General features: G+C 39.9%; 4 protein-coding genes across 5 annotated transcripts; 1 reads left to right on the top strand and 3 right to left on the bottom strand.

Annotated features, from left to right (window-relative positions):
* The first annotated feature begins 38992 nt into the window (after positions 1-38992).
* On the top strand, positions 38993-90454 carry fgfrl1a (fibroblast growth factor receptor like 1a). Its single transcript, XM_033974189.2, has 7 exons — positions 38993-39090; positions 59523-59795; positions 81362-81439; positions 86160-86459; positions 88245-88417; positions 88490-88670; positions 89307-90454. Exons 1-7 carry the CDS (start codon positions 39027-39029, stop codon positions 89732-89734), a joined length of 1497 nt encoding a protein of 498 aa, XP_033830080.1. The 5' UTR covers positions 38993-39026; the 3' UTR covers positions 89735-90454.
* A 7563-nt stretch (positions 90455-98017) lies between these two features.
* Positions 98018-101595, bottom strand: LOC117378147 (probable E3 SUMO-protein ligase RNF212). The gene is made up of 12 exons (XM_055224625.1): positions 101487-101595; positions 101172-101233; positions 100279-100353; positions 100143-100199; positions 99942-100000; positions 99813-99872; positions 99438-99499; positions 99303-99360; positions 98749-98801; positions 98459-98527; positions 98296-98365; positions 98018-98150 (listed from the first exon to the last, which is right to left on the bottom strand). The coding sequence occupies exons 1-12, from the start codon at positions 101593-101595 to the stop codon at positions 98018-98020; spliced, it is 867 nt and encodes a 288-aa protein (XP_055080600.1).
* An 861-nt stretch (positions 101596-102456) lies between these two features.
* On the bottom strand, positions 102457-103746 carry si:ch211-255i20.3 (transmembrane emp24 domain-containing protein 11). 2 transcript variants are annotated; one of them, XM_033974265.2, is made up of 5 exons: positions 103543-103746; positions 103317-103408; positions 102917-103042; positions 102695-102841; positions 102457-102606 (listed from the first exon to the last, which is right to left on the bottom strand). In XM_033974265.2, exons 1-5 carry the CDS (start codon positions 103679-103681, stop codon positions 102457-102459), a joined length of 654 nt encoding a protein of 217 aa, XP_033830156.1. In that variant the 5' UTR covers positions 103682-103746. The 2 variants fall into 2 exon arrangements, with proteins under 2 accessions (XP_033830156.1, XP_055080601.1); XM_055224626.1 differs by having other exon boundaries at positions 102695-102838.
* Positions 103747-105465: 1719 nt separating this feature from the next.
* On the bottom strand, positions 105466-108293 carry spon2b (spondin 2b, extracellular matrix protein). The gene is made up of 6 exons (XM_033974148.2): positions 108195-108293; positions 107722-107979; positions 107404-107627; positions 107113-107304; positions 106835-107030; positions 105466-105898 (listed from the first exon to the last, which is right to left on the bottom strand). The coding sequence occupies exons 2-6, from the start codon at positions 107939-107941 to the stop codon at positions 105720-105722; spliced, it is 1011 nt and encodes a 336-aa protein (XP_033830039.1). The 5' UTR covers positions 107942-107979; positions 108195-108293; the 3' UTR covers positions 105466-105719.
* Positions 108294-118133: the final 9840 nt, after the last annotated feature.

Here is a 118133-nt window from a genome sequence, read left to right as displayed (position 1 = left end):
TACTGGTTGTGGTTCATGTCTTTTTAAAGTCATTTCTCTAATGCGTTATTGTCCGTGGGGAACGAGCTGATGAATGGGTAAGAAGAAAAATGACGAGAAATAGCCAACGAATTTGACAAAAGTTACATTTAAGTTAATCTAATGGTCAAGTGGACGTGAAAGGAAACGTGCAACTAAACTCAAAGGCGTCTGTAAGTGAAACGAGCCGCAGGAAACGACCAGTAAATGAGTTTTCTGCGCATTAAAATACTCACACGTGCATTTCGGTGATTCTCAAGAAAGAAAAGAAAGGATAAATACTTCTTCAGCTCTGATTTATTTGGACCTGGTGCCCTTTGCACGTTATAGTAATGCTGCCCTCTATTGGCTGACACAAACATTGCCTTTACTTGTGCTGAAATACAAAAAAAACTGCTCTATTATAAGATTTATGAGTTGTCTCTTTCTGAAAACTTCATTATAAGAACAATTTATGCCAAAATGTGACATGTGCTATTTTAGGATAAATGATCAAGAACACCCCCCACAGCATTGAGCTAAAAACTAAAGTGGCCAGATTTAGCTCCTGGTGTGATAAAGAGGAAGCTCTGGTGACACCCATTATCCAGCTCCATCAGATCAATAGCAGCTTCACTCCTGTCTGCTCCCTGTGGGCTCCTCGCAGATCCCCACAGCAATTTGTCGGCAGTTTCCTGGTTTAGCCTGAGGTCTGCCCACTGCAGCCTACCCACTGTAGAGCCCACTGCAGCCTACCCATTGCAGCCCTTTTTATGCACTGAAAAAAAAAAAAAGAAAAAACATGAAGAAAATGACGAATTATTCATTCAGCATATTATATTTATAAGTTCTGCTTTGTGATCTATATGAATTATTCAGAACAAATTATATGATTCTTTTTCAAGACAATGGGAAATATTTGTATTGTTTGACTGTACATGACAAATACAGCAACTGTCAATTGTCTCAAAAAAATGAAAGTATTTTTTCACAGTGTTTGATCATAGACTTAATGTTCACTCTGTTTACATTAAAAGCAGGAGAAATTTCACAAATAAGGTTTTTCTTTGCCCCTTTCCTTAATAAAATGACTTGCGTTGTATTTATTTTCAGTTTGTTGATTGTCTAAAAAGCACTCTCTGAATATACTGCATTATCTTCATTATTAGCACATTAAATCTGAGGACTGGATATGGAGCTCTCTATAGTCATGAATAAATGATGATATATGACCCAGAATCACAGTCTGGACCATGTTGGATTAGATTTTAATATTGTTACAAATGCTGTAATCCCCAATAGAACGTGACATGGAACTATATGAATAGCAGTTTGATACAGGAAAAGCCATTACACACAAAGACGAGTGGAAACTCCTCAGGATTAGGGGCTTAAGATGCCGAGCCTGAAGCACAGCAGGTCTGCTCTGGATCCAGGCGAGCCTCGCTGCTGTCAGGCCACATCACTCCCACCACACTTCCCTTTCAAACTACATGTTAATCCGACGATGGACAATACAAAGACAGTCAAATGGACGACCGCTGTATTTCCCCTGTATTCAGGCTTTCAGAAATAGAGAAAAATCTAAGCTATTGTTGCCGAAAACAACAACAGAATTCACATAGTAGATTTGTGTGTTGTAGCGATACACACTGATATACAGAGGTGGGCATAGGGTAGTGGAAAAAATTCTGTTTAGCATAAAAATAATGTTACGCAAGTAGTTGTAAAAAGAAAGTGGAAAAGTAGAAAGTACAGTGCCTGGAAAATACTCATAGAAGTATATTTCTCACAAAGTTACCCCCGTGGTACTGCTGTATTGAATAATTGTACATTTTTGACCTAATATCAGTATTCTATGTGTGGAATCTGGAAGCTAATGTAATCCAAACGAATAAATACACTCTATACGGTTTCTAACTTTGTTCAAGTAGTTCCTAAAGTTAGCTTATTTCATAGGTCCACTTTTCTCACCATCTTCCATTTCCTCCTCTCCTGTATAGCTCACATTTATGGATAGATTTAGAATAATTGGTGGAACATTTCTCACTGGGCCTCTTGTATTTATTTAACCACTGTGATATCTGATGGCACACGAACTTTACGCGGCAGGACTGTAGCCGTTTGAGTGTGCAGTTGTGTCTTTGGAGTGCACCGGTGATGAAGTACATCCCTTTACATGCATGGAAGTGTGTGTGGTTTCATGGATCCTTAGGCCAGACAGATCCTTGGCTTAGAACTACACCCTGGCCCCTGCAACGCTATTATCTCCAAAGACTGTGTACACATTACTGTTAGAGAAAGAGTCAGGGTGGAAAAAGCAAAACTCTTAAAGGGAGCTATCATAACAGGGCATGTCGCTTTCGATGCTTACGCGCAGCCATAATTGTGCTGCACTGGCCCACATGGGAAGAGGCTTTGGGCTGAAGAGGGGAATTCCTCCACACAGTACATGCATCCCTCATACACGTCCAGAACCTTCACTCCAACTGGGTCCCAACTTTTTAGATTTATATTTGATGAATCCATGGCCGGTTTTACATGAAAATTACTTAAGCTATTTGTGAAGGATTTTGTAATTGTAGAAAAACAAGGAAAGAGCACACATTTGGTCAGAATATACATAAAAAATACCTAAAAAAAAAAAAAAAAAAAAGCTTTGAAGAGATATTAAAGGTGCTATATTACACAAAATATATTATAGTGAGCTTTATACCATGTTATAATGCTGTTACCTCCTCAAAAACATACCTGGAGTTCTGTTTTGTTTCATTCACATGTTCGAGTAACACTTTATTATTAGTCTGTCTACATCTCCAAACCATAAAATGCTCTGTGCCACCTTGTGATGTCCTGAAGCACTGGTTTTCAACAGCTACTTTTACTTTTTGTTTAGTAGAGTTTGACAATTCCTGGGCTGAATTCATCTAAATCAGGGCTGTCCAAACTACGGCCCAGGGGCCAAATGCGGCCCTCAGACCAATTTTTGTTGGCCCTTATGCCTCCTCCTAAACTGGCTCAGTCGATCAGGAAGTATTTTTTACTACAAACTGAAGAGATTCTACCTCTATAACCTGAATAACATCACATCGCATTGTGACGCAGACCAAAAAAACAATCTTCCAAGTCTTATTAACAGTAAAATGTCTCTGTCAAACCTGTGTTAAATGCACCGTTTGACTCTCTATATCGACACTGGTTTGTGGCCTTCTGCTTCAAACATGTTTCAGTATGTGGCCCTCACTGAAAAAAGTTTGGACACCCCTGATCTAAATGATTCTAGTGAAGGTGTATGGAGTTTAAAAACACATTGGAGCACTTCCTGTATTACTGCATGACATCACAAGGTGGAACAGAGTGTTTTCTGTTTGATAGAATAGCTAAATATGCAGGGTTTGTGTGTTAAACATGTGTGAATAAAACAAAACACAACTCCAGGTCTGCTTGTGATGAGGAAACAACATTATAACAGATCAGAAAATAGCGTAACACGGAATATTTGTATGCATCAGAGTTAATATAAATATTAAGATACAGGTTGTATTAAAACTGCAGTTTGACTTTGGATATTTCAGTGGCAAGTTTATTGAGGGAAGCACAGTCCAAATGCTTTACAACGGCAGATTTTCTTTGCAGAATTCAAAGAAACCAAGATACAGCAGTTTTATTTATTGCCATATTTCACGGTAAAATCGCTATTCCACAGAAGTTGATGTGAACATTATTTTCCCATTTTGAACAGATTATTTTTATGCAGCATTTCTATGTTCAGTCCACAGCGCTGCAGAACACAGTCCAGTCCAGTCATGCCGGCGTATTTTGACAAATAGTAATTTAAACCGAGCCACATGTTCCTCCAGCCTCGTTGTTTCATGTGGACTTTTTTCTCCCTTTCGGACTTTCATATAGCTTTTGATTGATGGTCTAATTTACTACAATATCAAACTGACACACACATGCACATAAACACACAGGGCTGGAGATTATCACCAGCCAAAAGCACATGTGCGAGGACAGGCTCAGAGTGGCACCAGTAGCGTGTTTTATTTCATATAACAGTTACATTTATTCAGCAGTGTGCATAAGACAAACGAGCTGTGCTAAACTCTGCCTAGAGTGCACTATAAATATAGAATCCTTTTTTTTTTTTTTTGAGGGCTGTGAGGGCTGACGACAACAAAATGATTAAAAGTGTGAATCCAAATCACTTTAAATCCAGGACACATGCCATTCTGGAGTGAGGTCCAAAGGTCAGAAAAATCAGTTGTAATTGTGTGGTGTAAGGGTTTTATGAGACAGATTTTACTCCAGAACTGAAGTTTACTACTAGAATACTACTACAATAATTACTGTTGCACTATGGGACCGGTGCGTTCTGTGTAATGTTGTAATATTGTAATGTTGTTGAGTGTGTTTTCAGGGACGTAGCGGTCAGTATTTCAGTCAGAAGGTCCCAGGTTGGATTTCCAAGTCTGACGTGGAGTTTGTTTGCTCTAACGTGAAGATTAATCCTCCAGGTGTTCACTCAGAACCTGTCTCGTCAAGATCTCAAATCTCAGTGGAATAATCAATAAACAAAGTAAATAATGAATGAAATGAATAAATGCTATTAATAATGTTGTTACCTTATAATCCTTTATTTTCATTTGAGTGTATTTGGTAGAAAACCACCTCTAACAGACCTGTAGATGTGCATCGTGATTCTCACTCATATGTTGTTTTTTGTCCATTTTGTCTGCATATACTGTACATAGACTCTCTCCTCAGCCACTTTAATAACTTCAGCATGTTCCCTGTACACTCCTATGACAGTGGATATGTGAAACTTTGATTATCTCAAACCAAAATGACCTTCACATGGCGAGCTACCACTTCTGTATGATTCTTCTCAAGTGCCCCTCGCACATCTCCCTTTGTTGATCTAATTTAACACTTTGAGAGATCTGGAAACACTTAAGATGGCCAGAGGCATAAAAGTATTTGTACTCACTGCAGCTCTTGAACTCATAAGGACCATATACTGTCCATAATGGCTGGGCACCACTGTGTTTGTTTGATTTAAGCTGTAGGATAGGAGCTCATTAAAGTGTGCATTAACTGGCCCACTGATTAGGAGAGAGCACATCTGTAAATCTGACCCTGGGTTGGAGCGCTGCAGGCCATTTAGTCAAAGAAACAACAGCCCATATACTATATCTGAGGAGGGTTCTTGGAATGTTCTGAGGGAGATGGATACATTTTGTGGTCAAGTAAAGTAACCTCTGAAGATTTTTGCACAGTACTACATGTTTGAGCAATTAGATCAATTCTTCCAGTCCGGTAAGAAAAAGCAGCCTCATTACTTCTCACGTATCACTCCGCCTACACGTGTTCTGTATTAGTGACTAATTTACTACTAATTAGGCTTACTGAAAAACTCGCTTATTAGAATTCATGGGGCTCGGCTTCCGATCATAGGCACAAGTGTGAGGGCTCACTTTCAAAAAGAATATTTTGTTTTGATGTGCTTGATTTCTGTGGCAGCAGGCATATTTTTTGTGACTCAGAAACTCATGGGAATAGAATATTTAAGTGATCAGTACTGGAGTAATAGATGTTAATGCAGAAAATTAATACAAAATTATTATATTACATTACAATTATAATTATAATTACACGTTTCCTACTTTTGTACTTGCTGGTCATTTCTGAAAGACAAACACATTTATAGCTCTGGAATACACACATTTACATCTGAATGAGTTTAAGCCTAAACTAGCCCATTATCAGTGGTATAAGAAGTACTCCATTTTGTTACTTAAGTAAAAGTACACATACTGGGCCAAAAAAATCAGGTAAAAATATCACATGAAAAATTTAAGCATTAAGCATTAAAGTACCAAGTTAAAAATGTACTGAAAGTAAAAAGTAAAAGTATAGGTATAGGGTTTAAATGTAGTGATTTTGATAAAGATTTATGCTGAATTTTGTTCAACAACAAAAAACTGAATCAATCATTTTTTCGGGCTGTTTTTATTTTTGTTTGCTCAGACTATGAACATGTTAAACATAAATCCTCAGGCTTTTCAGCAGGTTTCAGACAATAATAAAAATACTTTTACCTTTCAGTTCAGTTAGAAAATGTAATGAGCAGAAAGTACTAACACCTTCACTCAAATGTAGTGAAGTAAAATCTCTTTTTAAATTAAGTAAAGGACAGATACCTAAAATGTATACTTAAGAGTACAGTAGTTTAGTACTTTTACTTTGTTACATTCCACCATGGTCCATAATAAGATATGATAAATGTAAGAGTCAGACCCTATGCATCTTTTGTTGACTCTATGCAGGAGATAAAACCGTCAGACACAGGCAGAGGAGCCCAGGCCCAAGTGGCCAGGGCCCAAGTTCAATATTTCCCTACACACCGACAGTGGTATAATGTAATCACTGGGCAAACGAACAGCCACATGTGAGCCGGGATAAGTGAACAATCATTAGTGCACATGCAGGAAAGAAAACAGCCTGAGCAAACGGACTGGACGCTGTGTGCTGCTGAAGAAGCCTTCACTGTCTGCTGTTCCAACAGTGCTCTGTTGCACAGCACTTTATAATTCTCTCACACCGGTTTAATGAGGTCATTTAAGAAAAACTATTTATATTCAGACATGTACTCCATTTATTAATTTATTTTCAAATGTCACTGAATAAATAAACTGAAAGCTTAACAATATCAGCTCGCTCATTTCTGAAATATTTAAATATTTTGTTGAATAAAATTAAATATATTTGTCAACAATAGATGCTAAGCGGTCACATTTTTATACAGCACTTTTTCACATTCAAGACACTCAAAGCTCTTTACATCACCAGTGTACACAGACACTGGGGGCGAAATGGGTTAAATGTGTTGCCCAAGGACACAACGACAGCATTAATCTGTGGGAGCTGTAAATCTGACCACTCTACTAATGATGTTTATGTCAAAAGCGGGATTTGAACCGCCAACTTCGATGATAGACGATCCCTTGATCCCTTGGCAGTAAAAAAAAGAAAAATAATGTGTTACGTAACTGCAGAACTTTATTCACATTACGTAATAAAGGTAATCAGCTGAAAAAGACAACTGTAAAATGAAGTTGGTTTACATTTGATCTTCTTCACATCAACTTTCGTCGCTTTCTCACTCTCATAACTGGTCTATATTAAGAATTCAGACGTGTGCTTCAGTTCCCTTCTCTTACCATTTTTCCCATGTTTCCTCGCTCCCTCCATCTCTCCTTTCGCTCCGTCCTTTTCCTCCTGTCTGTCCACGTTGCTGATAGGCTGCTCATATCAGTGTGGAGGTGCAGGGCCAGACACACCATTCAAACAACACATCTCGTCTATCTGGTGAGCAAAGACATTACAACGTGAAATAGCTACTCTCTTCTTCAATAGCTTTCACTGCGCGGATGTGAAAATAAGTGTGTGTGTGTGTGTATGAGGCATTCCTCTTTGCCACCTCGAGCTCCGTCAGACTTGGAGCATGAAGCCAACCCAAACAGACATAAATCTCCACCGGATATAAAGGGCCAAAGCTGCGCACCAGGCTGTGTGTCAATGTTTGGACAATTATATTTATACCTTCAATTAAATTACAAGTACGGGCTAGTTTTGCAAAGGTATTAAGCGTGACCAACCTTCCATTTCTAACACCAGATCGGGTTTGTTGACTTTGAGCGTTGCAAAACAAATTGTGGACGGTTCAAATTCCAGAAAATAACACGTCTCAACATTGTTTTATTGTTGTGCTGTGTTATAAGGATCGTTCCTGGAAATGGTATTGAAGTCAGAATGAAACAAGGCATCGCTTTTTAGACGTTTGACACAGATGTGGAGTGACTGGGATTTGTTGAAGTGCCAGCGTGGATGACTTGGACTGTTACCTGATCCGATAGTGGGGTAGGTGTGTGTGTGTGCTGGAGGATCATGGGTAATGCTGTTAGTCGATCAGAGTCTCATTTCCACTCGCAGATCTCTGGCTGTGATGCTATCTGCTCCGTTTATGAAGATATGATTATAAACATGCAGCGCCCCAACATCAGGGAGACATGCCCACGGAGACAGCGGGTCCATGTGTGGGAAAAAGTTTGCTCTGGATAAAACATCTAGGGAGGACGTTTTAAATCCGGTTGTGTATGTGAGTATTGCATTGTGAGTCTGTAAGCTACGAGAATTTTTAAAAAGTCGGTTAACACTTTAAATCTTTACAAATAACAGTCGTACTCATGTCATGCGAAGTTGTGTTTGTTTTATCTCGAACATGAGCCTTCTGACAGACAGTTCACACAGGACGGCAACCTGGAAAACCAAAGGTAAAAGACACAATGATGCACCTTTCAAAACACTCCAAGAGGCTTTATACTGGATTATTCATTCATTCTGTACATGGTGGTGGTAAGATACTGCCCTGGGACAGACTGATGGAAGCAAGGCTGCCAATCTGCGCCATTGGCCTGTCTGACCAACACTCATGCACACAACACAGCACAGTCACAGCTGCCCCACTCTGGCACCTGATATTTACGACTAGTCTCTCAAGCAAGCATGGCCATAAATATGATCTTCTCTCTCTCACACATACACACACAGACACACACCGACACACCCCGACATGCACGCATACACACATACACAGTTACACACAGACACACACAGACACACATATACACACAAACAAACACACACCGACACGCACACACACACACGCACACGCCCACACAACCACACCCATGCACACAGAAAAATACACTCACACACACCCCCACCCACAGACACACACACACACATAAATCTGTCCACATAAGCCCACAGCCTGACCCGTGGTGCCCTCTCTTCTTCCCTGCTCTTTTTGCTCTTTCCCTGCTTTTCAAATCCTGCTGTTCACTGGTCACAGATTACTCTTGAACTGGGCACCTCCCAGGACAGGCCCGTGTGAGGGGGTCTGACCCTCCGAGCTTTTGGTTGGATAGGGGAAGGCTGTAGTGCAACTGCTATTTGTTTTGTGCCAGTCTGATAGAGGCTCGGCTCGTAGCTTTACAATGAAAAACAAACCGTCTAAAACATGAATTCAGTGAATAGAAGTCCACGATTCCGTGCAACATTTGATAAACAAAACTGAGAAGTCTTATGCTCTGTGTTGACCAGTCCAAATAATACTCTGCACTGCAACAGAAGAGTTGGCCAACAACGTGGAAATAAAATTGTATAATTATAATGTTTATAGCTCAATATAAGAATGCATCTGCCCTCATAAGCCAGTTAATGAGCTTGGACAAGTTGTTTGGTAATATTTAATATTGCCTTATTTGTTTTGTTATAATTCACATAAACTGTTGCATGAATGGTCCAGTGCTCTGCCTGTGCCAGATTACAGAGTTGGTGAGTGGAAAATCAAAGCTGAAATCTTGTTGTGTACCTCGGTTTAACAGGATTTGGGCTGCTCTCATATGTGTAAGTTTCTCTAGCAGCATGTAGCCAGTGACAGAGGGTTTACATTTATTTGGCCTTCAGAAATTAAGCCACATTGGAGCTGTTGCGTGAAAAATGGGAGCCTGGCTGTGCCATAATTAAATAAATCTTTGTGTGCTGTAATTTCCACTGTGTGTTTTGTTAAACCCCATGAGTCTGAGACACTAGAGTCAGAAGATCAAAGATGGCTGCCTGCTGCTCACAGGCCACAGCTCTCCCCAGGAGTCAGCCTCCACACTGTGGGCTCCACGCAGAGGCCTTATCTGCCCTCTGCCATCTCACTTCCTGCGGTTTGGATCTGATGAAACTCGGCACTTCAAAGTTTGTATGTTTGCTGCTACACTTACTATATGTGCGTGTGGATGTAATGAGAAGCACCTGCTCCTGATCACATGTTTAGAGTGAAGCAGTGAGGGCACAGAGCTGGATCTGATGGATGCATGAGGTACATGATGAAACACCAGGGCAATCTGTCTGTGGAGAGTGTCATTCATGTTACCATATCATTCATTAATAGTTATTATGTCGATAATTATGATGTAACTGTATTTAAACTAAAACTTTACTGTCATTTCATGGCACACATGAATTATGAGTGTCCCATTATGTGAATGTCCATTTCCATCATGTTTCTTAATGGCTGTTTTCTCTTATACTGTTACATAATGACATTTTCTGGGCTATCATGGTAAACATTCATTTGATGATAAGTGTCCGATCTCCAAGTGTGACCAAAGCTTGCCAGTTTATTAAAATTCCCAGTAATCAAAATTGCTATAAAGATTTAACAAAACAAGAGTAAATATGGCACTCAGGCACAGAAGGGGTTCTCTAAGGACACTGAAGACATGAGCTAAATGGGCTAAGCTAAAAGCATTTAAGAAAAGACTAGAGATGTGGACGGAGTGAGCAGGATAAGAGAGCTTGGTAATAATAGGAGAGCATAGATCAGATAAGGTGAGACAGGGATGAAGCTCAGAGGAAAAGTGTAGATCTTGTGGTCAGAGGGGATTGTGAGGAAGATGAAGGGCTGAACGGAGGATGAGGAGGATCCAGACTGTCCAGATGCAGGTGTAGAGGCTTCCAATGTCAGGCTGCAGTGTTGTTTTTCCTGCAGATGTTAAAATGTGTTGCCCAATAAAAAAAAAAAAAGGGTGAAACATATAGACTAATAGCCTTTATTTATTGTCAATAACGTGTAATGTTACGCTTGTTGATTCAATACATTAAAAGCTAGAGAAGACATTGTGGTTAAAGGCTGGGAACTTAAAGGTCTTATATTACGCAACACTGACTGGTTTCAAGTAGTAGTTTTCAAGTTAACAGCTACCTTTTACTTTTTCTTCAGTAGAGATTGAAAATTCCAGGGCTGAAATGATCCAAATGACTCAAGTGAAGCTGTGTGGAGTATAACATAGATCAGAAAACAGCATTATATGGGCCCTTTAACAATGACAATCTTTGGTGATTTTCATTTTGGTTGAGCACAATGCGTTGATTCAAGCTGTACAAATCTCACAGTTTAACATTTAAAACAGTGTTCCACATCTGCCCGGTGGGTCTCGAGAGGTTCAGGCCACAGTTGCATCTTTGTTTTCACACAATCAAAGTCTGCATTTGTTGGCCACATTTGAAGGAGCCTTTTGATTTGTGACAAGACATTCCCAATTCCCAAGTGAGAGCCGAACCTTCAAAGGACCTGCCGGAGATGCCGAAGCTATAAACGCCGAGTGTTCACTGTTCACCAACCCACATCTTCTCTCTACAAAGATGCATTCTCCCTAAATCAGTAAGGGATTAAAAAAAAAAATCCAAATCCCAACTGGCCGAGTTGGACAGTATTGACAAAACTGAAGTCATTAACTTGAGAGTTATGAATAGTTATTACGATACACACGCAACATAAAATTTGTAACCCATCATATGTAGTCTAAACAGATTTATGTACGTCTGCTGTGCTGCTGGTAAGACTATCAGAAGCATTACTTAAAAGTACTGGATAGATTTAAAAGGTTTTTTTAGATCTGTTGAGATGTGGACCCAAAGCAACAAACCATAAATCACAGACAATTTTTACAATTTGACTGAAACATATTTGAAACAACAACATACAAAGTGTGTGTGTTTGTGTGTGCGTTTGTGTGTGTATGTGTGTTGTGGGGGAGGTGTGTTGCTTTACCTTGAATGTTTCACAGCAATGTTCCCTCTAATTTTTCATGAGTCTGAGCAAACACAAACTCCCTGAGCGGTCCCATGGACCACTGTGAGCGACATCAAACGTGCGCGCTGTGGTCATGCTGCATCACATCTATCCAAGTTAAATGGTTTATTAAAAGAATCAAATTACCACATTTACATTTCTGTTATAAGACTTTTAATTAAGTGCTTTAGCCACTTATACAATGAAAATGACAAAAATCTTGCTCACAACCTGTGTAGTATGTTAATGCTATTGGAAGTATAAATATTTAATTTTAACTATGGCAAAACATGAGCTTCCAACCAAACCAAGACAACTGTAAACTCCAATGTTGAAAACATGTAACATTTTTATTATAAAGCTCTGACTTGTATTATGAGTATAAGTCATTGTGTGAAGCTTTTGCTGTGACATAGTGAGATTGTCCTACTGTGTCTGGAAGACAGTCCAGTAACTCTTTTTCAGTATATGACACGATCATTTGATTTTTACAACTCATAAACTAGTGACAGTCAATGACCAACACACACTGAGAGGAATCTGTATCTGCACAGCTGCTCTATTACTGTACATTTATATATCATATCAAAACACAATATATAATGTGTATTTGTATATAAAATATATTCAAAACAAGTGGTATGGGTCAAAATAAATAAATATTTACAAACCACACACTGCAAACAGTGAACAAACACACACACATCAAAATGTAAACAAACACACACTGGAAACTAAGAACACACTGTACATGATTGTACAGTGGGACAGTCATTCTGCTACAGTGGCTCAGTGGTCAAAGGAGGAGGATCGAGTCCCGCTCGGGCGCAGATTGGCATTAGCTAATGCTAATGATTACGCATGATATATTTTACCCACAATTAAGTCAATAGCAGAATAAACCACACTTACCGATCAGGAACAGCATCCAGTTCATCAAATCATAAGGTCCTCTGCTCCTCAGTCCATCATGAGATCTTCACTCGGTTCCACGAACCGCTCCATGTCCGAGATGTCTCTAGTTTAACTTGTACAAACATCCACAGTGTCCTCGGTCACGTACTTCCTTTGTTTTGTCCGTTTCGTCATTTTTAAAACGCAAAACTGCTGCAAAACAGTGCGTAACAGTGCGCCCGAGGGTGGGCCGTCGAAACGTTAAGGGGTTAAACACTTTGCATCATTAGCATCATTAGCATCATTAGCATCATTAGCATCATTAGCATCATTAGCATCATTAGCATCATTAGCATCATTAGCGAGTCTTCACTCCACGTCGGCCACATCGGCTAAGCTAAACCTCTGGGAGCGGCGCATGAGGAGCCTGTCAATGACGTGGATAAGCTGCGCAAATAGGTATGTGAATCATATGACTGTCTGGAGCAGCTCGTCCCCGGTCACACTCACTGACTCACATTGAAAAATAGCGCAGAATGAATTGTTGTGTGTTTATTTTATTTTCAATTCCGGTTCGATTTGTTTGTGCGCAGCGCAGATTTTCTGTGCGCGGAGACCGTGTCAGCAGTGCGCACGCGCGCAGCTTAGAGGGAACAGTGTTCCACAGTATGGCATTATCTGTATCAGATGGGAGATACACATGTACAAATCATTTCTGGATTTTACTGATAACAGTTCTTATGTTGGTTTATTACAAAAACATGAAGCCCCATTTATTTATGTGATAATTTGGTGTTTTTGTTTTTAAGACAACTATCCAATCAGAAAGAAGAATGAACTTCATATCAGTCTCTCATTTAGGTTATGAAAGGAACAACATAGAACAACATGGAAACAAACAGGGAGAGGCCAAGAGGAGGCCAAGAGGAGGCCAAGAGGAGACCAGGAAGAAGAGGCCAGGAGGAGGCTGGGAGAAGACCAGGAGGAGGCCAGGAGGAGGCAGGGAGGATACCTCCTCCTGGCTTCCAGGAGGAAACCAGGAGCAGGCCAAGAGGAGATTAGGAGGAGATCAAGAGGAGGAGGTCAGGAGGAGGTCAGGAGGAGGCCAGGAGGAGGTCAAAAGGGGACCAGGAGGAGGAGGCCAGGAGGACACCAGGTGGCGATGCAGTCAGGTTTGTGGAGACACATTCATAATGTAAAAAATATTTTATATTAGTCTATTCTTTGGCAAAAAATGGCATACTATGGCTTTAAGTAAAATTGTAGTTTTTTTCTATTGTATTGTATTGGTTTTCAGTGGATTCTGGTTTTTAATAGTGAAGCTAGATATTTCTGTGTTTTGGTTGAGTTGGGTGGACCAGTAGACGTATGGTTTCTTTCAGTTGTCTGTCAGATTAACACCCACTGCAGCCGCACTCACATTTAAGCCATTTAAGGTGACAGGAAGCAAAAGTTTGTTTTTATTTAGTGGTGCTGATGGGATAATCTTTACATCTCCGGCCCTCACAAATGACCAGGTATTCCCCACCAGCTTCGCACTTAAGCTGTGCACAGTGAATTCTCTGGCTCTAACGTCACAATGGCAATGATAATAATAAAGACTGTCAGCTTTTATTTACTTTTACGGGAATGAAATGCAGTTCGTCAGTGTGTGAGTGATTATAAGATCAAATGTTGGTAACAGCAGATGCTCTTGTTGTTGAGCCAAAAGGTGACTGATACGTGAACATAACCAGAGTTCTCGGAGTCAGTGTCTTAATTAATGAATGTGATGAAACGCATGCACATCCGGGAACCGATCACGTGTTTGTTTTAAAAGAAATCCACTCGCAGGCAGATGGAGACAAGTGAGTTTGAGCTGAAAAGTTGGAATTTTGTCCAAAAGCAAGATGGGAACGCTAAAAAATTGGATTTGTTTGACGGAGCAGCAGAAAAGCCCCTATGAAAGTGTCTTATTAGATTTCACTTCGCTTTGCTTTTAAAAGCCAGGAGTTTGGGACAAAATTATATGTTTCAAAGCAGTGTTAGCAAAAAAATCTGCCTGGAGTAGCAAAAGTAAAGCCATTTGTCTCAACTGTAGTGCGGTGGGCTATTCATTCTGAGCAGAACGCCGTGTAATTTACTGCCTTCCCAAGCACAATGTAAACCAAATTACTGGTTGTAATACAATGCATGGCTGGCATTGATAACAAGCCCACTCGGCAACAAGAGCACCAGTCTTGGCTTGGCGGCTGCCCATTACAACACTGATCATTGTATAGTCCAGAATAAAACTGTAAACTTATGTGTGGACATATATGAAGGTCCGATTGAGCGATAATTTCAAGAATAGTATAGAGAAGTGAAGAGAAAAAATGGACTTCACAGCTTGTTTAAACTATGAGATAGAACCAACGTTTACTCTGCTTTACCCAAACTGGTTTCCTTTCCCAGGATATTAATGAGGAAATGACACACACTTGTAAGGGAAGAAAAGCAGGCGAACGGGAGCGTCTGACCATAGAAGTTTTAGAGGGACCTGAGCAGGTGATTAATCCCGCTTTGAGTCCGCTCCGCCGGGGATTCCATCAAAAGCCCCAGAAAAGGGATTTTAATTGGCGTTCGTCCAATGTTTCCCCAATGGCTTACCTACCTCCATGTTTTCCTTTACTCTTTTACCTCTTTCCCTGGACCGTCCTGGAGCAGAGGCTGTTGAAATCACACGCACATTTGTTGGGTTTCTGTACTTCTTGGGGACATTACATTGATTTAGATTCATTTCCCGGAGATGGAACCTGCCACAATCTTAACCCAAACCCTATCCTTCACCTCTTTGAACCCTTATCTCAACTTTAAATCATGAAGTTAATCTAATAAAAAGGGTTCATTACATGTGGACCCAACTTTTTAATAGACACAGGTCCCGATGATGTGAGTGCGTGAACAGATTTTGGTCCCCATAATGTGATAAATACCCACAGCGCACACACACACACACATACACGCACACACAAATGACTTTCAGATGTGAGTTTGGGTTCGCGTTCATGGTGCCACCTCAAACTGCGCACAGCTCCTCATTTGGGCTGTTTGTCTTTCTGTCACATGTGTCCACCTGTGTCCAATTACTGTCCAATTTCAGGACCTTGTTAGAACGAAGCCCTGAGACATTCAGGGTGTGATGATAACCCAGTACAAAGCTTGATATGATATACAGTTGGTACATCTGGTACAAGTGTTGAACCTTCTGCTTTAATGTTGGGAGCTTAGGGACCCGTCACACGTCTTCCAAACCGTGCATTTCCCCTATAAAAGACAGCTATAGTTTCATCTCAGTTATATTTCACATACCAGTTAGTTAAGTCTTACTTTACTAACTGTGCCATGCTGCACCACTTCATTTGGCCCTGCGGACCTCCCACTAGCTTGTCCTCAGTCTGGAGTTGATCCACTTTAAGCAGTTGGGATAAATTTAGGCGGCGCTAAGGAGAAATCAAGAAGGGAAAATGTTTTAAATATACTTATAATTTAGTGCGTCACAGTCTATAAAAATAAAACTGAATTATTTCAAAATTTGAAGTGGGTTTTTTCAAAGGCAAGAGAGGTTAGTGGATGGGAAAAGGCAATATGCCTGTTCTGTGAAAAGAAGTGAGTGTTTTGGAGCTGTAAAACTGTTTACTGATCTATAGCCACTCTTCTACTGCTTCAAATACAATCTGCACCAATCTGCAAACTTTTATTTCTTTTCTTCTCATATCTAATGCTATTATACTGCATATAACACTAAGTGTCTCTATGGAGATGTTATTGCTTTGCCTGGAATTTTCCACAGTATGGCATTAACCTTATCTGTGTCCATGGAGACAAGCAGGTGATGCTCCCAGGCCAAATTACAAGTTAGATCTATGGAGAGGTGACCCTGCTCAGACTTAATACTTTTCAGATAGATCATATTAATGCAATACTGTGTAAAATTGCAGGCAAAGCAATAGCAACTTGAAATGCACCTACCAGTTTCAGCTTAATAACCATTTTTATAACAAAAACAGCAGTAGACACATTTGCATGAGTCATTGTGTTTCTGTCAGTTTGCCATTAGCCCGCCCTGTTCAGCTGTGAATGATGACTTGACAGTAAACTGGCAGCTGTCACTCACCATATCACTAAATGATCCTCTGTCCAGTGAAACTGTAGACTTAGTTTTAGTCTCCCGTACCGTCCATGTGGACCCTGAACACAGCACCAAGAGGAAGTGTAGGAGTTGACCTTGTGACCTTCAATATCCTGGAAGGTCAATGTGAGCCATGTTCTGGACAGCTAACTTTACACTGCACCCCTTCTCAAAGCAGACCCCTGTGATGATCTTTTACTATACTGAAAATAGTCCAAAAATAAACACTAAAATGAATAATATCAAGGAAACTGAATACATAACTTTGAACACAGGCCCTGCAGTGTAGCCTTTGCCACACTGGGGTCACCTCCGCCCCTCTTTGCCTTCCCTGTGGATGATCAAAGCTCAGGTCTATGGGAGGGGGCCATTACGCACAGATAAGATGGGGGTGTTTGATTTCGACCACAGCAGAGGCCTGACGCTTGTGACATGGTTAGATGACTTTAACAAACTCCCCTCAGATGGGAGCAGCGGGTCGGCCTTCCCCATAGCATCATATGGCCTCAGTTATAGGCATAAACGGGACGACTACCATCTTATCTAAATCCAGTTTGTTTTTGTTTTTGCTTCAAGTTAATCTTAACATGTCAACAGATCCAGAGATTACTGTTAGGAAAGAGGAAAAAGTGGGTCAAATTCGGATATCATCAATATAAAGTCAAATTTAAAATAAAATATCACGAGGATAATTGATTCAGAAATATCCTCTGTGTAAAATAAAGGACGAGATTAATAAAACGGTGGTGGACACTGGAAGTAAGGGATGCCATCAAGCTGAAGAAGCAGTCCTATCGAGCCTTGTTGGCTCGTGGGACTCCTGAGGCAGCCGATGAGTACAGGCGGGCCAAGCGTGCCATGGCTCGTGTGGTTGCAGAGGCAAAAACTCGGGGTTGGGAGGAGTTCGGGGAGGCCAAAGAAATTCTGGCAAACCGTCAGACGCCTCAGGAGGAGGAAGCAGTGCTTCACCAACACTGTTTACAGTGCGGGTGGAGAGCTGCTGACCTCGACTGGGGATGTTGTCGGGTGGTGGAAGGAATACTTTGAGGATCTCCTCAATCCCACTGTCACGTCTTCTGAGGAGGAAGCAGAGACTGGGGACCCGGAGGCGGACTCGTCCATCACCCTGGCTGAAGTCACTGAGGTGGTTGGCAAGGCTCCAGGGGTGGACAAGATCCATCCCGAGTACCTCAAGTCTCTGGATGTTGTGGGATTGTCTTGGCTGACACGTCTCTGCAACATCGCGTGGCGGTCGGGGACAGTACCTGTGGAATGGCAGACCGGGGTGGTGGTCCCTCTCTATAAGAAGGGGGACTCGAACCTCGGATTCAGGAGGAGCAGTGTGGTTTTCGTCCTGGTCGTGGAACACTGGACCAGCTCTATACTCTCCATCGGGTCCTCAAGGGTTCATGGGAGTATGCCCAACCAGTCCACATGTGTTTTGTGGATTTGGAGAAGGCATTCGACCGTGTCCCTCGTGGTGTCCTTTGGGGGGTGCTCTGGGAGTATGGGGTCCGGGGCCCTTTGCTAAGGGCTGTCCGGTCTCTGTATGACCGGAGCAGGAGCTGTGTTCGCATTGCCGGCAGTAAGTCAGACCTGTTCCTGGTGCATGTTGGACTCCGCCAGGGCTGCCCTTTGTCACCGGTTCTGTTCATTATATTTATGGACAGAATTTCTAGGCGCAGCCAAGGACCGGAGGGGGCCTGGTTTAGGGACCCCAGGATTTCATCTCTGCTGTTTGCGGATGATGTTGTCCTGATGGCTTCTTCGAGCCAGGAGCGGCTGGGATGAGAATCAGCTCCTCCAAATTCGAGGCCATGGTTCTCGACCGGAAAAAGGTGGTTTGCCCTCTCCGGGTGGGTGATGAGTCTCTGCCCCAAGTGGAGGAGTACAAGTATCTTGGGGTCTTGTTCACGAGTGAGGGAAGGATGGAGCGGGAGATTGACAGGCGGATCGGTGCAGCGTCTGCAGTGATGCGGTTGCTGTATCTGTCCGTTGTGGTGAAGAAGGAGCTGAGCCGAAAGGCGAAGCTCTCGATTTACCGGTCAATCTACGTTGCTACCCTCATCTATGGCCATGAGCTCTGGGTAATGACCGAAAGGACAAGATCGCGGATACAAGCGGCCGAAATGGGTTTCCTCCGCAGAGTGGCTGGGCGCACCCTTAGGGATAGGGTGAGGATCTCGATCACACGGGAGGAGCTCGGAGTAGAGCCGCTGCTCCTACAAGTTGAGAGGAGCCAGCTGAGGTGGCTTGGGCATCTGCTCAGGATGCCTCCTGGACGCCTCCCTAGGGAGGTGTTCTGGGCATGTCCCACCGGGAGGAGGCCCCGGGGAAGACCCAGGACTATGTCTCTCGGCTGGCCTGGGAATGCCTTGGGATCCCACCGAAGGAGCTGGAGGACGTGTCTGGGGTGAGGGAAGTTTGGGAGTCCCTGCTTAGACTGCTGCCCCCGCGACCCGGCTCCGAATAAGCAGAAGAAAATGGATGGATGGAGATTAATAAAACAGGATTTGGGTTGACAGTGGCACATGTTATACTACACATATTTTACTATATATGATGCAGTTTTCTTCTTATAGATTCAAGTTTCCACGCTGAAATTGCAGCCCAGTCCTTCTTATCTTGGCCTACATCATTAGGGTATAATACTCCCTACTACAGAAGCATAGTCAATGTGGACTGAACTAGACTGGAATTTACAACACCATCACATTGTCTTGAGGGCCCTGAGCTGATGGTAAATAAATTTCTCCTTAGTTAGAACTCTTAACGTCATGTCTCTTCTCTTTAACTCTTCGGCAACAATTTATTCTACAACACAGTCTTTAGTCAGTGTGACCTGCTGTGATTACCCAGAAGCCTCTGCTCATAATAACTGCATTATTGTTCATTCTAACATCGCTGTGTTGTTATTGGTGCAGCGTTGTAGCTTCAGGGCCTGTGGGCGTACAGTTGTCTATCAGTAAAATACATAATGAGCCGTGTGTGTGTAATTCAGATATGTAGTTTCAGTAAAAGGTAATAGTCGTAGTAATTTACATCATGGAAAACAAGAGGACATGGCATCACGCAGCCAACATTCTTCTTCTTCTCCCATAAATGAACTCCGCTTCACTTCCTCCGGGCTGCGGCCATAAGCTTGTGGTTCAAATAAAAACGCTAAATGTTGCTACATCATTTGTTTTGTGAATGTTCTCTCACCCCAGGACGAGGTCTGCGCAGTGTTCTCTGTAATTTAGCCACTTTGCCAGCCTTCTCAGTCAATCCCATGATCCTTCGGGAAACATTCAAACAATACCATGCCCTTCTGGTCCATATTTTACTACGCAGTGGTATTATGGCTGTACAGCTTTGCCAAAACACATTATACTGGAATATAGAGAGGAAAATGAAAAGCACAGATACTACGGTGAGTAAAGTCAATAAAAGTGTTTTAGGACACTCGGGAGAACTGGATTTAAGACGCTCTTCCTGCTTTCACTCCTGGATACCCTGCATTAGGAATATAATTATTCTCAGTCCACAACCTGTGTAATTTACATATCTCTTGCGTCTGAGAATGGATTGATCAGATTTGTGGTAGTCAGCAGCTGAGGTTTTACGGCTTGAGTCAGAGACAGAACCTGGCTCCGCTGTAGTGCTCCATGTTAAAGGTGATGCAAGCCACATTTCTGATTTCTGATTTGATTGCTAAGTCAAATCGATTTTCCACTTTACGTTGCAAAGTTCGCTGTCATATTTCAGCACATTATACAAAGCCAATTCAGATTGTTTCAAGACTTTATCTCTCTGTAATGCCTATCTTAGAATATTCTATTAATGATCTTAAACGGAGGCGTGTCCATAGCTTCACACGCTGACTGCACAGTGAGACCGCGGTTTAGTTTTTACAGCAGCACCAGCGCAGTCAGACTCAAACCACAGCGCTCAGCCTCCACACTGAGTTAATGATACTTTCTATTAACATTTACAACCTACACACATGTAATGATGTTTCACCCACTACATTGTATATGGTTTCAGGCACTTTTCCCTTTTGGACGGGGTTCATCTGACTGCTTCTATTGTCAAAATAAGGCATGGGTGGAGGGAAGAATGAAAAAGTGCAACATTTGAAATATATTATATGCATGATCATTATGAGTCATGGTCTGGATCTGCACATTACATATTTGTCAAAGAACAGTCAGTTCTGTGCTGCATTGAAAACACCTGTTGAGTGATTTGTCATTGTAGTCTCTCTGACTAATTTCCTTTATTCAGATTTTTTGTAAACAGTTCAGCACCATTAGCACGGCATTAGTCAGTTCACTTTCCGCTCAAACAGATGAACTGAATTTGGAAAGGTCTTGTCTTGTACCTGAGCATCATATTCTGTTCAATTCAACTTTATTGATATAGCACAAGCCACAAAAAACAAAACAAAAAACAACAAATCACGTGATACATAGGAAAAGAACAATAAAACACCAAGATATCCTCTCTAGCGAGTATTAATTGCCAGGGAGAAGAGGTACTATAAGTGCAGTTCAGTGGAGTTTCTTAAAGGACACGTCTTTGTGGTATCGAAATTACTACTAAAACTCAATCTTTTTCCTCATTATCAAATTCAAGTTTTAGTTTTTAGGATTGTGAACGTTATTTGACCCTCTGTAAATATGTGCATTACACTTTTGAGTCAACCGCAATCCACTTATGTTTAGTGACTGTTTAGTGGAGGTGACAGTGGCTCAGTTGGTAGAGGGTTCAAATCCCGCTCATGGCTCACACTCAGTTGGCAGAGGCAGAACATTCAGATTCAAATGACCCACAAGTTCAATTATTTTTTGTTCTGCTCTTATAATAACTTTTCATTATTCTTTTAAAGTGTTGGGCATCAAATGTGGTGGTGAGTTTGGCTTATAAATGCATCATTGAACACATCACGACTCCAGGAATGTTCTCTCCCACTTAACATTTATCACAGATGCATGTATGTTTAGTGTTGCTATCTGGATAATTGATTAACATCTGAAGATAACGATGGATTTTCTTAAAGACAGAGCATTTTGGATTTAAAAAAAAAATGTTTCTATGTGCTATCCCTCACTTTAGATGATTTATTTGCCTGAATCGAAGCGTTCAGCTCTAGTTTCAGACTGTAGGGCCAACGTAAACCTTGTCACAACTGTGAATTCCTGACTGGACTACAGCTTCCAGGCCAAGCTGGATGTGGGCTGGATAAATACACGAGATAAGCCCAGCCCAGCAACCGGAGCACAGGAAGGACCATCTCTGCAAAGCAAGCTGCTGTTAAAAGGTCAAAGGTGATTTTGGTGAAGATCAGCGCTCAGTTATGACTAATCACACATTTGCAAATAAGCATAGATGAGCTAACTTGCCAAGCATTAAATAAGATGGAAATATTTCAGTATTTGTCTGAGGGTAAAATAAAAAAATGCATAGAAAACCAGGGTACAAACACCCAAGGCCCTACGTCTGTATAGAAAACTTTAAAAGCCTTTATCACATTTTTAGCTGTAAAGGATAAGCACTTAGGCACTGATATGTTTCAGCCAATACAGCCTTCATCAGGGCACAAGGACAAACACAGGTGAGAGGTGAGCCTCTGTGGTACAACTGCCACACTGAAATATTTAAAAGTTAAGAGTAAGTAAGAACTAAACAGTTTGTAAAGGGTGCAATGGTTCAAATGAGTTGTATCCTGCCATACTAACTGTGGGCTAAAATATATTTCAAGAATGAGTGTTCAATAGTGTTCATGAGTTCAAATAAGTGGTATATTAAAGGTGCAGTATGTAAGTTTTTGGCTGCATGTCTGTCACTTGCTTGTCTCCATAGAGATGTTATTACTTTATCTGGAATGTCCAGTTTTTATTGCTTAAAACAATGCATTCTTACTGTGAGCGGGTCCATAGATCTGACCTGTAGCTTGGATAAAGACATACTTTTAATTCCATACAGTGAAGCATTCTGGGAATTGCATCTTCATAGTGCCCCAGTAACATCTAGTGTCCCTTTAAGGACAAAGGTGTGAGCTTGACTAAAGTGTATGAGACTGGCCTTTTCTAAAATGTGGAGCTTCATTAAAATGCAACACTTCAAGTCTATGTGAAGATAGCATAAGTCTTTATTGTCTCCAAATGGAGAAATTTGTCTTGGACAAACTCAATTTCATACAAAGTACAGTACTCAATACTCTAATCCTCTAACCGAGAGCTACAGAATCCACAGAAGAGAAAAAGGCAGTACAGCATTGAAGCATTAAATAGCCCCATGGTTCCCAAAGTGTGGTCCAGGGGAGCCATGCAGGGGGCCCCCAGGAGGCAGTCCACACAACAAGCAAGAAAGAAAATTGAGTTTTAAATGAACTAAGATAGCCTATTTGTTTATATTCCTTTGTATTAATATTAAGCCCACATGAATATAATGTTTTTACATATCATTTACATAAGTCTAAGGAGAAAACGCTGTTTATCCTTTTATATATAGTGTGAAATATTAGGGGCCCTCGTGATAGATGGATAGAGGGGCCGCGGCACAGCAGACTTTGGGAATGACAGGACTAGACTGTACTCATGTTCCATGTTGCAGTGTTGATCCTGGGTCTAATGTGGGAAAGTGAATTTGAATAAATAAAGCCTATATGAATAGCCGTAGGGCAGTAATTCACCCTGTACTTTGTGTATTAGAGTTTTACCAGAGCTCCAAAAGTAGGTCTTGAAAACAACGTGTTATCCCTTTCCCCTGTTTGATCAGGCTTAGAGGAGGCCGTCGTTGGGGTCTGCGTGGTCGGACCTTTGTGACTGCTTGGCAAGAAAAGTGCATTTTTCAGAACTAGAAACACAAATGGTGACTTAGGGCTTTCAAAACCTCCATCAATCCATAAATCGGGTCTAACAAAGTCACCGACACTCTGATAATAATAACACCGGGCGTGTTATTCGAACCCATACTAAGACATTTTGGCTTGCAGAAGAACGATTTCACAGCATTGAGTGAAAAGTACCCAATATGGCAACGCTACAACTCTATTTTATGTCCGGTGTGAAGGACATGTGTTAGACGCAGCTAATACCTTAAACATAAGCTAGCAAGGTTGAATTATAAAAGGCAGCTCACTTTTAAACAATCGGCCCTCCCTTTCCTTGTTCCGTGGTAATGTTTTGTAAATACAAATGCAAATGTAAGTTCATTTCCCAGATCTCTCATTAGTAACAAAACAACCCTGCCTCATTTTAGATAAACATAAAATTCACCACCAAATGGCAACAGCAAGTATAATATCAAAAGCATGTAAAACTGTCAGTATTATCCCCGTAGGTTTCTTTTAAGCTCGCTGTATCCATAAGTACCATTTGTTTAACATTAGAGAGCGTCCCATGTGGTAAAACATCAGGCCAGAGTTTGAGAGCTGCATTATTTATTGGAGCTGGCTGATTCTCATGGGGCCTGTGTCAGACTGATGTCTTGTGGGGAAACGTCCAGATTGTGAGTTGAAGTGCGGGCCACTGGGACCAATGCAAATCATGTCAATGTTAAACACTGTGAAATGGGTTAAAGAATAGTTTACCTAGAATGAACCAAGATATAGTGGATTACACGCAGTTAAAGGGACCGTGCCTGATTTTTACATTCTTATTAATATAAAACACATAAGTTTAAAGTCTTTCCTCACTTTCCCAGCACATAGTATCACAATCATTCACTTTATTTGCACATTTTTAAAGAATTATTTACATTTATGAGCACCAGCATTACTTCCTGGTTCGCTGACTTTATAATTAGAGGCAAACAGCACACAATAGTCGCATTTTGACCATAACAGCTGCTTTTACAATAAATCTGCAAAAATAAATGAGATGTTATAACGTGAATGAAATGGTACAGCCCGTTTAAGCACAGACAGATAATGCTCAGGCTAATTCCACACACAAGCACAACCTCTCCTCTCCTGACAGCATAATGGTCTGTCTGTACCATTCATAGCCAACATGCAACAAACCACTTCCTATTCACCACAAAGACAGAAGCAAGGGGTGGAAATTCCTCAGGGCTCTTTTATTATGATCATTGCACTTTCTCTGCCTGTTAAATAGCTGTCAGTTTTGGACAGGAATCCAGTTTGAACACAGATACCCCCCAAAAATCACATTTTCAAGCCACTTCACTTCCAAATGTGTAATGATTTTTACAGTCAGCCTCCACATAAACCACAATGGAGTGGTTGGAAGCACAGAATCAGGATGAGGGATGACTATGGACGTGTGAGACAAAAGCGCTTCCCCTTTGTACCACAGAACAAGCAGGACATGTGAGGACACCCCTAACCCAACGGGACAAGACCGTTTTAGTGCTAACTTTTATGCATTAACCTTCTTCAACCTCTTGGCCCTAATTTGCTTTTCTCTGCAACTGTTTTGGCTGCTGGGGGTTACCTGCCATGCATCGCACAAAACAATAAAGTTTGGGAAGCGAAAGCATTACTCATACTTTCCTGAATGGGATTTGCACTGCCAGCTCTGGGTTCGAAGAATTCAAGTCCAAACTGCACAAACCAGTGAAAACGAGAACAATGGTGTAAAGACTCATAAAGTGTATTGGTAAAGTAGTGTGAAGGTGCTACTAGTAACAGTGTAGCTGGTAATAAAGACCATATTTCCCATAAACCATCTCTTCCTGAGGTGTGTGTCATAAAAAGAGTTGGCGTTACTTTATAAAGATGTTGGCAATTGATGATTATTGATGATAATTCCTGTAAAGTGAAGTGTTTTCTTCAGATCTATTAAGATATAGTAACTCTGCTAAGATCACATGCTTGTAAAAAAGAAAGAAAAAAAAGAAAATCCAAAGCTTTGACGTCACTTGTCCTCATTAATCAAGTTATAACATTCACTCCCAATGCTTTGTCCACTGATCCAAATGTTGGTTCCAGTCCTACTCTCGACATAAACAGAATCGGCAGAGCGGTCAGGTTGATGGTGCGATTCCAGCTCCCACAGACGAATGCTGTCGTTGTGTTTTTGGCAAGACACTTAACCCACCTAACCCCCATCACTTGCGTACCTTGAGGGCCTTGATGGTGGAAAAGCGCAGTATAAAAATGTAACATAAAACATTTACCATAAAAATTTGACCGTTTACTTTGTGGTGGCAAATTACAAATGTAGCCGTAGCTGCCGTGGGGCTAACTGTCAGAAACATGGCTACTGCTGGACTATGCCAAAGCACTTTCAGACTCATTCACACAGTTATGTTCATTTCGTGAAGACCTGGAGACATTAACTGTACAGGCGTCATTCCCCATGAACTGAATATGTATAGATTTTAGTCCCCACAGTGTGATAAATACCCCCGCACACACATGCACATTGATACATAGGCAGGTTTGGTGAAATATTTTGCCAAACAACTTTATGATGATATAAAGATGAGCGTTCTACTTGCAATGCCCTGAGCTGAAAAGGCACGGTGACCTCAGACTTACACAATGTGGGTTAGGTTAATTTGGGGTCGACTTCAAACCGTTATCCATTTATTTACACTAGAGTTAGACCACCACTAGGGACCAAACCTGCTTCACCTCAGGTAATTGTTCACTTATCACTTAAACGGGGCTTTTCATTTCTGCTGAAGTTCACCCTCATTCCTCTGTTTTCGGTGACATCACTGTGAGACAATGTGGCCTGATCCCGGGGCCTGGTCTGATTAAAGGACAGATGATACACCTACCACACCGGTCGCCGCAGCAACGAATTGCCGCAAATTGCTCAGAGTGTGGCGGTCATTTCCTCGTTAAATGCTTAGGGGGGTCACACGGGCTAACATTACAACAATCGAGTGTCCTCAATCAAGTCCTCAGATTACTGTGGAGAGCAGCGACGTCGCGGAGAACATCAAATATCTCGGTGTTTTGGAGAATTTGAGGATAACTTTTTGGCTTTTGTTCATCCTGCATGGAACTCCTTCAGTGACTTTTTAACATAAATTTAAAAAATACGGGATAAGTTACAGCTTGTTGTTAGTATATCTCCAAAAAACTCTTGGCAACAAATGTGATCCAAGAAACAAACAGTGGTGATTATGGGTGTGGGCGAACTGTCTTAAAAAAAAAGAAAGAAAGAAAAACAAGAAATATTGACCCTACATAAATATGTCAGCTTTTTCTTCTAAATATTTGATTTGAAATGAACATAAATATTTTAAATGGATCATCCTGAAATCTAAATTATTCGCTTTGGATTGACTTAAAATAATTCATTTAAACATACATCATTCACATTTTTATTTATTTATTTTGTTTATTTATTTTTGTTATATTTTTTTATTTACTTTTTTTATTTTTTTCTGTCACTCAACAATCTACATATCCACAATGTAATATCAAATGGTCATGCCAGAAAGTTGATATCTTCTTTGCGCATTTCAATTTTATTCATATAGCACATTTAAAATACAACTTAAACTGCCCAAAGTGGTTCACATAAACAACAATACACAAAAACAGACATGCATAAAATACGACACATAACAAGAACACAATCATCATAAAGATGTCTGCGTAATCCCACAGTCGTCCACTAGGAATCATAATAAAGCAAAATATCTTGAAAATGAGACTTGTATGAAGGTCGTATTCGTAAGCCCTTTCCACGTTTTGCATTCTCAACAGATAAAATATTCAGTTTTTGTATTCAAATATGTCAAAATCAACGGACCTGTCAAAACATTTATACAACAAACTGTTAGTGAGAGTGATGGCTCCTCTGCCCGCTGCTCTTGCCCTGCTCGGTGTGTGCAGATGTCAACATGACTAACAACCCGTCCACCATGGCAGAAAGTGAGGCTTAAAAACAGCTTTCTACATATTTGGCTCGCATTCAAGTCTTTATCTCTCGTGTTTGTGAACCTATTTGGAAAGGGTCCACTCACAGACCCCATAGTTGACACACAATACATTTAAATCCATCTGATAGACAAATAAACAGAGTATGTAGAGCTATATTTCATTTTGAGTGGTAGAGCGGAGCGAGCACGTCACACTACGCAGACCCGTCTCTGCGCTGAGTGATGCAGACCACAGATGAAGAGAATGTTCCTGTTTTATTTCATTTACGTAAAGTCAAACAGTACACCTCACGTCCAGGATAAACACACTAATAAACAACTTCCTCCTGCAGGGACTCGTCATTATTCATGTAAATGCGTTGACAAATTAAAAAGTAGTTGTTTAGGAGATTTCACAATTGTAGGTTTTAGTTCAAATCCTGATGAAATGTGCTGTATGTGAGGATGAACTGACACAATTTACAATATACACCAGATTTTTTTTTCATTTTTTGCCATTCATTAGAACTTCTGGTACTTTGTCAACATCTTATTAGCCTTAAAGAGTCCATATTACTCTATTTCCTGATGTGTGTTATAATGTTTCCTCATCACAAACATATCTGGAGTTGTGTTGTGTTTCATTCACACATGTTTAACACACAGAACCTGCATATTTAGGTTTACCCTGTTCCAGCAACTCATGGCCATGGAATTTCCCATCTCTATTGAACACAAAAAAAAGGTAAAAGGTAGCAGTTAACTTGAAAACTACCGCTACATGACATCACAAGGTGGAACAGAGCATGTTGAGCTTTGGAGATGTAACTAATAATAAAAAGATTACTAAAACATGTGTGAATGAAACAAAACACAACTCTGGGTATGTTTTTGAGCAGGTAACAACATTATAACATGACTTAAAGCTCATAAGAGTCAATTTTGTGTAATATAGGACCTTTAATAAAGCAGGAACAGACTTAATTCATAATGAACAAATTGTTTTTTTTAGGTACGACAACGTGTCATACCAATACCTTTCCTCCCCCAACTTTTCAGATGTTAGTGCTATTTCAAAGATAACAAAATAGCCCAATAAATTCTACAAAAATCTTAAACTCTATACATAGACCTTTGGAGCAGAGTTTCATATTTGGAATTATCATATCATTATCAGTATCATAGCAACCAAAGAGCCAATCCGGAGCAAAACTGTTGAAGGTAATGCCCCTTCCCTTCCCTCCCGCAGTCCTAGTTTGGCAGGGAGCAGGCACTTAGCAACGCTGTCAATCAAACCTGTTGCTAACGGTAGCAGGAGTGACTTCAGGTAAAAAAGGCACCTGATTCGTCTGTTGTTAATGTTCATATTTTGAGTTGTGGACACAATAGTGAAATAAAAACACCAGAATCATGTAAAGCACGTTAATGCAAACAGTTTAAGCCCCAAATGACGAGTCTGACAGCAGCAGTTACAGAGAAAGAGGCCACAGTTTTCTAATATAAAGTGAATTGGGAGCAAAGTCGATGAAACCGGAAGCGTGCACTTAATCACTTCCTGTTTGGAACGTGGCAGCTAGCACGTTAGATATGCCTGTTTATAAATACAGTCCACAAATCTATATTTATATTACACATTTGAGGAATGAAAAGAAATCTGTGTGGTGCTGTATTGCATTAAATTGCCTGAACTGGTATTGCTCAGTGAACACATATTTACTCATTTGTTTATCTTTCAACTTTTGGGAGTCGACCACCCAGCCCAAGTTTATATCTACTGTCAAATTCAAGAAATGTTGGCTTACTGTTTCTTAATGCATCCGATGATAGAGGTCTAAGTTGGCGCATTACAGGCATAGTTTCCTTATCGTGTAGACTAACGGAAAAGGTGAGACCGGGCCATGCAGCACAAACTATCATAAGAGAAGTTGAGCACGATTCAAAGTGAAATGTTTAATGATTACTTTGACTTTCATTTCATTTCCTGTTTCTTTGTTTGTGTTTCTTGATTGGCTCGAACAAAGAAACAACCAGACATTCAAGACATTTTTGGAAGATGCATCAAATCGATTAATTTCATCTAGGTTTCTGTTTTAGGGCAGCTTTGAAAGTCCAACCAAGATAAACATATTTTAAGTTCTTATTTTTCCATACTTTCTTCCTAAAGTTCACATCGTTCCCTTTTGTTTTGCTGATTATCAAACGCAGAACAACAGATTACACCCAGATGTTCGCGCTACGGGTTCAAGAGCCATGGTGGATGCACATTAAAAGGATTCGATGCGATTTACTCCTAATTAGAGAAACACAAATAACATAAATCCAAGTGCGTATGTCATGATTTCTTTCAAGGAGCGTTCAGTTATCCAAAAACACATCGCTGGGAGTGACGCTCGGTTTAATTACTGAGACTGGGTTTGTAGGCTGAGCTCACACTGTGTCAGGGCTGAGGTAATGATAACAAATAGCTCATGAACTCAAGGGTTTGTGCATAAAATCATCATTGACTGGGTTAATAGTCAGCACTTTCACTTACAAATTGTATTAAGTTTGTAATCCGTTCATCTATGTAGAAATAGCTATAAGAAATATATACACAGTGTCTCAATTGCCTTTGTGATTACACTTTAAAATTGTAATCACAAAGGCAATTGATAAGATATATTAATTAAATTTGATCTGTTGTACTCCGTGGTTATGAAAGTTTTTAATCACATTGCATTTTTGTATTTCAGGCATTCTGTTGATTAAAGAGACATCCTTTTTAATGAAATGGCTGTTCCTTAAGAGAAGGCACAGTGGATTTCAACTATGTCAAAGATATCGTGTATTGAACAAAGATACAGGACATTACTGGACTAAAGCAAAAGATAACAGATACGATTGCAATCATTGATGAAGCTATGCAGCAGTGAACATGGCAAGAAATCCAGTCTTAATGCGCTTTGTGCGACTAATGGCGCCGATTAAAGGAGGTAAACAACTTTGTAAACCGCGGAGTACAGTAGAACAAGTCTGATTAAAATATCTTATCAATTGCCTTTAAATTGTAAAGACACTATATATACTGTAGACCACATGTGTCAAACTCAAGGCCCGGGGGCCAAATGCGGCCCGTCATGTCATTTATGTGGCCCGTAACAAGGTAAATTTAAATGTATGACTGTCTTAAAATGCAGTTTATCAGGAGTTACGCAGTTACACAAACATATTTTTTTTATATCTTGAGATGAACCATTTTGCTGATGTGGCCCTTGGTGAAATTGAGTTTGAGTTTGAGAAACTGAGTTCTGACTGGAGCTGCTCACTTTGCAGTTTGGGTTTGGGTTCTTCATTCTAGTCTAAAATAGTGGAGGATTTTTGCATGCTTTTGCTGATTGGTAGTGTTCATAGACGCATTCATAGACTGGCTGACCTGTTGGCCTCTCCCTCCTTATGTGACTCTAACCTGCTCTGATGAAGTGTAAAACAGGTGACATCATACTTGTAACTTCCTGGGCCCAACCGGAGCGAATGACCGCAAATCAGGTCAGTCCCAGAGTAAGAAACTCCATCTTGTGTCAATGTGTGAATGTAAATGTGCATGTGGAGACGCTGCATAGAAATGAGAGTAGATGGAAAACTGATAGTACTTGTCCTACACTTAAAACAAGAACTCTTTAGCCATTGTTCATTTTATTTTATATTTGAAAAGTTAATTTAAGTGTAATTAGAAAAGGTAGAAAAGGTAGAAAATGCACCTGTTACCTAACAAAACTGCATCCTTAGTAGTAAACGCATAATCTTCAAATAAATGTGTATTTCTAGACCATTTTAAAAGCAGAGCAGCTCAAAAACTTACATTAAAACAAGCCGTAGCCATCACACAAGAACAATGTATGCTATTAACAGTGTGTAGAATTATGATCTTAAACTGGCTCATAAAACCAAGTAAAACATAATAGAAGTCTGGGTGTAATATAAAGGAGTTTGAAGGGCAGTAAATCAGCTGATTAGACCCTGGCTGCAGCGGTAAATGGTATAAAAAATAATGGTACCCTGCAGGGGGTCTGTGTGTGACTTCACCTACATTCATACACTTTCATGTGAACCTGCATGTGTAAAAAGTACTGGGTAATAAGTCATTGTTATTGTAATAATGTGGAATTCCTGTGGACCTGCATCAGCTCATAAATACAGCCTGTTAGGTCCCACTGATGAATGATTTACTGTAGGGCGAGTGTAGCCGGGCACATGGGACAGTACAGTAGGCTAACCCCCGTGCTCTAGTGAATTAGGTAATCTAGCTTCTCAAAGTATATCATCGTTTAGCAAAGTGAGTTTTGTCAAAGCAGAGCAAAATAACCTGATTAGACCCATTCATTTTATGAGACAAACATGAACCACTACAATCGCCCATCAAATTTATTCCACATACTAACCTTAGGACTAGTGAGTAATGCATATACTGTTGTTGTGTTCTTGTGCAAGACACTACACACTCGGCCCTGCCTTCTGTAGTAACATAAACTTTGCATAGAAAAAACACTATATGAATGAATGCAAATGAGATGTTTTTTTCAATTTCTGATCTGTTTCCGTGTCCATCCAGGTCTTACCATCATCCAACAGTATTTACCACATCCTCTAGTGTGAAAAATAACAGTAGTCCACAGGTTTTAGATAGCAGAGAGACAGAGGGAGTAAAACAGGGCTAAACATGAGCTCATGACTGTAACAGTAGTGTAACTCTGGTGTGAAGCTTGTAAAACCTGCATTACGTCAGAGTGTAGGGGTTATAAAGGACCTGTGCTGTTCGTTAGCTGTATAAAATATGTAATTTTTTTTTTTTATGAACACGTGGACGGTATAGCGGCCAAACGTCATTGTGATTTAAAGATATTTATCAGTTACATCCTTACATTTTGTGTGTTTCACCAATATCACGTCTCTCAAATTGAATCAAGGCTGTACATAAGTTGTTTTTATAGCTTTAATAACGTCCGGAAACATTACTGAAGCATTATTGTTAAAACTATACATCTTCTAACTCAAACCCAGCAGATCCAAGCGTTGTTCGGTCATTTGTGAAATTCTTAATAGGTAAAACACTTAATTTATAGTTCATTTAAATTTAAATGACTTGTTTGTTGAGGTCATATCCCCACTGTCCTGCTTTTAACTTGCGCTGATTGTGATGTAAGTATAACAGTCAGTCTGAATCTGTATTATCAAATCAAATAGAAATGCTCCTTATGTGATTCTAACCTGCACTGATGAAGTGTAAAACAGGTGACATCATAATTGTAACTTCCTGGGCCCAACCGGAGCGAATGACCCTAAATCAGGTCAGTCCCTGTGGCAGTGTGTGCGCTGTGCCCCTCACATTCAGTCCTGTAACCGTTCTGTGCTTTTACAGCTGCTTCCATTACATTGGACTTTTTATTTTCCCAGTCTGGACTAAATATCTTCCATGAGTCCCAGCCCCCTCCTTCCCTTCTTCTCTCGGTTGCAGCAGAAGTGTATAATATATGGAGGTGTGTGTGTGTGTGTGTGTGTGTGTGTGCTCCGCTGCAGCAGGGGGTCAGCTACCTGGCATCCAGATGTGGAGCTGGCTAATTGTAACACAGCTATTGTTTTGTAGACCAAATCACACATTGTAACTGAATGGTCAATAAACAACAATAAACAGTGTTGTGAAATTACTGCTGATTCAAAAGTTTGCTGCAGAACATTCATGAACGTTTAAGTGAAACTCAGAGGAGGGAGCATGTGCTTGGAAGTGCTGCTCGTAATATTACTCCAGTTACAACAGTAAAATTAAAGCTACATTCATGTTGTTTACTTTTGCATTTGCATGAGTAAGTATTAGGGCTAAAGAGTGTAGTATATGTCCAGAGTAAACACATATGTAGAAGCAAATCAATGAAACTACTGTTCCTGCACTTTGTAAAAGGGGTGATCTAATACTGAGAGAGGAAAATGGAGTAAAGAGATGATCTTATTGGAGTTAGTCTTTCTTTCAAGTTGAATTATTCCATTTATTAATTGTTAATTATGTACAATAAGGAAAAATAGCAGGGACTCGTAACACATGATTTTACTGGTTCAATGATAAGTTTCTTTGAATAAAAAGCTACCAAAATGTAGACTTGCTCAAACAACTTACTGCAAGTGTGTAGAAGCAAACATTACAAAGATATAGCATTGGAGCTTTAAATGTAAATCACACTGGAGCATTCGGTTTAGATTTGTAAAATGGCAGGGCAGCCAAGTTGAATGAGTCAAGATATTCAACCCCCAGTGAATGAAAAACAATTACAGGCCAATATTCAAATTTTCCTTGCTGAATTTGGTTCACTTTTGCCCTAGACATACAGCACAGACATGATAATTCAAAAACACCCGACAAAAATGATATTTTGAGAAATGGGAAGTGAATTTAAGGGCTGCCAAATCTCCCTTTCGTGTTCTCCGCTCGCTGCAGCCGTTTTCCATTATCAGTGCCCAAACTAGCTTGTTAAAAAGAGTGAAACTCTAACCACACTTTTCAAAATTACAGAATTCCTCCATAAATGGCCAACCCTCCCTGTGGCAATATATATATATATGTACGCTGGGTTCAGAGTTGAGGTGAGACCGCCATACCATTACCATAAGCACACATGTACACCATACTCTACAGGGATATTACAAACAACAACATAAAACACATCAAAATCACCCGACAACACGCAACACTAAAATGCACATATTTAACCTGTGAATGCTCCATTTCTATAGGAACTTTTAATTCAATTCTAATTCAAAATAAAAAAAAGTCTTAATATATATGAGTATAACATAACAAATAACTTGAAGGTGGAAAATACTCCCCACAATTTTCTGGGATTGTAAGACCAAATCCTACAGCGAAGAGTAACAAAAGTTTTTTCCGTCTTTGGCCAGTTCACTTTTGGACTACATTTTAATGGGTTTAGAAATGGTAGAGATAATAAAACAACTTTTCTCATTTTAGTGACAGCTGGCATTTAATTTCCCTGGTGTGCAGTATCCACATGCCTGCCAATGCGTAATTACCTGAGATAGTGCCACAAATAAGACTAATAAACTGTCCCACCCAAACAACTGTTTATACAAAGCTCGGTAGGCCACATTCACTCTGCTTTTAGTTGTAACTACATGGGATACTTTTGATACCAGCCTGGGGAGTGAGAATGGTACAAGATCAAACCACAAGTCTCTCACACGTAGGCACAGCACCGCTCGGTTGCAAAAGACTAATTCTATGTTTTCTCTTCGGAGGGAAATTGATGCAATTTTGGGCATAATTGTTTCAAAACTACTGGCTAATTATGACCTTTTGAAAACAAAGCTTACAGATTCAGTGTGACATTTCGCTGCGCCTGCAAAATATAAATGCCCTCGCGCACTGACTGAAGCCGGGTAAAACTTTAATAATGAAAACAAGCATGCCCCAACAGAGAGGAGAGCTATTCATGGAGCTCCACTCTCTGACCTTCATTATGCTTAAAGAAAACAGAGCTAAACACAGACAGAAGCAAATGAAAACAACAGCGCTTTCTTACAGTGCCTCTAGGGGCCACCAGGTGTCAGCGAGTGGACTGACTATGGATTTTACAGCAGGACTTTTTCAACCCAACTCTACCCCTATGGGAAATCATTACTGCGCCGGCACCATAATGAAAAGCATGATGAGTGAGTGACCCCTGAAAAATCCCTTTAAAAGAGTTAACAGGTTTCAGAGCCAAGGTATTCAGCGCTTTGACCTTTACAACTGTTTCCTGTCCCTTTAATTGGCTGTGGTTTAAATTTGAATGATTTTGTCTGATTAAAGGGATGTGCAAATGTGTTTGTTGACTAACTGTGCTGGAATAACCTCACAGCTCCAGTGGGAAAATATGAAAAAAACATATATAGAAATGAAAACGCTCGTTGGAACAGTTTTGTCATTTCATTACTTACAGTCAAGAGCAGCTACAGATATTATTTTCTAGGTGGAGCTAAAGGGAGCTAAGGGGATGTGGAGCTCATGGTATTTAGATCCTTTTAACAGTGAAGCGTGCATCCCCCTCGCTCCCATGTTTACAAATTCACTTGGCCCTATAGTAATTCCTAAACCTTATGTGTTTTACTTTAACCTCAGTTTGAACTCTTGTAGATGCCATTTAAGCATTTTAACCGCTTTGACTTTTAGGCTTGGATTTATATTGAGTGGTACGTGTTTGGACGTTTGGAAGTTATTAATTTAATCTGTGTCAAACGCTTCAGTGACCAACACCAATCGCTCACACAAGCACTACATCCACTGCAGTAAGCACTGATCTGAGTTTCTGCTTTGTAAACTGCATTTTTAACAGTCATTTCCAGGGCTATAAACGTTTTTCATAGTCTCTTCATTGCCAATTAGGGTATCACTAACAAGTAACACAATTCTGATAATGAAATAAGACGTTTTTCTTCCAATATTTTGAGTAACTGAGTTGTCTGTGTGGATTAAGACAGATGCTGGTTTAGGATTAGGTTTGCAAATATGAAATAAGTTGCAGAAAGTGTTTTTTTCTGCTCCCTTGTTATACTTTGCTACCCTCTACTGGCACAAATCTCGATTGTTCAGATTTTGGTTTGAATGTAGGTGTTTTTTTTCCATAGGTCTTAGGTCTGAATGCTGGGAAATGTGCAGCTTGCCTTTTGGCTGCAGAGGCTCCTGTCAGAGTCAGGGGAGGTTGGACAAGCAGAACTAAAACACAGCGGTTAAAGCCATAGAACTGGATTTGAGCCATAGACAATACTCTGCTATGCCTCACACTTCACCACCAGTCAACACTACTTAAAGGGGCACTGTGTAACTTTCCTGGTGGACGGACCGCCACCTGCTGTGTCCATGGAGTTCGGTCTTTGCATAAAATGTTCCACAGTAAGAAAACAAAACTCCAAAAAAGAAAAGAAAAGAAAACAAAAAAACCCAGACTGACCTGCAACTTGACTCAGTGATGTGACGTCATCTCTAGCAGGTACCAGACCCTCCACCATAAAAGTTATGTCGCGCATGAGGTACGTTTGGTTAACAATAAATTCTAAAAAGGCCAATGTGATGTTTATAAGACAGTATTATTATGCTAGCAGTTCTATTTCTCTCTTATCTTGACAAGCTACACTTTGCTACACTTCCGAAACTTTCAACACTTAACAAAAATAAGTCTGGCCTGGAACAAATCACAATAATGTAAAGTTGATTCAGAAATTCAAGAAGCAGACCTAAAAAAAAAAACATTAGTCAGCCATTCTGGATATAGATTTGTGCTTTGAGACATTACCAACAGACCTAAAGGAACTAAATCAGAGAAGCCAGACCTTTACCTTATAGATTCAATCAGCAGATGGCGCTGTTACTGAGAAACTTTGGCATACAGGTATTTTACAGCGTCATCAAATGTGATAAATCATTTTAATCCACATTTTAGGACTACTACAACCAGAATCAACTAAAACAAACAAACAAACAAGCAAACAAACAACCCCCCCCCCCCCCCCACACACACACACACACACGCAAATAAACAAACAAACAACAACAGCGAAAATACTATTTTATTTTAAAAATGCATGGTTTGTGCCCTTTATTTAGCCTGATATTAAGATTAAGTTGAATTAATGGACTTACATTGAAGCAGATGAGAAACATGGTGACATGTCACAATAGCGCCACACGGTGGCAGTGTTGACTCATATCAGATCCTCAGACCGTCTCCAGCGCAGACTTATAAACCTTTTACTTAATAACTATATATTATAGCAGGATAAATCACCTCCAGATCAGCCGCTCTGCTTTGGCCTTGGGCACATTAAATCAATGAGTGGAATAGTTTGCATTGCAGTTTTGTCTAGTTAATTAGACTTGAGTAAACAATGTATACCGCTGTACAATATACGTACAACTGATACTGCATTTATTTATACATGAATTATATCAAATCATACATGTACTGTGTATTATTAATCCATGTCATAAATGTGTAAATCTGAGCTCCCCAAAGCGTCCCAAACGTGTCCAGCAGCATCCTGCGCTCTGATTGGCTGCCTGGTTGATTGGGCCGCGCTCTGATTGGTGGAAAGTTCCTCGCGCAGACGGGCCGTCGTCAGTTGACTTTCTCGCCTGCGGCTGAAGTTTGGACTGTGGACGCTGCTGGAGGCAAAGTGGACAACCCCCGGGCTTATTCATGTCTGTACTGTCCCACTATTTTACGTAATGCGCGTAAAGGGCAGATAAAGTTATTTTCTTGTGTAGATCTTGTTTCTCGGAGTGTTGAGCGGACTGTCATTCACCAATCTGCCGCGGCGCTCACGTGTTTGACCGATCCGTTTATTTTACATTATCCGCTGGATTCACGCAAACACACGCGCTTTTCTGCTTGTCTTCTCTTTCTCTTTTCCTCTTGATTTTACTCGAGTAATTGTTTTGCGTGGGAAAGAGACGCGCGTTTATGTAATTTGTGATCTATGTTGCGTTTAATTCGTAAAATAAGTTTAGGGAAATAAAGTTAGTGCAGCGGAGGAGGACGTGCAGTGGACTTTTAGAGCATGGTGCATGTGGACAACTGCTGAGGAACCACAACTGTGTCATCATTACTGGAAATAAGACGGTAAGCTTTATCAGCAACTTCTTTAAGTAAGTGAACAGTTTGAATGATCAAACTAGTTGTTTTTGTTCCTAAAACTGATGCGGAATTAATAAAACTGCTCTGTAATTGTGAGAATAAGCAGATAATGTGTTCTTGTTCAGTAATAACATTTGTGACACATTGTACTGAACTTTTTTTGTTGCTTTATTTCATGTATTACATCTTGACATGGCATTTTAAGAAACATCTGTCACAGTTACAGTGTAAATGTCAGAAAATAGCCATCGACTATTTTCCATTCAGGCTGTGTTTTATTTGCGAAAGTTTACAACAAACAATTCATCTTTTAAGGAGAACGTGTCTAAACTGAATTGTGATATGATTTCTGAGGAGAGGGTGATGTAGTTCAAAGAGACAGAGCCACAAGTGACATGTAAGGTATGGTCCTGAGGAAAACTGATGGGGAGGAAAGATTAAACCCACTGTAAGCAGAGACAGGTGGTCAGAATACATCTATTAGAATAATTGTAGGTCCAGTGTCTGCTTCGAGTATAAAGGGATTTATACTAGGGTTCATGCAGTGATCAATGTCTTTTGGTGTTTGCAATAATACGTTTTTGAAGCCATGAAGTGATTGCCCTACTTCTTATTGTGTTATGTGTAGTGTTTGGGTCATTTTTGTGTGTTTTTCTATGCAGTATGTTGTATTATGGTTAAAATAACTATGAATGTTAAAAATGTGTTTTAACATGAAGCGTTGATCTTTTTGTTTGTGTTGTAAATACTTTCCTCTGTTGTTTTTTCAGATTGAAGAGGTTGAGTGTTCTTCTTTGAGTGATCTAAAATGGACTTTTTTTGGGTCTTTCTTCTGGTGTCAGAGATGGTCCTGATGTCCAGCGCTGCCCGAGGTAATTTATTCTTACAAATTACCTCATTTTAGTGGTGTCTCAAAGTACAAAATGACATTATGGGTATTTCTAATTTCTTGTGACAAAGACAAGTAGGTATGATAGATGTTAGCTTTACCTTTCAGCGTACAGCCGGTTGGTTTATGTGCTGTGTTGGTATGTGTGAGATTTTTATTTTTTTTTTTTAGCAACTCAAGGTTCAGAGTATAATAGATGCCTCCTTCCATTATCAGACAAGGCTCAGGATGTGGCCTCTACAGTGGAGATGGGGACAGTTCCCAGCATGCAGCACAACAGGCAGACGGTTGCAGAGTTGGCGCCTGTTCTCCAAATCACGCCAATGATGAGTTTTCAGTGGGAACAAAGCTGCATTCAGTGAAGCGAGGCCAAACCAGCGCACAGACACACAGACACGGGGCAGAAAGTAAACACGGGGCCATAGACCGCAAAGAGATGAGATTAGATTAGCCTATTAGGGATGTTTGCTGTGCAGTGCCACAGCACTTCCTCCCCCCTCTCCTGTCCCTGCAGTCAGTGCTCTGTCAGTGGGACCGTCCACAGGAGGTGGGCTGTTTTTTAAAAAGACAATAGTGAGAAACACAAACAACACAGAGTTACAAATGGTATGTTAGGATTCTGATGCTGTGGCAGTGCAATTAAATTATTTCTAATAATCTCTAATATGAACATATATATGTAAACATATACATATATAAACACTATAAACAGTTTGTTTTTATTTTTAATTCCTGCCCACCTCACTCCGACCTCTTGCAAAGTGTAACTGCAAAATATAATTTACCAGGTATATAAAGTGCAAAGTACCATGTAAGTCTTGTTGGCTAATTTTCACTACCTGGTTATAAATTGCATGAAATGGATTTGAATAATGACCAATATAACAATGTGATTTTGATTATATCTCAGCTACACAGTTAAATAAGGAGTGTAACGTAGACAGAGAAGAGCAGTGTGAGACCAAGAGTACAGGAGAAGGACAACAGAACAGATTCTATTAAACGCTTAAACATTGTGGTTAGGGTTAGGGCTGGGTTGTGGTTCTTCATGTGATAGGATGGAGTTAAGATACACAATACACTGAAACTGAGTGGCTTGTTTTTACTCAGTATTGTTTTATGTTTTATTTCAGTAGAAGTTACGTAGAGTATACAGAAACAGCATGTTATCTGAGTACAGTGGTTGCTACGTCATTGTTATTTTGTTGTTTTGATCTGCCATATTTAACTGTGGATTGCTTGCAGCTTTGTTTTACAATGAAACGGCAAATTAAGTTGTTGTAGCTGAAGAATAATGATTAGATTTGATACATGCTGTTCAACTAGTGGAAAGGGGGCATATTCAGGGCATTACATGTAATTTCCAAAGACAGCTCACCAAAATGAATCCATCCATTTCTCCAATGCATTTTAATGAAGTAATGATAGATAATAATTATAATAGATCACAATTATTATCATTTTTACTTAACTGTATTTAACAATATTTATTTGAAACAAAAGACTGGGAAATGGGCTGTTTTTATTGGCTACAACCATTTTCCACTTCACTTGAACTGCCTTAGAGTACAATTAATATTAGTGTGGAGACTACTGTGCTGTTCCAGGGAAAATAATGCTAACTGATGGTGGGCTTGCCGTGGCAACTGCCGAAACACAGAACAATAAAAGCATAATGCCACTTGAGGACATTTAAGGATCGAAAGCAACTGAATTTTGATTCTATTGGTCTGTTACATTTTGTTGCTGTACAATAACCGTAGTCATATGGCCACTTATTGTACATGCCTTATAGTTTGACTTTACTTGCAGTGTCTTTTTGAATCTTAACTGAGGCATGTTGATTATTTATGATTTATGCATATTTTTAATAGTTATTTCGTTTTGCATATTTCCTATTTCACTGCTGTTCTTGTACTTTGTGTTGCAACAAATAATGATTCTCTGTTCAGTATAAACCTGCAAAAAAAGTCTAAATATTATACAGAGAACTCAATTGCAGAGGCTTATGTAATCCCAGTGTTGAATGAGTGTCTGGCTTCTGTGTGACTGTCTGTGTATGCTGGGGCATGAGACAGAGCAGCTGATAGACTAGCATTCTCCACTGTACAGCACTGAGCTCAAATCTGAAGGTCAACACTATTTTAGTTCAACTGTTTCAAAAGTTAACCCAAGTTAGCCATCAGCAATGTTTGAAAATATACCAACCATACTATATACAGCCCTGTCCACTGTCCTGTTAATCTGCCAGGCCTAAAGATGGACTAAAGCTTGTGAAATTAATTATGTAATGGGTGTAATTAAAATTTTTGAAATGGCAAAGCTTAATATTCATTGTTGGTCCTTTTAGTGTTACTGCTGGTCATAAAACCAATAGTAAAATTTCAGTTGTGTGCAGGCTAATTGGAGCATGTGATGGTTAAAGCATATGTGTGTCAATGGCAAAGAGGCTGTGTGTTTTGTTCATTGGAATGAGTCTTATTTACTCCGATGGTTCTCTGTTGTTTTTTTTTTCCAAGACGCTGATGTAGAATCACTTGTTTATTCAGAGAGGGGTGATGCGCACAGGTTTGCATTTGTGGCTCCATGATACAGTTCTTCCTAAACATTATAATGCCTTCCAGGTGATCGCATTATAGACCACCCAATATCAGAACACAACAAAGCAGAAGGAGCAGCGAAGAAGTTGAAGAGAGCTACAAAGTGTATATGTGCAAAACAGGCAAACATTGACATGCATAAATTGAGATGCTAAATTTAAAGCGGGCAGGAAAACTTGCTAAACTGAAATGACTTAACAGATTTAGGTACACAGACACATCACAGCCTTTTAGTAACCTCCTGTCTCACACTCTCATTAATAGGGAATGTCATTAGCAAACTAACGCTAACTGTGATGCTTAGGGGTGTAGTATAGTTTGGGGAAAGTTAAGTTTTACAGTTTTTGCATTGAAAACAGTTAATGTACTCTTTATTTATCTATCTGTGATTGGGAAATGTTGTGGCTGCTAGAAGTGGCTGCACCAGATAGCTACGTATTTTAAACTAATGGGGCGATTGTAATTAGGATGGTCAAGATTATGTGGTTAATAATATGATCGTAGGGATGGCAAAATAACAATCATGACAACTTTAGAAGAAAAAAAAGCATTTCAACTCTGTACACCAAAAAAGTAAAGCTGAACGCAAAGTACCAGGGTCATTTAGAAGGTTTTCATAGAGCTGGTCAAATACTTGAGGGATGGCAATGTATTCGGCAACAATTATAAATTTCACTGTTGTTTGGTCACGGTGTTGGTCATTTTCAAATTACAAAAATCTTAACACTTATATGATATTATAATTATGTCATGCGATTGAGATGTGCTGCTGATGTAACATAAATTTAAAGCCTTCCTCTCCAGCTGTGCATCTGCCCACACACTGTGCTCTAAATGAAAGCTGTCTCAGTTAAGCTCTGATTAACCATGTTATTACTCTGGGAAATCCATAACATTGTGGTGGCTGTGGCAGAAGAAGCCTGGCTTATTGGAAGACTGCAGGGGCTTAGGCGGAGAATGAGCGCATCCCAAGTCCTTGTAGAATAAACTAGTGCATACCACAGACAGATGCTCAAACACACAAGTTTACCTCATTGTAAATAGGCAGAGATCGCTCAAGCACTGTTCCTGCTGCTATGTGTTCTGAGTCACAGCTAGGCGTCGTAAATGCCATTTGACATGCCGATAACCATTATACGACCCATGGGGAGAAAGGCTGTGCCACTGACCGCTCACCCAAAGAGAATAGAGGTCAGCCTGCCCATATTTGTTTTAGCACAGGGGCTCTCTAAAGCTTCAGCAGTCTGAAGTCGACTGGATATATTTGGCGTCAGAAACCTTTTAACTGGCTAAAAATGCTCAATGTCACTCTTAAAAAGGACATAGGAAAAAGAACTTCTCAAAGCCAGAATGAAACTACTAATGCAGGTGTAAAACAAGAAAACATGACTAAAGCAGATCTGAAAGAAGCCTAAACCAAATCTTAAGTGTATAAACCTAATACGGGAGCCTCAACTAAAAAAGACTGAAATAAGATTAAAGTAGTACCAATACAACAACAAATTGAAAAAAATAATCTGTCTTTATATTTTGTCCCGTAAGATAGTAACCCTGCCTTTGACTCCAGCCTTGCTCTGTCACCCCAAATAGTTTATGAGGTTATAGAAGGCTTATATATTCTAATTACCCTCTGTGTTCCTTTTGTTCTCAAATAAAAGAGACAGTGCTGAGTTTGTGTGTTGCGTGTGTCCTGATTACACAGTGATTAAAAGACAAAGAGGGGCTCCAAATGGAACAAATGACTCTGTTAGTTCCCCCTTGTTAAACCCTATTGTGTCCGAGCCAAATGTTGACTTGCTTGAATTAGTGGTTACCCAGAAGCAGACCATAACTGTCTCCCTTCAACTAAAGTACATTTATAATCCTGACTAATTGTTTTGACAGTGTACAGACAGGTTATGTTGTGTGTTAAAAGTGTGACAAGTGCTTTGTTTTGTGCGTGACATCACTGCAGTGTTGTGTGACAAAATGCACCCAGTCTGAGATGATGCAAGAGGCGGTTACTCCAGACTAGACCATACCCTCCGCCTGACTTTTACAAGGCCTGTTAATGTTAGGAGCTATTAGGACACATTTAGATAAAGCCAGTGTTTGCTTTGACTTTGCTAATGGTGGGGTAGTAATGGAGCTGTCTGGACGTTTGCCGTGGGGGATGATGGTGTGTCACTCTGATGTGAAATTTGGACGTATGTGCAGGGGGGCGAGGTGCAAGTTGTGTAGAGGAATGGTGGGAAAACAAAATTGATGCATTTAGTCACATAAATGGTATTACTGTGCAAAAGAGTGATTTTTTTTTTAAAGGTGCACTAAGTCTGGTGGAGGTATTAGGCTTGGGACGCTATTGAAATTTGGTGTCACGAATATTATGGCCAAAGTAATTGCGATTAATGATTCTATCACAATAATTGTTTATTTCTGACAGTTTAAAAATGTATAGATATGAATAATTATATTTTTTATGTTATGAATAGATTCCATATTTAAATAGCTGTTATAGAATTGTACTTTGCTATAAGTGAAAACAGCGATCTAGAACAGATCATCAGAGAGAAGTAGGTTTTTTCTGCACATTCTGGTGATATAAGGGTGATTATCTTTGTTGGAAATTATCATGATTATATAAAATGTCCCACGAATGATTATTGCCGACCCTTTTTATCATGATAAATGACATTGTTTATGTGACATCCCTAGGACGTATGCCACTTGCTTTGCTCCACAGAGATGCTAATGCATTGCATTGCAATTATGCTAAAATACCTTGAAAAGAATGCATTTTATTCTGACCAGGCTCGCCTCTTCACAGATGTGACCTGTAACTTATCTTGATGGTGTCACCAGGTTGTCTCCATGGAGATAAGTAAGTTAAATGTTAAACTATGGGAAAAGAAAGGTTAATTTTTTTTTTTTTAATATCTAATTGAGGAAGTAAATGCAGGGATCAGAGATTTGGATCCACAAATGACATGTTTGATCCAGTGCTGAATTCAGAAATACATTAAAGTCACAAATAAGTAGTTGTTTTTGAACTCTCTCAAGTTTTTCACACTTCTCCAAACGTTTGCACTGCGCTGATGTGAATACTTTGAACAGTTTCGTGCTCAGAGTCTGGCTGTGGTACAGTGGCCTCCTCAGCCCCTCCAGTCCTTCTCCCCTGTGAGCAGGCGCCACACTGCCGTATTGTGCTCTCGGTGGGGTTGGGGTATGTTTGGTCAGCGCTGCAGCACTGTGGGTCAAAGGGCAGTGTGCAGCAGAGAGGGGAGGGGTCAGGAGTGTGGGCCTGGAGAGGGGGTCAGAGAAAGCACATGCCAGCTCTGGAGGAGACTATAACAACACACCAGGACGCCCATTCTGCTTTCACTGGTTTATCTGCTGTTTTCTGCTCTGTCCCCCTCTTTGACCTCTGTCACAAAGATGGACATGACAGAGGGCTCCGGCACCACTGATAAGGAGCTGTGAAATTAGGGCTTTATAAAAGGCACTTTATCTGCCGTGTTAGCCACAATGAGCAGGGACACAAGGCTTATCAGTTATGTCTTATCTTAGCACTTTAGAGTAATAGATAGAATATTAATGGTGTAGCCTCTGTCCCACAGTGCATCTGCTGTAACTAATGTAATTTAAACCATTTCTTAGCATTTAATACAATATGACTTCACAAAAGATTAAAAATAACACATGGATTTTGTTCTTGGTTTAATACATAACTGAAAAATTTTGCATGTTGGTACACTGTATAGTTTCTGATGAGTTCAACAATATGATTTAAAACGCTGTGTCGTAACGTCAGGTGCAGGTGTGGACCAAGGAGTGCAGACTCGGGGCAGATTTACAGTGTTTATTTACAGTTTGTGCAAAAAACAGTTTTCAATAGTTCATTTAGCACACGCCGGGAGTAGGGTTGGAGCGGGGAGCAGGGTTGGAGCAGGAACGGTCCAGCCAGGACGAAGACACGCGTATGATCCGGCACTGAACAGGATGTTGATACGCAGACGATCTCGCCCTGAGTGTCTGGTCCTGGCTCCACTTATGCTCCGCAGCAGGTGGAGGTAATTGCGCTGATGCGCTCCAGGTGCGTGCGGGAGGAGCCAGGAACTCCGCCCAGTTCCAGGCTCAGACAGGTGAGGGGAGGGGGAGAGCACACAGGAAAATACAGGCATCATGACACGCTGATGCTTTAAACTAATTTGAAATACATACAATGAAGTAATCTGACATCTGGAGGAATTGCCTTACACATTAATACTATATAACACACAATATTATATATATTTTGACTTATCATTCAGTATTTGTTAGAAGGAACAATATTTTTGGGGGGTTCAGTATTTATCGGGTATCCTTTTCACTACTAGGAAATTTGAAGTTATATTAATCATTTCTGTTCTAAAGTGTTTCAATCTGCTAGTGTTTTTTTTTAATTTTTATTATAGCTCATGTTTTTTGTTTTTTTTTTATATTGTAGATTTAGAATAGTTTTTGTGCTATAAATCTGCCCTTGGGTTATTGTGTCAGTGGCATAAATGAGTTTCAATATTAGCATTTATTGTCTTTATTTAATTCAGCGATACATCCCACTTCAAAATGTGTTACTGTGACAGGCCTATGTAATATTGTAAGCTCTTCTACTAATTAATATTACCTGTCTGTTGTGTGTGTCTTTTTATCGCTGCCCCGGCTTGTGTCTTGTCTCCCTCTGCGCTTTAATTCCTCTGCCACTTTCTTTGTCTGGGACGGCCTCTCCCTCTGTGTTTGGCAGACCCCTTGGAGCCCCCTTTTCCCCTGCCACAGTCTCCAGCTGTTATTCCTGATGGCGTTACAAATGAGATGTTGAAAGGTGATAGCCGAGACAGGAGACAGCGACCCTTGTTTTCTTTGGGCTCCACTCTGTCAGATTGGGTTTGGTGAGGGGCCACGCAACTCCCAGGGGCCAATATGAGTGAGCACACCTTAGAGATTTGCGTGAAAATACAAAAACCACCACCAAAAATATCCCCATTAAATATGACTGACGAGTTATGGACATCCAGGGACATTCTTTGTCATTGTTGATGAGGTGTACAGGTGACCTATGACCCCAGGAAGTTGCCGCTGATCAGGCAGGATGTTCAGGTTAGTGGCACTGGGAATAGCTTTTTTGAGCTTCTGTAGTTAGAACATAATAATGAGTGGCAGAGCTAAAGTCAAGGCGATGTCCACTTAACATTTCACTTTATTTTTAAGTTAGGATCCAATACATTTCTAAGCGTGAGGTCATTTCCCACTGTAGTTACACAAAAAAACAAAAACCTAGGTGACATGCAGTCTATGGTACAGCGTAGCATGAAATTGAAAGCATAGCGTACACATGAGAGGGACAGACAAATGCCATGGTTCCCCAGTGCCAGCTGTCGATGTGGAATCCATACTGCAGCGGGAATGTGAGAGGGCTGTGAGAGAGCTGGGGGTGGGCGTCCAGACACAGGGACAAGGGACACACTCACTGTTGTGTGGACACTCATATTTTTAGGTTTGTAGACCCATCTGTATTGACTTGCAAATACAGATCTTTTAATGTGTTTTTCATTCAGACTAATGGGAATGTTTATGTGACTGCCGAGAAATGATATTTAACTATTTTACTAACAGAAATAGTGAGACCTGTTGCTTCTTGGGTAGCCCTTTGCATGAATCTAAACAAAATGACATTTATTTGAAGAACCAAAAGTTAAAGCAAGTCACATTATTTTACTCACAACTCTAAACCAGAGCCTATGCATTTATTTTGTAATGATGAAAACCTAGCACTTGCATATAACATTAAACTAAATATGTATTCTGAATGAGCAAAAGTCCTCAAAATATTGCATATAACAGGAAGATGAACTCACGAATGCCCCGGGCCCCGGTCCAAAGCACGATGGACTCTCGTTACCATGGCAATTAACACCAATCAAACCAAACCTCCGTTAGAGCCAAAGCAGTAATAGGTTTAACAGTGACAGATACAGCAGTAAGGTCTACAGTGGTGTGGTGTGGTGTGGCCGTATTTGCTGGGTTCATTATTTCCCTCTACAGGCTTCGTCACACTGGTCAGCTCAGCATACATTATCCGCTGGTAATCCCTCTGTTGTGCTGGCACCATTATCACACTGGGACACAACAGGCCTATTCTTCCACGCCTAATTAACAAAAGTACTTGTGGACTGCTTTCTGGGATTTAACTGCAGTGTCTGACGTTTTACAAAGGCACTGGGACTGGGTGGGAAATGGAGAGGCTGAGTCAAACTAGGACGCACTCATTCAGGATAGTTTGATTTTTAGGTGGAACTTTTGCAGTGCGCGTGGCTGTAACGTGTTGGACTTGATGTGGGTGGATTTTAAAACATGGTAGCCATTTGGAGAACTTTAGATATTTCGATGTTAGAGTAACAAATGTGGCTGGGAAAAGTTAAAGCTGACCATTGTGTGTTGATTGGATAATAAATCATTTTAACTCAAGCAAAACATGTGAAAGTTTTGTTCTTGAGAAAACTTTTTTGTTTGTGGTGCAACGGCCATCTTTGATTCAGTGTATTGAATATATTGGCACGATAAATTAAATATGTCAAACTATTTCAATATTTATATGTTCTCTCATTTATTTATTTCTTCAAAACCATGCTGTTCTTTTTCCTGAGGTTTACTGTTGGCTATTCTCTCACTGTAATTAAAGCAGACACAAACTTCCATTGAAATCATGGTCCGATGAAACCTAAACAGGAACAAGACATGACCAAAGCACACTATGAGAGACTGGAGATTAGCACAGTCCGACAGGTACAAGTGACACGTTGAGTGATTTATTTCAGGTGGTATTTTGGAGCAGCTTGTGTGAGCGAGTGTCCGCTCTCCATCAACACCTCTCCCTCTCTGCTCTTGGCTCACTGTGTGTCATGGCCGCTGCTCGGCCCGGGACACGCACATGTAGTTTATAGGAGGGGTCCAAGGAAAGGATGTTTTCTCATACCGGATGAATCAAAAGCTAAACAATCATTTTCTAGCGGTGTATTCAGTAATATTGTGACAAATCTTTCACTCTGCCTTTCAATCAGATTTAGGCAAATATATACAAAGCCCGATCCACAATTACTAAAAACATCTTTGAAAATGCTTGTTATGATGAGGATACGGCTCGCAACGTCCAAAACCTTTTGTGCAAGATAAAAGCGGTTTCTCTCACAGATCATCTCTAAAGTGGGCTCTGTCTCGTCTTGTCAATGTTTTTTCCTCGGTCTTAGATCAGTAACTTATTCTTGTACTTGGTTTGTGTCCATCTGCTGATCACCCTTGCCCAAAAACATAGATTTTGTTTTTTTACTGACCTCATGTGGCAGGTTTTGGCATCTTTTACCTATCCTTAACCCTTAATAGCACCTTTTATAGTAAAGTCTCAGTTGTGATTATACTTAGACAAACCTTTTTGTTACCCTGAAGGAAGTGACTTTGGCACTGTGTATTTACTTTTAATTTCATCACCATTGAAGTACCTAGTTTATTTACATTAACTATAACACAGAACTGCACGACCAGTCAAAAGTTTGGATACACTTTTTCACGTATCTTTCTTCTTTATTTCCATGATTATTTACATTGTATATTGTCACTAAATAAATGAAAAATGGCCTTTGCTTTGAACCCTGGTTTGCACTTTTGGCATTTCTTGACCCTGACAAGGTACACCTGTAAAGTTAAAAGCACTTCAGGATACTTATTCAAGAAGCTTCATGAGAGAAGGCCAAGGGTTTGCAGGGCTGGCAACAAAGCAAAAGAGTTATCTAACATTTTTTCTTTGCTGTATAATTCCATACATCTTCATCATATATTTGATGTCTTCTGTGTGTCTAAAATATCTAAAATGTGCAACGTAGTAAACAAAAAGAGAAAAACCCCCAAAACAAAACAAGAAGCAGTGTCCAAACTTTTGACTGGTGGTGTATATTTGATTCATCAGTGTACTAGTCTCAGGACCCAGAAGTGAAAAAAGAGCATTACCTTAACATACGTTTTGCTGATATTGGTACGTTTTGCTTATGTTACCCCGTCCTGTTTTAGCGTACAGTGGTCCCTCGTTTATCGCGGGGGTTACGTTCTAAAAATAGCCGTCAAAAGGCGAAATCCGCAAAGTAGTCAGCTTTATTTTTTTAAAATTATTATATATGTTTTAAGGCTGTAAAATGCCTCACCATACACGCTTTATATTTGTCGTTCATGTGGCTCTGCTCCAGCGGTATCTGCAGAGGCGGCCTCTCCGTGCAGAGTAACACTTTTATGCCCAAAGCATGTCTGAAATTTATCAGTCCAGAATGTTTCATCGACATTGTGGGTTTTGTCGGGGACAAAACTTACAAACATACAGCACTTCAGAGTCACACTGCGATCCAACATTTATGTAAATTTGGCTGAACGCATTTTGTACTGTACAGGAGACACGGCACGGAGATGACAGTCTCTTAGCCAATCAGGACGCAGAAGACAATGTGCGTTCATACACTGTAAAAAAGCATGTAAAATTGCACACACAAAAAATCTGTGAAACAGCGAGACCAAGAAAGGTGAACCGCGATATAGTGAGGGACCACTGTATACACTTATAGCCACTATAGACACACGGAGCTTTCTTTTCTGTTATTATTTTAGCTATTGAAGCCTAACCTCCACTGATTATAGACTAATCTTGCCAATCTTGAGCTATATTAACCTCTGTTGTCCATGTCCCGAGTGACAATACCTTTGTTAAGTCTTCATGTCCCACTTTACCTGCGTGTGTAGCGTCCTACCTCTCTTAGCTAGACTTTGAAATGTCAGTCAACAAGGGGAGATAACCGAAGAAGTTAAAGTGCATCCAGACCGGCATCCCTGGGTTAATCCTCTGTCTTTTTCTGATGAGACACTGACCTGAGCTGAACAAATGGACTTAGTCACGGCTCAGGATTGGAGAGGAATGTGGGAGAGGGGTACGAGTGTGTATGTTCTGTGTATGCTTGGAATGTTGGACTCCCCACCCAACCAAGCAGAAAGCTCACAGGTGGAGGAGGAGGCTTGGATTGGAGAAAATGTGTGGACTGGTGAAGCAGAAATGAAAAAAAAAAAAATACTGTACTACAACTCAGTTCATTCAAAGTCTAAAACTTGATTTATTCCTTTAACATTAGGTGGTACTGTCAAAAATGCCACTTTCCTTTGCTTGCTCTGGTGTCATCATGTGATCGTGCCAAATAAGTTACTAGAATAGCTGAGTTTATTCCCAAAGACCTCTGTCTCTCTGTGTGAGGTGCCATTGGCCTCTTCTCCCTCTCTCGCTCTGATCTAGTTGCAGCTCCTCACATTTTCTCCCCTCTTTCTCTTCTCTGATGATTCTTGTCTTTATGATCCAAGTTAGAGAAAGTAAATGACTATTTTCTCACCATTGATGAGTGAGTTAAACTTAAGACCTATTTTAGTGCACGGACATCGCACTTATTCCTGTTGATAGCGGGAGCCGTGCATGTGATTCTGCCAATAACGGTAATGTGTGTGTGCTTTTAGGTTTGATATATGTATAACTGGTTCCAAACCTGAAATTTGAAGTATTGGTCCTGTCAGTGTTTATATGAAATAAAAACTATAGTGATGCTGACACCCTGGTCTTTATGCCTGAAGTCAACCTGTCTATGTTTTCGATAAGATGGAAGAAAATCAAGATCAATATGGGAAAAATAATCATCTTTTTTTCCATTATCACCCAGCCCGGCATGTCAGTTTTTGTCACCAAACTTGAAATCATTACAGGAGTTAAATTTTTATTTTAGATATTATGATTCGTGGTGAATCATGGTGAATCATGCTGAATGGAATCATAGGTCCTACATCACAGATCAAACTAAATGGTGAGGTTTTTGAATCATTACATCCCAAGTTAAGGCTGAAATTATATCTTGAACTAAAGTTCTGTTCATGTGGCATACACGTACAGAAAGGGTTCAATTGTATATTTAGCTTGAATTTTGAGTTATCCCTGTCCATTTTTATTTGTATAATTTTTCTTATTTTAGTCTTGAGTCTCTGCTTCCTACATTTATATAGGCCTAGACTCCACAAATGTCAGAATCACGAAGCTTTGTGGATCAATTTAAGTCACTACTACTCCTTATGTAATTGAAGTTAGGGCCATATTTTGATTTACACAACATTTCTCTTTCATTATGATACCATCCTTGAACTATATTTTGTCTATATCTGCATAACACAGGATAGATAGTTCAAGTGAATTGTCTCTAATTTCTGATGTAAAATGTGCTAATCCTTTATTAGATTATATAATTGAATGTGTTTGTAATCGCTGCCCTCTTACTGGCGCCTATCTTTATATGTGTTGTGTCAATATGAAAGGCTCCTTATAGCACACACTCACCTCTTTATCACCAGAGCGCTCGGAGCAGGTGGAGCTGTGACTGTGCGTAACCCCCCCCCCCCCCCCCCCCCTGTTAATAACTAACTGAGTCTGCCTCCACAGTGCTCACAAAGGTTAGGTTTAAGGACAACAACGGGAGACATTTCTTATCATTTTACAAATATGTTTGACTTAATCTTAAGGTCATAATGTAGTATGGTTTTATAAGGAGTTGATGTGTGTTCCTCTATGCATTTGACTGTTTCTATAGTAACATGACATTAACTGAATAAGTGAAATGACCCAGAATGCCACCCATACAACACCTGCCCCTGCTGCTGTTCAGAGGGTGACGTTTGAGCTTTACAAGCCATAGATAGGGGTCACTGGTGAAGGTTGGGTAAAATAGTCGAAGCTGTTTATATGTCCGCCAGTGGAAAAGTCTATTCTTACTTTATGCACCCCTAAAATAGATCCTCTAAATACCTCAACTGTAAATCTTGGACTAGTAATTTGTTATAGTAGATACCAAATGACAAGGGAAGGGAACCAAGCATGTCGGACTTGTTAGTAATTGGTTGGGGGTCATAGTGCCTGCTGCTTGTCTGTGTCTGCTCGGATTTGGTCCTAAATGTAACTCAGCCTGTTGTGGCCATATCTTGACCAGGAAGAGCCCACACTGACACTTAACTGGAACTGTGCTTGTGGACTTTGACCTACTTTCAAGACCTGCTGGCCCCTCAGCCCACTTTAGTTCTGTCTAACTTCGTTTTACACAGCCATATTGGATATTTCTATAACTTATAATAAAGTGTAATTACTGTTTTTATGGCAATACTTCTACAGTATGCAGTATGTAGTCGCCTTCATTCAGTTAAAATCATAAATTAGAATCTGAAAATTTTTTATGTAAATGTGCATTTTAGATGAACTTGAATTCAACTGTGTTTATTTTTAAGAAAATGGGGTTTTATTGCTATGAAATATCAAATGTAATGAATGTATATTTGTAAAGTTATATCTCAATGGTCCTTGGCAGACTATCTGACTTCATAGCTTTCCGCAAATTGGATTCAAATAAAGAAGCAAATAAACAAACAAAGTCGGAATTTGCTTTGGCGATATGAATCCAAAATGAATGAATAATACTTAAATATAAACTATAATAAAATAAAAGGCATGAATGTGGTGAATAATAATAATTTGAATTTATTGAACTATTACATCTGGACAATGTGGTTCATTGACTGTGTGAAAGGCATTTAGTTGGACTCAATAAACAAAAACAACATGAGGTTCAGCATGTGACTATTGAAAGTTGAGGTCTTTTGCACAGTTCTTCTTTGAGAGAAAAAGTTTGACAACTGTAGAGGACACCGCTACAAACCTACAGCGGTTGTTTGCAGTGCAAAACAAGGCGCTTGTTAAAAGTGTTGCTATAGTGAGCTCTTCGTGTTTTATTTTTGCTGGCTAAAGCTAAGCACTTTCTTTCACACTATTATTCAAAGTAGTCATTAATGTGTCACGTTTGGTCAGGTCTGCAGTGCACTGCTAAATCCCTAAATGAGAGCAGGTACTTATTTGTGTGGATTAGTTCTTTACTCTTTATCCATCTCTCCAAGTATTTCCCCAAAACGCACAAGTCTTCCCTTCTTTCTTTTAATCTGTATTTATGTAATGGCTCAAGGTCTTCCACAGAGAGTCTCACATGTGCTTCATAATGGAGTTTACATTAAGCCCTGCCTGTTCTCATGAAGCCGAGATCCTATGGTTTTGGGAACACATCATTTATTCTAATAGCACATTGGTATAAGCACAAACTTTACTTTTAATGTTTTTTAACAACCTTGAATATGTAATTTTTTTTTCCTAATTTGAGTGTGATAATATTCTTTCATACCTTTAGCATTTTTGTTTAATCAAAAGTCTGAACATTTGTGGCACCTTTTTCGTTCAGTACAAAACATTAATATCTTGCATTTAAGTTAGAACATGTGCCTTCATATAACAAATCCCAGGAGAAAGGTTCTTAACACAACTTGCTGGTAAGTTTTTAGTGTGTTTTTTTTCTGTATTCCTAATTGTGTAAAACTTCCCCTTCAGCTTTCAACAGTAATGCAGGTGTAGCGGAACAGAGGAGGTGGTAACAATACAACCAACAATTATTGTTCTAATGAAAGGACTAGAGCTGTGGAAAGAAAGTTGGAATAAATCATCTTTGACCTATTCCTTGTGCGCAAAAGGTATTCAGATAGTTTTGTTTTGGTTGGGCGTGCATAAATGTCTGAATATTTGAGCTGAGAAATCCTTTTGCCATCGGAAACACTCGGCAGATTTTTCTAGGCGCTGTGGTTTCCTCTTTTTGTGCCGAAGCGAGACAAGTGCACTCCGTAGAAGTGTGTGTGACATGCTGAAACAGTGTTGAAGACTCAGCCCAATAGCCCCGGGCCCAATGTTAACTGTCAGGACAGAGTAACAAGCCACAGTTGACCTATTGACGGCCTGGAAGTGGATGGGTTACAATGGGAGAGGAGACAACTTAATGCAGCCGACACTTCGCCTCTCGCCTCGGGGCAACAGCAGGCAGTTCAAGTTTGAGGTAGTGAGTGAAGAGCGAATTGAAGAGGAGGTACAACCACTGTGACTTTGTGCTTTGTTTGACCAAAAGAAAAGATCTCTGGAGCACATGGAATTCACTAAGTCCTACTTTGAATAAATTACTGATTAAGATCTGGAAGCAGGATGAAATGGGTTGCTTCTGATTTGACTTTCCAAACAGGACATGGAAAGTAGCTAAAAAAAAAACTTTTGAATTTGGAATTTGGAAGTGCAACGAGAGAAGTGTATTCTGTGTACAAAAAAAAGCATCTATCTAGGCTACATTAATGTTGGTCCTAGAAAAGAATAGAACTTAGAATAGTATTGAAAATCATACTTTTGTCCCATGTGTCCAGGATCTAAAATTTAGATTTCACTTTTGCTTTATGTTAGATGCTCATTCCGATATAAGTTTTGTTTTGGTTTTTTTACATTTATTCATTCTTGAGACCGGCAGAAAACATTCAGTGACTTCAAAACGGTTCTGTTTAGCTGTGCATATGACTGAAAGGCTTCTCTCTTCTCTTCTATTTTAATGTAAATTGTATGATTTATTTATGTTTTGATTTGTTGTGTTGTGATTTTAACGTCTTTCTTATTCTGTAAAACACTTTGAATTACTAATTGTGCTATACAAATAAACTTGCCTTGCCTAATTTGTTTGTAGTCACCTAAGAAGAACAGCGATAAGCCCGTGACATCGGCATTTACAAACCCGATACACCATTTATCTGTCTAATGCGCACTCCACATCCTAAAGATCTTAACCACTGTAATCTTTCTGTCAAAGTCTTCAGCTGTTTCGTCTTCATCCAGTCTTGTGACTATAGCATACAGTGTGATACATGGCCCAGCGTGCGCACACACACCTCCACCTCGTGCAGTACATCAGCCTGTGCCCCGCTGTTAAGTGCTCTCCATCAAAAGCATTCCACGGCTCTCCCCTCTCTCTCCAGACTCTCTTCCCTGCCAACAACAACCCGGAGTAAGACTTCATACTGCACCCATCTGACTTAAATACTAGTGCAACTTTTAAAGCATGAGACTACCTGAGCTTTTAAACTCAGTCTCACATCATCGAGTGGTTGTCCCAGCTGCCCTGTTCTGCCAGTACAATATTAACTGAAAAATTATACAACTAGTTTCGCTCATTCATGGTTGTTTGAGGAGTAACTGTCAAATATGGGAACTGTATTGTATATCGTAAATTCTTGCCAGCTTTCTTTGGCTTTCTTTGACTCTTTTAGCTAACAGAGGATGTGCAGATCTGAGCTGGAAGTCTCAGTGGGAGTAGTGGGTCTGACATGGGCAGGCTGCATTTTCCTGTTATTAAGCTTCAAAACAGCAGACGCTAACTTACGCACTCCCTGCTGTGTGGGAACTTATATGGAAGATGCCTGTGTGTGCATGTGCAAGGCATCTGCAAAGACCACAACCTCCAAGGTGCTCCAAGTTGTTGTGGAGGGCCCATTAAAGGTAACTAAATGGACTAAGCAGATTATAAATAGAAAATTGGAGACTCGCGATATTGTATAACCAGGTAGGAGTAAATGGTCACAGCGCTTTTCCACCTTCCACAGACTCAAAGCGCTTTACCCTGGTGTATGAATTCGGGAGTGGTTCCTTGATGTACACAGACACTGGGGACAAAACAGCAGTATTCGTCTGTGGAAGCGACATTTGAGCCGCCAACCTTCAGATCAGTGGACAAACACTCTACAACTGAGCTACTGTCGCCCTAGTGCCGCATATCATCTTGTCACGATTCAAAAATATCAAACTTGATTTCAGTACTGTAGAAAACAATTGATACTCGATACTGATTTTCATACTACTCTGACAATTTACAAAATAGTAGTAGTTTATCCTGTAGTATCATGTAGACCATTGTATATCTAGTCAGGAAATTTCAAATACTTTTATCGTTATGGGATTTCTTTCCATGTTTATATTTGTTGAAATGAGTACACTAGTTATTTAATACTAGACTAGGATCTAGGTACCATTTTTACTGACAACCCTAGTAACTCAAAAACAACTTAAAGCAAATTCAAGTTCATGCCTAAACGCTCATGAAAGACGAGTATATTTTTCACCGACTTTTGTTTCAGCCCCAAGAGAGAGATTTTAAAAGACGCTGTGAAGGTCATGAGCCTAGGAACGAGGAGGGAGGAAAGGAGGAAACCATGGAGCAGGGAGGCATAGGAGAGGTTAACTGTTTGAATGGTTCGAAGTTCAGTCAGAGGTCTCGCTCCGGCCATCCTCTAGGGACGGCTTTTTGAACAGGGCAAAGAAGGGAGTAGGAGCTGTGCAAAGGGAGAGGCAGAGAATGAAGGGGAAAAGTGACGACAAGGAAAGGGAGCGGGCAGGGGGTAGTGGAACTGGGAACACTTAAGGTAGAGTCGAATGAGGCATGCCAGGAAAGTAGGAGGAATTATTGTGTTAGGGAAAAGAAATTACGGCCTCAATGATAAAAACAGGATGTGCTTTTGGAGCTGATTTTCATTGCAGGATGTTTTGTGCGTTTGTATAGGTAGGGTCGACAAGAGGGAGCGGGCAGCAGCTAACTAGTGTCAGCTCGACCTTATAGAAATGAGAAACATCCAAACACAATGGTTGGATTTTGCATCTGAACAGGCATTTTAAAAGTAGGAGGATTAGGATTTCCCTTAACCACTGATTCACGCAGGTTTGAGTTATTTTGAGTCTTGTCTACCTCCAAGAGTATAAGGTCAGAGGTCATTTGATAAAACCGTCATCATACAATTGTGATCATTAGAGGACAGGAGAACTTCAGCCACAACGGGATCAGTCAAGTAACAAAAACGATATAAGCTAAACAATAAAAATGTGATGTAAGTATGGTTGAAAGATGCACTATGTAACATTTCTGTTTCTGCCATCTGCTTGTCTCCATGGAGATGTTTTGCTTTGCCTCCACAGTACAGTTTTAAATGGCGCCAACAGGCTGAATTACTGATCAAATCGGAGAGCAAGCTTGTTTTTTGCATTTTTTTGACAAATAAAAACCCCTTTAATTGGGTTTATTGTCATACCATGGAAGTTTGCCAGAAAAGCAAAAAACATCTCCACGGGAACAGACCCTTCACCAAAAAAAAAAACAACATTGCGCACCTTTGATACTGATAGAGCATTTATCTCCTACTAAAAGTATGTGGTTTCGAATTCAGGGGGCACATCTTTGAAAAGCCCTTTATAGCGAAATGCAAAAGTCAAAGCTGATGATAAAACCAAGACAGGTTAAAAAAAAAGTAGTCTAGGGTTTTTAGTGGAAGAAGGATGTATCTTTAAAAGCGGACTGAATATGGGTCATAAAGAGTGAGACATAGTAGTAAAGACGCAGCAAAAGTGAGCTGTCTGTGTCTGATGAGAAAGCCATACAACCAAGTGAACGCACTCCCTGGGACTTTGAACAGGGAGGACTGGAGAGGAGAGAGAAAAAAAGAATGGAGAGAGAGAGAAGAGGAGTAGAACAGAGAAAGAGAGAGCGGCCCAGTGAATACCTCTGCGTGACTAATGTCTTTTTCACACATTTCACCTTCTTCCATCCATCATTGTGTCCACCTCCCGCTCCCCTGTTAAAACAAGTGCTGCCAAGACTGCAAATAGTACAAGGCTACTGTAACTTTTAATATTCTGCAGGATGTATTTACCGTACACTTAACCTCATTTATATATCTGTCTGGGGAGCTGAAATTACAATGTTGCAATCTTCTTTGGAGAGGGTTGTGCTATATGTTAAAAAGGATAACCACTGAACAACACAGGGATCATTTTAGCATAACCTCTATAGTTATAACTTGCCTGTTTATGTATCTATCCTCTGTTGAATTTTGCAAAGACATAGCAACCCCATGCATCCTCATTTCCACTTTTTGAGGACATGACCTGGTACAAGCTTGTTTATCCACAATTTCCATGGAGCTGCCTTTAGTTTTCTCTCAGGACGTATTGCACCACTCGTAAGGCTTCATTATAATGTTGATTAGCCCCATAATTTAATAGCCAAACACCTTTAGTGATTTTTTTTTTTCCATCATTTGCCATAGTTTCATTTGCCTCTTGGTTCAGTTCTCTCAAAATTTCCATTACTGTTTGATGCGCATTCTTTGGTCTTTGGCTTCTTCGATATTATTTCTTATCTCAGTGTGAACCTCGCCTGATACCCCCCTATTTCTCACCATCATGGTCCAATTTCCTCCCACCTTTCCCAGTCAATCAGTCAGCTTTCCCTTCTCCTGTTTTTCTAGTGTGAGGTTTCACAGTACAGCGGCTACCGAGCGATCCGGGTCACACCTGATTTTCTGACTCAACATGACATCTCGGCTGATAATAAGCCAGTGGGAACAATATAAAGTTTGTCAAAGTGAAGACGTGACCACAAGATGACTTTGTGCAGAAGTCAGTGGTCTGGAACTACACAATTAACCTTTGTATCCTGGGTGAATTGACTTGAGAGGCCAATAGGAATTTGATCCTACAACTCTAACATGCTTTAGCACTCTGTGGAGACGATGCTGCACATGAGTTATGTATCATTATGAGAACTTAGTAGACATTTTTTCCCTGGCAAAATTTGTGGGAGGCTTTTTTTCTCAAATTATACTGTAAAGCTGTTGAATGTATGTGATTGCAAACCCTGAAGAATGTTCCAAGCTGAATGTCCCTTAGTTTGTGTAAGCCAGTCATTTACAGTTCTACACAAGTAGATCAAATCAAAGTTGGCTTTATAGTCTGAATGAATAAACTGATAATAACTTTTATATAGAAATGACAAACAAATTTTCTTTGAATCTTGTGTTTCAGGTCCCCCCAGAGTGTCAGAGCGAGTAGCCCATCGACAGAGCATTCGTCTGGGTCGCACCATGAAGCTGCCCTGTCCTGTGGAAGGAGATCCCCCTCCCCTCATCATGTGGACCAAAGATGGCCGTAATATCCACAGTGGCTGGACGCGCTTCAGAGTGCTACAGCAGGGCCTGCGCATCAAAGAGGTGGAGACTGAAGACGCTGGAACCTACATCTGCAAAGCCACCAACGGCTTTGGCAGCGTCAACATAAACTACACACTCATTGTTATAGGTACGTTCAAATGAAATATGTCTACCCAAAGTCGAACAAAACATGATTAACACTGAACTTGATTTACTGAACACAATAAAAGGTCCTTTAACATAAGGTTCTGTCAACTTCTACAATGCAGGTGTTTAGATCAGAACCATTTTAAATATGAATGAGAAGCATCAAGCTTATTTATTTTTTTTATTGGACCCATTCATAATGCGTTAGTTGGACCACTTTAGTGTGTGACACCTCACTACTTTGTTGTTCAAATGCAGGTGTATTTTTCTGCCCTGGCTCTCAAATGTAGCTGCTTTCCATCGCTCTCACCCATGTAAACAAAATACCTGGAGAGACGTGCGTGTGTCAGTGTCTGCTCCCAAGGGCCTCCATAGCGGAGTGTGTGCGGTTTTCCATGTGTTTGTGCACATGCCACCTTGCCTCTGTGTGTGTCAGATTTCAGTCGGTCGACTGGATGCCAAAAGACAGATTAAGGCTGTGCAGCGTTCCAGAGAATCTGACTAAAGCATCTCTCCCTGCCTGCCGTCGGCTCTTCAAAGAGCAGAGCGAGTAAAAGGCTTCTGATCTGCACTGCCAGCCACCGAACGAAACGTGTACCTGCAGTATTATTAATGAATGGCTGAGTGGCATGTATTGCATATTTGCTGCATGCATTTTTCACACATTAATTAAAGGATACTTGTACTTTAAAACATACAGATAATGACCCATCATCATTATTCATTCACTGTATCAGGTTTACAGCGTGGAAAGACTTCACAGCTGCTTTTCACTTGTAATCTGGTTCACATCCAAGATGCGGTCACAGTAATATTTTTGTATTCATTTGGTTGGACAAATAGGCCAATTGGAAATGAAAAGGACAGTTGTTTGACTCTTCAGTAATCATTATCGGTATGTGATCCAAAACTGCATTGGTGCTGAGCCACACTTCAAAGGCGTGCTGGCATCAGGAGGGCAGAGGGGTGGGGGGCAACAGCTGCCGTTGAGGTCATCCAGGCGGACAGCTGCCGCACCCCCTTCTCTGGGCCTCCTTCATTCACACACATTTGCATTTACACACATACATATGCTTTGAAAACAAAGGACTGGGGAAACCCACAGAGGAGACACAGGGCTTTGTCAATTCATTTCAGCTAAATCTCTAATTGTACAGTGCAAATGCATTCATTGAATTTGCTCATTCTGACCATAATCAGTGATCAATTAAGGTTATTTCTAGATAAACTGCACAAATGCTGTTAGCTAAAAATGGCCTTTTAACTTTTTGACCTTGTCCTACAGGACAATCAGCTAGTTTAAAATCAGATATATATTAAGAATCCTGAAATTTCAGAGAATGAGCCAATTCTCTCTATATATTTCTCCCCTCTGGAGTAAAAACAGGACAAAGTTACAAATCCTAAATGTTTCAATTTGAAAAGACGACCTTTGTGTAAGTTGGAGGTCAATTATTCTGCCGCATCTTGTCTGGGAGACAATTAGCAGGGGGGTGCAGTGTTTGCATAGCTGGAACAGTCTGCATGCACAATGACTGCTAAAGCACGGTGGGAATGAGTGACGGCATGTGTCCAGTTGTCTCTAACATGGAAACACTGCTCCCTCTTTACTCTGTGGTAACTCATCATACATCATAGTCTTGTTTACAGCCACCCCACTCGCATTGGTCTGTCCTCATCGTCCACTCTTTCATCTCCTGTGTGGTCCTGTGCTGATTATTCACTGACCGCTCCATTTCACAGTAATGAGGCTACACCTGCATCGTATTGTCCCTCATTCTCATTTTCAAACCCAACGTATCTTTAACACCTTTTTCCTATTAGCGCTCAATCTCGACCTCATTCCTGCTTTCCTCGCCCGCCTGGCTCAGCTTTCTCTACCACGCTTTAATTTGTATCAATATTTTTACAGTTTCCCGGCTTTCTCCCAGAAGTAATAGCACTATTGCCACAGAATGCAAGTGTTCATGGCCACGGTGCCATGTGTTTTGCCAGATTCCTTAAATGTTTCTGTTTTTTGATTGTATTGATTGGCACGCGTCCAGGTTGTCTTGTTTCTGAAGTCCGTGAGAGCTATGGCCAAATTAAAACATGTTTTATTTTATTATTTTAAGTCTCCATGAGTTGATTTGACATGGTCCAGGTAAGAGGAATGGCATCTCCTCCAGAAACCTTGTTGCTAACTTAAAAACAATAGACCCCTAGCAACGGCACAGTAGTGAGTATATATTACACCAGTGTTGTAGTTAGGACAGACTAAAACTGACAAAGACAAGTCAAGAGTGCTTTTCAGGGGCCAAAACCTTTAAAAGCCTTTAATATTAAACCAATTCCAGCTACTGCAACAGATGAGACACTGGTGTGCGCTGATTTACGAGACCACTGTAAAATCCGTATGGCTAACACTGTCCTTCAGAAATGAGGTGCCAGCAAAAATTCTCTTTCTTATTCGTTTTCTCTCTATTGACTCCTTTCTCTAAGCTGTTTGATTTTCCAACAAGCTTTATGTGAGTGAATGATACAAGATTTATAGTCCAAAGCAGATGTGATGACAAAGGGAGCATGTCTGGAGCGGGGCAGGGAAGTTGTGGAGGAAGGAAGTGGTTTAGTGTAGTGAGCTCATATCAAAGGCTGCGTGGCTTTGACGGTGTGCATCTGAGGCTAATGTTGTTTTCATCAATACAGGCTGATGCTTTTTAAGGCAGGCGTTGCATTCATTTGTGTTGATTCAAGAGTTCAGTCGTAGTGGCTGACATCTGTTCATAATTGGAGAACAAAGAGAAAGAGATCAAACCTGGAGTAGTGGATGTTTAAATAAATGATCTTGTACATGATTTGTGTTGATCAGGATTTGTAGTAAGTGTTGACATAAGAAAACGGCAAAATGGAACAGCAGCTTTTGGCTTGTGAAGAAGACTTTCTCAAAGCGATCGGATCAAAGAAGTCCTGTAAATAGGATGACCAGACATCCCTATTTACTTGAGACAGTCAGAGTTTTGAGCTTTATGTCTCCTGTCCCAGCAGAGTTATCAAAAAATATGTATTTGTCCAAGTTTTATACTAGAAATGTCCCTATTTTTGACCAATTTGATCCCTGCCAATGGTAAAGAGGGGAGCTCTCTTTTATTATTATTACCAACCAAGTGTCCCAGTTTTTTATTTTGAAAATTTGTCACTCTACCTGGAAAGCAAGAGTCATAAAGCTCATTTCTCGGAACTTTAATTCTGTATCACAATAGTACAAAATAGGGGTGGGCAATATTGACCAGTATTCATTTCTTGCAATTTTTTCTGATATTCAGGTGATGTTATGGTAACCGGAAGGGGATCACACAACATAAATAGACTGTAAAATTAACCGCAAAAGTGCAAAAATATAACTTGAAAGACTACACTGCACTGTTGTTCATAAAAAAAATACTTTTATCTATGCAATATTCTTAAAACCCTCTGCCTTGAGCATATAGTGTATAAAGTGGACTAAGGGAGTGTGACATCACCTATAATGTTTGGCTCCAGTCAAATGAAGCTCATCAAGGCTAGCAGTTACGGGGTGAATTTAGAGCAAAGTTCAGTATTTTGAATTCCAACTGCAAGTATCATAGCTACCAAAGAGCCAATCCAGAGTGAGGCTGTTGAAGGTAACACCCCTTCCCGCCCGCACCGCTGGTATAGCAGGGATCGGGCGCTTAGCAACGCTGTCAATCGAAGGTACTTCATTTGTCTGTTGTTAATGTTCATATCTTGATTTACGGACACAATAGTGAAATAAAAAATACCAGGATCATGTAGAACGGACTAATACAAACATTTTAAGACCAAAATGATGAGCCGGACAGCAGCAGTTACAGAGAGGGGTGACAGTTTTTCAAAACAAAATGAATTGGAGCCAGAGTCGATGGAGCTGGAAGCGCGCCCATGCTCACTTCCTATTTGGAACGCACGTCCATTTATATATGCTGTCTACTTTTCTTTTGCTGTGCCATTCCCTGCCAGTCCAATCATGAAGGAAAATAGAATAACCTGTGCTTACTTCTTACTCCCTGACATCGTACAGAACCTAAGTCAAAATATACACTTCATTCTTAAGTTTGAAATTTGCACTGAGTCGTTCTTTGAAAGCCAAAACCAGGCTCTGCACTTACTCCATTTAACTGACTCTGTGTGCAACTGCAGCTGTCTTCCGGGCCCAGAAACGCACCAGCTCCAGTTGCAGACCTACATCATCTCTGCAGGCCTGTGTTTCTGGCTTCTCAGATGTCCGGGTTTTTAATTGAGATATCTGGTGCCGGGTCTGGAGAGGATGTAAAGGTGGCCAAGGTTCCACAGTTAATTGCCATGAGTCATATGAACAAGAGTGTGCGATCGGCCCCTTAAAAAATCTCAAATAACTCTTTCTCACACATGTACTCGGAGCCGTCCAGCACAGCGGTAAATGCCATGCAGTTTTGAGTCCGCTGTGTGTGTGTTGCAGATTTAAGCTCTCCTCTGGCTCATGTTTCACGCAGTATTTTTTCACTAATGGCAGAAAAATGCACAGGGTGAAGCCGGCGCTGCAGCTCCACGGGTTGGAGGCACCACTCGGTTGATTTTTCGCTGAAGGTTGGAGGCCTCACGGGGGATGTTTTCGGGGGGTCCAAGTCATAATTTACAGAACATAAAAAAGATGTTATTTGGAAGTGTAGCCTACAAATCACGGGTGGTTTAGGCTCCTACCTACAGATTGTTGACTTTGGACTGCGGAGTGAGGAGTCATCTTCAGAACATTTCTTTGCCATTTGTTTCGTTTTAAAAAAAAAATATTTAAGAATTGAGAAGAATTGAGCAATTTTCTTAACAAGGATTAACATGACATTTCATCAAAACAGTCACTAAACTTCTGTCTGTTTAGTCTGGCTCTGTGAAATGCAGTTTTGAGATAAACATTTGCTAAATATAGGCCAGAGCTGAAGATTTGTAAAGCTTTCTCAGAGCTGCCACCTTTGTTTACCACCTTTTTAAATGTTCTTAGAATGTTTTATAAGATTGTCGTAAGTTTCATGTGCATTATCAATCAGTCTTCAGCCAAACAAAGCATAAAAATAAGTAAAAAATTATAAAATCACATTACATTTTAGTTGTCTTATTACTCTTAGCCAAAAACTACAAACAGATTATTTTCTCCTCCATGGCCCAGACAGTGAGCTGGCCAGTAACATCATGGTTGGCAGTTCAATTCTCTTCAGACTCCAGTTCAGTATCTGCTTGTATTTACTGTGGCACTGTAGTTTGAATGATTACATAACGTTAAGTCGAAATGCATGAATGAATTCCATGAGTTTCAATGTCTCTATAAAACAACATTGTATTTTTTTTCTGCTTCCGTTGCCAGTTCCTCAAATATATGAAAGACAAACCTGAAGATTCAAGTAACTTATTTTCCCTTTATGAAATGATTTCTATTGATGTACAGTGTGTTTTAGTCATTAAATTTTGCAGTGAGTATTTCGGTTAGCAGAGCAGTGCCAAAGAATATTGTAAATGCCACATCATATTTCCTCCTCTCTCACCAAATGCCAAATGTGCACTAACTAGAACCACATACCAACGGCGGGACAGTCACCCCAGTCACTTCGGTCTGAAACTCTGGGCTCTAAACAGGTGCAGGAAATAAGAATGAGATGTGAAAGAAGCCTTGTTCCTGGTTCCTTAAACTGTACTTTATCAGATGTCCTGCTTTGCTTTGGTCGCTTGGGTCCAGACACAACTTTGGCTCTGGATATCATGGTGGCACTATTGAAAAGGCAGATGTAAACATGGTGGTGTGTGAGACCAGGCACGTCCAGTTACCCATAGATACATATGGAAGAAGTAAAACTGGAGTCAAATTTCAAGCTGTTTTCCACCAAAGCAGTAAGAAAAACATCTTCTAAGTCCGTAAATTCTTCACTATATGTCCATATTTGTATCAACGCTGTAATAATAGTAATGGTTCACAGAAGACAGATGTGGAGGGAGATGCATAGATTGACAAAGCGTCGGTCACCCTCTCCTCAGGGGCCCGAGCCTCCATTTCACGGGTGTCTATCCCACATCCTCTCGTTCTGCCCCATTGCATCTTTAGTAAAGAAGACACAGAAAGGTTGTAGACACACCGGAGTTTGAGGTGTAGGAAAAGTTTGACCAGTAAATCTTCCAAATACAGTACTCCGAATGTGAACGTGTCTGTGGGCCTTGTGTATTTGTATTGTCTTGTCGTTGTATATTTATTAGCCTGCTTTATATGATTTGTTCTATTTTATATCTATAACTTTACGTCACACCCAGGAAGTAGAAGAAGTAGTCTTTGAGTCAGGATGTTATATGATCTAACCTTCACTACAGAATGAGAAGATACCAGGTTCACTTAAATCTATAAGTCTTGGGCCTTCTGAGTGAAGTTTTTTAGATCACTTCATTTTTATCAATATCCATGGGTTAGGGTTAGAATACATTTGAAGCTATTTCTAAAGTCGTTCACAGAAATTAGGGATTTGAGTTGGGTATAAAATGGATCCGACTGCCCAACCTGGTAAGCCTCAGTCCCCACTTTCTTTGTCTGTTGGAGCTACTTCCCCTCTCTGACTGTGTTTTTCTTCTTAAAGGTCTCCTGGTTCCTTTTCCTCCCTTGCTTGGCTTCATGCTCCATTGACATTTGTGCATGTGTGTGCCAGTAAGTCAATATGGCCCACAGCTCATGGGACCATGCCAAGTCAAGCTCTCCTAGACCTTAATGGGCCTTAAAGACCTTCTGCTAGCTTCGTCTGCACTTTCTCCAGTCCATGCCATCTGTCAGTCATCGTGTGGGACACAATCCACCTCAAATCAAAAGTAGCTTCTCCAAATGACTTTTTGATGAACCTTTACTCTGTCTCCAGGGTGACTGCTTTGTAATGTGATTCACAGAAGACATTTGAGATAATTCACTTTTTGTATCTTTTCACATAAATTATGATCGGGGTGGGAAATTCCCTTAATATCATCTGTCAGCTGCTAACAAAGTCTAAAAAGATACTGTGTTACTCCGTAGTTCCATGGACATCTTAGAACTAGAATGAGGTGCTCCTTAATGTTCTGTGTGTATTTTGGCCTGGTGAGGAACTAATGATTGCACCAACATTCATTTTGGTCCATTTAGTTGACTAAAATCATTGCTTTAAAATTAAGATGAATTTAAAGACTATATTCAAGGACGAGAGCTTAAAAATGTATGCCTGCTTTCCAGTTTATTTAAGGGATTTGGGGGCTAGCTGCTCAGTCTGTGACCAACGGCAGTAAAAGATGGGAGACATGAGATGGTGGTGTGCGGAGGGAGGGGTATAAGCAGAAGAGATATGAGACACAATGAGCCAGTGTTTAATCTGGCAAACCACAAAAGAAGAAAGTGAGGGAAAACAAAGCCCTAAATGGGACTGAAAACCATTGGATTGTTTATCTATCCTTTAACAATTAAGATAACTAATTATTATTACAGTTGCACGCTCAGTTTTGGATCCCCTTTTTAGATAGAAATAGAAGAAATACAAAAAAGTAAGTGTGTAAGATTGCTAGCCATTGCTTTTACAAAGTAGAAAGTTTTAAAAGGCCACATTTTAAAGTATGATATATCGCTGAGGAAAGTATAAACGATAATATTGAAACTAATTTATGCCACTAACACAATAACCCATTTCCTGCTCATCAATAGCTTTTGTCAAATATGTGGGTAGCAACAGGTCTCAACAGGCAACAAAAGACTTTTTTTTGTCAGAAAAATGTGAATGACTCCAGTAAGTCCCCTTAAGAGACAATGCACAGTGACTCCATCTGCTCCTAACGAGCCCACACTAACGACATGTAAATGCACTGGGCCCAAGTATCTACTGGCACGTACATTAAGCTACATCAATGGCCTAGTCGTATTTTACCGCTGCTTCTCCAAAACCCAATCAGTGCTAACAAACACTGCTGCTTAAAATGCTGGGAATGGGACAAGAATGTGGAAGGGGTAGAGGGTTAATTACTGATGAGTACAGAAGTGAATTGTGAAAATGTACTACTCATATTTGTGTTAAAAGACTATTTAATTGCTGTAGTATAGAGAGTTGTTATAGTTTTAATTTATCTTTAGATATAATGCCTGCTAATAGTTTCATTTAAAAGATTCAAAAATAAGTGAACAGGCAAAAGTAGAGCAATGCAAAGGTTTCAGAAATCATGAAATCAAAGTATTTAAAGTAAAAGTGGAAGGAAGAGAGTCTGAATGAGTGAGCCGGCACATTTGTGTGTGATTACAGCAGTTAGCAGGGAAGCTATGTACTGCTCAATAGACAGCTTAGGGTCCATTATATGCTGTGTAGGATTAGTGCTGTTCTCTATTGTTCCCCTCAGGAGGTGAGTGCGCACACAGGCACGCACACGCTTTGCTTCACACACAACGCTAAACATACTTCTTTGATCTGCACGCCTTTTTCATCTTTTATCTCATGGCCCAATGTTGTTTTATCACTGTACAGTATGTCTTGATCACATGCATACATGGGCCAGTGCACCCGGGGCTTACTACCAAAAACCCACAGTACAACCCTGCCCCGCCTCCTGGCTCTAAGTCTGTCAGAGCAGTCCATTGACAGAGCTGCTTGTTCACTCAAGGAGCCTTTTCTCATTAGGGCTGGGATCTGTCGCTGGCCCCGCAGGCACCATTGTCCCACTCAGAACGGGTTATTAGGCCGTCCCACTGTAGCCAGCCCCCCGCTGAAAGACCTGGAGAGGAGTGGAGAGTCTGTGAAGGGCAGAGAAGGCCTGGCAATTAGCAAAGACATGTTTGAAGAGAGGACAGAGAGAAAAGAAAGGACGAATCCAGCAGAATGAGAGAGTGGACCTGCGCCACAAAAAGGCTTCTTTTGAAGTTTTAGAAACTTTTGTGTGCTCCTTGCTGCTTCACTCTTGCTCCATCATCAAAGCCAAAGACTGGTTCTTTAACACGCAATGTCCCTCCTCCCCCTCTTTTATTCTGCTGTTATTCTCTCATTCGTTACTCTTCTCCATAAGAATGCATTTGTGTCAGTGCTGAAAAGCCTTGTATCGGCCCGCTCCCCGCTTTGAAGTCTTAATGATGACGTGAAGAGGGAATTATGCTCACAGATTCCCCTTCAATGTCTTTGTGTCACTCTGCGGATTCCGCCGCTTGCATCTGGCTTTCACAGACCCACCTTGCTGACAACAGGCCGGCGCGCTGCTGTGGAAAAACCTTCACAGATATAGTGTGTGTTTCCCAGCAGCCGACATGGAAAGACTTGTTGCTCTTATCAAAAGTTGTTATCATAGTTCTACATCCCAGCGCTGGTGCTGTAACAGAATGTGACCACAACATCCTTTTGTTAGTTATAGACACAACTGCCACTCCGGTGCCATCCGTAAGATTGATACCAATCTTTTATCTCATAAATGTTTAAATATTAACAATCTATGTGAGACAAACAGGCCTAAATATACTTGATAAACTAGACTACAACACTATTTAATAGGTGAGGTGTAATAATAGCCAGACACTCAGATAAGACGGCGGGTTTTGTTCAGGTGAGAGTCTGCATGTGCGCACTTGTAATGCTGCATTCCTCTGCCTTATATTTCACATAAATACATGAACAATGTGTTTTGCTGTATTTTTAGAGGAGACATGTGGTGGTTTTTCCCCATGGTTCTTACACAAACAGTGTGATGGTTATGCGGCGCCTGTGCTATCAGCCCAGAGTTTGATCCAAGTGACAGCATGTTGAAAACTGATACTCGTACACACTGCCATTGTGGCTAAACCAGAAGATCTCTGAATTCCTCCCATTATAATGATATATGTATGATGTTTGCATAGTACTATGGCAAGTTAGTCCACACAAGCTAACATTTTTCTTTCTGCCAATGTGTAAACTGTAATAAGCTATGACATCTAGTGTTAGCCTCTGTGTCTGGTTTTGGTCTTAAAAAAATAACCGAAATACAACGTAGCTAGAGTCAGATGAGAAAATAATTTGAACAGAAATGCTATTGGCAGATACTCAGGCATTAGAAAACCATTAAAACGGCAAAGAGGTATAAATAATGACATAATCCTGCTCATTAACTCAATCTTCCCTCTAGCATTTTCGATTCTACCTGCTTCCTGTTATATACTGCCAATTATTTTTGTTGTTGCGCATGCACAAACACATACAGTGCACCTGTTGAGTTAAATGTGCTTTTATTTATTTAATTATCTACCTGGACGGAAAAATAAGGTCCCATTAACGACTATCGGCGTTGGCCAAGCGGGAATAGAGCATTCCAAAGCTCTGCGTACAAAGCTTTTATTATCTTTAATCCACAAAAAAGATGGCATCAACACAATACAACAAACAAGCGTGAAACAAAGCGTGCACCCGAGTGAGTCATGGTGAAACTTTGCCTGGCGGCGCTTGGTGATGAGCTGCTTGGTTTTTACATTGTTGTAAATAGTTGTTCATCAAAGACTAGCCTGTCAGCATGTAGCCGCGCAGTAGAAAGCGTGCCAGCTACTTTGAAGTTAGACAGAACAACCACGTAGCCCCAATTAGCACACACCGGGACATCTAAACACACTGACATGTTGTGGAGGTAATTCATAAAAAACAGTTATGTATGCAAAAAAGGAACATTTGTGTACAAGCAAATAAGGTTAGTTGCTAAGAGGGTTGCCCCAGGACAAACTAGCATCTTTAATTTGCATTCTCTCATTACAGTGATGACAGATTGATGTGGTTTACAACTCTTAAGATCTATCACTTAGTGCCACGTTATCTGTCATCTCCATACAAAAAAAACGGTACAACTTACTTTCATATTGAGGCATCCTTCTCTATAGATAGTCTATAAGTCTATATAAGTCTATAAGTCTAACAGAAACATATTGGCTGTAGGTACAATCATTATGTGTAATTGGTTCCATCAGTGCTATAAAGTACTAAAGTATTTTCCCGCATAAGGTGCATCCACTTTTGGCATGTAGATAAAGTACACTGTATGTTTGTAATTACTTTGCAAAAAGATGTTGTTTTTTAGCACAGCACTGTTTTCTTTCAATATAATTATTCAAGTATAGGTAAGATGTGCTGTGAGCTAAGCCATTGCAAATCCAAATAAATCTAGACTGCTGGCAAATGTCCCACTCAGCCGGTCCTGTTAATATTGATTTATTGTTCAATAAGTTATAGTTAATATAATATCTAATAAGATATTTGGGGCTTTGTATTTATCATTCTATATGAAAAACTAGGTTGTCCATCGCTATCTGTGAGATCACCACTGAAAAAAATGTATTTATAAGATCCCATTGTATAAGTCAAAGGACTGAACGCATCAAAACTGACATGAGAAAAAGTGCTTTTGGCTGTTTTGCTTCTCAAAAATGGAATAGTGCCACAAATGCAGTTTAATCACACCTGCACCTGGTTTAAATGTTTTAAATGGACTTATGTACCTACCTATTTGTTTTGTTTTTTGCTTGGATTTTGTTTTGTTTTTTAACATGGCTCGAGAGGGGGAAAATTTGCAATTTCTTTTTGAAGTATTTTGTAGTAAGCTGTAGATGGTCAAATCATTAACTTCCATTGAGTCCATGTCATTTATTTGTAGCAGCTACTTCAAAAATTTTTAACAATATTGTACATTTGATGTTTTCTATTATTATTTATTTTTTACGTGATATTTTTGTACTTCTAAATGTATAGCGACAGGCCTATATTCCACATATTCCACACGTATATTCAACATATACCAAGCTATCAATGCAATTTATTCTTCTTGTCATTGATGGGGAAAGCTAAAAATTACATTGTCTTAAAAAAAAAAAAGAAAAAAAAAAAAGAATTGAACATAGCATCTCACATGGCTAACAACAGCTGCGACCTTCTTAATAAACGGTGAAAATGAATTTGGTAATGTAATTCGAGTAGAGGGCCAATCCAGGGAGCACTAACAACATACTAATGAGTAGATGTTTAACTGAATAATAATCCGATCCTGGGAAGAGTCGGGGCGGCTCGAGAAGGAGAGTGATTGAGGGTTCAAAGTGCCGAGGCGAGGCCGACGGTGTGCGTTTCAAAGGCGGCGCGTGGCCGTGGATGTGAGAGATTCGTTAATTCAGCAAAGCAAAAGCACTGCCTTGATGTTTACTAGGGTTACACACAGAGCAGCTGGAGGAACATGCTTATAAATATACACACATGCACAATTACATGATACAGGCCGCGCGCACTGGGGCAGCAGATAGCGGCGGCCTGGACTTTGATGCACATATTGCATTCATATGTTCACAGCTTGGCACATGCACAATTGCACATGACCATTGGCAATCATGAAAAATACAAAGACGGATTGAAGTCTACGCAAATGCATTATGAGGAATTCCAAATCTGTCTTCGCATCATGATTGGTTGCGAATACTTGGGTCGACAATCTAATTTGATGATGTGACTGTAGATTTAATACATTTCGATTGAGACATGCAAATAATACCACTGCCAATATAAATTACTTTTAGTAATTTTTCTGCTCCACCAAATTGATAGTTTAACTTGTGGTTTGACAGTTTAGCATAGCTTGATCATAAAAACATGCAAAAGCCATGCATGCTTTTTCACAGTTGTGATCTCAAAGCCCCCGAAGTGCAGCGGACATGAAGTAATTCCCTAATTCCTGTGACTCACTCATGCCCTTGAGTGGATAGCCCCCATGATGTTAATCTGTCAGGTGCTGGTCAGGGCCTTGAGGTGCAGCTGCGTGTTTGCGTGGCATCCATATTGTCTCCATTTAAGGTAAACCTCAGTCTGTGTTCCACACTTGACCCAACTGCTCCATGGATGAAGTGTGAACACTGATGTAAAACAGGGCCTGGGATGAGAGATGTTCCGCACATGTGAAGATGAATGCCCTGTCACAGCCTACTGCACTTGTGTGTGGAGAAAGATATTAGCAAAAGAGACAGAATCAACGCCATGAAGCTACTTTACTTCTGAAGACTAAAACAACAGCGTGAACAAAGCCAGATGCTCTTGTTTTATAAATATGCACTCTGAGAAAAATGATCCTTAACTGTATGTTTTCAGAACTTATAAACCCCATCAGAATGTGACATTTATGAGCCAGTGTATGTAGCTGCTTGCCTCGTGCCTGTGTGTTGTTTCATTGCTCTGTTGATATTTTATGCTTTGACAAAGACCATGTTCTTCACTGGACAAGCATCGTTTTCTCAACATTTTTCATATCATAACCAAACCCAGACCTCATTGTTAACCTAAACGTGACCGCCAAGGGTAAATGGCCCGTGCCTGCCCGCCCACTGTACCGGCAAATATACCAGCATTGAAATGATGCAGAGTTCTGGAAAACAAATTTGTACTCATAAACGTCTTATAAAAATGTGGCATGTTAATCGCATCTTGTGTATTTGGATAATATCAGATGGAGATTGATTGGGGATTAGATTTGTGCTTTGTCAGCCTTATGCAACACACTTAAACTCACTTTTCTCTTGGTAAGTTACTCAATGCAATGCGGGGCTCTTTAGGGGTTTGCTCAAACACCGAAAGACCGAATAATATGATACTTTACTTATCGCTCGTGCAAAAATGTGCCGTCCTCACTGCCTTCCCAAGAGGTCGGGAGCCAGGGTCAGAAAGCTTTCCAATCCAATGCACGATTAAACTGAAGTTAATGCAGACAGACGGCTCAGGTAGCTCTTAGTAGCTGACATCATTTGTTCTTTATGTCAAACAATAGCCTATGAATACACTTCACCATGTAAGAGATCAACAGTGGGCAACAGACTGTGATTCCATTGGAGTTGAGGGTGTAGTTCTTTTCATAATGATTTGACAAGGATATCCCTCATGACGCAACTCTCTATTTACCTATTTAAAGGCCGACAGTACACAAAATGGATTCTTGTGAGCTTTAAGACATGTTACAATGTTATATCATCAAAAACCTACCTGGAGTTGTGTTTTATTTCTTTCACACATGTTTGCGTAACCCTTGCGTCTGTCTACATTTCCATTTCCAAACCTCAAAATGCTCTGTTCCACCTTGTGATGTCATGAAATTGTAATTTTCAAGTTAACAGCTCCTTGTGCATTTGATTTAGTAGAGATAGGCAATTCCAGTGCTGAAACCATCTAAATTATTCTAGTGAAGGAGTATGAAGTTTAAAAAGTGGATTTTAAACAGTGGAGCACTTTCTGTATTACGGTATGACATCACAAGGTGGAACAGAGTGTTTTCTGTCTGAGAAAACTCTCCTAAATATGCAGATTTTATGTGTTAAACATGTGTGAATGAAACAAAACACAACTCCTGGTATGTTTGTGATGAGGAAACAGCATGATAACATAGATCAAAAAATTGCGTAATCTGGGTCCTTTAAGACTTTAATTAATACACATATACTTGATATTAATGCTACTAATTGCAGCCATTTATATCATTGGAGCCAAGTTATGTATGTCCTCTTAAGCAATAAAGCTCCTACAGTTGTACATATTCATCTCTTCAATGATTTTCAGCCTGTGTAATCTTTTGTTGGCACCCAAAATTTTAATCCTTGTATGAGACCCACTTTTAGCATTTTTTTTGCGTTTTACAATCTTGTCTCCATTTTATCCTTAACCTCATCAAAACTAGGTCCAAGTCTCACCAACCACTTAAAGCCTTTCACTAGAACACATTTCTCTGATTAACTTAAGCTTATTTGGCCACAGCGCCATGAACATCTGCTAATGTTGTGGTCGCTCCTTTTAGACAGTACATGTTAAGTGATGATGGATGTACTTGGATGAGAAGACGAGTAGTTTGACAAGGGGATAGTGAGCCGCTATACTGTGAATCTATAAAAGTCCCAGCGCGAAAAGTCTGGAAGTATTTTCAGCCTGCAGTGGTGGCAAATTTTACATCCTGGAACAAAATTTTATTGCTGAGCAGGTTTGGCTACATCACTGCTCTCTGGCTTGAATTAGTTACCTGGAAGCGTTCGACTTTTCAGGATTTTGTCTGGAGGAACTGGCAACTTGTGGGGCTTTACTGTTCTCAATGGCATTATTTTTATTCGCTCTCACACTCGGACTACTGCCTGACCCTCATCCCAATCCAAATATATTCTTTGGACATTTGACTGTTACATTGTTGAGGAGTGAAAGGCGAGAAGGCCAGATGTGTCAAGCCGTGATTATATAGTTTCATTACTTTTGCCATTACACTTCATTTTAGCAGCACTGCGTGTATTTTACTGCTTCCTGGACAAACATAGATATTAGTTTTGGTAGACATATGGAAGGTATAGGTCATAGTGTACAAATCAATGCTATATTCAGTAGAAAGTATTGTTCTTCTAAACCGTCAACATATTAATATTAATTTTGGCGAATTACAAGCTGACACAGACTGAGGTCGGCTGGTTTGATTTCTGTTCTGATTATTGAACAAGACACCTATACCAAATTGGATCCTCCAGTCACAGTATGTGGCAAAGCTGGATTATTATAGCGCATTATATTCTCATTATAATCAAGAGGTTTAGAGCCAATCTTCTGTGTATAAAAGCATGTGGAGCTCAGGTTGTGGAGTAAGGAATGTGTCTTATTTTTATTTTAAATGTCAATTATTAAAAATGTGTTTATGTTCACAAATCGATATGGATAAAAAAAATATTATAAATCATTTTCGCCCAGTCCTAACATGTGGGGATCGAACACACACACAAAAATGTATTTCCTCATAGTTTCTGCCTTCTGGTTTTAACTTGTGATATCTTCCGGTGAGGTCTGGATGCCGCTGATTGACTGACAGCTGTGCAGACACACGCGGACATGCCATTGGTCAAGGACAAAGTGGATATAACAAGCTTGACACGTACCAGACCTGCTTTTTTCACTGAGGGCCTGGAAAGGGAGGCCTGTCTCCTTCCAACTATGACATTACATTAGCTCTTTGTTGGAGTCCTGTATATATGTATGTGCGCTTACAATGGTACAGTCTTTCTCCCAATGCACAGACTCACACAGGTGGCTGTAATTAGCGCTCTGAGCCCATTCATGGCATAGGATCAAACTGCGCTCGCCTCCACCTCAGGAAACTCTGCTTAAAGTTACACACACATCCACAAATATACAACTATATATGTATGCGCCCGGTCCCTCTCCCCTGGGCTCCCCCTCTGTTGCTCTTTCTCTAGCCCGCGATGCTGACATCCAAAATGTTTCTGCTCAAACGGCTTGTGTTTAGTCTGCGACCCAATCAAAGCTCCGTTTGATTTCTCAGGAGGAACTGTGTCGAAAGGGAGAGCGGGGCCGCAGTAAGGTGGGGAGCAGGGATTACAGTTTAGATAAGTCCAACCATCTCTGGCAGACTTCAGAATATACACCTAAAGTTTTCATTGCAAACGTAAGCAGAAGCACTCAGGCAAATCGAATGGACACAAGGTTATGAAAGCAAAAATAAAGCTTGTGATTTGAAGTGGTCAGTTCTTTTTTTCCTTTACAAGAGTGGAAGAAAAACTATTTTGACAATTTTTATAAATGAAAAAAAAATATTGTAACACCTAACATAATGCATCCTTTGTTTCTTGGAGCCCTGCAGTGTTAAGGCCATGAGTCCAAAGGTTCACTAAGCTTTCCTAAGAGAGATGTAGCGGAATAATAATGCACTGTTTTGTTGTGTAAAAATAGTCACTTTTTCCTTTTTTCATTGGCTTAATGTTTGCCAAGCATCATAAAAAGTGTATACATTCACTCCAAAGTCCATTTAGTTCTCCCCAAAGCACTTAGGACTAAATAGCTAATAGCTGGAAAAGCTGGAAACAATTGTGAGTGAATGGTTGACGTGTGTTCGTCATATCTTACAGATCCTGAGCCTGAAGTGGTACTATGTTTAATTACATCAGTAAATTGCATTGTAAAGTTTCACTTGTAAAAATGTTTGTTGTTCTGATTTAGTCCAAGACAAGAAAAAAAGTAAGGGAAAAACTTCATGTTTGTCAGGTGTTGGTGATGTGTCTTCTGTTAGTAATGATGAGGTGTAATGAGATCAGATGTTCCAGTAAAACAGAGATTTCACCTGGAAACAGCTCATCTGTAGCAGCATTAGGCCTGTCGTGATAACAAATTTTGAAACGTGATGTATTGCTGAAGTAAATAGATGATAAACGATAATATTGAAACCAAAGCATAGAAGCAGAAGCATTATCCTCAAAAGTATCTGAAATGTACAAAAATGTAAAAAAAAACCAAACAACTGCAATAATGAACAGAATGCAGCATTTAAGTAGTTGGTTTGTATCGATAAGTCATCAAAGTTCATAATTCAAACCTCAACAGCTTAAATCTCATCTCAGTACCTAAAAATAACCAAAAATGTTCCGCTAGTACAAAGAAAATGTGCCCATGATAAATATTGACCCCACAAATCCATTTATCATGTATTCAACAATAAGTCAATTTAGTGTTTATCATGACAGGCCTACTCAGCATACACATAATCTGAGTGTATTTAAAAGTATTACACATATGAGAGCTGTTAACCCATCAGACTAGTTCCTGTGGTCATTCCGACAGCCCGGCAGTTAACTGTAGTGTAGAGTTGTCTGTTCTATCGCTGCTCTTAATAAATCTCACTGCTTTGTCGCCTTTCCCCTGTAGCACTGCCCCTCGCTCTGACTGTAAGCAGCTCTTTCATGTGGGCCTCGCTCCCTCTTGACCTCATCTGAAGTCCGTCACATCCCGTCTTGTTCGCTCTCCTTCTCCGTCTCTGACTCCCTCACTGTGTCTCCCTGTTAATGGAGGACGGTGTAGCAACACAACTTATAATGACTTCCATAAGGCAACACGGCCTCGCCACGGGAGGGAGCGTAAATCACAGTGACGTTTGTGTGAAGTTGTGTGTGCGTGTGTGCGTAGGAGAGGGAGTGCACGTGGACTTTAAACGTGCACGCTTCCACACTTCTCTCACTTTTCTGCTCAGACTACAGCAATTTCAATATTTCTGATGGTCTTAATCTGGACCAGGTTTAACACCAGCTACATGTAGACTCAAGCTTACTACTTAAAAGGTGCTTGTCTCCATGGAGATGTTATAACTTTACCTGGAATGGCATTAAAATGATCCCTTTCCATGGAGACTAGCAGGTGAGACCATCAGGCAAAGTTACAGGTCAGATCTGTGGAGAGATGACCCCGCTCACAGTAAAAAGTCAGGTTTATCAAATTATTTTCTTTTACCACTTGAAATGTTGAAGAGATGCAAGGTAGATTAATCTAGAAACGTCCAGACAAAGCAATAACATCTCCATGAACACAAGCACGTGACTGGTTCCTGCTGGAAAGGTACACAGTGCACCTTTAATTATTTGTCAAATCAGTTTTCTATACTTACTTTACTGTTTATACTACTGTAACCCTGACAACCCCCCGATGATTACTGCACTCCAAGTTTTGCATCACTTACCAAAACAGCATATTGAATTTATCCGGTCTATTGTTGGATGGAGTCTTTGTGGGGAGTCATTTAGGGGAATGACTGTGGCCGAGCAGAGGTTTTTGGAGATTTGAGGAATGCGCAGGATCCAGTGTCTATGATTGGCAGCAACATATAATCATCCCATTTATTGCAACAGCATCAACAGTGGTCTCCTGACAGACACATGTGGACTCGTGTGGTGGAATTGTTTTCAGAGAGAAGGCAAGCTCTTATGGACTTATAATGATGTTGAAGCAGGGGGTCAGTGCTCAGAAGGCATTCATTGGTGAAGGACAAATTGTGTGTTTTCAGCTCTGTGTTACAATCCAAACTCTGGGCAGGATGGATTCCAGTAGAGCAGTATTGATGAATGACATTTTAAATCGCATCTGTCTCGCAAAACTGTCTCCTATTATTTTTTATTGTCAAACCACTTGTACCACTTGGTAAACTCATTTTGGGTAAATCATAAATTTTTCATTCCGTGTTGTATATAGAACCACTTTTAGCTGGCGTTTGCTGTTTTACCAGTGTAAGAAAAACATATTGCTTTGCGGTAGCTAGTGACGGTTTTATAAAGTTGAGCCATTACGTTTAGAATGAAAGTGTGTTGTTTTCTGGTTAGTTCCAGGACAAACAGTGTGATTTTGGCGGATTTGAGCCGTGCTTCACTGTGACAGATATGCAAACTCACAAAATTACTCCCATTTTTTTGTCTTGACTATACATAGCAGGTCTCTAAAACATGCCTAGCTGTGCCCCTCGCATGCTCACGAAGGTTCTGTCCACATATCCAGTGTCTCTATATTAAAACTTAGAAGGACATGACCTCTTAGCAAAACAGTGGCCCCCAAACCCGCACACAGCTCGGACCCAGTTTTCGGCATGCTCCTATCCAGTTACTACTCCTCTTCTGCAGCAGACCTTAAGGTAAATAAAAGAAAGCGTTGTACAAATACACACAGGAGTGCCCAGGCAGTCAATGTGTGAAATGTAGCACGCTGTTGAGTCTTTTCCCTCCTGCAGATTGAAAGAAGTTGAACAGGAATTGGGATGATTTATGTTCTGTATAGTTTTCAAAAAGACAGCGTAACCACGTTGAAAATTATACTGACACAAAACAGAACATCAGAATAATTAACTTCACAGCACCAACTTGTGTTTGGAGAAACTGCTGAGAAATGTTTGGAAAGTCAATATAACAGACCCAATACTAAAAGGTACTAAAGAATTCGTAAAAATGTGTTGGTTATTAAAAGCAGAAGGTTGTTTACTTCTCTCTGTGTGTTTAGTTCCAAACAAGCAATACCTCTACCCCTCGCTTTGAACTTTCTGCACTCACAACAGTTTTTACTAGACCAAAAAAGGGGCAAAACACATTTACTGGCACAAATGAAATCTTGCAAATAGACTTTTGATTACAGATATGAGGGCACAACCTTTAAGTGGATTTTGTTTTTCAGGACACGGATCCAAGTTTTTGATCATTATTTGACCCTGGAAATTTGCACTTTATAACTTCTCATTGATATGAATGTGAACTGACTGGGTTGACGTGCTCTCCGCGCCTGGTCCCGCTCCAAACTTTAATTTCACACAAGTCACTTTTAATTTTTGATGATGGCAAAAGCTGGAGCTGTTTAGCCTTTTAATCTTTTTTGTTCAAGATGTAAACCAGTTTCTGTGGAGTGTCAAATATTATGTAATACTGTATGTGTAGAACCACAGAGTCATGTGATGGAGAGACGAGGGTGCCACTGTCTTCATTCAGTGAGCAGAAAATCATTCATACATGTAATACTTGTTTGTAATGACAGTGTGATGTGTATTGTGCACTATATTGAAATGGAACTCTTTGTGCACTCGATCTGGTCTCATCTCATGTTTCTTTTCTCTTTATTTTAACACTGATCGCAATTTTACATCATATTTTTTGCATGTATATTGATCATATTAATACCAAAATCACTTAAATTCCAGACATACACGGTGTATGTACAGTAGAAGTTGAACAGGACCTCTCCTAACTGTACTGTAGGAGGTCTGCCAGGGTACATTACTGGCCCACATCTTACCTCAGGGAGGGATTCTGACTGAGAGAGTGCTAAACCCCCCATATCACTGCCCCCTCCTCGCTCGCTCGCCGCTCGGCTTCAAACGCCTGGCCTTTCCTAGAACTGGCCGTCCATGTGGCAGCGGGAGGTGCAACAGGAGTACCAGCACCTCAGGTTACCACTTAGTTAAGTAACTCCAGAACACAGGCACCCCTACATGCGTGGACACACCCAAAGAGGGGCTGTCACACGCACACACACGTATATGCACGCAGGTCCGCCGCACACAGACAGCTATTAATACCACCAGGAGGATGCAGGTCATGCTTGTATTTGCATTTCAAAAACGTCTTTTATTCCATCTTCCAAATAGTGATGCTGTAAAGACATTTGGCGCTGCATTAAACACTTTGAGCTTTCAGGTGGTCTCAGACTGTACTCGCACACATATGTACCATCATGCATCTGTAATCATATCCATTTGTAATTAGCTGCCACAGATTTTCTCCAGGTGGTCCGAAGCTGTTTCGATGATGTTCTTTCTTTTATAAAGTCCATCCGGTTTTGGTTTTAGTTTTGGGTTCATTCAAATGTAATTTCTCTTTGTAATCCACATAGATCTGGTTATGAACAGGCTGCCCTCATTCATGTTGGGGGGCCCCACATACACACTGTATTCATTTTAAAGAGGTCTTCGCTTGAATATTTTAACAGATGTGTGTATCTTTAGTCCGTAGGGGAGTGAGAGAAACAGATAGAACACCGCTAGACCATAAAACTGTTCAATGTGAGAAACAGAAGTAAGATTTGATCGATTGCGGAGATAAATCAATCAGTATTAGTTCAACATTTGGCATGGTTTTGTGAATAACTACGATATTTTTGTATGTCCTTATGTGTTATTTTATTTAGTTATTCATGTTAAGGCTTAATTGTGTAAGTTCATATTGGTTGTATGTGTTCTTTTTCACTTATTTCCCTGTTTTGTTTGTTCTTCTAGATGACTCCAGTTCAAGAGGTGGAGCAGGACCTACCAATGGGGGGTCAGAAAACATCCCGGACTTGGCTGGGAAACTCGGTGAGGACACAAACAAGCACAATCATGTCGATGAAAATAACACAGTTTGAACGCGTTATGGCCTTGTGCAGTAGCAGACCGGGCCATGTGCAAAGTGTGTGGAGGTGCTTGCCCAGATAATTGGCTCAGACTCAGTGCAGTCTATTTGTGTGAGGTGTGATTTGGAGGGACACATTCCTTCCTTTGCCCCCTCTCCGTCTCCCAGGACCCCTCTGTCATGGAACTTCAGCGCTCCATCTTTGCTTGTTGTTATTCTCTTGTCTGTCTTTTACTGCCCCTCAGTGCTTCTTCTAAACACTGGGGCAAAATATCTCTGGAGCAGATCTGTTTTTATGTGCTTACACAAACACTCCACACACTGTATTCCTTATATAGATCTCTTTTCAGACTGCTCTTGCAAAACAGCCTTTAATGACATCAGGACTAATCTCATGAATATTGTTGGATGTAGTTTGTTCTCTATTTAACAACAGCTACATTTCTTAATTTGTCATCGCTGTAACAACAGTTGACTTTGCCCACAACATTTTGCTTCTGTATCTCATTGCGTGTAATACAAATGTCCCATATATTCTCTCTCCATTATATACGAAGCAGCTGTTGATAAGCACAAAATTGATTTGCAAGCTTCAAATCCAGCCAACAAGATTACTCTCCCTTCTCAAACGATTCCCTCAGCCATAAACTGGACGAACGCCAGAATTACTTCACATTTCAAATATCTGTTTGGCTGCATCATTGTAGAAGACGTCCTTGTGTGTGTGTTCCACACACACTCACTGTTACACACGCACATACAGGTCCAGTATGTGTGATCAAAGGCAGCCAGCCAAAGGGTCAGCAGTATTTTTACACTGTGAAGTGTGGCGTTGAAGTGGCCCCTGAGACCCTGAACAAGCCTGGCCTCTGGGCTCTCTCACCTCTGGTCCCCTTCTCTGGCCCTGGCCTCAGTGCTCTGTTCTCCAAACTGTTTTTCTTTCTCTGCACCTCTCCATATGCCCTCGCTCTCACTTTTTATTGTTTTGCCTTCAACCCAGTCTGGTTTTATTTTATTGTTTTTCCCCTCACTTCAAATAATCTGTTGGTATAGTAATATGAACATCACATTCCTTTATATCTCCTTACTGATGTACTAGGTCCTCGTATTCGTTTCTATGGGTGTCAGTCTGACTCAGTAACTGGAATCTAAACTATTATTCACCTTAAACACTTTGAATCCCTCCAGTCCACTCCGTATCTGTACCTTACCCTCAATCACCATCTTATTTGTTCAAGATCACCATGACCGGAGACTCCTCCAAACAAAAATCCATCACCCGTGCTTCTTTTTTCAGTCACCCTGAACCACTCCTCTCCCCTCATTATCTGATAGACCATCTCAATCGCTGTGGTCACAGTTCAGCACAAGTCCAGTAGCTTATTCCAACTCGGAGTGCATAAAGGCGAGACTCACAGTGTGTTTGTTTTGTTGTACTGCCCAGGTTAGGGTCAGCAGGAGGATGTGGTGATAGTGAGATCTACGGATTTCAGACCTGACTCATAATTCTTGGACTTGTTTGTTTTCTTAGAGCCAGAAAAACAACCCGTTTTAAAGGACAGCAGTAGTTGGATACAGATTTATCGCCCGGGTTGATAGCTATCCGCTGCGGTTAAGGTTGTAAAATCAAGCGCTCCCGTGAACGATTTCCTCTCCTCCCTCCCCATTGGCCACTTATGTCTCTTTGATGTGTTTTTACTGTTTGTTGATTGTCTTGTGTTTTTAAAGGAAAGGTGCATACTCAATAGAGGTTAAGGTTAAGTTAGTTCATTTGTTTTCAAGTGGAAGAGTAGCAAGGCATTTGATGGTACATAAGGGGATTTGCATGGCTAAATGTTTGCTCTGTTGTCACCATCTGCCGTTTTATGAGCCTACGATGTGGATTCAGTTTACCTCAGGATATTTAAAGTGATGTTGGGTCTCTGCTTTTACTATGGGAGCATGGTTAGTAAATAGATGCGTGGTGAAAATCAAAGATGCTCGGTTATTTAAGAGCTGTTAACCTAGAGATGCTGGTTCGGTACAAAGTAATGATATGTTGAATAGTGTGTTCTCATGGACATGTGGCTACTCAATCACGGTAATCTTTTGTGTCAGGAACAAGAGGAAGTGACTCAAAGATTGTGTCTCAAACAGAACTATTAACTTTATTGCTGCCAATTACGTTGTTTATACTACGAGGCACTCTGCCATGTGTTTCACCAGCCCATACTTTCTCTAGCACTGATTGGGCAGTGATTTCATCCGGTCTAAACTAAAAGTCGAATAATGCATCAAGCATAAATAAGTTTGTGAGAGCATGTTTACAGAAAATAACAAGAGCCGTAGCCGAAGCATGTATAAATTGCAGCTGATTGGATTGTAAAGGACTTCAAAAGAGTGGGTTTCATGGAGTGTAATGGACAGTTCCACACCAGTGATAATCTTCAATGGAGCAGAAAATTAATTTGATGCATTAAAGGTTTGCATCTGTGTCCCTGGAGAGCAAGCTAAACTGATCTGTCCAGTTCCCTCACAGTCATTTCCTAACAAGAACAAATGTTGACATCCAGTTACATCACAGCTTCATGAAATGTAACATGTAATGAATATAAATCAGCAGAGTATCGCTGATTTAGATGCCTGGGATCCAGAACACACACTTCTTCAATACTTTATAAAGATGTTTTTCAAACGGGTGTGATTGACAGGTGGATTAGCCAATCGGAGACACGCATGGTCATCTTATTGGAAAAATATTAAGGAAAAAAAATGTCACAGGGGGCGTTTTTTAAAGAGCCAAGCACTAAAGTCTGTTTATCTGAGGTGAGATCAATTCGATTTTATTTATAAAACATACGTGACCAATGATTGCCTTTGTTTCATATCGTCACAGAAAAAACAAACGAGATTTCATGATTGCGTTTGGCTTGAGACATGACAAAGAAAGTGGGGACCAGACTGATATCAATCTGTATAAAAAATGCAGAGATATCAGGCAGCGGATTCAGGCTATTTTAGGCTAAACTTTACTGATATGAGGTATACGAAAGCAAAAATGGATTTATGGCTGTGTAAGACTGGACTAAACTCCAAAGTCTGTACTCTGAGCCACACAGCGCTGCAAACCGGCAATACTGAAGTCATACTGCAGGAAAGTGAAGTTAACACAAAGTTTATAATGCTAAGTTTCACAGCTAAATATGTGATCATAAGTGTGACGATGAAAGCTGTTAAATATACTGTGCAGGCCTAGCTGAAATATTGAATCTCTTTTCAAAATGCAGTCTGTCCTGCCCCACTTTGGCCTTTTAACCCACAGTGGTCGCAAAATACCATCACTGGAGCATGTTTGCTTTGTACACTTTGTTTTCTGAAGAAACATACCAGACTCCTTCTAAATGAACAAAAATATACTGATGAAAAACTAACAATTAATAAATTCTTTTCCCCTCTAAGCCCAACACAGTTTGCCCCTCAAAGAAAGGCCCCCAGTGTTCAAATGGTTCCCCTTTGTAGAAATAAATAAATAAGAGAACGTGAAACCCAGCAGGCTTGAAATATTTCTGCAGCCTCCTTCTGTGTCGCAGGCTTTTCAGATAACATAGCTTTGATCGCTCTTTACGTCTAATAAAAGTGTCACATAAGAATTTGTGATGAATTCCTCGATCTTTTCCAATCGGTTCAGCCCCAGCCCCTGGAAGACATAGAACAGAACACTGCCTGTAAATATAAAACTGCCCTGCAAACCATTTATCTCCACCAATAACTTCTTCTGTTCTGGCCTTTTGTCCCATGTGCCAGGAGCTGTGGGCTTCATTCACACCAAAAGGGAGTGAAAAAGTAGTCTATAGTCTGTTTGAAAGGGAAAAAAAAACCACAACTGTTATTATATAAAAATTGTAATGAAGTGATCTTCCACAATTTGTAGCTCTTTGTTTTCAAAAATGAAATGAAATGTTTTCAAAGTTTTCTTCACTTGGAATTTAAAAATAATAATGTCTTGAAGATTATTTGCTCGCCATCAGAGGTGGATGAAGAAGCCAAAAATTGTACTCGAGTAAGAGTAACATTACTTCTAAATAATGTTAGAAATACACTGTAGTGGTTCAAGAAATGACTGAGAATTATATATATTTAAATTTTGTATTATTATTATTATTATTATTATTATTATTATTATTATTATTATTATTATTATTGTTGTTGTTGTTGTTGTTGTTGTTGTTGTTGTTGTTATCATTATTATTAATTTATTTTATTTATTTCCAGTACTTCATATTCCATCCCTGCTTTGCATCCTTTTTTGCTTATTTGTAGTATCATGATTTCTATAATACAATAATGATACAATTGCACATTTGTTTAATGTTTAATTATTCATCTTTGGAAATGATGTCGGATTGAACATATGATTGTTGTAGGGGTATGTCTTTCTGATTAGATGGACTTAAACACAATTACTGAGAAGTACAATTTCTTTAAAAAGTTACTCAAGTAAATGTAACTGAATACATGTAACTGAATGTACTACTTACTTGTGCAGTCTTGCTATAATCATTGTAGAACTGCTTCTCTGTGTCTTCTTAAAACTGTTATTTTTGTCGCCAGGGAAAGCAGTTTGAGCAGAGCTTGACCCCAACATTCTCCTGTAACTTTTATGAATAATTGAATTTGAATATGTTTTCATTTATGTGTCCACAGTGCGCCCCCGCTTCACCCAGCCCGCCAAGATGAGGAAGCGAGTGATCATCCGTCCCGTAGGCAGCTCTGTGCGTCTGAAGTGCACAGCCAGTGGGAACCCCCGACCTGACATCGTGTGGCTCAAAGACAACAGGCCCCTGGTGGACGAGGACAGCAGGGCGGCTGCAGGGGGAGAACCCAAGAAGAAGAAGTGGACCCTGAGTTTGAAGAACCTCACTCCAGAGCACAGCGGGAAGTACACCTGCCAAGTATCCAACCGGGCGGGACAGATCAACGCCACCTACAAAGTGGAAGTCATACGTGAGTCACACACTGCACAGATGGACTACACAGAAAACATCTAATCACACAAAGATCTTTAAATTTATAGACATAGTAATATATGCAGAGAAATTCACTTTAAATTTGATGGCAACCACAAGTGAAAAATGTTGGGAGAACGAGTAAAATAACAAGTTTGTGTTAGTTCACAGTACATACAGTGTATAGAAAAGCAGGTACCACTGTTTTTTGTATTTCATTTATTTTTCATGATTTTCAGACACTTTTCAAGACCAAAATAAAATCTAAATCTAAAATTGTAGCACATCCAGTGTTCCATTGTTTCTTGTAAACTGATACGGTCACTTAACATCATGAGGAAAAAGACTTTAATATATGCACATTATGGATGTTTTTGGCTTATTTCTGCCCTGCCACTTCCCAGAGTCCTTTTGTTATCCCCATGCCTGCATATCAGAGACGTATTAGTGGTATATCTAACCAGACTAAAAATCCCTGCTGGCCAAACAATAACATATTACACTGTGTTCTGTGGGGACCAAAGAGCTGAGGCTGAAATGGGATTTTTCCACTGCAACTCACAATAAGGTGATTATGCAAAAACCTTTAAGATCATATGACTGAAAACACCACCATTAGCGTTTAGCCTATTTTAATGATTTGCTGGCAGAGTTTGCTGCCAGATATCAGGCTTTGATTTCATTATGCTCTGGAAAATCTGGTCAGTGTATTTTGTAATACAACACTACAGAAATAGTTGTTCTCATTAAACTATTTCCTATTTTCACCAAGTGTTATTTAATGAGTTGCTCAAGGTAGCCATTGTAAGTTTAAAATTAGTCAGTGTTCCCCCTGAGTGGCATTTATTGATCACTCTTTCTGTCAGTGAACCTCAGTCAGGAGTGGAAGGAATGCTCTGTCAGACTTTTGTTGTTGAGCCAGTTGTGGTTAGATTCTGAAAAAGATGTTGTTTGAATTTTTTTTGCTAAGACCAGAATGTGTTCAATGATGAGTTGTGAGTGTTTTTTAAATATATTAGGTTGTATTGGAAGGCTGCTAAAGCGTATTTGAGGCATTGGTGATTTAGTGCGTAGCTGCATAAAGCAAGAAAGACTATGACTGTGTTCACCACATCTGGTCTACATTTAAGTACAGGTGCTCAGACATATAGAGCCTGAAGAGAAAGGAGAATAGTATCTTTGTTCAGATGTGCATATGACTTTACATATGTTTCACTTTGGAGCTAGCAACATGGTCCACCAGAAAACCACAGATCCAGCATTTTCAGTCACAATATTAAAGCTCCTATATTATGTGAAACTGACTCTTGTGAGCTTGAGGTCGTGTTATAAAGCTGCTACCTCTTCAAAAACATGGAGTTAGTCTTTATTATTAGTCTGTAACATCTCCAAAGCTCAAAATGCTCTGTTCCACCTTGTGATGTCATGAATCAGTAGTTTTAAAGTTAACAACTACCGTTTACCTTTTGTTTAGTAGAGATTTGAAATTCCAGGGCTGAAATTATTTCATGTTTTCTGCTTGAGAGAGGAACTCGCAGATGCTTTGTGTGTTAAACATGAGTGAATGAAACAAAACACAACTCCAGGTCTGTTTGTGATGAGGAAACATTATTATAACAGATCAGAACATAGAGAAATATGGGCCCTTTATTTTCGTATCTAATCTTATCATCATCAACAAAATATCAAGATTTGTGGTATGACATAATTGAGGAATTTTGAAGAATTTAAGAAAACTCTGACATTTAACGTAAGTATTTATTTGAATATTTTATACTTGCAGAGCGCACCAACTCCAAACCCATCCTAACCGGTACCCATCCCGTAAACACCACTGTGGACTATGGCGGTACGACCTCCTTCCAGTGTAAGGTGCGCAGTGACGTCAAACCAGTCATCCAGTGGCTTAAAAGAGTCGAGCCTGGTGACGAGAACAAGTTCAACTCCACTATAGAGGTACGTGATCCACACTCACATTCTCCTTTGGTCACTGGTCCCTTTCTAACCTGAGTTTGTCCAAAACACAAGGTTGGAGATCATCGCTTTGTGGTGCTGCCCACTGGGGAGGTGTGGTCCCGTCCTGATGGCTCCTATTTGAACAAGCTGCTCATAACCAGAGCCAAAGAAGAAGATGCTGGCATGTACATTTGCCTGGGTGCTAATACAATGGGCTACAGCTTCAGGAGTGCCTACCTGACCGTGCTGCCAGGTGAGACCACATTAAAACAGAGTTACAAAAATGCAGCATGAATCATTAGGTGTGTCACGATAATTACTATATTGACTAATCATAAGTTCAATATATTGTAGCATTCTGGTGTAGCCAAATTTCTTCTGGTGGCTTATTTTCTGAACACAAGGGCTACTCTAGGCCGTAACCCATGCCAAAACAAAAGCAAAACAACAGCAAAACAGCAGTCTCAACGCACTAGAGCCTGTCAGATCATTACAATATGAAATTCATGGGGGTCAGTATTCACCGTGGGTACTTTTTCTTTGTACTAGTGGGTACGGTTTTGTTATTTTTCTGTACTATGAGATTTGAGCTGGATGAATAAATACATTTTATGAGTCACTATAAATCCAAACTAACTACTAGTGTTTCATTCTGCTATTTATCTGTTGTAGTTTTTGACAGGATTATGTATTGTAGAATTTTGGAAGTTTTTGTACTTTCTGCAAGTTCAATAGCCAGTGTATTTCACAAAACCTTTCTAAGCAGTTGTTGAGTATTATGTGTGTAAACTGCTTCATGACAGCACCACGTCATATTTGAACATACATATGAAACAGGGGTAACTGTTCCCCTTAAACGTCCCTAAAACCCTTTATTTATGTCCCTCAGATGTGAAGCCTCCCATGACTCCTGTGACCACTGCCACGTCCCAGGGTCTGCCATTGCCCGTTATCATTGGGATCCCAGCAGGTGTGGCCTTCATCCTGGGCACCGCTCTCCTGTGGTTCTGCCAATCCAAACGCACCTGCTCCTCTTCCTCTTCTTCTTCCTCCTCCGCTCTCCCCGCTGCCCAGCGCCTACCCGCCTCCAACCGAGACCGGCCGTGTCCCACCCTCCCGACTCAGCCGGCCAATGGGGATAAAGACTGCGTGTCATATGAGGATTACATCGCTCATCAGCAGCTGCTCCTTACACAGGGAGGCACGGGGTTAGCTCCCAAGGTCTACCCAAAAATTTACACAGACATACACACGCACACACACTCGCACGTGGACGGAAAAGTGCATCAACACCAGCACATTCACTACCAGTGTTAGCAGCACGGAAGGCGAGCAAGATGTGCCATTTTCAACTTGTACAGACTCACAACAAACTGCCAAAAAGCAAAACGATAACCACATTTCTACAGTGTATGGAGAGATAAGGGAACACACAATATGTCCTCAATGTGCTGCAGCCACTTATGGAACTTTTACCCAGCAATGAAGAATGTACAAATACAGTACAAAGACTTATTTCAAGCAACTTTCCATTTTCATACCAAGCTCAAAGTAACAACAAACTTATTAACGTAGCAATTCATTCATTCGTGGTACACAAAAAGCCACCATAAGCCCTCAGAATCCGCAAAAGGACTAACTGTGACTCTACAACTCTTCAAATGCAGTTGCTCGTGTATATATCGGATTTTAATTATAGCACCTCTACTCTGCAGTTTCATCTTGGCTCATTTTTAAGGAGCAAAGAGCTGTATAACACGTGTAATGTAATAACTTAATTTCAGAGTGCATATCTCAGGCGGACTTCTAACCCGAGCCATAAGAACCACAGAACAAGACGGGCTTCACTAAATCTACACCCAGAAAGAGACGAGGGCCAACAGCCGTTCTGTACAGCTGCTACACGGACGCTGGGTGGAAAAAAAGAAGAGATGTCAGAATGAGTTACTGAGCAGGGGAGAGTCAGCGCTCCCTTAGCAGATTCATTTCAAAAGCAGAAACAAAATCATTTCAATTTTACCCCAATTTTTTTTTTTTTTTTTTTTTTTTTTTTACAATTTCCCATCATTACCACCATGTTGAGCGAACTGACTGAGTGGTAGTCTTTTTTGGAGGTGGCATGTCTGAGCTGACGTGAGTACATAGGATTCTGGACATTTGAGGAGTACACGTTCTCACCTTGCGGCAGCCGCTTAACCTCCTCAGCCCGGAGCGCAAAGGGACCGTGCAGCGGTGAATACGGTGCCTCGGAAACAATTGCTTCCAGATTTTACAGATTGTTTTTGGATCGTTCACATATTTCTACTCATCTATTCAGAGATTTAAGGGAGACTTCATCTTTAACTTTGTAACATAAAGATGGGACGTAAAGCCCTCTGGTGCTGCTCACATTGTACCTGCTTTTTCTATATAGGCCAGGAAATGTTTATGGTCCCTTATATGAAAGAAGAAAGTGTGCAAGATTCAGATGTATGGCTTACTTAGTGTTTTTACATTTCCTATTTTAAAACCGTGGCACGCCCAATTAAAACAAACAGTATTGTTATATAAGAACATGCATACAGATATATTTTATTACATATGTATTCCCATGCCATCATTTTGTTAAATCTTCACATTTCAAGGTGCCAAATGATTTTTACCAATGTAATAAATGTACAGAACTATTATTTTTTATTGTAAATAGCATACCTCAGTACAGTAGCTTGTTGTGCTTTGCTCGTTTGTTTTTTCCAGTTCTCTTTGTATTTCCTTCCTGTCGTTGCTCTCAACTCGTGTCAAAACTTCTTTGTGACTCCGGACTTTCTCTTTCGCAGTTCCCCAGGTGTCCATGTGGACTTTCCTGTGTGCGCTCATAGGTCCGACCACTATTTAATAACTGTGTAAAACAATATGCCAAGATAAGATTACGGCCTCAGCTGTTTAGCATTAAACACTCCGTATAGAAGACGTGTTGACTGTGTCCAGAGATGTAAGCACTAGGATGTGTAAATGTGCTTGGTGAGGTCATAGGTTATGTTGTTGAAATGTACATCTGCGCTACATGTTTCCATAGCTGTAATGTTACAATGTGTTTGTACCATCATTATTTCAAGTAATACCTATTTTTTATGACAATCCTATCAAAAAAAACTTAATGCCATGTGTGTTTTAAACTGGATTTGTACAATTTTCAGTCTTGTTTCCTCTCAAAAAACAGTTAGATTTTACCTTTGTTTTAGAAAGTAAATCATCATTATTGAAAAAAAACTATTGGAAATTCCCTGAGCTGCAACTTTTCCTAGTACTATCTTGCAGAAAATGTTTGTGGAATAAGTTACTGACAACTAATCCATCACTGACAAGAGAAACCAACAGTAACCTACGTTCTGTCCTTATCTGTCTATGGACACTTACTATAACACTCTGCAGTATAAACAGTTGTCTTGTCTTCATGTATTTTGTCAGAAACATCTGTTCACAGCAGCTGGAATATGTTCCTCTGTTTTAATATTTGGGTTTGTTTCAAATTCCAGTTTATGCCACTGTTTTCCTTGTACAGATCTTTCTCTCGTTCATTCATTTCATGTGTAAAACCAGTTTGTGTGTTAAAGCTGAAGGACTGCCATTCACAGACTGTTTCGACAGGTTTGTGCACTTCTGTTACCACTAGTATGAACATGGTGTGAGAGTAGAGTAGTTCATAGAAGCCTATGAGTGTTTTGGACCATACTATTAGCTTTAGCACCATTAGCCCATATTATTTTCAAACAAATGTACAATGTGTGTCTAATTTATTGTTTCATATACTTGGGCATTATACTGCATGTGTTCATGTTGTTTTATAGTCAGAATGTAAGCTATGTAACAAATACCATGTCAATGTAATATACTGTATTTATACGTGCTAAATATACAAAAGTTTATCAATTTAATCTTTGTTTTGACAATCTTGTACAGTCTATTGTCATTTAGGTTATAATTTGGTTTCTCTCAAGTGTAATCTTGTTACTGGTGCCATTAAAAACGTTACAACTGTGCTCTTTTATCTGTGTTGTCCTCGATTATGAATACTTTACCAAACCGAGTATTTCTGTGGGATTCCTTTAGGTGTACGTCCTGCTCTAAATAGTTGTAGCCCTTCGATCGTAAGAGCAGTATTTTGTCTGTCAGCGTTTCTGTGTGGGGAGTTGACAGATGGACATGCGTTGCGTGCAGATGCAGGGTGTGAAGGCCTGCTTTCTATCTCTCTGACTTATTGGACGAAAAAGATGATGAAAGAAAAAGGAGCATGAGGCATCTTCGGGGGTTGAGGTGACAAAAGGTCAGGCTATGAGTCTTCGGTGTCCTGATAAGCTCTCATTTCAAATTCAAGTCAGGTCAACTCATCATGACGTTTTCTGCCTGCATCACAGTTTTCTGGCATAAGCTCAGTGCAGATGTGTAGAGTCCCTCCAGCCACAACCCCCCCAAAAGTTGAGTGTCCTTTGTCAATACATTCTCCATGGGGAAGTTTTATGCCATACTGTGGATGATTATAATCAAAGAAACACAATTTTTCATGGAGACAAGCAGTTTCAGGCCCTACTCCAGGCCACGTAAGAGCCAGGTTTGTGGAGATACAAGCCTGCTCGCAAGGACACATGCTAATTTTATTTTTATTTATTATTCGTCCAATTATTTTAATTTATTTTCAGTGGGGAAAAAAAAAGCTTTATTTTATAAATTTTTCTGGTCTGTAAGTTCCGTGGACATGCACTTTTAGTTCAATTAGTGACCTACAGTGAATGAGAAAGTTAGTCATGTGTGTGTATCTAAGGCTCTACATGTGTCCACCCTCTAAAATGCGCCCCATCTAGAGCACATAACAGAACGTTTCAGCTTACATGTATATGAAATGTGGGTTAGATCTGAGCTCTGCTACAGTACAAAGCTAAATTGCACACAGCACTTTGATGGACAAGAAGGTCAAAGTGATTTCAAGCAAAGATTCAGAGGCTGAATTACTCCCAGGCTTCTGCCATTTTGAAATGATTGCAAAACCATCAGACCTCAATAGCTCTGACCTGCAACAGGGATTTACAAAGACCCGGATCCCACTGGTTCTCTACGTATCTGCTCAGTTTTACTTTCTACAAACAAACATAAGTTCATTATACTTGAAAAGAATGCTGAGGAAGATTATGGTTTGCTAGAATGTGATAAGAAGCTGAAATTGGCCTTGTAAAAAAAAAAAAAAAGTCAAAATGTGTAACCTTTCAGGCTTGGTGGTTTGCATCCTTGACATTCATCTCTCATTCTAGTCTTATCAGCAGATGAGGTTTTTCCTTTGTATAACAGTGTTTTCTTGTGAATGATTTAAGATCAGAAGCAGCATGGGAGGACGACAATCTGGGGGCAAACTGTGAAGAAAGAGACTAAAAAAGAGGAGAAGATGCCATTTTGAGTACCTTTCACCATTCAAACTGAATCGCTATGACAAAGATGTTAAATTTCTATCACTCTGAAACTCATGTTACTCCTCCTCCTCCTCTATTGCAGGTTTCCACACTGCCCCAACCTGGACCTGAGTTAGTCATGCGAGAAGAGCAGGACATGCCACACCCCGTCATATCAATTAAAATTATTTTGTTTTATCTTAATTTGTTAGAACCCGTTAAATTTAAAGTAACGTCTAACTAACATCTAACTTTATGGATGACTTAATGGAAAGTTAAAACCGCACAATACCATATTCCACTAAATGGAGATAGAAATATCATAGTAAGAGACAGCATTTCCATGGAGACAAGCAAGTAGAGACCAAAGAGTCGGATTTGTGAAGATGCAAGCCCATAGTCACAGTACGGAAACATGCTTTTTGGGGCAGTAAAGTAATGAAAAAAACCCAAAACATGTTATTTTTGTCCTTTTTTTGGTTGTAAAGTAACACGAAGAGGCTTTAAATCAGAAAACATCACATACTTTTTGCTTTCTACATGTTTTCATTGTATAGTCCGATTGTGGTGTGCCTATAGTGAAGATTCCTGGGCGTGAGTCAACAGCAGCTGTGGTGGGTGTTAATGAGAAGCTGTCCAAAGAGGCTTTTTACTGGCATTTAGCTTTAGACTGTGAAAGCCTGCTCAGGTGAATGGAGTCAGTGACCATGAAGAGCTCTCTCTCTCACACATACACACACTAAAGAACACACAAAAGCACACACACACACACCTGGGCAAGGCAACACCACCTCAAACCAGCCTGACGCACTAGGTAAAAGAGCAGCTATAGATCAACATAGCGATGCATAGAGTTTTGTGTGCACAGATGCATTTTTGAAAAGAATAAATGTAGGAATCGCACGCATGGACCGAAACACCTGGTTGGCAATGAATCCCTCTTGTGTTTGCATAGCTATCCCGGTCCGCTCATCCTCTGCGTAGCCACAAAAGCCGCCATTATAGCTAAGAAAACAAAATAACACAAAACCAGGCTAAACAGGAGACTTCCATCCTGTGTCCGCCCTCTCTCTCTTTCTGCATCGGGCTGAAGCAAATGTTTACCTACTCCTTTTTAAAAAGAAAGGGATGCCAAGGCCTTTAAAGTCTACCACAGAGCCGTGACAAAGGCTTACTAATCTAGTTGTTGTCTTTCTCTGCCCCTACATCCTGCAAAGTGTGTGCGCTAGAGTGAGGAGAGGAAGAAAGTTATAGTCTAATTGGTCAGGGAGGTAGTAAAATGTTTGTCTGGGTGAAGAAGAGCTGATAAGGAATTGGGGGAGTATTTCCACTGTCATCACTCAAGTATGGGACAGATGGGGAGAGCCGAGCCTCTTCAAAGCCCAGCGCCCCGGCCTGCCTTCACATGTGGGATGCTTTTGTGTGTTTGGAGAGTACGAGTTCCTGTCACACATGCTCACCTGCTCCTCTTTGACTCAGAACCGCCCTTATCCATTCATTCATTCATAGCTTTTTCCTGTGCTTTAAAGATGCCGCCATGTGGTTGTCTGTTTGCGGGCATCTTCTGTACACAAGTAGCAGATGGGAAGAGCATTGTTTGTTTTGTGGTGCCAGTGTCCACAGAGTCTATATAGATGTCAATGAGTCCTCTGCTGATACTGAGTAATGCACACTGCTGGTATGAGGATGTAGTATGGAGGGATGAGACGTAGAACATTCTGATTTACATGTCTAGTGTGGAGATAGTATTTAAAGGGCTATGACAAACAGACCTGGAGTTGCGTTTTGTTTTAGTCACACATGTTTAACACACAAACCCTGCAGACAGACACTTTCACTAGGAGTATTTGGATGATTTCTGCTCTAAAATTGCCAGTCTTTGCTAAAACTACCACTACATGACATCACAAGGTGCAACAGAGCATTTTGAGCTTTGGAGATGTAGATAGACAAATAAAGAATTACTCAGACATGTGTGAAAGAAACAAAACACAGCATTGTGACATGCCTAAATGCTCAAAAGAGTCAAGTTTGTGTAATATAGGACCTTTAAAGGTGCAAAATATAGAAGTTTGATGTTGGAGAGTCCACCACCTGCTTGAGATAATATTGCTTTGTTTGGCGGACTCCACACTATGGCATAAATTTCAGGGAGACAAGCAAGTGCCGCCACCAGGCCAAGTTACAGGTCAGATCTGTGGAGAAACAATATCTCTCACAGATAGAGTGCATGCAATTCAATGTATTTTTTACTAATAAAAATGTGTAACTGAAAACATACAAGATAGACAAGTTTAATTTGATATTGTGGAACATTCCAGACTACGTGGTAACATCTCTCACATGCAGGTTGCAGCCCCGCCAAGAAAAAAGTCACCTTCTTCGTAATGCACTTTTAAATGCAAGTCAAATTATGTTTTACACAATAATACACTTAGATCCTTTTTGACATAACATCCCCCATCCAGAATTTTTATAACATTGTTTTTTTCCCCCGATTAAGTCATTGTATTTTTACGGTCATATTATAAATCTGTTAGACTCCCTGTGGTTCTAATGCAATGTGGTTTTCATTTTTGTTTTCAAATTACTTACCAAGATCACCAATTTGTTTTAACATCAAGGATGCCAAAAATGTCAGTTATTGCTTGTATTTTTGTTCCCACTGGTTACTAAATCACTCAACACACCAACTAATTGTGCTTCCTCACTTTTGTGCTAACATCTCCTTCCCAACAACATGGAAATGTCATTAGGCAAACCTGCTCAAACTGCTAAGATTTATTGCCCCAGTGGGGGTCACAACTTTAGGTTAATGACTAACACACTGAAAATAGATTTACAGATATGTGCTGGTTTTAACCTGCATTGTAATAGTTATGCTTTATTGTATGTGCTTTTGTGCTCTTAATTTACATGTTTAAGAGAAAAAGTTGAGAAGGTCATTGGTAACAGTCTCTAGACCACCACTTGAAGCCTGCAGCTCTCCTAAAGAAGACAAATAGCTCTGGTGTGAAATCATTTACTTCGTGTCGTGTCTTGCCCAAAGGGGATTACACTTACTGCTCCAAAGGTACAAGACTGACAAAGTGTAAAATCTGGATTAGATTAAGGAAAATACACACACGCACACACACCGACACACGCACACACACAGACACACGCACACGCACACACACACGCACACACACAGACACACACACACATAAGATGGAGATGAAGAAGGAAAATTAAGGATTGGGGAGGGTACAGACAAGCTGTGGGAACACGCTGCTGAATAATTACCAGTGACATCAGAATAGTTTTCTTTAGCTCTATGAAGTGGCAGGCCTCATTTGTACAGCCCGGAGCCATGCCGTGGCCTGAGTGTGACAGAAAGTCAGTGTACATGGGGTAAAGTCAATAGAAATGACTGCTCAGTGTGGATTATTGTGAAATGTTTGCTCTGTTTCCATAATCACAACCAAAGCAGTCAGTGCGCCTTGGTAATTTTCACTGGACATTATTATAATTTAGTCCTCTTCTTTTCAATGTATGACACTATGACAGCCTCGTCTGCCCCAGGGAGCTATTTCTCTCTAAGTGGACGCTTCAAAAACAGGAAACAGCTTTAAATCCCGTTGGAGCGCAAAGAAGGATCAGGCCTAGTGGCTCTGTACAATATGCCAGCCCCTCACCCGCACTCCCCCAGAACACACACCCAGAACACACACACAGTCACACCTGAGCCTCTTTCAATAGACACAGTTCAGCATGCTGACAACAGGGGACAATAGAGGCAAAAGGCTGCTTGACAAAAAGAGAATCTACCTGTCTGAACACATCAGGATGGCCTGCCACCCGCCTCTGCACAAGAGCCCTGTGCCGCGATGACTTCAGCTGATATCAGGTTCTCACACAGACACTCGCAGCCTTTAGATACAACTGTGGGGTAAAAATGCACTGATTGTTTGCCCAGAAACTGTTTACCACAAGATTGACGAAACTTAGGGCTGTGCCTTTATCAACACAAATGACAGGATAACAATGAAAACAAAAGTTATATAAAATAGTCAAATCAAACCGTGAAATAACATTAAACACATAAAATTGTATGCATTAAATAAACATTTATTTCCACAAATACAGGTTAAGGTTAGTCCTAAATCATTAAAAAGAGAAGGTGCTGAATAATGTGCAGTTGTTAGGGAGGAAGGTTAACCAGAGAGGACATAGAAGGATGCCTGAAGCTCATTGGTGGTTTGAAGATGGGGGACTTCCATCCTGAGCTGTTGCCAAATGAAATTTCAGGGGTGACTGGTGTTGTCTGAAAACGACTGAAAAAGACAATAACTGTGAGCTTTAAATATATTTACCCAGCATAAAGCAATATTCTTAAGGGCTATTGTAAAAAAAAACAGTATTAATAAAAAAGCATTTATAAAAATGATATATTGATGCATTTTGTCAGGTTCCACAAACCTGACTGAGGCCGAGCTGGTAGAATGGTTGGCCAACATGTTTTGATTGGAGATTCTGCGGGGTATTGTTCCTAAGCAATAAAAAGAAGAAATGCGATAACATTGTATGGCATAAAACTGTGTCAGTATATCATTAGTAATACAACACAAAGAGATGCCCGTACCCATGCGTCCATCCTGCGGAGGGCTGGTTAAGGACAGTCTCGGAACATTGCTTGGCTGAAATGAAAACAGTATTCACATTTGTGTTTTTCTGTCAGAAAACATCTGCCACTGCAGAAAATAAATCTACTGCAGGGTTTTATATTATATAATATTGGCATAGTAATATAATATGGCAACAATGGGACAATAGCTGACACAGCTTGTTTTCTTTTATTTACTTATTCTCCAGTCAGAATATAGCAGCTTCGCTAGTCACTAACACACCGCTTCAACATTTATTTGTAAATATAATAACTTACTTTTCTGAACAAACTTGGTTCATCCACATCCATGTTTTCAGTCCTGTTGACAAACCGAAACAGAAGTCATGTGCAATACACTGTAGGATATAAAACATATTTTTTATATATTTTATGTTCCTGGAACTTCTAGATATCTCTACATATATACATTTGTGATTATGTGTACTTATACTAGAATATCTGAAGTCGCAGAGGCCAAAACAATATTTGCAATATAAAATCGATACAGTGTCAATTGTTTCTAGGAAACCTAATAGGGATTCCTCACTAAAGCCAAGCAAAGCCTGGCTTTTCAGGTGTGTGTATAGACAGCTCCAGGGCATGGCAAAGCTATACAGCAGCTAAAGCTAACATAAGATACTGGGCTGAACACAGGATAAAGATTGTTTGTACAGTGCAATACCTTCAACACACTCTCACTATTATGAGGTCTGGGCCATGAAGGAGGCTCAAGAGGGGCCACAAAAAGGAACAAGGAACCGGACAAGACAGAAAAGTGACCAAAGTGATCAAAGTATCCAAAAGTATATTTTCTACTCACAAATTACCAGATGAGTGACGTGAAAAGGCCAAAGGAGAGTTGAAGGGGATGTGCATGACTGTGAATAATAAGAACAGCAACAATCACTAACAGAAAGTCAAATCAATAATCATGTTTTCTTTTAGGAATTGCTACCAGGGTGATTTCCATGGGGAGTTTGAGAACTGTGGTTCTTCTGAACAACTGCAGCTTTGGCACTAAGAAAAGACAACAGTTTAAATTGTGATCAGTCTAAAGTAAGAATAAACATAAATACTCTTTAGAAATAACAGACGTGATAGTATTGTGTAGTGTTATTTTTGTACTTTAATGTGTTGTACAGAGGAGGAGCCCCTGCTTAAAACAGTGGAACACTTTTCTACTTAATTTTAGTAAGAGTCAAGTGGGCCAAGAGTGACACCTAGTGTATGACAAGACTAAACATCTGGAGCTGCTTCTATTTTTAGTAACTTCCTCTAGTTCCATGTTTTTTTTTACTAGGGCAGTCTCTTGGTCAGGTGAAAACTTTACCTTTGATGTTGAAATGAGTTTTCCAACTTTTTGATGTAGGCATTCTGTTCATTTAGCTTCCTTTAAAAACAAATACAATGTTTATTCTATAGAAGTAAAATAATAGTTAACTGATAAGAATAAACATACTTCATCATTTGTTGCATTTCTTGTTTCATCTTGACTAAAGTCTGTTCAAGTTTTTCATTCTAAAATGAAATTAATATGTTATATAGTGCTATTTTCACAATGACAAACAAACGCACACACACGCACGCACCCCCCAACACACACACATGCATATGTGTATTTACACACACATATAAACATTTGGGTTAAATAAACACTTACCTTTTGCTGGTAATATGTTAGTAATCTCTTTTGGTGTCTTGCTTGGAACATAATTACCTACAAAACAAGGGAAGTATAAAATAATAAGTAGGCAACAAAAGCATTTTAATTTAGATGCATAATTATTGGCAATAACCTTGCTGATTTCTGTCAAGTGCTTGCTGGCAACAGAATTGATATCAGAAAACAACGCTTTCACCTCAGAGCTGCTCTGAAACATAATGGATTTGAATGCATATCAGAATCAGAAGAAGACATTTTATTGCCAACTAGGAACTTACTTCGGTGATAAAGTGCAACATAAAAAACACTGAATAAATACAAATAAGGGCATGCACAAAGTTAAAAAGATATGCTTAGAAAATAAAATAAAATACTAATAGGTAGAAAATATATCCAACAGCAGCATTAGAACAACAGTGCAAACGTGACTTATTAAAGTGACCGGTATTATAAAATGTCCAGTTTTGTGCAAATATTATAAAGTGACAAACGGCAGAGGGGGAAGAACTGTTGTTATGACGAGAGGTTCTGATCCCAGGGTGAGAAGTGTCAGCTGCTATACGGCCTGCTCACCCCCGAGTCCTGGAGACGTACAGGTCCTGTAGAGATGGAAGGCTGCAGCCAATCACCTTCTCAGCAGAGGCACAATGCGCTGCAGTCTCTGTCTGTCCCTGGCAGTGGCCCCAGCGAACCACACAGTGATGGAGGAGGTGAGGATGGACTCGATGATGGCCGTCTATCTATCTATCTATCTATCTATCTATCTATCTATCTATATATATATATATATATATATATATATATATATATATATATGTAAATACACATATGTGTGTGTGTGTGCACGTTTGTTTGCCATTGTGAAAAAAAGCACTCTCAGGGGCAAATAAGATAGTTTAGTTTTTTGAATTTTTTTGCCTCCCACATTCGTGAGCAAAAGTTACTTCATTGACCTTGTTTAATTTGTTGTTTCAATCACTCAAAAGAAGAAGAATAAGATAATACAGGTAATGATGTGATTCTTACTTTGTCAGACAGAGGAGATACTTGGCATTTTGCGCTGCATATTTGACAAATCCCTTGGGCACCTAAAAAGAGGCACATTTCTGCAACATCAGAATCTATTCAGCAGTATTGTGCATACAATTTCTAAAAAATTATGTCAATAACAATTAAAACTTTTTTATAACCAGGTGAAGAACAGTTACTGATGCAATAACCCCAAAAGTCCAATAGAGGTCCCTCTTTGGTCACATGTTTTACAGAGACTGAAGTTAAACACTTTTTATTTCTCAGTTGACAGTTAGTTCTGTTATATGAGTATATGTGTATAATATTTACCTTTCTGAAAACAAACACTGCATATAAGATGTCCACATGTCGTTAGGGCGAGTTTGCGGTCAGAACCAGGAGAATGGAAACAGGAATTACAACAAATCCAGAAAGACATTTGAAAACCTGCAATAAAAACATAAAAAGTCTCTGAAATACATGAACAAAGTCTCCTCATCCTGAAGGTAACTTTACCCACATATCTAACTGTACTTATTTTGTAAACTGCGTTGTAAGTTGTTCTTTTAACGTCAAACAGGAGTAATCAGGAGTGATTTGTTCTTCGCTCTTATTTATTAGAGCTTCTTTTAGCTAACACTGGCTAACAGTTAAAAACACACACAGTGTTTGTGTGTGTGTTCAGGACTCATCCTTTTCACTGTGTCAGCACAGTTTTATTCAGAAGTGGATCACATCACTTACCTTAGCTTATCTTTGCTTATTTTAGCTTATTTTTAACTCACCTTATTTTACCCTTTAACCTTTGACTGACGACACCAACGGGCGCGACCATGACGTCGCCTGTTACTATGACCCATGTGCTTCACCTCTGTGCTTCACCTCTGTGCTTCACCTCTGTGCTTCACCGTGTGCTTCACCGTGTGCTTCACCCTGTGCTTCACCCTGTGCTTCACCGTGTGCTTCACCCATGTGCTTCACCCATGTGCTTCACCCCTGTGCTTCACCCTGTGCTTCACCCTGTGCTTCACCCTGTGCTTCACCCTGTGCTTCACCCTGTGCTTCACCCTGTGCTTCACCCTGTGCTTCACCCTGTGCTTCACCCTGTGCTTCACGCACTCATCACAGGCCAACTCATGGATATAGGAAAATAAAATGAAAGAGGGAAATATTTCTGACTTCACTAAAACTTACAAAAAAAGTGCCACATTTTTTGTTTGTGGATTTGTCACAAGAAACAAATAAAAAGACCCAAACCCTTTTAATATTCAAACAACTTTATTACATGTTATAGCACATATTAGACCAGCTTCTTTGCGATGAAGAAATCTTTGAGTTTTTTCATTTGCCAGAAGCCGACTGCCAGGAGGATAGAAGTCTGGACCACAGCCCACCACAACACTTTGCCATTGGTGTCCTCACTAATCTGACGAAAAGTTTCTTCTTTTTCCTAAAGTTAATTTAGCACAGAACAAACACTAGTTATACTGCAACAAGCACACTCTAAAGTTTGCAGGAAAACAGAAAAATCCTGATACCCTCTGATATTCCTGCTGCTTGGTGATGTACAACATTTGATCTCTCAGGTGACTGAGGCTGTTTTCCAGTATTTCCATGTTGTCTTTTGTTTTGTCTGTGTTTCTGTCGATAGAGTGTTCACCCATCTGAATATCCAAGTGTAGCTTCTGCACAAGTAAAACGTTACACATTTGACATGTACACTTGTGTTTACCATATTTTCATGAAACTGTAAAGCTCACCAGCCGCTCTCCAGCAAATACAGAAAACCTGGTGGAGTTGGTTTGAAAGCACAAGAAATGCTGCCCCGGGGCATGTGAAGTGAATGTGAATTTCCCAAATGTACTGTATCGTTTGGACATCACAACCTAAAAAAAAAGAACTGTATATTAAAATGAACACATTTCTTTCTTCAAGGGCGTCAGGGCCAAACAGTCAGATGGGGAATCCTGTCCTGTCTCACCCAGTGAAATTAGGGTGAAGTGTATCACACTGACATGTGCCTTTGATTTGATCCTGCTATGTTCTGATTACAAGGCAAAAGCTTCTCATAACAGTGCTATTGTCATTGTGCCATTGACTGCATAAAACACCAACAATATTTAAAAAAAAGAATTGGGGAAAGAAAAGCATGTTCAGTACCTCAAAGTTTGAATCTTTGACTGTCACAGTTACACCGAGATGTGGAGAATGGCTCAGCGTCTTCACATCCCAAGGCTCCAATAAGAAAAAACCTTAAGGCACATTTTTCAATTAATCACTAAATACATTATGTAATTATTTAGTGTAGTTTGGTGTATTTATGACTGTAAACAAACTATATTCATACAAGTTTCTAATAACAGGTTCACATGTTCTCAGGACGTACCGGTCACAAGCATGTCTTCAGGAACCTCTTCGATGATACATTTTTCCTCCTGCTCTCCAAGATCAAAATACATGGATGCCACTAGCATCAGGTAACACAGAACAAGAAAACTAGAGCATTGAAAATCCATATTCTTCATTCACGCCACACCAGAGCTAGGAAGCAGTATGTCAAATATTTAAAAAGGTATTCAGTAGTACTACAAAGTGTGTGAGAATGTATGAGAAGTGAGCAGGTGCTGCAAAGTGTGACGCGACACTGAGCCAGTGTGCTGACTGGTTTACCTCAAGCCTGTCGTAAAACTGCAATAGGTAGATTTCATGAACTGAAATAGTGACCAAGATGACAGATTATTTGGACTTAAAGTGTTAGTATTAGTGACAGCTTTTTTGCTTCATTAATCATGAAATATATAGAAAAAACAAAATATTAGAATGTTGTGACTGTCTTGTAGAAATCACATAGTATGGCTCATAGTACGCCCCGCCCCCCCTAGATTATGACTTATTTTTATAATGAACACAATATATTTTAGCACCAAATATTTAAAACACCCTGGTTGTATTTCATTAATATTGTGTAAAACTAGATAAATATAACTGAGAGAATCAATCCAAGACGGTCCAAATTTTGATTAAAAATCCTTTATTCAGGGATGTACTAACGTGTTTTGACCTTTATGTGTTCTTCATTAGGGTAAGCAGTGAATACTGACGTAGTATAAGTGAGTGAGCATATTCGCATGGTAAAGCTATTGTACTGTATGCATTATTCATTCACTGCTCTCTCTCAACTGTTATGAGTGACTGCTTTGGTTTTAGACACATCCACTTAAAAGTAAGGCTGGCTTATAACTCCATCCCTTACCTCACGTGGACACCGTATATTGGAGTTTTGTCAAAATGAGTTTGATGGGATGAGGTCATTTTATAAAGTGAACTCTGAAGTCACGTTTCGCATCTGCAATAGTTGTCACTCCCTAATGTGAATATCAGAAATATTAAATGTCTCTTTGGTTCCATATGGTTTAAATGGACTTTCAATATGTCTTACACTTGTAGCTAAATTAACTGTAGTTTTGCAGAAGTTGTCATTTGTTTTCACTTTACGACACAATAGTCAATTACAATGGGAAAAAATAAGTTATAAATGATGCTCACGTTTGTATTTTCTGTGATTGTGTTTGAAAAGTAGAACTGAAACAACAGAAACAGTATTACAAAAAAGTAAGCAATACCCAAGAGATGGCCTCATTCCACTGAATAAACAAATACTTAAAGCATTATGCACTTACTTGCTGGTCATGATGTAAATCAAAAGCTGTGGGATAGTTTTAAGTAGTTGGTGATCAGTTTTATCCATTTTACAGCCCACACCTCATCAGAGCAAATCCTACCCAACATGGGGACTCCAGAAAGGGTCAGGAAGTTGACTGTGGTTTCTTTGCACTCCGTAAATCATTTAGTTTCAACATCAGAAGAACTTTAGAGCTAATGTGTAATACATTCTCTTCCATCTGCTAGAGTGTAGATGCAGGTGTCATTTCAGTTCTGTTGGGAACTGTATTAATACATTAACAGAGAGCCTTTCACAGCACTTTATTTTATTTTTTTGTATTTACAAACATGTTAACTTCAGTTGAATTTTTATGTATTCGAAATAAACATGACTGTACACAACAGGTAAAATCCTGTCATTAATATATTTTGGCATTTTGCCTTTTGGTGAAGAAAGACAAAAAGTATAACAGCTTACTGTACTTACATTAACAACTTTTAACATACAAATAATTAAAATATTTATTAGAAGTTAAACAGGGTTGAAGAATCCTTTAGCTGAGCCTCTTGGCAGCGTGTACTGTGCCATTCTACTATTTCCAACCGTGTATAATTTAGAAATCTGTTAAAACTGAAGAGATGTCCAATAGCATTTTTGCTAAACTACACCTTTCAGAATTTAGCATCACATCTCCATTAGTCAGTGTATGTCTCTATGAGGCATGACTTGTGACCCTGGATCAGTAGTCACTGTTTGAGTTAGGTTTATTCTACATTCAAATAGCTAACAGACCTTTTACTGTTGCCTTGTCTTTGTCTTTTTCGCCCTCTCCTGGACTTTCGGTCCTTCTTTTTTCTCCTGACTTTCCTCTCTTTACTGTCCCCCTTTTCCTGGCTTAGTCATAAACAGTTGTCTGGGGAACACTTTCTCTCCTCTTCCAGCAGAGGGCAGGCTGCTCCATTGTTGGCTGGATGCATAAGGATGTAGCGAGTGCGGTGTCGCACACCTGAGTCTCCACACTTGCCTTTACACAAGCCCCAGGGAGACCACACGGACACCTCACAGTCCAAAGGAGTATCTGCAAACAAATAGATGATTAGCCTCAGGTATATTTGAATCCTCTTGCCTCCATTCCTGTATTTAATTAATTGATTTGTGTTTTATATGTAAGTCACAACAAGGCCATAACCCCTGGACTTATGTAACATTCTGCTTTTATTTCTTTGGCCAGCCTGGGCCAGCTTTGCAAACAGCTGATTGGTTTTGCAGACTGAGTTGAATAACAGAGGACAGAAGGTGGAGGATAGGTGGATTGCCAACTAGAGGTGGAATATGCAAGTCAAGTCTATGCAAATGTTGAACTTCAGAGCAATTTATTAATGTTGCCTCTAATAAGTAATGACAATATAATGACATTCTGTTTTATGGTGTGGTATGACATAGACTAAAATAAAAATAAATCTGAGCAGAGAGAAGCTTGGAACCTGCTCAGGGACTAAAGCAGGAAACCTCATCGGATTTTGGCCCATTCGTCTGTTTGTTGATGCTTGTTGTCTAGGAGACTTGTATGTTGTCTAGGAGATTAATACGGTATCTGTGATGTTGAAAATAGTTGAAAAAAATCTTTATCACTTTGGCCAAAGATGAGATGTTTATGTGTTTGTCTCTTGCTGTATTGCCCTTTAGGTATGCACTGGTGTTTCATTTTGTTAGCATTGTGCTTTTTTCATAGTTTATGTTAAATGCTTACAATCATTTGGAAAATTCAACATCACCATGTTTAACAGCTTAAAACATTTATTTTCAGACAGATTTTCCTCTTTTTCATTGCAACAGATGTTCCACTAGTATTTGCTGATGCTCAGGGCTAATCTAAGTTTCTGGTTGTGGAAGGTAATTGCATCTATGGGTAGCTTTTTCTCTAAGGGTTACCAAATGCTTTAATTTGAGTCAAAGCACATCCAAAATTCTCTTTAGGATTAAGACTGTCATGCTGCTTTATCCTCTGACTTACTTATAAGTTTCTCTTCGATCTCATTTCCAGTTGGAAGTTGGTTGGACTGAGTGGGCTCCATTGGCAGATTGATGATTGGTGATTGATGATTGCTTTTCTTAATCTTAGTCAATGTGATTTTGGCAATAGGAGGCAGGTGGCGCAGTCGGGGATAGTAAAATGAGTTGGCGGGGTGGCTTGGAAAAGAAGATGTAATCTATTCAACAGAAAAAAGACAGGAGCATTAATTTATGGTTCAAGATGCAACATCATCAAGATTTTTAATACAAAAATCAAACCTGTGTGATTTTATCCTGTGGAATGGTTTCGAAATTGGGGGAAGAGAAGGTAAAGCCGCTGTCAGTCCCGGCATCATAGGGGTACAGCTCTAGTGACACATTGTCCTTCCACTGGTCACCGTCACACAGGTTTATGCTGTCTGCACCCACAAACCAGTCTGGACTTGGAACTATGCGCACAAGAAAGGACAGCTGCAAGAAACATGGCAACAGCAGGTAAATATGGTGGATTACTGACTCCTGTCTAGTCCTGTCCTGTCTAAAATGCAGCAAAGACATAGAAAGGCTTACATAGGAGTGTCTGGCCACCACCTCAAACTCAGTGCTCATCTGGCCGGTTCCTCCCACAACAGCCGGAGCAGAGAGGATGCCATAAACACTTTGGATGCGTTCTCCCGCCTCTTCCACTTCCTTCATGAGCGTCCAGGCCTCTCCCTTCTCACTGAACTCCCTCACTCCGTTACTGGCAAAGTCATTACGCTGCCACATGTGGAAGTCAGAGCTGTGGGTTACCCCTGAAAGCAGATAAACGAAGATAGGAACCAGTTGAAGCAGGCAGAGGATTATGACTGGTAAGAATGGAGGATTAAATGCTTTTTGTGAACTTACCAACCAGGTTAGACCACTGTGCAGGGGGGCGGTACACGGGATATTGCTTGGGGAAAGCTGATTGGCTCCACTTCCCAGTAAAGGTGAGGTTGTACTGGGCTGTTTCTGAAGCTGTGCACATGGGTATGTCAGTGGGGACAGGCATGGAGAGAATTCCATGGCCCAGCGTTGCCACCATCAGGATGAAGCGATAAACAGCCTCAGAGTAAATAGGATCCATAATAGAGATAGATGAAGAGTGATGAAGAGGAAGAAGACCTAAGAGAAAGGAGACACAGAAACAACAAACAAAAATGTATCAGCAAATCAGGATTTTGTGATCGTTATAGCAGCATTGAAGTCATGTGAGTTTAATTATAATAGGGTTGTAGATTAAAACAGACAAACTTAGAATTATTTTTTATGCATACATTGACATTTTGATTTACCGTAACAATTAACCATGCAGTAGTAGCAATTCATAAGTTACTCACTTGTTTGAAGCTTGATTATGAAAAGTAGCAGCAGAAGAAGCAGGGTGCAGCAGGTGACGAGGGGGGAGGGCAGTGCTCCGTGTGGCTGTGTGCAACAGTGACTGCGAGGTTCCAAAAGCGCTTTGGCCTATTTATGCACTCCGGGACGTGCACCTCGCTCCCTCCCTCCACCCTCAACACTCCTCCCTCCCATTTCTTCAACTTGGTTTCCTTGATATCTGTTCATTAGTGGTTACACCCCACCTGTCTGACCTTTGGAAACAGATCCCCATGTCAATCCCGTTGCTTCTAAGTGGCCTGTTAACTTCTTAATGTATTCTGCAGTCTCATGTGTACAGCCAAGTGTTGGGTGCACTTCAGGGTTCAGCTCTTCACTTGACAGCAGAACACAGTAGCCAAGCATCTCTCAGTAGCCCAATAAAGCATCTTTGCATTGCATAAACATTCAGACACAGAACATTTGGTCCATAGTATGACATAATAATAAAATTCATTGCGCATAAATTATACATACAGGGAGGATCAGATGGGGTTTAGATATGAACCTGACAGAGGTAATCAGGGCAAACTAGTGCTTGAATGATCTCATTAGACAGATTCCTATTTCTGCACATGCATGTAGTATTAGCTAGCAGTGACACATGATCTAACACAATTCGGCTGCACTAAATAGCTCGGAACAGCAATAATCTCAAAGTCGTTTACGTCACTGTCAGTCTCCACTCCTTATTTTATTTTTCCGACATCACTATCAGACCATCCAAAATAAATCACATAAATAATAGACATATAACAATACAAATACACACGAAACAACATACAATCATAACTGATTTCATTAAAGTAACAGCATGGAACTTTCTTGAGGTGGTTTATCACCCTCACGATTCCATGGAAACAGAAAGTCAAAACCATACTTCAGAATATTATCCATGAAGGTAAGATTTATGCCATACTGGGGAATATTATAGCCAAAAGAAAAACATTTCCATGGAAACAAGCATGAGGAGCCCCCCTTCGGGCCAAAGAAGAGTCAGGTTTGTGCAAATACAAAGCCGCTCACAGTAAAGGTGTATGTTTATATACGTTTTTCAGTGTAATAAACAACAAAAATGAAAAACATGCTTTTTTTAGTCTTTTTATGGCTAAAAGGTTACATACTGGCTTTAAAATATAGATTGGACATGCAAAAAATTGACAATCGGTCATCCAATAACAAAATATATAAAAACATCAATGAGAAAAGTTATTGACAAGACACTGTGACATTAGCACTAATAAAACTAAACAAAAATATATATAAATTACAAAAAAGTGATGCCAATCCACAAACAAAAATAAAACAAAACAAGAAAAAGTGATTAATTTAGCTTTAAATATGTATTCTGCCCCCTAATTTTATACCCAGAGGGATAAACATACCATGTGAAGCGGTGATAACATGTCCTGTGTTGTGTCTCAGCCAGGGCAGGTAATACAGAGGCAGTATGTGTTTAGGCTGGAGGTGTGGTGTTTGGCAGTCAACACTCCACACTCTCACATGCAAACACACAAATATGGTACAGCTCAATCAGCCCACATCTAATGATTTCCACATGCTCACGTTTCGTACAAACAAATGAGCACACCTTTGCACACACAGCCTGTTTACCCACACATTACAGTTTACGTGACAGCTATAGATCTTTCAAATAACAAAATTTAACCTTTTTTTCCTTTCCAATAGTACAAATAGTAAACATTAAACATTAGTAAACATTGCACTTTTTATAATGAACTTAACATAGGATTCAACTTCCTACACGCAGAATTTCTGCAAGTACAAAAAATTTTCAACTTATTTCATGACTTGAATGTATTGCCTAAATTTCATAAATGCTCCATCATTCTTAAGCATCTAAATGGAGCCCTGGTCCGTTTTGTGTTATATTTATACAGTAAGATGTGAAACCCACTCACATGTTTTTGTAGGCAGTGGTCCAAATTGCATGTTGGGAAGGAAAGCAATAAATACTTAAGGTGGAAAGGAAAGTTTTGAATATAGGTCAGTGAACACAGTCTGAGTGGAGAAGAGTACACTGGCACGTGTCACTGCTGTGGAAGGAGCTGGTAAATGTGATGTATAAGAGCTACTGAGTGCATTCAACTATTTAAAAGGTTACTAAATATACATCTACCTACTGTTTCCTAAGTTAGACTAGAGAAAAGCAACTGCCTTGTCTGGTTTCAAAGAAACTACTTTTTGTGTGAACACACAATATTTGGCAATGTTACAAAACATTATGTGAACAGAACATCGCTGCAGTGAAACGAGACTGAAGACAATTCCTGTGATGGGGTTGTCTGTGAGTTAATGTCAGGGAAGTGAGGGCCACTGAGCGGCCAACATATGTCAACCTAATTGCTGTCAGTCAGTAAACAAAATATCGTTGTTTATTGATGTTAGGTTAAAGGCCTGTTGCCATAGCGACTGGCTTTAGTCAACACTTTGCCTTGTGGCGTTGTTCACCTCAGCAAGTCCTTTGTTTTGTTTGGTGTCTTGACTTGCTGGAATTTGTATGGTTTAGTGCACGTGGGTCTCGTATGTCTTCTGAAGATTTTTCAGGATAGAGTAGACTACCAAATGTGGGAAGCTACTACTACTACTACCTACTACTTTCCTTCCTTTCTGGTGCACAATTCTTTAAAAACGGAAAGACTGGTTAACTTGTATATTACTGTGTATTGAGTTTAACTTGAATACAGTATAATGCTTTAGTTCACACACCTGGTCTTCTTGCTTTGGGTGACCTGACTCCACAGTGAGTCCCCCGTGTGCTGCAATCACCCTGATTTACAATAATAATTTCCTTGTGTGTGGGAGCAATCTGCAAGTGCACTCATTTGCTCTTTTTGTGACACTTTTGGAGCTGCAGGTCAAAGTACTACTTTGCATGTGTGAACTTCTAGTAAACTTAAGAGAAACTGTGACTATTGTAAATGACTATACTCAGTGCATGCGCCATCAATCATCATAGCCCACCACACTTAGACAAGGCAATATTAGATGTCGAGACAAAGGCAGTTTATATTGGTGAATTATGGATGAACAGTTCTGGTCCAGAATATTAGGTGACCACAGAGTATTAAAACACAACATGTATAAATTCACTATTAGGAAATCAAAGCTGCTGAGTTAGCTGTTTTTGTGCGTCTTGCTGTTCATCACAGCTGGCACCTGGACTGTTCCCTCACAGTTGTGTTGAGACAGATTAAAAAGCTACTCAATTTATGGCAATGAGGGTTATTGAAAGTAACACAGCAGTATGCAGATGACGGGTCCAGTGGTGTCATAAAATGTAGTAATTTTCTTTGTGGGTGAAAGCATGACTAACTATGACGTTCATCTCTCGGAAAATGCAATTAGTAAACTATTGCTATTCTGTTATTTTATTCTCCACAAAGTCTCAAATCTTACGAAATGATCTGAGCAACGATGTATGTCAATATAGTTTGTACAAAGGTCAATAAAAATATTTTGCTCCCAGACTTTGAATCTCTTGCAGTAGTAAAGAATCTGTTTTGAAGTCATATTTTGTTATTTTTGTTAGATTATACTCAGAACAGATTATAGATTAGATTATATTGAAAAGGTAACAAATTCCACAGAATACATTTTATTCTGTTAAATCTATGTGAACTACAAGAATAATTTGTCCTTGACCCTTCATTTGCGACTAGATTTCTGATTTGGTTGCGATTTGCCTGTTATCCCGCTTTTGGCTGCAAAATATTATAAAGTGTTGAGCCGTTGTATTTTGGTGTGGCTTTCTGTGGCTTTCTGTGGTTTTATGTCTCCGTGGTCCTTTTTAATCAACCTTCTCCTGTGTCTGTATTTCAATATTTTACCCCCTGCTGCCTGTCTCGCTCCTTCATCGACAGCAGACGGCTCTCTTCTTGCTTCTGTTAAACCATCTCATTGTCTTTTCCATTTTATTCCATTTTCTTTCTCACTTTCTGACCCACTAAAGTGAAATCCCACAATGTTTTTCCCATCATGCTGTCCTCCCACCCAGTGTTGAGGTGGTGAACCCCCGGCCGGAGGTATAAAGCACATGATTTACAGGGCCCATATGCAGCAAAAAGGCAAAACCAATGAAATCCAATTTCCAGAACAGTACTCTTGGCTCTATTGTATCTTTCACTAAAACAGTAGTAGTTAGCTTTTAAAAGGGATCAAAACAATCTGGATGATACAACTAAAACTTTTTGCCCTGTTGACAAATTTCAGGTTTTCTTTTACAGTGATAAACAGATCATAAAATATTGGACAACAAAACATGTATGTTGTGTTGATCGGCGTGAGCTACGGGAGTAGATCATTTAGATCATTTAGTGGTGTGAAGAAGACCCAAGGCTAAGCTGCTGACACAAAGCAACAAACAGCAATTTATAATATTTCCAAAGAAATACCATACATGGAAAGAGAGGACAATATTATCAAATGAATTATAACCTTCTAGTTTGTTAAGTCAAGTGGATAGTATATGATAAGTAGCTGCACTCTGCCAGAGTGTGATACTGTATATAATTGTATGAAGCACCTTTAGCAGAAACACCTGGCTTTGTGCTCCCATGTGTGGGCTGGAATGTGTCCATTGTAAACACAGACTTATACTTTGGACCATTTTCTGTAATAGAGAAGCTTGCAGCTTGAGTGTTAACTTTTGATAACAGTCCTCCTTCTGGATTTTGATAGATTTTCTAAAGATGTTTTTGTAACCTTGCCAGCAAGATGAATTATTGCGATATTTATGAGCTCATAAACTCACAAGAATCCATCTGGCCTGCCTCCCACTGTTGCGATTGCCTGGTTAACCAGTGGTTTAGACCAATTACAGGGCAGCATTGTGGTGTGGGTAAACCAAAAGTGAAGCGCCCAAGCCAACCAAAATCAACATGGCGACACAGATGAACAGACTTCAGCCTATTGTAGCAGCAATACAGACAATTTTGTTTTAAAAAAAAGAAAACATGCAAGTGCTGTGTTCTCTCAACAGGATTAAACTAAAGTTTGATTTCTTGCTTTATGATGTGTCGACCAATCAGATTTGTGTGGCTGTTCTGCCTTTTTCTGATCGCTTTTAGTGAGGTTTCAGATTGATGTGTAGAACTCAATTCAATCTGACCAGAACTGCAGAAGCTGCTTGGATGAGGCAAAACGTCTTCACTCTTCACTTTCAGACTTGTCCAGTTGACAGAATTGAAATTTTCTTTTACTATTAATTCAGAGTGCCACACATAGGCTTATCAATCTAGTGTTTTTTAGCCACAAGTGTTGTAAAAGTGTTTTCACTGAACCAAGGCCATTTGAGGGGTCCAAAGCAGTCCACACAAGGTACAACCTTCCAATCTGTCTCCCACAGACCGACCCCAGGCCTGCCTCTTCTATGGAGGAGCTACACAACTGACCAAGATAATTTAATGAGAGAGAACATGCATTTATGAATTTCTGAAATTGATCTTATGAAAGTATATTCTGGGTATGATTTAGATTCATTAAGAAAATATTATATATGTTTGGATGACATCAGACTGCCCCTGGAGCTCCAGGGGTTAACCATAAGCGCTGTATACCCAGTCAGGAGTGAGGCTGCCCCTTGAGGCATATACCTTCAACAGCAAGAGCAACTTACCAACGAGGCTGTCAATCAATCAATCAATCAATCATTAGCAACGAGGTTGTCAATTAACCTGCTACTGCTAGCGGAAGTGACCTCGGGGAAAGCAGGCTTTGGATTTGTCATTTATTAATCTTCATATCTTAATTTAAATAACTAAAAATAGCTAAATAAAAGGGTCATGTAGAGTGGGTTAATATGGACATTTTAAAACCAAAATGACGAGGCTCACGGCAGCGTTTACAGAGAGATTTATATATGTCTATGCTTCCCCATCAAGTAACATGTCCAAATATTACAACATCTAAAATGCTCCTTGAAGGAATCCAAGATGTTGTGACGACCCAACCACAGCATGATGAATGGAAATGGAAAACAGATTTGAAATTCTGAAGTAAAATACCCAATACTTCTGAAATCAGAGGAAACTTAGGTCACAGATTTCCATGTGCTGCCAATGGATGACTGCTTTCCAGGAAGTTTGGGATGTTCTACGATCTGTGCATGACATTAGACTGTCCAGACAACTGTCAGTGCTTGGGTGGCATTCATCCTCTGCATCTTTGTTTTCTTACTTTTGTAGCATATTTAAACACCTGTTGTTGACAATAAACAGATATGATAAAAAATACAATGAGCTGTTTTCAGTTCTTGTGTTTGTTATACCTTTGGGGAGTGTGGACTCAGAAGACATCTGTCCAGCTCTCTGTCCGATGAATTACTTAGATCTTAAATTACCAGAGAGGGAAATATATTAAAATATGACTGTGTTGAAAAGAAAACCGGGACTCCCTTTGTCACAGTGTGGTTGATAAATACATACAGTTAGTTCCCCCTGTGAGATTAAAGACAGTACACCGCCTCTGAAGCATAAGACAGGTGCCCTGGGAAATAAATTAGCTGCAATATTGCATAATAGGAAGGATGGACTATTTCAACAGGGCTATGTTACATTAAAATCAGTGCACATACCAAAAGTAAACTTCTGGTGGCTTTCAGTATCAGTCCCCATGATCGTCTCATGTGTCCCACTCTGTTCAGGGATTTACTGTTCCTTTTGGGGGAATAGTTAGCAGTAATTGTGTGTTGGCAGAAAATGAATACAATGAACACCTGTACTGTGTAACAAGGTACATGGCCCTACTTTACTGGTGCACTTTACACCTGATAAGGATTCAGGGGTCGAATAATGTCAAAGCATTTATTTTCTATGAACCTATTCAGTTAGAGTACAAAAGGATCATTAACTAGCTGTTCATTTTTTTTCTGGTTAAAACGACGCCGTTGAACCTAATTCAACTTTCGCATCTCTACTGCAGCCAAACTTTGCTGCCATTGGGATGCACACATAAGTTCTCAATTTTTTTCCCTTGCAGATGGGCATGGTTTTTAGTCCTGTGAAAGGGCCGGGATTATTTTTAAAGCGATTTCCATCACAGTATAATCCGGTTCTTCCTATAGCTCTTCCTCTGACGTCCCCTCTTTGTTTTCATAGGTGCAACCAGTTACTGCCTTGCATTCTATGTGAAAGGATTTCTTATCCTTCATTTCTCAAGTTACGCACAAAATGATGACGGATGTAAACCTGCAAAGCTTAAAGTCTGACAGCGATGTGAGCCCGAGGCAGCATGAACAAAAGATGGCTTTCCTGTGTCTTCCCCTGCTGCTATCTGGTTTGCTTAAATCATGATGTAGCTTTAAGACTTTTGTGTAGTGCTACATTTTTTTTTTTTTTTTTTACCTATTTAGAGCTTTTAACTATGATCTTATTGTTTTCTTTTGTCATTTACCCACTTGAAGTTGTACTTGGAGTGATTCATGCATGTTTGAGTAATCGTTATTCTCCTGCAATCAGTATGTCTGATTGCTCTGATCTACCCTCATTTTCATTGCCACCAAAACACACCCACTGATCTTTCCTTACTTCGTTTTCCAATTTTATTTTCTTAATTGGTAATACATGTAGGATTTAGTAGAGTTGCGCAGCATGATCTGTGGCGATTCATAGGAGGGGCCGACTTGGTTGTGATGAAGTTTACACTGATGCATTTTAAAAGAAATCGACTATACCTCATTGGGCTGCTTCATTTTCTAACCTGGATGTCAGCAAAACTCTTTCTTTTATTAAGATGTTTCTGATCAATACAGTGACTTAAAATGTCCAAAATACAACAAAATGATCCATGGGTGTCACAGATTAGAACTGCATATAGCAAAATATGTCTTCTTTAAATCATGGTGTAAGCTTGAGACTATTTGTGTAGTGCATTTTTGTTGATGTTTTGTGCTTAGCGTTAAGAACAGTCTTCAAATAATCCAGACAGTTATCAAAAAAAAAGTACCTGTATGCAATTTCTCTGCTTTGTTCATATGCACAATTTCAAATATAGTTTTGAGCAATAACATGGTAAAAAGTCATAAATATCGACACTGAACCCAATAACAAATTTACTTTTAATACAAAGTCAAATGTGTGAGGTCATTTTGGGCAAAGAGGTGACCATGATTGTTAAATTGTTGTTTGGAAAGAATACTGTTGTAGATCATTGAGAAAATGAGGCCATGAAATCTCAATCTTTGCTACAACCACAGAAATGGACCTTCATTTGTTCTGTGATAGCACTTGTGGTTTATACAGATGGTTAAATGCTTCTTGGAAATTTCCCATGTGAGATCAGTTGGTTCATTTGCACAACTGAAGAAAATGTAAATGCGTGGAGGGGATTAATGCTTTGTATTCTCTGACTCAACAATAAGCTCTAGAAGTTTAAGTTGGCAAACAAGTTCAATCTTGGATATTTTTATGTGATTAGGGGGGTTATGTTAATATTGCATATAAAACTTAAGAACTTTTTAATTATTTGTTAGTGAGAATTGGTGTAAATGATGAGTCTATGTATGAATCTATTTGTCAAAAAGCTTTTACTTGTTTGGTGCAGAAATAGTTACAACAGGAATTACTTAACTTATTTCTAATAATTTACAGGGATAAATGAGTTTGTGCTAAGACTGTAAACCTGTAAAGTAAAGCCATTTGTGGGTTGCTGAAATTCGCCATATTCATTTTTCAGCTTGTCTCCTTTTTCCTGTTCTTGCACTCCTTGATCTTGCGTCCTTAGCTGTCTTTCTCATAATATTTCTCCTTTCACTTGACTCCTTGCGGTTTCTCCAGTAGCGTAGGCTCACTTCAGGCGTCTGTTTATATTTTACAATGTCTTCCAACACTGTATGGCAAGAAGAGAGATTTTCAGCTTGAAGATAATAGCTAATTCACTTTTGCAGGTCAAAGTTGAGTAAGTCCTTGTTAGTATTTGTATAGCTGTAGAGAAATAGAAAAGTACTCTTGATTTTTGGAGTTACATAGAAATAGAGCGTAATAGAGTGAAAAAGTATATTAATAAACTTGGCATTAAGTTGGAGCCTTCAGTTTATTCAACCTGGCAACTACAGTTGTTAACATTTACAAGCAGATGTCTGGTGTCTGTTAAGAGCCAGACATTTTCCTTGGCTGAGAGGAAAGACCTTGTGAAAAGTGTAGGTCCATTGAATAGCTACACCCAAAAGGAAACAAACAGTCTGCTGTTGCTCCCAGCGCGGTGCATCACCTTCTCCGAGTTCGGACTGCCACTGTATTCCACTGTTTATGGGGATAATTATCCTCTCAGCCTCTGTTTGGACTGAATCTGGTTTGAGAGGAAAGCTGTAAAATGTTAGGGAAAGAAAGCAGGCACGCGACCATGTTGAAGGAAAGGTGAGAGGAGACTGAAGGAAGTGTGAAAATCCAACCATTTCCTTCATGTCAATCATCAGCTGCCTCATCCACAGCCTGAAGCGCTGCCCACACAATCAACACCTCCAGCACTGACAGGACTGACGAGAATGGTGTCCAGGCCGGCATACATACAGTTATAAAACCATCTGAAGCATGACCAAGATGAGCAAAGTATACAGTTTAATAGTATACACATGCATTACTGTAAGTATTAAACATTACTGTCGTTAAACAGCTAATTTTATTATTAATTTCCATCCTCTCTATATTTTTATAAATATGTTCTATGCATTCTATAAAATGGAGGAGAAAAACATGTGTATACTTTATGAGATTCACGTGTACACCCTTGAGAATCCAGTTTGATAGTTTTTTCTATGACACTAAGCTACATATGAAATACAAAGATAAATTAGGTCCTGAAGTTTCCTTTCCAGTACTCAGTTCAATTTCTTTTCCATTTATTTTACTAAGAGAAAGAAATATTACAAGACTTGATCTGAAATA

Source organism: Periophthalmus magnuspinnatus, chromosome 10 (genome assembly GCF_009829125.3).
Source record: "Periophthalmus magnuspinnatus isolate fPerMag1 chromosome 10, fPerMag1.2.pri, whole genome shotgun sequence".
NCBI classification, from domain to species: Eukaryota; Metazoa; Chordata; class Actinopteri; order Gobiiformes; family Gobiidae; genus Periophthalmus; species Periophthalmus magnuspinnatus.
Note: the sequence above shows the minus strand (reverse complement) of the source record. Positions and strands in the feature narration are given on the sequence as shown.

What these genes read in the sequence shown, in the direction of transcription:
- spon2b (XM_033974148.2), bottom strand. Translation starts at nt 107,941, where the DNA reads ATGGATCCTATTTACTCTGAGGCTGTTTATCGCTTCATCCTGATGGTG. An exon ending in CACAGGATAAAATCACACAG is followed by an intron (nt 107,031 to 107,112) that starts GTTTGATTTTTG and finishes TCTGTTGAATAG; the next exon opens with ATTACATCTTCTTTTCCAAG. An exon ending in GATCGAAGAGAAACTTATAA is followed by an intron (nt 105,899 to 106,834) that starts GTAAGTCAGAGG and finishes ATTTGTTTGCAG; the next exon opens with ATACTCCTTTGGACTGTGAG.
- si:ch211-255i20.3 (XM_033974265.2), bottom strand. Translation starts at nt 103,681, where the DNA reads ATGAAGAATATGGATTTTCAATGCTCTAGTTTTCTTGTTCTGTGTTAC. An exon ending in TGAAGACATGCTTGTGACCG is followed by an intron (nt 103,409 to 103,542) that starts GTACGTCCTGAG and finishes ATGTGCCTTAAG; the next exon opens with GTTTTTTCTTATTGGAGCCT. An exon ending in TATTTGCTGGAGAGCGGCTG is followed by an intron (nt 102,842 to 102,916) that starts GTGAGCTTTACA and finishes TTACTTGTGCAG; the next exon opens with AAGCTACACTTGGATATTCA.
- LOC117378147 (XM_055224625.1), bottom strand. Translation starts at nt 101,595, where the DNA reads ATGTCTTTCTGGATTTGTTGTAATTCCTGTTTCCATTCTCCTGGTTCT. An exon ending in TATCTCCTCTGTCTGACAAA is followed by an intron (nt 100,354 to 101,171) that starts GTAAGAATCACA and finishes ATTATGTTTCAG; the next exon opens with AGCAGCTCTGAGGTGAAAGC. An exon ending in TCCCCATGGAAATCACCCTG is followed by an intron (nt 99,361 to 99,437) that starts GTAGCAATTCCT and finishes TATTATTCACAG; the next exon opens with TCATGCACATCCCCTTCAAC.
- fgfrl1a (XM_033974189.2), top strand. Translation starts at nt 39,027, where the DNA reads ATGGACTTTTTTTGGGTCTTTCTTCTGGTGTCAGAGATGGTCCTGATG. An exon ending in CTACAAAGTGGAAGTCATAC is followed by an intron (nt 86,460 to 88,244) that starts GTGAGTCACACA and finishes TTATACTTGCAG; the next exon opens with AGCGCACCAACTCCAAACCC. An exon ending in AGTTCAACTCCACTATAGAG is followed by an intron (nt 88,418 to 88,489) that starts GTACGTGATCCA and finishes CCAAAACACAAG; the next exon opens with GTTGGAGATCATCGCTTTGT.